This window comes from Mustelus asterias, chromosome 22 (assembly GCF_964213995.1).
Source record: "Mustelus asterias chromosome 22, sMusAst1.hap1.1, whole genome shotgun sequence".
Classification (NCBI taxonomy): Eukaryota; Metazoa; Chordata; class Chondrichthyes; order Carcharhiniformes; family Triakidae; genus Mustelus; species Mustelus asterias.
The window spans coordinates 24,290,665-24,434,843 of NC_135822.1; the positions used below are offsets into that span (position 1 = coordinate 24,290,665).

The following is a 144,179-nucleotide window of genomic DNA, read 5'->3' on the forward strand; positions in this document are numbered from 1 at the left end:
GGTGAGGTATTGATTGCCTCCCCATCAAATCTGCTCACCTTGAAAATTATTGTTCCACCTCCAACCTCCCTTTCCTCTCTTGAATATACTGTTGCCTCTCAAAAGCGGTGCTTATTCTTCCAGTAACTGTTTGAATCATTTCTATCAGGTTCCCACCCCACGACAAAACTGAAATTGCTATCAGCGTCGTAAATGATATCCCATGTGACTATGGTAACCTATTCCTCCTCATCCTTCTTGATCTGTCTGCAACTTCTGACATGATTGACTGCACTTCCTCCTACAGCAGCTGACCTTCATTGTCACGTAGGGTGGGACCACACTTAACTGATTTAATTCTTACCTATCCACTTGTAGCAAGAGGATCACCTATAATGTCTTCTTCCCACTTCCACACCATTCTATCAGCTTTCTCCAAAGGATGGTATCCTTGCTCCCACCTCCAATTTCTCATCATGCTGCCCCTTGATGACATCCTCTTAAACACAACAGGTTTCACACTGACAACACCCAGCTCTACCTCACCACCAAATCTCCCAACCTTTCCACAGGCTCTTAAATTGCCAGGCTTCTTGTGCAACTTCAGGACTGGTTGAATAGAGGTTTCCTCCAGCTAAATATTGGAAAGACCAAAGGCATTGTCTTCGGTTGTTGCCACGAACTCTGTTCTTTAGCCTCAGACTCTATCCCTCTCCCCCCAGCAACCGTCAGAGGCTGAGTCAGAGTTGATGTTGTATTTGACCTTGACATGAGATTCCGAGCACTTGTAAAGTGAGGTTTATTTATTAGTCACAATTAAGGCTTACATTAACACTGCAGTGAAGTTACTGTGAAATTCCCCTAGTCGCCACACTCCGGTGCCTGTTCGGGTCAATGCACCTAACCAGCACGTCTTTCAGACTGTGCGAGGAAACCAGAGCACCCGGAGGAAATCCATGCAGACATGGGGAGAACGTGGAGACTCCACACAGACAATGACCCAAGCCGGGAATCGAACCCAGGTCCTTGGGTGAAGCAGCAGTGCTAACCACTGTGCTATCATGCCGCCCCCATATACGCTCCATCATCCAGCGTGTCCAAGACCCCATACTTCCACCTCCAGAACATTGCCTATTTTCTGGTCTGCCTCAGCTCATCTGTTACTGAAACCTTTTATTATTTCCAGACTTGCCTATTCCAACACTCTCCTGCCGGTTTCCCATCTTTCACCCTCCATGAACTGGAGTTCACCTAAAATTCTGCTGCCCCCTATCGTACTAAGGCCACATCACCCCTCAGCGTTTGAGAGGTGCTGTGTCGATGCAGGTTCCTTTTTCTTCCTGTTTCATATCTGAGGATGGATTGTCTGGGGTGGGGGAGGAGGGTAGGGGGTGGTGGAGGAGGGTAGGGGGTGGGGTAGGGGGTGGGGGAGGGGGTGGGGGAGGAGGGGAGGGGGGGGCTTGCTGCAGCGGGAGGAGGAGGAAGTCTGAGGGATTGAGTTTGCTGGCAATTGGCAGCAGGAGGGGGTAGCCTGAGGGGTGGAGTTTGGAGGGGGAGGAGGCTGAGGGGCGGAGGTTGAGGGGAAGTGAAGCTGAGGGATGGAGTTTGGAACGGGAGGCAGACTGAGGGATGGAGTTTGGAGGGGAGGCAGGCCGAGGGATGGGGTTTGAAGGGGGAGGCAGGCCGAGGGATGGGGTTTGGAGGGGGAGGAGGCTGAGGGATGGAGCTTGGAGGGGGAGGAGAAGACTGTGGGGTGGAGTTTGGAGAGGGAGGCAGGCTGAGGGATGTAGTTTGGAGGGGAGGAGAAGGCTGAGGGATGGAGTTTGGAGGGAGGCAGGCTGAGGGTCGGAGAGGGAGGAGGCTGAGGGATGGAGTTTGGAGGGGGAGGAGGATGAGGGCTGGAGTTTGGAGGAGGAGGCTGAGGGATGGAGTTTGGAGGGGGAGGAGGTTGAGGGATGGAGTTTGGAGGGGGAGGAAGCTGAGGGAGGAGTTTAGAGGGGGAGGCTAAGGGATGGAGTTTGTAGGGGGAGGCTGAGGGATGGAGTTTGGAGGGGAGGAGGCTGAGGGATATAGTTTGGAGGGGAGGAGGCTGAGGGATAGAGTTTGGAGGGGGAGGAGGTTGAGGGATGGAGTTTGGAGGGGGAGGAAGCTGAGGGAGGAGTTTAGAGGGGGAGGCTAAGGGATGGAGTTTGTAGGGGGAGGCTGAGGGATGGAGTTTGGAGGGGAGGAGGCTGAGGGATAGAGTTTGGAGGGGAGGAGGCTGAGGGATGGAGTTTGGAGGGGAGGAGGCTGAGGGGCAGAGTTTGGAGGGGGAGGAGGCTGAGGGATGGAGGTTGAGGGGAGGACGATGAGGGCTGGAGTTTGGAGGCTGAGTGATGGAGTGTGGTGGGGGAGGAGGCTGAGGGATGGAGTTTGGAGGGGGAGGAGGCTGAGGGATGGAGTTTGGAGGGGGAGAAGGCTGAGGGATGGAGTTTGGAGGGGAGGAGAAGGCTGAGGGATGGAGTTTGGAGGGGGAGGAGGCTGAGGGATGGAGTTTGGAGGGGGAGAAGGCTGAGGGATGGAGTTTGGAGGGGAGGAGAAGGCTGAGGGATGGAGTTTGGAGGGGGAGGAAGCTGAGGGATGGAGTTTGGAGGGGGAGGAGGCTGAGGGATGGAGTTTGGAGGGGTAGGAGGCTGAGGGATGGAGTTTGGAGGGGGAGGAGGCTGAGGGATGGAGTTTGGAGGGGTAGGAGGCTGAGGGATGGAGTTTGGAGGGGGAGGAGGCTGAGGGATGGGGTTTGGAGGGGGAGGCGGCTGAGGGAGGAGTTTGGACGGGGAGGAGGCTTAGGGATGGGGTTTCCATGGAAACCACGCATGCCCGTGGGATCGCGCGTGCTTTGTGACGTCAGGGAGGTGGAACGTGGCACGCTGACGTCAGACGCAGGGTTGCTGAGGGGCCGTGTTACCATGGAGACAATCAGGACCGCGGCTGCGGAGTGAGAGCAAAGACTGGGTAAAGGTGAGTCCCAGAGCATCACTGGGGGTAATGGGGTGGTCCTGGGGACAGGGGGTAATGGCTGTGGTCCTGGGGACAGGGGGTAATGGCTGTGGTCCTGGGGACAGGGGGTAATGGGGTGGTCCTGGGGACAGGAGGTAATGGGGTGGTCCTGGGGACAGGGGGTAATGGCTGTGGTCCTGGGGACAGGGGGTAATGGGGTGGTCCTGGGGACAGGAGGTAATGGGGTGGTCCTGGGGACAGGAGGTAATGGGGTGGTCCTGGGGACAGGGGGTAATGGGGTTGTCCTGGGGACAGGGGGTAATGGGGTTGTCCTGGGGACAGGGGGTAATGGGGTTGTCCTGGGGACAGGGGGTAATGGGGAGGTCCTGGGGACAGGAGGTAATGGGGTGGTCCTGGGGACAGGGGGTAATGGGGTGGTCCTGGGGACAGGGGGGTAATGGCTGTGGTCCTTGGGACAGGAGGTAATGGAGTGGTCCTGGGCTTGTCCTGGAGAAAGGAGGGTATTGAATCCGGTCCTAGGTCAATCAGGCTGATCCTGGGGATGAGAGACGTATGGGACTGGTGCTGCGGATAGAGGCTGAGGGGGCTGGTGCTCAGGCAGAAAATAGGGAGAGCAATCGAGTGTAAAAGGGGTATTGCTGTGCAGCTAGACAGTAACACAACTCGTGCATAGTGGAAAATATTTGCATTGTGTGAATGATTGAAAGTAAATGTTGACACTCAGTGTCTCAACCTGTTTGCATGCATTCATTATAATTAAGGGATGCCTTTGTTGGAATCACTTCAAGTTTCTGGTCCTGGCACTCTAGTGTGGTGATTGATGACAGTGTGCTGTACTGTCAGAGGTGCCATCTTTTGAATGAGCTGTAAAACAGGCTTCAACTTGGTTGGATATAAACGATCTCATGACATTATTTTGAATAGTGAGGGAATCAATTCCCCCCCCCCCCCTTCCGCCCCACCTCCCTGTGTCCTGGCTATAACTTATTTATTCTTCAATAAACATCACAAAAGTCGATTCTCTGGTTATTGTCACATTGGTGCTTGTGGGAGCTTGCTGTGCACAAATTGGCTGCTGTGTTTCCAAATTCAGAAGTGACTCGACCACAAAAAATATTCCCTTGACTATAAAGTGCTTTGGGACATCCGGCAGTTGTGAAAAGTTCTGCATAAATGCAAGTCTTTCTTTCTTGTACTTGGGTTGCCTTTACTAATTGGTTCACATTATTTTGATTATTTACCTTGCTTACATTTCAGCTTAATATTTCTGCTCCTGATGTTCCCTCTCATTTTCTCTCCATTGAGTTTATCTTCCTCCTTACTGCATCCACTGTTGCCTTTCAGTTTTGTTTACCAATCCCCTCCTCACCTACTTTCCTGGGCTGCGCTAGGATTTTTGCAACCTTGGCATCCTATTTGTCCCCAGCTAAGTCCCCTGCTCCGTATTGTCTCCATCACAAAGGCTGCTTACATCAACCTTTGTAACATCTTTGCCCTGCCTCATCCATACTTTTGTCTCCTCTGAACTGCACAATTCTAATGTTCCCCAGGCTGGTAATTTCACAATGGCAGATGCCGTTGATTTTGTCCTCAGGAACTGTCTGTGCATGTGGACCTTCCAACAAAGATCACTAAATACTGATCAGGAGAAGAAACCCAGACTGATTTCCCTTCTCTCCTTTCCTTAGCCTAGGGACACAAGTCAAATGTTATCATAGCAGTTACTGCTCATCCAGTGGTTGCTCTATACCAGGGGTCAAACCTGGGGTCCTCCAGTTTATTGTTATTAAGAGGTACACTTACCTGCCAAGCCATCAAAAAAGCCCAAAACACAGCTGACGTGAAAATCCAGGAGGCGGTAACAGAACTTAGCACAGTATAGATATCTGAGGTCTAGGTAAGATATTACTTGCGATATGTGTCAAAAGGAAAAGCTTTTGTTGTCAAAAGGGTAAAAATATAACTAGCAAATTGGACAATAAATTTGATTTGATTTATTATTGTCACATGTATTAATATACAGTGAAAAGTATTGTTTCTTGTGCACTATACAGACAAAGTATACCATTTATAGAGAAGGAAACGAGGGAGTGCAGAATGTAGTGTTACAGTCATAGCTAGGGTGTAGAGAAAGATCAACTTAATGCAAGGTAAGTCCATTCAAAAGTCTGACAGCAGCAGGGAAGCTGTTCTTGTGTCAGTTGGTACGTAACCTCAGACTTTTGTATCCTTTTCCCGATGGAAGAAGGTGGAAGAGAGAATGTCCGGGGTGTGTGGGGTCCTTAATTATGCTGGCTGCTTTGCTGAGGCAGTGGGAAGTGCAGACAGAGTCAATGGATGGGAGGCTGGTTTGCATGATGGACTGGGCTTCATTCACAACCTTTTGTAGTTCCTTGCAGTCTTGGGCAGAGCAGGAGCCATACCAAGCTGTAGTACAACCAGAAAGAATGCTTTCTATGGTGCATCTGTAAAAGTTGGCGAGAGTCGTAGACTTGCCAAATTTCCTTAGTTTTCTGAGAAAGTAGAGGCATTGGTGGGCTTTCTTAACTATAGTGTCGGCATGGGCAATAAATCAGCAATAAATCACTTCATCTGGGGAGAAGTGGGTGGCACGGTGGTACAAAGGTTAGCACAGCTGGCTCACAGCTCCAGGGGACCGGGTTCAATTCCGGCCTTGGGTGACTGTGTGGAGTTTGCTCGTTCTCCCCGTGTCTCTGTAGGTTTCCTCCGGGTGCTCCAGTTTCCTCCCACACTCCAAAAGTGTGCAGATTAGGTTGATTGACCATTGCCCCTTAGTGTCCCAAGGTTAGATGGATTAGCCATGGTAAATGTGTGGGTTTACAGGGAATTGGGCGGGGAGAGGGCCCAGGTAAGATGCCTGTTTGGAGAGTTGATGCAGACTCGATGGGCCAAATTGCCTCTTCTGCACGATAGGGATTCTACGCTTCTTAGTCCTAGCAACCAGCAGAATCCCAAGTAATTGGCAATTGAGCCTTTGTTCATTGTTTATAAATGTTCTTGAAACTATTAAAAGGACAGTGATTAAGGTGTTTGGGACAGAGATAAAATTCAAAGATCTACAGAGTCCTGACTGCTGGGTACATTATATCAGCATAATTAAGGACCCCACACACCTCGGACATTCTCTCTTCCACCTTCTTCCGTCTGGAAAAAGATACAAAAGTCTGAGGTCACATACCAACCGACTCAAGAACAGCTTCTTCCCTGCTGCCGTCAGACTTTTGAATGGACCTACCTTGCATTTAGTTGATCTTTCTCTACACCCTAGCTATGATTGTAACACTACATTCTGCACTCTCTCCTTTCCTTCTCTATGAATGGTATGCTTTGTATAGCGTGCAAGAAACAATGCTTTTCACTTTATACTAATACATGTGACAATAATAAATCAAATCAAATCAAATCAAATCACCCCTGTGGTCAATCTAGGATTGCCAATCGGTGGCTGAGCGAAGGGCAGCTTTATGCTGCTGTTTTGTCACATTAATTTGGCCAGACATGAGTGTGATTTACGGAACCTAGACCAGCATTATCTCTTACCAACCAAGGAGTCAGTTCTGTTCCTGTCAGTATTTGACCATGGGAATACTATGATTCAAATGTGTTTGCCTCCAGGATTGCTTGAGTGGCCACACAGGTTGTACCTGACACTGCTGCTTACAAGACCTTTCTGTCTGGGAAGAGTGGAGTGGGAAAAGACTCATCAACATCCAACTCACTGCCTGATGGGAATTGAACGTTCTTGAGTTCCAAGCCCAAGAAATGGCAGACATCCTGAAATCAGGATCTCTGGTAACAGCAGGTTGGCTCACTTCTGTGGAGGGCCAGGAATATCTGTCCAGCATTTTGCGCAGAAACAAGAGGAAAGTGTTTGGTAAGTAGAAATTTCTCCTCCTCAAACTGATGGGGAAACTCACAAAGGGCAAATTTATTTCTAACTTTTTTCTCTTCCCACAGAGATGTGGAAAAAGGCTGGGAAGGACTAGCTGGTTTGTTAAAACTGCATTTCCCGGGGATTTATTATGTGGAATTCCGTTCCACAATTTCCTTTGCTGAGGGTGGGTGGTATTTTCTGCTTGCCATTTTAATACCTCTGTGCCATTTTAATCTCTACACCCTAGCTATGACTGTAACACTACATTCTGCACTCCCTCGTTTCCTTCTCTATAAATGGTATACTTTGTCTGTATAGTGCACAAGAAACAATACTTTTCAGGCGGCACGGTAGCACAGTGGTTAGCACTGCTGCTTCACAGCTCCAGGGTCCCGGGTTCGATTCCCGGCTCGGGTCACTGTCTGTGTGGAGTTTGCACATTCTCCTCGTGTCTGTGTGGGTTTCCTCCGGGTGCTCCGGTTTCCTCCCACAGTCCAAAGATGTGTGGATTAGGTTGATTGGCCAGGTTAAAAAATTGCCCCTTAGAGTCCTGGGATGTGTAGGTTAGAGGGTAAAATATGTGAGGGTAGGGCCTGGGTGGGATTCTGGTCGGTGCAGACTCGATGGGCCGAATGGCCTCCTTCTGCACTGTAGGGTTTCTATGATTTCTATGAGGACAAGCAGACATACATATATATAATGGTTATGAGTACAGCACACAAACAGCTGGTTTGGTTTACTGTGTTGTAGGCGAGTTGCATCTATCCATTCGGACCCATTTCTGGTATATTCATTCTGAAATTGATACCAGCTCTTTATTTCATTAGATGTGTCATTGCTGTTTGTGGTGGTTTTACCCGACACTCTGGCACCCTTATGATAGTTCAAGATTGGGACCATTTTGTGTAACTGAAGAAAGATGTAGTTTTCAGAAGTGTGGATTGGTGGAACCTAGGGCAAGAATCATAGAATCTACAGTGCAGAAGGAGGCCATTTGGCCGATTGAGTCTGCACCGACCATAGTCCCCAGGCACTATCCCCTTAACCCCATGCATTTACCCTAGCTAGTCCCCCTGACACCAAGGGGCAATTTTAGCATGGCCAATCCACCTCACCCGCACATCTTTCGGACTGTGGGAGGAAACCGGAGCACCCGGAGGAAACCCACGCAGACACGGGGAGAACATGCAAACTCCACACAGACAGTGACCCAAGCCAGGAATTGTCCCTGACGCTGTGAGGCAGCAGTGCTAACCACTGTGCTACCCCTAGCATTACATATATTTCAAACCAAGGAGCCGGTTCTGTTCCTGTCAGTATTTGACCTTGGTAATACTATGATGCAAATGTGTTTGTCTCCAGGATTGCTTGAATGGCCGGTGCTCCCCCCACAGGTTGCACCTGACATTGCTACTTACAAGATCTTTCTGTCTGGGAAGAGTGGAGTAGGAAAAACAGCAGCAGTTGCAAAGTTTGCCGGCTTAGAGATTTCCAGTGTCCATCATGAGACCACAGGTGAAGCTACAGCCTATATCAGCTTTATTTATGCATGTATGCATGTGCATTATAGCGTCCATACTGAATATATATGTTCCTAATGTGTGTGTAGAGCACTATTTCTGTATCGGCTGTGTATGTGTCGATGCAATATTGTGGTGTGTTCTATAAAATCAGTAGAACAAGCACAATATCTGGGATTCTACTGAAAACTTTATCCTTTTTTAATATAAAGTCTCATGATTGTCTTAAATGCAGGAATTCAGACAAGGACAGTTTATTGGCCAGCAAAGCTGGTGGAGAGCGGTCGAGTGATCATGTTTCGCTTTCAGTTCTGGGACTGCGGTGAGGCCTCACTGAAGAAGTTTGACCACATTCTTGCTGTAAGAAAGCATCAAAAACATTGTAAAGAAATATGTAGGTTGAATGCTGTGGGTGCATTCCTCATTTCATTCCCAAATAGGACAAGCAGTTGCCAAACAACAGCAAAACAAAACTCAGCAACTGGAAATTAAAGTTTAGTCACAAGTAGGCTTACATTAACACAGCAATGAAGTTACTGTGAAAATCCTCTAGTTGCTACACTCCGGTGCCTGTTCGGGTACATTGAGGGAGAATTTAGCACGGCCAATGCACCTAACCAGCACGTCTTTCGGACTGTGGGAGGAAACCGGAGCACCCGGAGAAAACCCACACAGACATGGAGAGAACATGCATACTCCACACAGACAGTGACCCAAGCCGGGAATCGAACCCAGGTCCTGGAGCTCTGAGGCAGCAGTGCTAACCACTGTGCCACCGTGCCAAATGTAGTCTGAGGTCTGCTTCCTTCCTCTATGTCAGTAAATAATTATCTGGTTTAATGCATCTGTTTTGCATTGTGAGATGCTAATCTCTCCTTCCATTCTTTCATGCAGTCTGCATAATCCTCTCTTTCAATAGACTCCCACCAGCACACACAACCCCTTTGGGAGTCGTTGCACTAATAAGGATTGTAATATTGTCCCCAAAGACTTAGTGGGTACAAACATCTCCCTGGTGTGACCCCAGGTTTGATTCTAGGTTTGGCAATCTGAAAATGCTGGATAAACTCAGCAGATCTGGCTGCATCTCTGAAGAGAGAAACTTCTTCAGTAGACAAGTCATACAGACTCGAAATGTTAACCCTGTTTCTTCAACATTTTCTGTTTTTATTTCTGCAGGGATGGGGTTGTCCAAATTTGGTCATAAAATTGTTGAGCTAGTTGAGAGGGTAAACTGATCAGCTTCTTGCTGCTAATTGCAATTCAGTGACCCCCTCCTGAAAAGTGAAAATGTGGAGTGTTGGATTAGAACAGAATTGGATGTGGCTAAGGGTGCCTAATACCATTGAAACGCCTCCCAGCATACAATCAGTCAAGAGGTTAGCTGTATCTTGGAGGTGGTTGATGCTCAGAGAACCCACATCCTACCAGGGGAAAGTTTATATTGAAGGCATAATATCTTGTAGCCATTGTTTGAGGACATGTGCCTACCATTCCCCACATATACTGATCTAACAATGATCACCCTAGCTATGACTGTAACACTTTATTCTGCACTCTCTCGTTTCCTTCTCTATGAACAGCATGCTTTGTCTGTATAGCACACAAGAAACAATACTTTTCACTATATACTAATACATGTGACAATAATAAAATCAAATCAAACATCTGATTCCAGCAATGCCAAAGTACCTGCTGGAGCCAATTGTCATGGGAAAGGGGAGAAGATGAAACTACAAGAAAACTCAGGCCAAACTGTTTCACTAGCCTTCTGCTGGCTCATTATCTACCCAGTGAATCATATGAAGGAGGCCTTTTAGCCCATTGTGACTGTGCCAACTTTTAAAAGGACTAACCAATTAGTCCCACTCCCATGTACTTTCCGTAAAGCTCTCTACGCTTCTCCTTTTCAAGTTAATATTTGATTCCCTTTTGAAAGTTCTTAATGAATCTGCTTCCACCTCTTCAGAGAATGCATTCCAGATCATCGCAACTGAGTAAAATATAAATTCTTCTCATTCCTTTAATAAACCTCCTTTACGCCTCTCCATGCTTTGACACACAACCTATACTGTGGTGCTCAGAATTCTATGCTGAGGTCTAATCAGTGATTTATAACAGTTTAATATAACATCCTTGCTTTTGTACATTGTACCTCTATTTATAATGCCAATGATCCCAAATGTTTCTTTTAAACAGTCGTATCACCTTTAACAATTTGTGTTTGTACCTCATGTAGCTCTGTTCCTGCACCTCCTTTGGAATTGGATCATTTAGTGTATATTGCCTCTCTTCTACTTTGCTTCCAAAATGCCTCACTGCTGTGCATTAATTTCAGCTGCCGTTTGTCTGCGGCCTCCTGAAGACTGTTACTGTCTTGCTTACTACAATTCGAGCACTATGTTAGCTGCAATCTTTGAAATGATGCCTACTGCACCCAGTTCAGGTCACTAATATATATCAAAAACAGCAGCAGACCTAATACCAATCCTTGAGAACACAATTGCGTATCCCTCCTTGCGCTAGTCTAATAAATAACCAGTTAGCACTACTCTCTTGTTTTCTGTCTCTTAGCCAATTTTGGATCCAGGCTGCCACTGCCCATTGAATTCCATAGGTTTCAATTTTGCAAACAGGTCTAATATGTGGCGCTTTATCAAACATTGTAAAATCCATTAACTACAGATCATCTCTGTTATTTAATTGGAGAGCTCTGGTCACACATCACTGAAAAACTTATCTGGTATTTCCTACTTCATCCATCCAGTTTGACCCATTAGCAACTTCTATGATACTGCAGGCAGCAATCTGCTCCATGTTACCTTTGAGCTCCAAACAGCAGGAGACTCTCAGTAGACCTGGACAGAACTGTCCTGTTCATTGGTGCTCCAGAGAGAACAAAGAAAACCATTACAATCTAATTCTGAAGTCAGCCAATTACCCATAATTTCTGTCTGTCATTACATTTTTAAAAGCCTTGCAAATGCAACTTTAACAAGCGCTTTCTGAAAATCCAAGCGAAATATTTATATCTATTTTTAATCCTCATGTGTTAGTTGAATAAATTCCTTGGGCTGAGCTCCTGTGTTTATGGGATAAAAATATTAATAAGTTTCAGCGAAACCATATTTTATGTATATATGTGGTGCCCTGTAGAGAGACAAACAGTGGGAAGATAAATAACCAGTTAACCTTTTTGCTATTGGGTGATGAAGTCATGGTGGTCATTGCATGGTCATTGCTCAACTGAACAAGTGGAACAGGCAGAAGGGCCCTCCAAGTCACGTCTTGCATCTCTCTCAGTATTGTACTGGAGTGTTAGCCAAGGGTCTCTGCTGAAAGTCCTGGAAGTGGTACTTGAGCCTACAATTTAATGACTTAGAGGCGGGGATGCCATTAATTGGACTTAGCTGGTGCACGTTAATGCACTGAGCTTCATCAAAGCACTCAATTTGATGACTTTGGCACTCAAAGCATTTTGTTTGAATTATAATCTCTCCAGTGTCTTCAACTCCTGCTGTTCCTGCTTTTGCCTAATTAAATTTGTATCCAATGTATACATCAGGACCCAACCTTTAACATTGTAGTTTTAAAAAAAGCAATTTGTAATAAACGTAGATGAAAAAGCATAACCAAAGAAAGGAAATTTGCATCCCCTGCAAGATTTATAATGATATAGTGGTGCACAATAGGAATCACGACCAAATGTAGTTTGCTGGTGAAGTAAAGTCAAAGAATGAAAGTTAAAGATTGATTAATTTAAATATAATTGGGCCAAGCTTACTAATGTAATTATGTCCCCATTTTAAAGTTGTCAAACTGTGTCCTTATTTTCAGAAATTTATTATAAATTCCCATGCCCATGTTTACAGTGGAAACTACTAGATTGGTTCTTAGGCTGAGGGGGTTGTCTATGAGGACCAACCGAATAGAATAAGCTTATACTTGCAGAATTTTAGAAGAATGAGAGATGATCTTATTGAAGCATATAAGATTCCTGAGAGGGTTTGACAGGTTAGATGCTGATCATAAGACGTACAAGACATCGGAGCAGAATTAGGCCACTCGGCCCATCGAGTCTGCTCCGCCACTCAATCATGGCTGATTTTTTTCTCATCCCCATTCTCCTGCCTTCTCCCCATAACTCCTGATCCCCTTATTAATCTAGAACCTATTTATCTCTGTCTTAAACAGCTGAGGAGCTGTTTTCCCTGCTGGGGGAAGACTAGAACTGTATGGGGGGGGGGCGGCATAGTCTTGGAGGTAAAGGATTAGCCATTTATGTCTCTGATGCGTAGACATTTCTGCACTTTTCAGTTGTGAACCTTTGTAACTCTCAACCCCAGAGAGCTGTGGGCACTTGGTTGTCACACAGTATTCCGGGTTGAGATTGATAGATTTTTCAACTTTAAGGGAATCAAAGGATATGGGGATCAGGTGGGAAAGTGGAGTTGAGGTTGAAGATCAGCCGTTATGTAATTGAATGGTGTATGCTTTTATGTTTAATTGAGGCACTGTGGCAAAATGACCGCTGGTGGAAGGATATAATTACATAGCAACCATGGAAACAGACTTGAAGGATTATTCCTATACCTCTTCCTTAGTATTTACATTCTCCAGCAGCAGTGATGCTGCAATGCATAGTGGTATTGGCTAAGATTGAATAGACCATTGCATGTACTGTTTGCAGTGAGTAGTTCTTGAATCATTTGTTTTATTCCTCTCAGGCCTGCAAGGACAAGGCTGACGCCATCTTGTTCCTTTTCTCCTTCACTGATCGATCATCGTTCGACGATTTACCCAGTCAAATGTCACGAATCATGCACGATTCTGAGAAAATGGTTAAAATTGTTATTGGGACAAAGTATCCTTAAATTATCAAAGCATTTCACATTTGAACTCCTCCAGATAACTGCTGCTATTTGAATAACTTTATAAAGTGTTTCAGATTATGAAACCAGGCACAGTTATATATCAAATGTTTTGTTGATTTCTTTAATTTTCTTTCCTGATTTTAGTCCGTGAAATTATTTAACCCAATTTATATTTTCTATATGCTGTCTAATTGGTTGAAGGATTTGAAAAATATTTTACTACAGTTTAAAATTGTGTGCATTCACCTACGACGAGGACATTTGCACATTAAAATTCAAGTTTTACTTTCCAGTTCTTAAGCATAAAGCCTTGCTGGGAATTAGCAGACCTGCTCACTAAAGTGGCCTTTCTACACGTGAGCTCGATGTCAACAGGCTACTTGACTGTGGAGGCAACACAGCTAAGCTTCATTTTATCCTAACCCAATGTCACATCCTTGTTCTTTCCAGCAAGGGACATTAGATAGCGATCAGCAATAGGAATCCTTGCTGATTTGGTTTTTTATTTTCTCAGCCTGGGTGCACTACCACTGCTATAGGCTTTCAACGTCTTTTCAATTTCTTTTTCTCCTTGAAGATGCTTACTATCTCATATTGGTTTTAAATAGCTTCTGGACCGTAACGATATTGTGAGCTATAGAATTGTAGGGAAAAGTAAGTATAACCTTTTGATTTCTGGTTTCTGTCGAAGTGTGTGTAAATGTCACTCGATATCCATGAATTTTCTTTAACTGAACGTGAACAGATTTGACCAATATATGCACACGGATGTCACCGAGAAGGAACTTCGGGATTTCCAGAAGACATGGCATTTGCCTGTCTTCAAAATAAAGAGCGTCAATGGTCCACGGTTGTCAGATGGAAAGACTCTTGATGGAAATGCAGGGCTGCTGGAGGTAGAGCACATACTGAATGGAGTGGCTGAACAGCTCTGGTATCAAGATCAAGTGACAGCAGGACTTGTCCCTGCACCACACCACCGTTGAGAGCCTTTCAGCCCTGGCTGAGGTTACTACAGCCTCTTCCCTGGAGCACACAGTCTTCTTAACCTATGTCTACTCGAAGGTAGTGACCTGTAAACACTGGGCCAAATGTGTTGGGTTGGTACCACAACCATTGCCATGCACCTACCCCTGCAGTTCCACGATTGGCAGCCAGTGCTCAAATGGGTGTGAAAGTTTTCCACAGTCTCTCAGCTGGTGACGCTCAGCAAGAGATCTGGGGAAGAGAAGTGCTTCACCTTTTAAGGCAACAGTATGATTTCAAATCTGTTCAGCATGGATGAATGTTGACATTCTGAGCTGCCACAGACAGCCTGCAACACTTAGCCAGCTGCTAACTGCAGGGTGAACTACCATGACTAGAAGATGGGTGCTCTCCATTTCCGTGCATTTTCATACCAAACCATATTTATTGGATGGGTTGAGTTCCTATGCAGATGGCATTTGCACTGGCACGTTCCAAAACTGTGAAACCCAGTTTAAAAGTACAGGGATTCTAATTAAAACCAGCCAGGAGTAAAGGTTACGATCTCTGGAAAAGTTAACAATCTTTACCACTTGCATAGAAATGTAACATTTTTAGCATGAGATAGATCCCAATGCATGCAATGCCATTGTATTGTGCTCTGGACTTTAGTCCTGACTTCCAGACCAGTGATTGGCATAACCCAGGGGAGCACAGCAATTAACAGAGTCCTAAGTGTACAATCATGGATTGCTCATCACCACAAAAGTACAAATAAAGAATAATAGGGTGGCAAAAAAGGAGACTTTTCCCCCCAAGCATATGGGGTCCTGAGATTTATTTTTGTTTCATTCCACCCGTTTCATCTTGAGGGGATGATGCCACAAGCGAGTGGCCCATAACTCATAGAATCCTAGAATCCCTACAGCGCAGAAGGAGGCTATTTGGCCCATCGTGTCTGCACTGACCACAATCCCACCCAATCCCCGTAGCCCCATGCATTTACCCTAGCTAGCCCCCTGACAATAAGGGGCAATTTAGCATGGTCAATTCACCTAACCCGCACATCTCTGGGACTCTCCAAGGGACTCTCCTTCCTGTTAAAGCTTGAAAATAGAGTCAGTACAACTTGAACCTGTTCAATCTACACATTGATAGTAGGATGTGGAACTTTGGCTGATTCCTAAACCCCCACCACCCCAATCCAGAGACTAGAGTCATTTGTTCCTGGGCTTGGAACAGCTAACTCAACATGGACCAGGATCAATCCTAGGATTTTCTTGGTCTGTAAGCTCGATATTGCACCGATGTTTCATTTACCCATTATGCAATCAGGAAATGTTACTGATTTTTAACTCCAGGATGTGACAGTTAGTTCCACTATCTAGCATGCTGTGTTGTCACTGGAAAAGCTTTGTGCTTGTGTGTCCTTTGTGAAGACACGGCTCCTGACCACAACAGTGGAAGTGACACACTGCCAAGGCTAAGTACCGGATGTTAGTGGGACAATCTGTTTGAGGTCCGACTTAATTGAACAAGCTCAATAAAGGCTTTCAATCCCTGCTTCAGGGGAATCAGTCGTCCCTCTTGCAAAAGGTTTTCATATTAGTATTTTATCACCCAACAGCTGCCGCTTTGCCTCTTTTTGAAAAGTTAATGCCTGCATTACATGGCTTAACATCTTTAAATGAATATTGCAAAGGGTAGCATATGTTACTTGATATTTAATATCTCATTACATATCCTAGCTGAAATGTTATGATCAATTCAATTTGCTTTGCAAATATGTGAGAAGGTATCAGTGTGCAAGGCACATTGCAGGAAATAGCATCTAGTCTTGTAAAACTGCAGATGGGGATCTAATGATCATATTTAAAAAAGGGGTCAGATGACAGTTAAGATCTTAATGGAGTGTTCACTCAGGACTGCCACCATGACTTCAATATGCCTGGAAATCATGGACAGGGCAGGTCAGGGGATGTGGCTATTTCCAGTTTCCCTTAAAGGGTTCTGCAGTTGCAATAGGTAAAGCTAAAAACAGGGTTATGTCTAATTTGTCGTTAGTACTTTTGGATATATCTAGCCTTAAGGCTTCTTTAACTTCAATGCTTTGTTTGCGGGTTTTGCTCAATAAATTTAACTGAATCTGAAATAAGTTGCTCCATTGTCCTCCCCCTCCCTGCCCTCTTTCAATCCCCAGCTTCATGATCTGTGGCTGCCCTACTGAATTTCCTGCTCTCCCAAACAGTTGAATTGCCTACAATCTATTGGATTTTTTTGAGGATGTAACTAGTAGAGTTGACCGAGGAGAACCAGTGGATGTGGTTTATTTAGACTTTCAGAAGGCTTTCGACAAGGCCTCACATAACAGACGACGATGTAAAGTTAAAGCGCATGGGATTGCAGGTAATGGGGCGGCATGGTGGCACAGTGGTTAGCATTGCTATCTCACAGTGCGAGGGACACGGGTTCAATTCCAGCCTCGGGTCATTGTCTGTGTGGAGTTTGCACTTTCTCCCCGTGTCTGCGTGGGTTTCCTCCGGGTGCTCCGGTTTCCTTCACAGTCCAAAGATATACGGGTTAGGTTGATTGGTCATGCTAAAATTGACCTAGTGTCAGGGGGATTAGCAGGGTAAATGTGTAGGGTTGCGGGAATAGGGCCTGGGTGGGATTGTGGTTGGTGCAGACTTGATGGGTCCCAAATGGTCTCCTTCTGCACTGTAGGGATTCTAATGACTCGAGATGGATAGAAAGCTGGTTAGCAGATAGAAAGCAAAGAGTTGGCATAAATAGGTCTTTTTCTGATTGGCAGTTAGTGACAAGTGGGATTCCGCAGGGATCTGTGCTAGGACCCCAACTGTTCACATTATATATTAATGATTTGGAAGAGGGAACCAAATGTATTATCTCCAAATTTGCAGATGATACAAAGTTGGGTGGGAGGCTGAGCTGTGAGGAGGATGCAGAGATGCTTCAGCGTGATTTGGCAGACTGAGTGTGTGGGCATCTGCATGGCAGGTGCAGTATCATGTGGATAAATTTGAGGTTATCCACTTTAGTATCAATAATAGGAAAACAGGTTATTACTTGAATGGGTGTAAATTGAGAGAGGTGGATACTCAACGTGCCATTGGAATCCTCGTGCATCAGTCGCTGAAAGTAAGCACGCAGGTACAGCAGGCAGGAAATAAAGCAAATGGTATGTTGGCCTTCATAGCGAGAGGATTCGAGTATAGGGATAGGGATGTTTTGCTGCAATTGTATAGGGCGTTGGTAAAGCCACACCTGGAGGATTGTGTGCAGTTTTGGTGTCCTTATCCGGAAGGATAACCTTGCTATAGAGGGAGTACAGCGAATCCCAGGCTGATTCCTGGGATGGTAGGTCTGTCATATGAGGAGAGACTGAGTCGGTTCGGATTATATTCACTGTTGTTCAGAAGAGTGAGAGGGGATTTCATAGAAACTTATAAAATTCTAACAGGGTTACACAGAATAGATTCAGAAAGAATGTTCGCAATGGTGGGGGAGTCCAGAACTATGGGTCATAGTTTGAGGATAAGGGGTAAACCTTTTAGAACTGAGGTGAGGGGAAATTTCTTCACCTAGAGGGTGGTGAATGTGTGGAACTCACTACCAAAAATGTAGTTGAGGCCAAAACGTTGTGTGATTTCAAGAAGAAATTGGATATAGCCCTTGGGGCTAAAGGGATCAAGGGATATGGGAGAAAGTGGGGATCAGGATATTGAATTTGATGATCAGCCATGATTAAGGTGAATGGTGAAGCAGGCTTGAAGGGCCGAATGGCCTCCTCCTGCTTCTAGTCTCTATGTTTCAATGTTAATCAATGCCATCATCTCTCAGTCCTAATGACTCATAACCATGCCTACTACTGACTTCAGCTGGGCAGGGCAGATATCCTGTCCCTCCATTTAGGCTGGAGATGAATATCAGGCTGCAGAATCAGAAGTAAAAGATTTGTGCACTAAGATTTTAAACATTTCAGGATACATTTATGTCAATGAGTATTTATTTAAATATGCAATTGCTTCACCCCTGATTCAAGGTATTCCCTTTCACTGAATAGTCCCACACAAGTGCCAGGTATTAATAACCATTTCCAACAAGAGAGAGTTTAACCATCTCTCCTTGACATTCAGTGGCATTACCATCACCGAATCCCCCACCGTCAACATCCTGGGGCTAACCATTAACCAGAAGCTTCTCCAGGTGGAGAAGGGAGTATATTGATACTATCACTGGACGAGTAAAGCAGAGGCCAAGGCTCTTGGGATATGGATTCAAATCCCATGGCAGCTAGTGGAGCATGAATTCAGTTAATAAATCTGGAATATAAAGCTAGTCTCGGTGACAACATGACAATGATCTTTGATTGTTGTAAAAACCCATCTGGTTTGCTAATGCCTGAGGGAAGGAAACTTGCCATCCTTACCGTGTCTGATCAATGTGTGACTCCAGAGCACTGCAGTTGGGTTGACTCTTAACTGCCTTATGCAATGGCCTAGCAAGTACTCAATTCAAGGGCAATTGGGGATAGGCAACAAATGTTGGCCTTGCCAGCAATGCCCACATCCCATGAAAACATAAAGAAAAAATATTTATAAATACTGTGGGTCATTCTGTGGTGAGGAGCTCCTATCCTGATTCCCCAAATCCTGTTCAAGGCTTTCAAGGCATAAGAAGTATGTTGGAATACTCTCCACTTGTCTGGATGAGTGCAGTTCAGAGTAACATAGCAGTCCACTTGATTGGCACCCCATTCACCAACTTAACTCCCTCAATCACTTGTGTACTACAAAATGTGCTGCTGGAACTCACTAAGGGTTCTTCGACAACACCTTTGAAACCTGCCTAGCTGTGCAATGGCAGCAGACACATGGGAACGCCACTATCTTGTAAGTTTCCCCCTCCAAGCCGCACATCATCATAGCTTGGAACTATGTTAGTGTTCCTCTGCTGTCACTAGGTCACAAACCTGGAACTGCACTGTGGGTTTACCGCATGGACTGCAGCTGCTTAAGAAGTTAAAAGTTTATTTATTAGTGTCACAAGTAGGCTTACATTAACACTGCAATGAAGGTATTGTGAAAATCCCCTAGTCGCCACACTCCGGTGCCTGTTCGGGTACACTGAGGGAGAATTTAGCATGGCCAATGCATCTAACCAGCACATCTTTGGACTGTGGAAGGAAACCGGAGCACCCGCAGGTAACCCATGCAGACACGGGGAGAATGTGCAGACTCCGCACAGACAGTGACCCAAGCCGGGAATCGAACCCGGGTCCCTGGTGTTGTGAGGCAGCAGTGCGAACCACTGTGCCATCGTGCCACCCACGTGTGGTTTATGTGGTTTATCACCAATTGTTCAACAGCAAATGCTGACCTTGTCAGCAATGCTCATATCCTTTGAATGAATGTTGAAAAATTCTGCACCAATGGCTGGTAAATCTCGCGAGCAGCCAAAAATGGGATTTGCGCTGGTGATGTGAACAGGCTCATGCCCTCTATATCCATGAATTTAAATAAATTTTAACACCATTCAAGGGCTTTATGCTGTAGCTTTCACCCACAGTGTATCCTACTCTTTCCCCACTGGCCAGCGTGTCATGATGACCATACCGGAGTGCAGAGGTATTTGGGGGCTCCTGGGGTTGGGGGAACAAGGCTGGTCATTGCCCCATAACATCCTGGCAGTTTCCAGGAGGCTTTGTCAAATGGGCAGTGCCAGGGGCACATGAAGGGGGCTCTGGCAGTGGGGGGTAGCCCCCCCCCCCCCCCCCAGTGTTGGATTATCCTCTTATGTGTGGTGGGAGGAAAAGGAGGGAGCTCCAATGTCTGAAAGAGGAGCGAGCCTCGATGCCTGCAAGGAGCGGGGAGGGAGAAGGGAAAGCCCCAATGCCTGCAAGGTGGGGTGCCCCAATGTTTGGGTGGGGTGGGGCTTCAATGGAACTGAGATTGGGGTGCCCTTTAAAAATGTTACCTAATCTCAGAATCCCAGCTATGTTGGTGTGTTTAGGCCCTGCTACTCCAGCTGGCTGTGTGATCATCACCAGAACTCTAGGCCCCGCCCCTCCAGCTGGCTGTGTGATCGTCACCAGAACTCTAGGCCCCGCCCCTCCAGCTGGCTGTGTGATCGTCACCAGAACTCTAGGCCCCGCCCCTCCAGCTGGCTGTGTGATCGTCACCAGAACTCTAGGCTCTGCCCCTCCAGCTGGCTGCGAAATTCTCGCCAGCACTCTGCAATTGCACGGGTGCTGTGTAATCAGGTGAGAAAAAGCATCTGTGAAGCTGACAAGTTTTTCCCGCCTGATCCAACACTGCAATTTTTGCATTCTTGAAGTAAGGAATTTCATGAAAAGAAGGTATTGCATGAAATGTCTATTCTCTGTGCTAATTCAGCTTGATCACAAAAATACCAACGCCTCTACTTTCTCAGGAGGCTAAGGAAATTCGGCATGTCCTTTACGATTTTCACCAATTTTTACAGATGCCCCATAGAAAGCATCTTTTCCAGATGTGTCACAGCTTGGCATGGCTCCTGCTCTGACCAAGACCGCAAGTGTCTACAAAGGGAACGAAGCCCAGCCCATCACACAAACCAGCCTCTCATTCATTGACTGTCTACATTTCCCACTGCCTCGGAAAAGCAGCCAGCATAATCAAGGGCCTCACACACCCCGGGCATACTCTCTTCCACTTTCTTCCGTCGGGATAAAGATACAAAAGTCGGAGATCACGTACCTGCTGACTCAAGAACAGCTTCCTCTCTGCTGCCATCAGACTTTTGAATGGACTTACCATATATTAAGCTGATCATTCTCTACACCCTAGCTATGACTGTAACACAATATTTTGCACCCTCTCCTTTCCTTCTCCCCTATGTACTTTATACACAGTATGCTTTGTCTGTATAGTGCGCAAGAAACAATTTTTCACTGTATCCCAATACATATAACAATAGTAAATCAAATCAAATACCAAATGTCTCATTTTAAAATTAGGCGTTCTTTTCTGCTTTCCTGAGGATGTTCCTTTCCTTATTAGGATATTGCTCCAGAGATAATGGTTGTTCTCAGCCATGTGGCAATTCTTCATCTGTGTGCCTCATGGAAACTATGCCCAATTCCATCCTCATCCACCATGCTGGGACCTTCCTAGTCTCTATTGTTCAAGAAATAAAGACACAAACTTTACCTCCAAGCTATACATTGTAAACTTGGCCTCTGTTCCAAGTCTCCTCAGTGGACCCTAACACATTCCATTCATAGGGATTAATTCCCTTACTTACAGAAATGTCAACATTGTTTTACTAAAATACATAATGTTGATGCTGTAGCTCAGTGAGTATTGGTGCTGCTGAATGGGATATTTAGTCCCACACACCAGGAACATGTTAAGTTTCCTCTTGCAATCTGCTCAGGCAACGTACCTCAATTGGAGCCTTGCTGAGTGATTCAATTGACTTTTGTAATCCCAACCTTGGGAGAGCTATAAATCAGCTATATTTTCTTAGGCAGTACTCTTGATGGCCTTTTGGCTAAGATCAAGTGTCGATGTTTCAGGCTTAAGGTGAGATGCAGGGCCTAATCTTGTCAGCTTGGATCTTGTTTGTCTCTTCCGTGGATTGGATTCAATTTGAATTTGTTTTCTGGAGCAAGCAAGGAGATAGATTTGGGTTTGCCCGGTCCATTCTGAGCATTGGCTTTGTAACTTTAAGGATGGAGTAAAAATGTTTTTATTAACTCCTGATAGAAATTGTATGTGCGAATGTTGGGTAAGTCTCAGTTGTGATATTCTTACCCCATAATAAGGCTGGCACATAATGAGTAGCCAATTGGTTGTGATACAGGTTGGCGCTCATGGAACTATCTCCAAGCAACACTCAGCACCTTCGGAACAGAAGGGGACGCAACTGAAATCATACAAATGTGAATGTCACTGCTTGTGCATTTTGGGTGATTTGGATTTTCAATGGCAGGATTCCACAGACAAGACACAATTTACTTATATTCAGATTTATTCAATACTGCATTCGTAACACTCTTACTTCTGATTCAGAAAATTGTGGGTTCAAATCCCACTTCAGGGACTTTAGCACACAACCTAGGCTGATGCTCCAGTGCAGTACTGAGGGATCCTTGTTCGGATTTGCACACACTTGGATAGCAGTGCATAAACAGCAGTCATTAGCATGTGAACGCCTGCATCACCTTTGCAGGAAACATTAGTAACCTTTGGCACCGACTTTGATCCCTTCTTCTCCAAAAGCACTCACAGATTTTATACCAATGCAGACTGATCATACAAATAGGATGTTAATTGATGAAAACGCGCGGCCTTGCATGAATACAAACCGAATGATCATTTTAAATCATTGGTCACACAAATTGTCACACAGGAAATGATAGAGACACCCAGAGGTAAATTACACAGCAAGTGACAGACATCCGAGGGTAAGTTGCACGCAAGTGCGTGGATACCCAGAGATGAATGTCACAGCAAATGATGGACATCCAGTGGTGAATTTCACAGCAAATGATGGACATCCAAGGGTAAGTTACACAGCAAACGATGGACATCTTGGGGCAAATTGCACGGCCAGTAATGGACGTACAAAAGCATATTTACATAGAAAGCGACGCAAGTTAAACGGTAGGTGGTGGACGTTATAGAACGAGTTATATAGAGAATGATGGGCACCTGCAACAAGCGTACTCAGAATAATGAACCTTACTGGTAGTCACATATGGAGTAACAGCATTGAGACCGAAGTATAGTACGTTTCTTTTTGAATGTCTGCATTTCTGTGAAATTGTGTAAGTTAATGGAAGTGTGTCCGTTTAAGCTATGCGTGTTTGACATCAAAAGAAGTGGAAAGATGCTTTCAGCTATTGAAATGCCTGATAGATATGCTACATTAGGGATGTCAGTCACATTCAATAAAGGGAAATACAATATTGCATCTGCCTCGTGTTGATTCTTTGCAAAAGGCAGCCTTTTCCTTTTGCTCTATTGTGTCTCCTCCTCCCACTGTGGTGCTGCATATTTACATTGCATTATTAATATTTAATCAGTGCCCAGGAAGCAACTATCCTAGAATATTTTGTGTTTGAGTAGATTGGGGAAGGAAAGCAGCATTGCAATGACTAGATTTTGAAGGCAGAACTGCATCAGATTCAGGAGGTGCTGGGAGTGCCAAAAGGCCATTTTTAAAAAAAACAATATAAATGGGAATGCTGAAGATTTAATGCAGTTCATTGCGCCTGTGCACAGCACATCTGTATGAGCAGCAAAGGAATCCACTATTGCATTGATTCGCACGGCCAGATTTATGGTTGCAAAATGCTGAAGTCTCATTTCGATAAAAGAACTGAAGTTCTCACTGACTGGAGGCATTAGACAGGGACTCTGTGTTCCACAGTTTTTCATCCATGGCCATGTTTTGATGTGCTGTGAGGCTGTAAGATGCTGCAGAGTGAGAGCTTTGAGACTCGGGAGAATCGTAATGTGCTGATGTGCTTAGAAAAGGATGCATCCCGGGTTGTGATGGATACGTATGGGAGTGTTCAGAATGGGGGTTACCGCTCTAACATCTATGTAAGTTACCTCATTTATTCTGCTACTAATTATAATTCTGTGAACAGTGCCCTGTTTCTCAGTGTTGCAAACACATCTTGACCTGACACAATCCTTGTATTGAAATGGGTTGCCTTACCCTCTTAAGAAAAACAGCTAATTAACTGTACGTTTGTGTAATTGATTTCAATGCAATAACTTAGATCCCTAATAGAGGAGAGATAGCAGACCTCCAGTGTTGCTGTTTCAATGATGTGTTCAGCAGAGCTCAGGAAAAAAAATTAAAATATGAATTATGTTTTTAAAATCTAGTTTATTATACATGATGCTCTCTTGAGATTTTGTTACGTTTGAGGAAGAAAAGAAATTCCATTTGTTTAAAATTTGCAGTTAATCTATAAGACACCCTCCCCATCCCCGACTCCCTCGAATTAAATTAATCAGTTACTTTATCTAGGTAGTCAGCAATTTTCCATTATTGCATACAAAACCTGGTTCTTCCGCTTTGACTTTTGTCAGCATTGCTGACACAAGGTAGCGACCGATCCTGCCTGATATCAATATAAATCCTGTAGAGACCTTTTAACCTGATCCCCAATCATAAGATGCTTGGGGCCCTCTAGCCATGGGCTGTGGCTTTGGTAGGCCTCTTGCCTGGAAAGAATGGCAGATTCAAACCCCACTCCAGAGACGTGAGCGCAAATTCTCGGCTGACACCCTAACGCAATATCGAAGGAGCGCCACACTGTTGGGGGTGCTGTCTTTCAGCTGAAATGTGAAACCGAGGCCTACTCTGATGAATGTAAAGGATCCCACAGCGCTGTTATGAAGAAGAGCATGGGAGTTCTCCCTAGTGTCCTGGCCAGTTTTTATGCCTCAACCACCATTAGTAAAAACAAATTATTTGGGTGTTATCACATTGCTTTTTGTGGAACTTGCTATGTGCGAAATGCTGCCCTGTTCCCCTACCTTACAACATCGGCTACGCTGCTAAAGCATTTCATTAGCTGTAGAGTGCTTTGAGTTCCTGAAGTTGTGGAAGGTGTATAGGCACCTGTTAGGACATAGCAAAGTCCCACTTGTACCAACACACACCCCCTGACCCATACCCAAGGCAAGTGGCCACAAGTTTAGGTAGGAGGTTGAGGGGTGACCTGATAGAAGTCTACAAGCTTATGAGGGGCACGGACAGAGTGGATAGTCAGAAGCTTTTTCCCAGAGTGCAAGAGTCAATTACTAGGGGACACAGGTTTCAAATGCGAAGGGCAAAGAAGATGTACTAGGCAAGTGTTTTGTACACCTTGGCGGGTGGCGGGAACTCGCTGCCGGGGGAGGTAGTGGAAGCAGATACAATAGTGACTTTTAAGGGGCGTCTTGACAAATACATGCATAGGATGGGAATGGAGGGATATGGTCCCTGGAAAGGTAAGGAGTTTTAGTTCACACAGGCAGCATGGTTGGAGGACCAAAGGGCCTGTTGCTGTGCTGTAATTTTCTTTGTTCTTTGGTATTTATCTGAGTCCAGTCATATCTTTATGTAGCGTTATCATATACTTTCCAACATGTAGCATTGATTAACAATCAGGGTCAGGAACCTGGGCTTGTACTTTTTCACCCCCACTTCCCTGTAACCCCTGGACAATGAAGCTCATGACATAGTTTCCACAACATTAGCTAACGATACAGATCTTCCTGGAGCGGGCAGTGTATTTCTTTGTAAAACCTAATCCTGTTGCCTTAGACTCTGGAACAAGGTAAAGACTGAGATTGAATCTGAAGGGTTCACAAGGGAACTGGGTCAGTTCCTGGCAGGGATCAGAGCTCACATCGTACTAAAGGTAGGTGGACTGTGAAAGAAAATGTGTCATATAAATTAAGGTCAGTGTGGTTTCCTGGACTAGTTGTGACTTGGAGAAGTATTTTCCAGGTTGTTTTCCCAAAAATTTCCATTTATTTTCAAAGCTGGATTCTTACAGGGGACGACAAAGCTGCGAGTGTGTTGGAGGGTATTATGAATCGTGATGTCTATCTAAGGCATTGTGACTATGTGGTATGCTCATGGAGCAGCTGCTCTCTTCCTGTCCATCAGCCCTGTATGTTTGTATGTTCCTTTTGAGCTGGAGCACCCGGGTGCTTGGTTGTTGTGTCACTGAGGCCCCTGGCCTGTCTGAATAACCTCTATGTACTTCAACCAGTGTCGCTAAATCAGAAGCCGCAATACTTAAATTGTGATGGGTTTGGGTTGAGGTGAGTTGATGAAGCATTTGGGTAGTTTAGGTGCAGATGAGTATTGGCCTTTTGTGATTTTAATGATTAATATCTGACTTCATTGTGCATGCCATTGGTAATGCCTGCATTCAGTGCTTTGTGTACAAGTTTGCTGATTAATACTGGTGCTTTCTGTTTAAGCATAGAAACTAGAAGCTGGAGTAGGCTATTCAGCCCTTTGAACCTGCCCTGTCATTCATTTTGATCATCAAAATCAATATCCTGCCTTCCCCTCCATATCCCTTGATCCCTTTAGCCCCAGATGCCTCTGCTTGCTGGTTATTTCTCACTTTTGCTGGTTAATGTCAGTTTTCATTAATTAAGTAACTGGTTAATTGCCAGCATTCACTGATTAATTCAATACCTCTACTCTCACGGGTTGATATCTGTATTTTCATGCCCTTATTTGTTGCTGTGTTAAGTAATTAACTCCATCTTTGCTGTTATGTTGTAGGGGGCTGAGAATGATGACTCATATATTAATTCCGGCTATGGTTACAACTCTGAGTGCAGAGGGAACTGTTTCAGCAACGGGACAACAAAAATTGGTAAGAACTTCATTTCTGCTCAAACAGAAATATTGGTTGTCTCAATTCCCCTGCCCCTCTCACCCACTCCAACCTGTCTCCCTCTGAACTTGCTGCACTCCGTTCTCTTAGGTCCAACCCTGACCTCGTGATCAAACTTGCTGGCGAGGGTGGTGCCACGTTGACTGGCGTGCTGACCTCTACCTCGCAGAGGCTGAACGCCAACTCTCAGACACTTCCTCCTACTTCCTACCTTTACCAGAATGTTGCCTGGTATGGAGGGCATTAGCTCTGAGGAGAGGTTGGGAGAAACTTGGTTTGTTCTCACTGAAACGACGGAGGTTGAGGGGCGACCTGATAGAAGTCTACAAGATTATGAAAGGCATGGACAGAATGGATAGTCAGAAGCTTTTTCCCAGGGTGGAAGAATCAATTGCTAGGGGGCATAGGTTTAAGGTGTGAGGGGCAAGATTTAAAGGAGATGTACGAGGCAAGTTTTTGACTCAAAGGGTGGTGAGTGCCTGGAACTCACTGCCGGGGGAGGTCGTGGAAGCAGATACAATGGTGACTTTTAAGGGGCGCCTTGACAAATACATGAATAGGATGGGAATAGAGGGATATGGTCCCCGGAAGGGTAGAGGGTTTTAGTTCAGTCGGGCAGCATGGTCAGTGCAGGCCTGGAGGGCCAAAGGGCCTGTTCCTGTGCTGTAATTTTCTTTGTTCTTTATTCTCTTCCTGGACCATGACTCCACCACTGAACATCAAACCATTGTTTCCAAGATTGTCACTGACCTCATCACCTCTGGACATCTTCCCCCCACAGCCTCCAACCTCATAGACTCCCAATCCTGCACAGCCCTCTTCTACCCCCTTCCCAAATCCACAAACAAGGCTGCCCTGATAGACCCATTGTAACAGCCTGTTCCTGGTCCACAGAACTCATTTCTTCCTGTCTTGATTCCGTCCACTCTCTCCTTGTTCAATCCCTTCCCACCGAAGTTCGTGATTCCTCTGATGCCCTGCGTCATATCAACAATTTCCAGGTCGTGGCCCTAAACGCCGCCTCTTCACTATGAACGTTCCATCCCCTACCAGGAAGGTCTGAGGACTCTCTGCTTCTTCCTTGAGCAGAGGCCTGAATCCCCATCCAGCCCCACTCTCCTCTCCCTGGCTGAACTTGCGCTTTCCCTAAGTAATTTCTCCTTTAGTTTGTCGCACTTTCTGTAAATAAAAGGTGTGTCTGTGGGTAACCACATAGGCCCCAGTTATGCCTGCCATTTTGTGGGTTATGTGGAAAACTCCTTGTTCCAGTCATACCCGGGGCTGATCCCACAACTCTTTTTCCATTACATTGATGACTGTATTGGTGCCGCTTCATGTTCTTGTCTAGACCATGAAAAATGTATAGATTTTGCTTCCAGTTTCCACCCCTTCGCTCACCTTCATATGGTCCGTCTCTGACACTTCTCTTCCCTTCCTTGATCTCTGTCTTCATCTCCAGTGACAGACTGACCAGCAGTATTCATTACAAACCCACTGACACCTACCTCGTCTACAGCACCTCCACAGCCTACTTCCTGTAAAGACTCCATCTCATTCTGCCAGTTTCTCTGCTTTTGCCCATCTGTTTTGATGATGCCACCTTCGAAAATGGCACTCCTGACAGGTCTGCCTTTTTCCTTAACCGAGGTTCTCCAGCTACCCCCCCCCCCCCCCCAATCACCATGGTTAACAGGGCACTCAACCTGGTTCGACCCATTTCCCACACGTCTGCCCTCGCTGCTTCTCCTCCCTCCGAGGACCATGAGAGGATTCCCCTTGTCCTCACTTTCCACCCCCACCGGCCTCCGCATTCAAAGGATCAGCCTCTGCCAATTCCGCCAACTCCAGCATGAAATACATCTTTCCCCAACCCCCGTCAGCATTCTGCAGCGATCGTTCCCTCCATGACACCCTGATCCACTCCTCCATCATGCGTAACTCCCCATCCCCTTCCCACAGCACCTTCCATTGCAATTGCAGAATGTGCAACTCCTGCCCCTTTACCTCCTCCCTCCTCACCATTCAAAGGCCCCAAATGCTTCTTTCAGGGTAAGCAGCGTTTTACTTGTACCTCCTTTAATTTGATCCACTATATTTGCTGCTCCCAATCTGGTCTCCTCTACATTGAGGAGACTAAATGCAGACTGGGTGACCGCTTTGTGGAATACTTCATTCGGCCCACAAGCATAACCCCAACCTTCCTGGTGCTTACCATTTTAACTCAGCATTTTGCTCCCACGCCCACTTGCCCATCCTTGGCCTGCTGCAATGCTCCAGTGAAGCCCAACACAAACTGGAGAAGCAGCATTGCATCTTCTGTTTAGGCACGTTACAACCCTGAGGACTCAACAATGAGTTCAACAACATTAGACTGCGATCTTTCTCCTCCAGCTTGTAGAATCATAGAATCCTACAGTGCAGAAGGAGGCCACTCAGTCCATTGAGTCTGCACCAATCACAGTTTCACCCAGGCCCTATCCCCATAACCCCATGTATTTACCCTGCTAGTCCCCCTGACACCAAGGGGCAATTTAGCATGGCCAGTCCATCTAACCCGCACATCTTTGGACTGTAGGAGGAGGCCCGAGCATCTAGAGGAAACCCACGCAGACACGAGGAGAATGTGCAAACTCTACACAGACAGTGACCCAAGCCGGGAATCGAACCCAGGTACCTGGTGAGGCTGTGAGGCAGCGGTGCTAACCACTGTGCCACCACAAAGCCCAACCCCTTTTTTAATATCCCATGCATTTTTTGTCTCAATGCGAAAAACCGCCCCTTACTCCCTCTCCCACCGGGCCATCTGTCACTTGTTCTCACAGATTGCTACGTCTGTGTTGCAAACTTTCCCAGCTCTCACTAATCACTGTTCCAGCCGGTCCGCCCCTTTTTACGCAGTATCATGTCCAACACATTTTCCCTCTCTTTTAGTTCTGACGAGTCAGATGGACTCGAAACGTGAACTCTGCCTTCTCTCCCTACAGATGCTGCCAGAGCTGCTGAGTTTTTCTAGCATTCTCTGATTTTGTTTCAGATTCCAACGCCTGCAGTATTTTGCTTTAATCTCTGTTCTGTTTGTCACCATGTCTTGATTCATACGTGTCACTTCCTGCCCCCACCACAACTTATTTAATTTGTCTCTTTGCTTCCTAGTTCTCTAATTTTTTGCATTACCATCATGGAAGCAAAAACATGGTGATTTTAATTTGATTTATTATTGTCACATGTATTGGGATACAGTGAAAAGTACTGTTTCTTGCGCACTATACAGACAAAACATACTGTTCATAGAGTATATAGGGGAGAAGGAAAGGAGAGGGTGCTGAATGTAGTGTTACAGTCATAGCTAGGGTGTAGAGAAAGATCAACTTAAATGTAAGATAGAGTCATAGAGGTTTACAGCATGGAAACAGGTCCTTTGGCCCAACTTGTCCATGCTGCCTTTTTTTTAATGACTAAGCTAGTCCCAATTGCCCGCATTTGGCCCATATCCCTCGATAGTCATCTTACTCATGTAACTGTCTAAATGCATTTTAAAATCCAAAATTGTACCTGCCTCTACTACTACCTCTGGCAGCTTGTTCCAGACACTCACCACCCTCTGTGAAAAAATTGGTCCACTCAAAAGTCTGATGGCATCAAGGAAGAAGCTTTTCTTGAGTCAGTTGGTACGTGACCTCAGACTTTTGTATCTTGCACCAAGAAGGTGGAGGAGAGTGGCCGGGATTCTCCCAAAAGAGTTCTAAGCGCCAAATTGGTGTAAAAACTGGAGTGACTCCCCCTGGTTTTTTTAGCAGGATTTTCAAAATGAATCTCCCGCACTCTGAGCACTGCAGAGTGCCCTAACAAGATTCACGCTGAAAATCTGAGGGCGAGGTCTATTCCCGCTGAAGAGGCTGGCAGCATAGCGCTGAGTGGGCCACTGCGCACGTGCCGATCTGTCAGACCCTCCCACCACCCCCCTCCCCACCAATCACAGGCCTCCCGGATGTCTCCAGGCAAGCCCCGACCAACACCCCCCTTCCCCCCAGCAGCCTGCCTCGATCTCTCTCCCCCCCTCCAGCAGTCCGGATCTTCTGACTCCCCCACCCTCCCCCCCCCCCTTCCTCCCCAATGGCAGTCCCGACCCCTCCCCCACCCCGATGGCCAGCCCCAATCAGCCCTTTCCTTCCCTCTGCCACTGTTCCCAACTGCAGAATGGCAGCGGGATTCCCCCCCACCCTTACCGATCTCCCCCACATGTCATGCCCCCAATAGGCCCCACCCCTTGGCACTGCCCAGTGCCTGGTAGGCAGTGCTAAGGTGCCCCCTGGGCATTGTCACTTTGCCCCTTGGGCAGTGCCAGGGTGCCAGGCTGGCGCTGCCTGGCAATGCCCAGAGGGTACCCCCCTTACCCCGGACATTCTGGGGGGGCCTCAATGGCCTCCCTTCACTCCAGTGGGGTCGGGCTGCCAGCTCCATTTTAATGGGGAGCTACTGTCAACCCTGCTGGAGTGAACCACTCCTGGCGGTCGGGGGGGCGGGGGGATGGTGAGAGGCTAGCGGCCCTGGAGATGTCAGTCCCGGGCCCGCTAATCAGATGGAAATACTGATTTAAATATTTAAAGCAACTTTGCGCCGATTTCTGGTGGGAAATCCGGGGCTCGGAGATGCGTGGAGGCCATGGCGTCCATGGGGGAGCCGGCGAAATGGCCACCGCTTATGTCTCCCTGCCCGCTGTGCTGCTTGCCCCCATATGAATTGCCCCCAGCATGTCCGGGCTGGGTTTGTGGGGTTGAACCCCATACATATTGTATCATGGGGCAGTGTGCATTGTTGGTGTAGTTTTGCATACTGTACATTCAATGTCAGTGTGCATGGCTGAAAGGAATAGCAGTTTGCCAGTTTTTTCAGGAAAATGGAGTTTACCAGAATGAGAGCTGCCTGTGACCAGCAGGGTGTGCTGATGCACAGTTGGTTATGCCAGGCAGATGAATTTTCTCGCAAGCTCTCCTTGTCCGCTGTGATTTTGGGGGAAGAGCCACTGAAACCATGGAAGAATGTAGTGGATAAGCAGGAGAACCCCTGCAGAAATTCACCACACATTTATAAAAGCAATCTTGCACTTATCACATCTCAGAGACATCTCTAAATGTTTCACACCCAGTGGATTAAGAAGTGCAGTAACTCTTGTAATACAGATGAGGAAGCTACACTTCAAAATAGAAAGCATAAAGCAGTTGCATTGACTGCCTTACCTTTGCCTAAACTGCACTGCCTCCTAGGCTCAGCTAGAAGTGCTTTTAATTCCGAAGGGTGTGCATTGAAGTCTCGCTCTGGGGCTTGGGCATGTAAACCAAAGGGGTACAGAAGAGGTTCACCAGGATGTTGCCTGGGATGGAGCATTCGAGCTATAAGGAGAGATTATATAGGCTTGTATTCTTTAGAGCAGAGAAGGCTGGGGGCAGGGGAACATGATTGAGGTGTATAAGATTATGAGGAATTTGCTCAGGGTGAGTAGGGAGCAGCTGTTCCCGTTGGTTGAGGGGTCAATCATGAGGGGGCATAGTTTTAGGGTAAGGGGCAGGAGATTCAGAGACGATTTGAGAAAAAAATGTTTTTCTTAGAGGGCTGTGAGAATCTGGAATGCACCGCCTGTGAAGATAGTGGAGGCTGGAAACCTTTAAAAAAATATTTGGATGAGCACTTGAAATATCATAACGTTCACAGATATGGGACAAGTGCTGGAAAATGGGATTAGTGTTCAGTGGTAGTTATTTGTTGGTGCAGACTCGATGGGCCGAAGGGCCTTTGCTGCACTGTATGACTCATGTTGTATTATAACCCAGCCATGTCGTATTGTAATCTCGCCTGACACTCTCCATGTTGTACTGAGGGAGTGCTGCATTGTCGGTGGTGGCCCTCTTTGGATGAGACAGTTTCAGTTATTCAGATGGATGTTAAAGATTTCATGGCACTGTAAGCAGGGATTTCTCCTAGTGTCCTGGCTAACATTCCTCCTCCAAACAAGGAATTCATCTTATTGCTGTTTGTGGGATCTTGCTGCGTCCAAAATGACTGCCATTTTTATCTATACAACACGACACTTCAGAGTAAATCATTCTATCTGAAGCTGTTTTGGATATTTCCGAGAGATCTGATACACAGAAGGGAAAGAACAATACTGGCTTAGAATATGACGCAGTTCAAATGGATTCACTTTGGTGTTCTGTGAAAACTTTCTTGGTTTGCTACAGCAAGTCAAACTGGAGCTCTTGGATGTTCAAAGCAGCAATGTATATTTACATGGCTTTCAAAACTTCTCATAGTGCTTCAAAAGTAGGAGTCAGGCCCAAGTGTAGGAGGGGGTTAGGAGAGGTGATACAAGATGCAGTGAAAGAGGTCAGTTAAAAGGAGGATGTTGAAGGTGCAGAGAGATGTTGTAAGGTGGGGTGAGTTTGGGGAGAGTTCCCTAAGTAGGCAAAAGGCTGAATGCTACTGGTGTGGCTGAGGGAGCAGTGACTGCACAGTAGGCTAAAGGTGGAAGAGTGGAGGGAGGGATGGATTACTCCGTCGGGAAAAATATACAAAAGATAGAAAAGTCTGAGGTCAAGTACCAACCGACTCAAGAACAGTTTCTTCCCTGCTGCTGTCAGACCTTTGAATGGACTTACCTTGCATTAAGTTGATCTTTCTCTACACCCTAGCTATGACTGTTACACTACATTCTGCACTCTCCCCTTCTCTATGAACGATATGTTTTGTCTGTATAGCCCGTAAGAAACAATACTTTTCACTGTATGTTAATACATGTGACAATAATAAATCAAATCAAATCAAAAGAAAGTTGCAAAAGTGGAAGGGATAAGCCTGCAGAGATCTGAAGAAAAAGATGAGGATATTGAAATCAATGTGTGCTGGGGCATGCCATCCAGGACAGAGTCAGCAGACAGAGGAATTTTGTGTGAAAGTGGAACTCTGGATCAGTTATTCATGGAGGGTGGAGCCTGGCATGGTGGATATTGGAAGAGTTGAATTTGTTGACGACAAAAGCATGAACAAGGGCTTAAGAACTTTGGGGATGAGATGGGAAGGTGTGGGAATAAAAATTCTTATCATTGACTGAGCTTGGGGTGTCAGCACGGAGTCCCAAAATTCCATAGTCTTATTCAGTAAATCCCAAAGCATGTGATTTGTAAATTCCACGGGATACTGTCAATAAATCCCCAGGAATATCATTGTTAAGACTGTCGGAACACTGTTAATAGATGTTCGTCGATAATGTTGGCTGTAAATCCAAGATCTGAAGAGTCATTGCGAAGTGTTCCTTTGCACAGTCAGATTAGCAGTTGTGGCGAGATGGATCAGCAGTGTGGGCTTGCGACTGATATCTAGCTCACTGTCTGCATTCGTCAGCTGACAAGGAGAGCATGTTTAACGTGCCCCTCACTATCAAGTCCTTCATTTCAGATTTTGTGCTGGTTTGGGAAGTCAAAAAGAAAAAGCCCAAGAAGCAGAAGATGAGGAGCACGTATCAGGAAATGGAAAAAGAAGAGAAAGACACGGCAAAAATGAACAACAATAATGAGAAGTGGAGAGACAAGTTTATGAAGAATTTGGTGAATGCGGGGCTCCTGTTAGAGAAGGTGAGAGAATACCCAACCAGCAGTAACATTCTGTTCCCACAGGAGTAAATGGTACCGTGTCAGCAGATTAGCAGTGGTTAGCACTGCTGCCTCACAGCGCCAGCGACCCGAGTTCGATTCTGGCCTTGGTTGACTGTGTGGAGTTTACACGTTCTACCCGTGTCTGCGTGGGTTTCCTCCGGGTGTTCCAGTTTCCTTCCACAATCCAAAGATGTGCCAGTTAGGTGGATTGGCCATGCTAAATGCACGGAGTTATAGGGATATGGGGGATGCGGGGGTCCTGGGTAATCTGCTCTTTCAGAAAGTTGGTGCAGACTCGATGGGCTGAATGGCCTCCTTCTTCACTGTGGGTGTCCTATGATGAGCAGCAATACTCCAGTTCTGGGTTGTACAGCCAAAGGACCGAGTCTGAGTCACTTTTTGATTTCAAGCAGCTGAAGGAATACCCCCTGATTTAAAACAAAATCTGTTCCCAAAAGCAGAAGTAGCTGATCTCTCAATAGGGAAGAAAGCAAACTTACCTCAGCACCACCACGCTTCAGGATAGGAGTGCAACATCGCTGGGAGAGGATTCATAGAATCCCTACAGTGCAGAAGGAGGCCATTCAGCCCATTGAGTCTGCACCGTCTTTCTGAACGAGCATCTTACCCAGGCCCATCAAAACAACTAGAGGGGAAATGAGAAATTTCTTAACACAGAGAGGGGAGGCACTACCTCAAAGTGTGGTGGAATCTGATTCCATTGTCATTTTCAAAAGGCAGTTTGACTCATTTAAGGGAAGAAAGGGAAAAGCAGGGTCATGGAACTAAGTTGGATAGCTCTTTCAAAGAGCTACATAGACACAAAGGGCTGAATGGCCTCCTTTTTTGCTATAAGATTCAGTTATTCTATTTAGTGATTCTGAGTGTGGCTCCCCATTGGAATGTAAATCGGTGACTTTACCCTTATGCTGTGTATTACCTGAATTCTTGCCCCTGGGTGTGTAACAGTTTGCGTTGTGTGACACCCATTTGGCAGCAGTGTGAAAGCTGTGTGTGTGTGTGTGATGGATGTCTGAGTTAGGGAACACTATGCAAGATGTTTTATATGCCTTATCCATGCAGTAAATAACCTATTGGTTTCTCATGCAATTGTTTCCTAGGATATTACTGTCAGTGAGAAGAAAAGCATCCATTACCTGAAGCTGAGCGCCCCCTGGGATGTGCTGGTCTATTATGCGGAAGAGTTGTACATGAGGGCTCCTCTGCAGGTCCGTAGAGTACTTTAATATCACAGAAAACTTTCAATCACCAACATTTCACAGACACATTTTATAAGAGTGCAAAGAGATCGCAAAATCATCCATTTACATTGGAAAGTGCTTCCTTTACTCACGACTGAAGCTGAGATTGCTGATCTTACAAATAGAGCAATTTACGCCAATTCATTAACAAGCCTGCTAAAAACAGCAGAAAGGGGTGTTTAAATCTGTTGCTTTCTTCACTTACCTCTTCCCACTCAGCAGTGGCGATGGGGAGGTAATGGCCTAGTGGTATTATTGCTGGACTATCAATCCAGAAACTGATCTAATGTTCTGGGGACCCGGGTTCGAATCCCACCACGGCAGATGGTGGAACTTAAATTCAATAAAACAATATCTGGAATTAAGAATCTACTGATGACCATGAAATCGATTGTCGGAAAAACTGTCGGTTCACTAATGTCCCTTTAGGGAAGGAAATCTGCCGTCCTTACCTGGTCTGGCCTACATGTAACCCCAGAGCCACAGCAATGTGGTTGACTCTCAACTGCTTTCCAAGGGCAACAAGGGATAGGCAATAAATGCTGGCCAGCCAGCGACGCCCATTTCCCATGAATGAATAAAAAAAATATAAAATAGATGGGGTCGTTCCCCTACTCTCCGAATCCGCAGTCTGTCTACATCACTCCAAATTTGCTCTCTGTGTGCTGGCTACCTCTGGCTGTTTTTTGGCAGTCACTTGTTTGTTTGGCTTGTTTCAGTTATCCAGCATTGTGTTTGTTTTGTGTGTGCATCTCTGCTGAGTCACTAGCTCAGTATTTTTCATGTTACTCGCAGGCACAGCCCAATCCTTGTCTGAATGCGTCTGAGACAGCCCTGAGGAAACTTAATATCCCCAACATCATGACTGAGTATATCCCCAACAGGCCAGTGGATTACTATACCTGTCCTTTCCGCAAATCCAAGCTGGATAAGTAAGTAATCGCAGCAGGGGATTGGGATTGCTCCTTTGTTTCCCCCTCCAAGGGAAGTTACTGATATGTTGGTGCCTCTGTGTATCATGGAACCTCTACTTGGGAAGCTGGAGGAGGGTAAACATCATGAATAACGGTGGGATGGAATTAATTAATTTACTTGCAGCAGGAGATATGATGACCGAGATTTCTCACCAGTCAAGGAACTGTCAGTATAACTCTACTTCCATTTTTAGGGAGAGTGAGTCCTTGAGATTATTATTCTGATAGGCCTCAATTCTAAAATGCTGATGTGCCCCTTTTCATAGTGAATATGTGGGAACCCCCACAGAGCCATACTTGGATTTGAAACTTGTGCTTGTAATGAGCTGCTGACCTCGGCTAGGCTACCGTGGAGAAAAACCAAATGGGGCATTACCTCCAAGTGGAGCTTTTCTCCTAGAGACTGAACTAATCCAGGCACACTCATTGATATCTTAGTTGTTATTTCCAACAATTGTGTATGGTTAAGTTAAGTTTATTTATTTGGAATACTGCGTCCAGTTCTGGTCGCCACACTACCAGAAGGACGTGGAGGCTTTGGAGAGAGTACAGAGGAGGTTTACCAGGATGTTGCCTGGTATGGAGGGGCTTAGTTATGAGGAGAGATTGGGTAAACTGGGGTTGTTCTCCCTGGAAAGACGGAGGATGAGGGGAGACTTAATAGAGGTGTATAAAATTATGAAAGGCATAGATAGGGTGAACGGTGGGAAGCTTTTCCCCAGGTTGGTGGTGACGTTCACGAGGGGTCATAGGTTCAAGGTGAAGGGGGGGAGGTTTAACACAGATATCAGAAGGACATATTTTACACAGAGGGTGGTGGGGGGCCTGGAATGCGCTGCCAGGCAAGGTGGTGGAGGCGGACACACTGGGAACGTTTAAGACTTATCTAGACAGCCATATGAACGGAGTGGGAATGGAGGGATACAAAAGAATGGTCTAGTTTGGACCAGGGAGCGGCACGGGCTTGGAGGGCCGAAGGGCCTGTTCCTGTGCTGCACTGTTCTTTGTTCTTTGTTCTTTATCAGTCACAAGTAGGCTTACATTAACACTGCAATGAAGTTACTGTGAAAGTCCCCTAGTCGCCACACTCCGGCACCTGTTTGGATACACTGAGGGAGATTTTAGCATGGCCAATGCACCTAACCAGCACATCTTTCAGATTGTGGGAGGAAATCGGAGCACCCGGAGGAAACCCACGCAGACACGGGGAGAACGTGCAGAGTCTGCACAGACAGTGACCCAAGAAATAAATCCGAAGCATCTCTTACCTTCAGCAAGTTTATTCTCAGAACAGCTCAGCATAGCAACAGTCTCTCTCTCTCTCTCTCTCCTTCCTTCCTTCCATCCTTCCTTCCCACCTCCCTCTCCCTCCCACCTTCCTCCCTCCCTTCCCACCTTCCTCCCTCCCTTCCCACCTTCCTCCCTCCCCACCTTCCTCCCTCCCCTTCCCACCTTCATCCCCTTCTCACCTTCCTCCCTCCCCTCCCACTTTCCTCCCCTCCCACCTTCCTTCCTCCCTTATAACCTTCTTCCCCACCCACCTTCCTTCCTTCCCTCGCTCACTGTGTCCACGTATACTCTTATAGAGATTGAGCCAATGATTATCACCTGTGTTTAAGAATGAAATTGGCGTAGCAATGTAATCGCCAAAGAATGCCATTGCTGATACATTGACATGAGTGATGGATTCCAGAGCAGCCTTGATAAAGATTTGGGAGTGGAATCATAGACATTCATGACATAGAAGGAGACCATTCTGCTCATTTTGTTTGTGCTAGCTGAAGAAGAGCTATCCTGCCCTAATCCCACTTTCCAGCTCTTGATCCATAGTCGTGTAGGTTATGACAGCTCAAGTACATGTCTAAATTCTTCTTAAATGTGAAGAGAGTTTCTGTCTCCACCACTTTTTAAAGCAGTGAGTTCCAGACCCCCAAAACCCTCTGGGAGACTAACAATCTCCTCAAATCTTCCTAACAATTACTCTAGATCTATGCCCCCTGCTTACTGACCTCCCTGCTAAGGGAAATTGGTCCTGTCTATCCAACTATTTAAAATTTTTATTCATTATGAAAGTTCTTGCAGCCTTGGATTGTTTAAGCTAGTTTGTTTAGGCTAGTTTTTCAGCCTTCAAGCATCCTATTACACAGTGACAAAAAAAATCTTTTGGTAGCTTTGACAAAGTGTGTGCTCACTGGCAGCCATGCACCACAGGGTGTAAATCATGCTCCCTAAAGTGAGAGTCAGAATGAGGAAGGTAGTAGAATGAGGAGTAGTCCCAAGTGTGTGAGAGGAAAAGAGGACTAGGACGTATACTTGTCAGATTATGCACAAGTTTGAAGGCTTCATGAACTGAGGGAAAAAGAACTCTGATCTCTTTGGATGCTGCAGTCTTGAGGATGTTTATGACTTGGTGGCACAGTGGTCAACACTGCTGCCTCACGGCACCAGGGACCCAGGTTCGATTCCCGGCTTGGATCACTGTCTGTTTGGAGTTTGCACATTCACCCCGTGTCTGCGTGGGTTTCCTCCGGGTGCTCCGGTTTCCTCCCACAGTTCAAAGATGTGCGGGTTAGGTGGATTGGCCATGCTAAATTGCCCCTTAGTGTCAGGGGGATGAGCTAGAGTAAATGCATGGGGATAGGGGCTGGGTGAGATTGAGGTTGGTGCAGACTCGATGAGCCGGATGGCCTCCTTCTGCACAGTAGGGTTCTATGGGTCTATGTTTTCCACTATGTTTTAGGATGGTACTGCTTAATGATTGGAAACAAACACCAACTCTAAGCCAACAATGTGATCTGTGCTTCCGGACTGCATCGAAGTCCCGTTTTCCACCATTTTCCCCCATATCTCCACAAGATGGTTCCTATGAAGTAGAGAGTGTCATGAAAGCCAATTTGAATTGGTGGCTTCAATGCCCTTGTTCTGACTTTGGTTACATATAGCACTTCAAGACAAAAATGACCTTTTCTGTTTGTTGTTATAGGTTTTTGGGAAGCAATAATCATGGGACATACTTTACTAATACACAGCGGCATCAGATTGTAAGTCTTGTTTAACAATATGTGAATGTTAATGTGCAATGACACAAGTGTGTGCATGTGTGCGTGCATGTGTGTTTTGACAACACAAACATTTTTGGGACTCTGACAAGGCCAGTAGCCCCAATAATTTAACAGATGAATTCTACCTTTTTAACCACACCTGTCTATCTATCCTTTTCTATCTAGAAAGGTATCAATTGTCTCTTGAAGCCATCTGTATTCACCTGCCTTGGGCACTTATTTATTTGAGTTCTTTTCCTGGTGCACCTTTGTTTGTCCTTTTCATTTAACAGATGAATTCTACCTTTTTACCACATCTGTCTATTTATCCTTTTCTATCTAGAAAGGTATCAATTGTCTCATGAAGCCATCTGTATTCACCTGCCTCGAGCACTTATTTATTTGAGTTCTTTTCCCGATGCCTTTGTTTGCCCTTTTCATTGTGGCCACCTCAACATTTCTACCCCATGCCAAAATTGGATAGCAATGAGCTGAGCTTTCTCCAATCGGGATTCTTTAGTGACTGGTAATTTTTGTTTTTGTAATCATTATTGTTGGACCAGGAAGAACAAAAGTGGTGCCCCAATTTCCCAGTACTCCCAACCTCCATTGGTGTACCACCTCTTTGTCCTTTCCTTACAATGCCCAGGATTCTGGCAGCTTGCACAAATAATATTAACAAGGACAGAGACTTAATTTCAGGCCAGCCTTGGGCCTCTTGACTGGATTGTGGGTTCCATGTGTAAGCCCACTTCAGACCCAGCAATATGTCTGAAGGAATTTCCAGTCCAAAGCAACATAAACATTGTCTTTCTTTCATTGCCACTGACTGAGCTTCTGTGTGCCTCTGATGTTTCTGTTCTCATTCTTAACTTCCTGTACAAACTCCATATAACGTAAATTCTAGAATTGTCTTTGTTACTTTCCTCTGTACCTCCTATAACACCCTATATTGGATGTGGAGCCTGACATTCTGCAACTTGCGCAAGGATGTTGAGTTGTGTAATAATTTGCCAGGGAAAGTTAGATCTGTAGAGAGCGAAAGAACTGATAGATCGTGAGAAAGTGGGTAGGTAAGATTGATCCATTAAAAAGGATGAACCCCTAGACCTTTTGTTCCTAAGGAAGCATTTCTTTTTGTCTATACAGTGTGTGCACAAGTACATGAAGCCACTGTATTCCTGTGTGAAATTTGTTTCAGCTCAGGGTAGAATAACTTACGGATAAGTAGGACTGATAGCGGAGGCCAGATCATGGGTGTTAAGTGGCATCGCATTATTGAGTTGGTTGGAGGAGCTGGTAAAAGAGAGTGAGAGATTGAAGTGTGCAGATAAGGGGGATTTGGGATTTGAATGGAGTTGATGTGAAAGGGAATGGTTAGATATTGAGCGGTTGGGAAACGTGATGATTCGCTGCAGGCGGTTGGCATTGGGTGGATGTAATGTGTGTGTTAGTATTAGATGGTGGTTTGGGGTTGGGCTTAAGTGGTACTCCTGGGTAGAATGTCTTTTCGGGGTGTTGAATGGGGTCTTGGATAGGGTAGAGTTGTTTAGGGTTGCTTGGAATGTTAGGAAGGGATTTGATTTGATTTGATTTGATTTACTATTGTCACGTATTAGTATAAAGTGAAAAGTGTTGTTTCTTGCACGCTATACAGACAAAGTATACCATTCATAGAGAAGGAAAGGAGAGGGTGCAGAATGTAGTGTTACAGCTAGGGTGTAGAGAAAGATCAACTTAGTGTGAGGTAGGTCTTTTCAAAAGTCTGATGGTAGCAGGGAAGAAGCTGTTCTTGAGTCAGTTGGTATGTGACCTCAGACTTTTGTATCTTTTTCCCGAAGGAAGAAGGTGGAAGAGAGAATGTCCAGGGTGCGTGGGATCCTTAATTATGCTGGCTGCTTTGCCGAGGCTGCAGGAAGTGTAGACAGAGTCAATGGATGGGAGGCTGGTTTGTGTGATGGATTGGGCTACCTTCACAAACTTTTGTAGTTTCTTGTGGTCTTGGGCAGAGCAGTAGCCATAACAAGCTGTGATACAACCAGAAAGAATGCTTTTTATGGTGCATCTGTAAAAGTTGGTGAGAATTGTAGCTGACATGCCAAATTTCCTTCTGAGAAAGTAGAGGCGTTGGTAGGCTTTCTTAACTATAGTGCCAGCATGGGGGGGACCAGGACAGGTTATTGGCGATCTGGACACCTAAAAACTTGAGGCTCTCGACTCTTTCTACTTCGTCCCCGTTGGTGTAGACAGGGGCATTTTCCCTATGCTTCCTGAAGTCAATAACAATCTGCTTCGTTTTGTTGACATCGAGGGAGAGATTATTGTCAACGCACCAGTTCACCAGATTCTCTATCTCATTCCTGTACTCTGTCTCGTCATTGTTTGAGATCCAGCCCACTACGGTGGTGTCGTCAGCAAACTTGAAAATCGTGACTGTGGATATTTGGTGGGAATATTTGAGAAGGCTTCATTGAGATGTCGGTGGGACATTGAGTAGGAGAATTGTTGTGGGCTGTGATGTGAATGTATGTTTAGTGAGTGACTGGACCTTGCTATGTTTCAGGTATATGAAATTCTAGCCACAACTGTGTACGGGAAAAGGAAAAGAGCAGAAATTGGGATTGATCGCTTGCTAAATGAAAAAATCTTTTCTTCTGCCTTCCCACTCCACGAGGTAAGATTTACAGGGATAAAGAAAATATTTATTTTCTATGACAGATAGGGGACTATGGAATGTAGTAGTCACCAGCTGCACACTGGATCTAATTCTGGTAATTTCTTCCATAGCTGGTAGTTTCTCTCTCTGTCACCTTATGTACTGATGCCCATTATATTATTGTGTGTTGGGATCTGTCGATATTCTTGCACTTACCTGTTGGTGTATCTTGTGCTGTCCGTAGGGCCCATATGAATTACCAGAGTACGACGTACCTCCAGAAAATCTGAATCCAAGACAAATTTTGTATAAGTACTGGGCCTGTTGGTCCAAGTGGTATAAATATCAACCGCTCGATCACATTCGAGAATACTTTGGAGAAAAGATTGCCATTTACTTTGCTTGGCTGGGTGAGTTCTTTGTTCTATGGTTTCTTGTAGCATGGGAATCGGTTAGCTCGGTTGGCTGGACGGCTGGTTCATGATGCAGAGCGACGCCAGCAATGCGGGTTCAATTCCTGTACTGGTGGAGGTTATTCACAAAGGCCCACCTTCTCAACCTTGCCCTTTGCCTGAGGTGTGATGATCCTCATTGTCGATGTCTGCCCTTGTTGACAGTAGGCTCGCACGGTTGGAAAGTGGTTCACGTTGTCCAAGGCCTCATCGTGGATTTTGGTAACTGGACAGAGGGAGCTGTTGTATGGCCGGGGGCAGGTTGGGTAGGTGACCTTTGGTGAAACTCTGGGGAAAATGGTGTGCCATTTGTAAATGGGTGGATTTCCTTTGGTTGTGTTGGCCATTAACACCTGGCTATGTTTTGACATTAAATAATGATGAAAGCACTTGGGGAATTTGCCACATTTAAATATGTACATGGCTCCTTTTACCTCTTTCTCTGCAGGTTTTTATACTGCTTGGCTTCTCCCTGCTGCTCTAGTTGGCACTTTTGTTTTCGCCTCTGGACTGATGACAATGAATTCGAACATGCCAGCGTAAGTTAATGAATTGCAGAAACTGCACAACTACCAAAGTCTATATAGTTACCAGATAAAACAGCCTCTCATTTACTGAAAAGCACTGCTCTTACAAGCACTGATTTTAAGTGAACCCTGATATAACATAGTTTACCATCTGCTAGGGCTGTGGAGCGACTAGAGCCTTGAATTAACCCACGATATCCCAGGTTTAGAACATCTGGATTTTTGAATGTGTTCATAGCACATTAAGCGTGAAGGAAAATGTAGGACCCCAATAATATACAATACTATACTAAGGTAGTTAGGAAGCTGACAGGCTAAGGGAATTTTTGAATGATTGTTTTCACAATCGTTTCTGTGATTGGCAGCATGGTGGCACAGTGGTTAGCACTGCTGCCTCACAGCACCCAGGTTCAATTCTGGCTTTGGGTGACTGTCTGTGTGGAGTTTGCACGTTCTCCCCGTGTCTGCATGGGTTTCCTCCGGGTGCTCCGGTTTCCTCCCACAATCCAAAGATGCACAAGTTAGGTGGATTGGCCATGGTAAATTGTCCCTTAGTGTCAGGGGGACGAGCAGGGCAAATACGTGGGGTCACGGGGATAGGGTCTGGGTGAGGTTGTTGATGGTGCAGGCTCGATGGGCTGAACGGCCTCACCCTGCTCTGTAGGGATTCTATAATAAAGGATTTCAGTCCTTTTCTTAATCGGTCGTTCAGAGTCTTTGGGGAGCCACGTGAATTCATGAGAGTGATGATAATTAAGTCACAGCAGATGGAGCAGTGACGTAAACGCATTTGGGAGACTAGTGGAAATGTGAATTCGAGATGGTGAAGACAGAGAATTAAAATGTGAAGGCAGCAGGAGATCGCAAAGGTATCGCAAACTCTGAGTCAAAGGCAAGGTTCTATAAATTACAACTTAACATCCTTAACTAGATAAATAGTAGAGCTGATTCTGCTGGAAGTGTTGGGTGGGTTAGCCCTATTGGCTAGATGGCTAGAGTGAGGTGCAAAATGACACAAACAGCAAAGATTCAATCCCCACACCGACTGTGGTGGTAGTTTGTGGAAGCCTCCCTCTGTGTCCCATACTTAATGTGGTGTGTTGACCCTTAAACTTTATAATCAATTATCTCTCTTTAATGTAGACAGATGCCTGTGGCTGATTACCTGCCAGTGAGAATAAAGGCAGGTCCCCATAAGAAATTGATTAAAATAGCCTGAGTCTGTGATTTGATTGGATGGATGATGGATTTTGCATATGAATGCTTTCAGAAAGTTTTGGTGAAAAATGACTTTAAATGCATTCTCATGAGATCAAGGAGGATGTAGTGAATTATGGTATTATCATAGAATCCCTACAGTACAGAAGGAGGCCATTCGGCCCATCATGTCTGTACCAACCACAATCCCCCCCCCCCTCAGGCCCTATTCCTGTAACCCTAATTTACCCTGCTAACCCCCTGACACTAGGGTCAATTTAGCCTGGCCAATCAACCTCTAACCTGCACATCTTTGCAGTGTGGGAGGAAACCGGAGCACCCAGAGGAAACCCACGCAGACACGGGGAGAACGTGCAGACTCCACACGGGCAGTCACCCAAGGCTGGAATTGAACCTGGGTCCCTGGCGCTGTGAGGCAGCAGTGCTAACCACTGTGCCGTCCAGATTATTAGATGTGGTAAATGTTGTTTGTGGCGGGGGGGGCTGATTAAATCAGTTGGTTAGACAGCTAGCATGTGGTTCAGAGTAATGGCAATCGTGTGGGATCTAACCCTGTTCCAGTTGAGGTAGACATGGGGCCTGCCTCCTCACTCTGTCCTGTAAGAAAGCCACAGCATATGCTGTGGTTTGGCCACCTTTCAATAATGGAGGATTCTACCAGGAGAAGAAGAAGAAATGTTGTTATTAATTAACTAATTGATAGAAAGCTCCACTGAGCAGTAGTACAACCAGCATTTGCCGTTGAGAATTGGAAAGCAGGACATATTGGCTTGTAAAATGAGCAAACATGATAACAGCAGATTTATCAGAGGCAAGATTCTGGTATGCTGAATTATCAAATGCTGAAAGCGTTGACACAATATCGGGCAAGTAGAATAAACATGTAAAAAAGCTGTGCCGGGTAACTCAGTGGACAAGTGCACTGTTCAGAATAGAACCAATTCAAACATACCAGGAAGGCCTAGGATGTGCTTCCCAATTTGTGCTAAATTGGCTGCGAGGCGGTGGCATTGTTGTTACTGGACTAGTAATCCAGAGACCCAGGATAATGCTCTGGGGACCCAGGTTCAAATCCCACCACCAAACCCTGCAATTAAAAGTCTATTGATGACCATGAAACCATTGTTGATTGTCATAAAAACCCATCTGGTTCACTTATGTCCTTTAAGGAAGGAAATCTGCTATCCTCACCTTTTCAGAGATGCGACTCCAGGCCCACAGCAATGTGGTTGACTCTTAACTGCTCTCTGAACTGGTCCAGCAAGCCACTCAATTCAAGGGCAATTAGGGCTGGGCAGTAAATGCTGGCCTACCCCACATCCCAGGAATGTGTTTAAAAAGAACTAATCCCCTATTAAGTAAAACGAATGCCACAATTGCCTTCAAAGCTTCTGGGGCGATGAATACCAGACCCAGTCCCTGCTCCTGATCATTATCTGGCAATCCCAGTTGCGATTGTGTGCGTAAGTGTATACATATCAGGTGAGGATAGGTTTTGAAGTGGGTGAATGGCCACCATGGTCACGTAACCTATTCTCTATTTATTTAATCTTGTGCATGTCGATTGGCCATTTCAGTGAAGTACCCAAGAGTGGTTGCTGTGAAAGCTATACCCCAGGTTGATTCATTATCTCAGCAAAAGTTGCAAGAAAACTTTGTGGGGGAGAAAACCATATTAGTCCATGTCACCAATTACCAACCCTTGTTAGAACAAAGAACAGTAGAGCACAGGAACAGCCCTTTGGGCCTCCAAGCCTGCGCCAATCACGTTGTCCTATCTAGACCAACCGCTTATATCCCTCTATTCCCCATTTGTTCATATGGCTATCAATGTGGCTAACATAATTACCTCAACCACCTCACTTGGCAGCGCATTCCAGGCCCCCACCACCCTCTGTGTAAAAAAACTTCCCCCGCACATCTCCACTGAACCTTTCCCCCCTTATCTTGAACTTGTGCCCCCTTGTAATTGTCATTTCTGCCCTGGGAAAAAGCTTCCAACTGTTCACCTTACCTATACCTCTCATAATTTTATAAACTTCTATCAGGTCACCCCTCAGCCTCTGTCTTTCCAGGGAGAACAATTCCAGTTTATTGAATCTTTCCTCATAGCCAATACCCTCCACACCAGGCAACATCCTGGTAAATCCTTTCTCTACTCTCTTCAAATCCTCAATGTCCTTCTGGTAGCGTGGTGACCAGAATTGGACACAGTATTCCAAATGTGGCCTAACCAATGTTTCATATAACTGTAACATAATTTGCCAACTTTTATACTTGATGCCCCGTCTAATGAAGGCAAGCGTGCCATATGCTTTCTTCACCACCTTTTCCACCTATGCTGCCATTTTTAAGGATCTGTGGACCTGTACTCCCAGATCTCTCTGTGTCTCTATGTTCCTGATTGTTCTACCATTTATTTTATAGCTCCCACCTGAACTGGATCTACCAAAATGCATCAGCTCACATTTGTCTGGATTAAATTCCGTGGGCCATTTCTCCGCCCATTTTTTCAGCCTATCTATATCCTGCTGTATTCTCTGACAATCTTCATCACTATCTGCAACTCCAGCAACCTTAGTATCATCCGCAAACTTGCTAATCAGCCCATCTACATTTTCTTCCAAGTCATTTATATATATTACAAACAGCAGACGTCCCGACATTGATCCCTGCAGAACACCACTAGTTAGACCTCCATTCAGAAAAACATCCTTCCACCCTCTGTCTTCTATGGCCAAACACAGTAAGGAGTCTAACAACACCAGGTTAAAGTCCAACAGGTTTATTTGGTAGCAAACGCCACTAGCTTTCGGAGCGCTGCTCCGATTTCTACTCCATCTGACGAAGGAGCAGCGCTCCGAAAGCTAGTGGCGTTTGCTACCAAATAAACCTGTTGGACTTTAACCTGGTGTTGTGAGACTCCTTACTGTGTTTACCCCAGTCCAACGCCGGCATTTCCACTCTATGGCCAAGCCACTTCTGAATCCATTAAGAACTGTGCAGAATATGCATGTTGTGTGATAGAGAGACTGTGCACACAGACCTGTGGATTGATTATGTATTTTACTTCTTGCAGGAAAGAGATTTGTAATGTCAGCAACCATTACAGCATGTGTCCTCTCTGTGACACCTGTGACACCTGGAATATTTCCGAGATCTGTTCCACGGCTAAAGTAAGTCTGTTAAAACTTGTGGTTATTATTTGTATCTATTTGCATGGATATGTTTATATATTGGTGCCCATGGTTGTGCAATTACTTGCTTTTGTGCCATCTGTGGCAACGTGGCCCCTTTAAGGGACGGGTGTTCATGGGTCACAGGACCCTCCTGGGGCATATCTGGAGGAAACACGCGAATTGGCACCGATCGGGTGTTCGGGCACGGATCCTGGTAGGATGGAACCTCCAGTGTGAGACCGGGAGTCGGTAGAACTAAACCTGTACCTGCATTGAGCCTGTTTGTATATAGTTTATCTTTGCTTCAATAAATCATTGTTGTGATTCAAGGCTTCCTCGTCATGATACCGCACACTACACCAACATCATTAGATCAACTCTACACAAGAATCTTTTGTCTCCAACGCCTTTAGTATTTTATTGTGTTGTGTCGGTCCCAGTGCTTTTCCTGTCTTGTGTCCATGAAGTATTTGCATTGTAGGGATATCACAAAAGGCTAGTTTGTTGCCTGAGGACAGTCTGATGATAAATAAAGAATAACCTACCTGCCATGTAGAAACACGAGTAGGCCATTTAGCCCTTGAACCTGCTCTGCCATTCAGTGAGATCATGGTTGATCTATGACCAAACTCCATATAAATTGCATGGCGCTACCCTATCTGTGAAACAGTACAGATTCCCTCTCACAACAGGAATGTACTCACTTGCCAGGCTTGTTGCCTGATGTTCTCTCTCACTCCAAACAAGGAGATGATGGGAAAGAAAGTCTGAACATTCACTGAATACTGCCCTTTGTTTCATCAATGCAGATTGTGAACTCATTAAACATCGACCGTTCTTCATACCCATTATTACATTGGGTTTACATCGAAATCACTGTTCAGAATGAGATCATATGGCCCAACGGGTCTTTACCAGAGTTTATATTCTCCTCGAGCTTCCTTCCACCCCATTTCATTTCATCCTAACAACATCTCTTCCTTTCTACTTCATGCACATCTCTGGCTTCCCTTTAATGCCAGCATCTCCACATCATGGTTCCCTTTAAATGCATCTATGCCTTTTACCTCAGCTATTCCCTGTGGTAGTGAGTTCCACACTCTAGGTGCACAGGGGTTAGCACTGCTGCCTCACAGCGCCAGGGACTCGGGTTCGATTCCCGGCTTGGGTCACTGTCTGTGTGGAGTCTGCACGTTCTCCCCTTGTCTGCGTGGGTTTCCTCCGGGTGCTCCGGTTTCCTCTCACACTCCAAAGACGTGCTGGTTAGGTGCATTGGCCATGCTAAATTTTCCCTCAGTGCACCCGAACAGGAGTGTGGCGACTAGGGGGTTTTCACAGTAACTTCATTGCAGTGTGAATGTAAGTCTACTTGTGACTAGTAAATAAACTTTAACTTTTTGGCTAAAGAGGTTTTTCCTGACTTTCTAATGGACGTTATTAGTGACCATCTTATATTTATAACGCTGGATTCCCCCACATGTGTACACAATCTGTAATCTTAAAGACCTCTATTATATCATCCCTCACTACCCTCCGCCTTCTCTTCTCTAGAGAAAAGAGCCCCAGCCTGCTCAACCTCTCCTCATAGTTATAACCCCAATATTAATTAATGTTATAGAGTCCAGTATTAATCATGAGGCCCATTTCTTAAAGATTTACACTCTTAATGAGAATTAGCATAACCCTGAGTTGTATTTTATTGTCTCATCACATTTGTTCCCTGCAGCTGGGTTACCTCTTTGACCATTCTGGCACAGTCTTCTTCAGTATCTTCATGTCCTTCTGGGCAGTGACCTTCCTGGAGTACTGGAAGCGGAAGAATGCCACTCTGGCATATCACTGGGATTGCATGAACTTTGAGGAGGACGAGGTGAGACAGAATAAAGGAAGATGTATCAGTTGATTCAGTCTGTAAGTCTAGCCCAGTTCAGTCCTGCTTTGTTAGGTCCAGATCCTTGAAAGCTTAATTGTCCTCCTTTAAACTTTCAAATCATATACAATTTCAACATTCCTACTGATAGTAAAATCTCAGATAAGTTTTCATATCTTCTGAGATGATTTGAATGACGTAGAACTGACATGAAAATCACCCCAGTGGAAGGGAGGTGGACCAGACTTGTGGATAGGCGTTTGGACAGCCACCGTGTTTCTGGGCGCTAGCTAATTCTAAGTACTCTTAAGTAAAATAAAAACATTGTGTAAAGCCATAGTAACCAGAAGCGGTGGTTGATGATATCGTGCGAGTGGAATAGGTTGTTTTCTGAGCAGCTAAGGACAGCTGATGTATTCTGGGGCAGTGCACTGACTCACATTTACATTGAGCATTGCATCCAGGAGGTAATGGTTGGGATTTTCCGCTCCCAATCGTGTGGGGCAGGTTCGATGACAGGAATGGAAAATATCACGAGAATTGCAAAGTCGCATTTTATGTCGGCGTAAACGCATGATGCAATTATCCCCCCCTCCTATCCCGCTAACCATCAGCGACTGGGTGCATTTCTCCATGTTGAGCAGTGGGAACATCATTTGAATATATTAACATATAATTATCAGGCCCCTATGCCTCCACTAATCCCCTCCCCCATCTGATAATCCATTCATATTGGCGGGACGGGGCACAAGTCATTGGCTTCCCAAGATGTTCAGCTAGTGAGCAGACCTCCCAGGGGAGCTCCGGTGAGTGCAGCGCTCGGGGGAGAGTTTCATGCCTGGGCAGGGCGATGGAGGTGTTCCAGGGTGTTCTCTGCACTGGGGCAGCCTTTAAAAATGGCGCCCCGATCCTCGACTCACTAAGTTGCCAGCGGGATGGGCCAATCAAAATCTCCTCCGTCTGCTATATGTCATGGGACCCGCCCCTTTCTTCAAAGTTTCAGTGTTTTCTCTCCATCACAAAGATTATTCGCTTCTGTTGAAGTGGAAACTTTTCTGCTCCTTGACTGTGATATAAAGACTCAAACAAAATTTGTTCCGACAATACAACAAGCATTTATTTATGAATAACTACATGCAGTATATGGCTGAAACTTGGGGTCAGAGAGCAGTTGGTACAACTGCTGATTCTTCCACAAGTCCGCAATTACACAGAGAAACAGTTCAGTATTTATACATAATCATTATCAGTTTTCATGACCAGAGCATATTCAGGAATTCGATTAGTAATAGAATCATAAGCAATATCATTAATCATGTTTTAACTTGCTGACCTCCTAGAACTTTTTGTCTCATTATTCATACCCTTATCTTGTCCTTTGATGGAACAGAAGAAGGTCGGTGACTCCTTCCTCCCTGACCTTATCTTGTTTTATTTACTCATTTAGCCTTATTAACTCTTACAGGGGTCTGGCATTTTGAAATAGCTTTGGTCAGCCATTCTTTATATTGTAACAAATAGTTGACCAATTTTCCCATCATGCCCTTACTTAGTTCGTACCACTTCACAGCTTCCACCTCTGTAACATCACCTGCCTCCACTTTTCTTCAGACTAAACACCCTGTATAAAGCATTACACAGGCAGTTATACATTCAGATCCAGTTACAAGGAATTAATATATACCAAAGGTATACATTCGTTCAGAAATATTCTATATCCATCAAAGATGCCAAAAGACAATATCGGACCAAGCTAGAGTCCCAAGCTAGCCACACCGACCCCCGCCGACTATGGCAAGGTCTGCAAGACATAACAGGCTACAAGATGAAGGCATGTAAAATTGCCGGCTCCAACGCACCCCTCCCTGATGAGCTCAATGCATTCTACTCCTGTTTTGAGCAAGAGGTCAGCGAGAGCATGCCCTCCACCCTGGAAGCCCTGGATGAACCTGTATCTGGGGTCACCATTGCAGATGTCAGAACAGCTTTCTTGAAGGTCAACCCAAGGAAAGCAACTGGCCCGGATGGGGTACCCGGACGTGCACTTAGATCCTGCGCGGATCAGCTGGCGGAGGTATTCACAGACATCTTCAACCTCTCTTTACAACAATCTGAGGTCCCTGCCTGCTTCAAGAAGATGACCATCATCCCGGTACCTAAGAAAAACCAAGCATCGTGCCTTAATGACTATCGGCCGGTGGCTCTGATATCCATCATTATGAAGTGCTACGAAAGGTTAGTCATGGCACGAATCAATTCCAGCCTCCCGGACTGCCTGGATCCACTACAGTTTGCCTACCGCCGCAACAGGTCCACAGCAGACGCCATTTCCCTGGCTCTGCACTCAACCCTGGAACACCTAGATAACATGGACACCTATGTCAGACTCCTATTTATTGATGACAGCTCAGCTTCAACACTATTAATCCCACAAAACTCATCTTCAAACTCCATGGCCTGGGCCTGGGCACCTCCCTCTGCGACTGGATCCTGAACTTCCTAACTCACAGACCACAATCAGTAAGGATAGGCAACAACACCTCCTCCATGATCATCCTCAACACCGGTGCCCCACAAGGCTGTGTTCTCAGCCCCCTGCTATACTCCTTATACACCTATGACTGTGCGGCCAAATTCCCCTCCAATTCGATTTTCAAGTTTGCTGACGACACCACCCTAGTGGGTCAGATCTCAAACAATGACGAGACAGAGTACAGGAATGAGATAGAAAATCTGGTGAACTAGTGTGGCAACAATAATCTCTTCCTCAATGTCAACAAAATGAAGGCGATTTGACTTCAGGAAGCGTAAAGGAGAACATGCCCTATGAAAAGTATCAATGGGGACGAAGTAGAAAAGGTCGAGAGCTTCAAGTTTTTAGGTGTCCAGATCACCAACAACCTGTCCTGGTCCCCCAATGCCGACACTATAGTTAAGAAAGCCCACCAATGCCTCTACTTTCTCACTAAGGAAATTTGGCATGTCAGCTACAACTCTCACCAACTTTTACAGATGCACCATAGAAAGCATTCTTTCTGGTTGTATCACAGCTTGGTATGGCTCCTGCTCTGCCCAAGACTGCAAAGATCTATAAAAGATTGTGAATGAAGCCCAATCCAGCCTCCCATCCATTGACCCTGTCTGCACTTCCCGCTGCCTCGGTAAAGCAACGAGCGTAATTAAAGATCCCACGCACCCCGGACATTCTCTCTTCCACCTTCTTCCTTCGGGAAAAAGATACAAAAGTCTGAGGTCACGTACCAACCGACTCAAGAACAGCTTCTTCCCTGCTGCTGTCAGACTTTTAAATGGACTCACCTTGCATTAAGTTGATCTTTCTCTACACCCTAGCTATGACTGTAACACTACATTCTCGTTTCCTTCTCTATGAACGGTATGTTTGTCTGTATAGCGCGCAAGAAACAATACTTTTCACTGTATTAATACATGTGACAATAAATCAAATCAAATATATCCACTTGCAATTAATAGTTAGGATTACATAATGTATAACATATGAGTATATTTGTCCAATTACAATTTGTGCACATCTACTTAATTATAATATCATCAAGTACATATTTTCTCTACTTATCTACCAACATCCAGACTTGGGTATGATAGTTATATGCCTGACTGGTGATACATCAAAGCCTCTTGCCTTGTTCCAAACGACACTGACAAACTGCAGCCACACGTGGCTCAATTCAATTCTTATGTATACACTATGTGCCTCCCTTGCAGTTAAGAGTTTTTGGGATCTTGACTGTTATCTGGGACTGCCTAGGGTTAAGATATCTGGGCTGGAATTCTCTGGCTGTTTCTGCCACGCTACCACTGCAAGTGAGGATGGAGAATATGGCGCTCAGCCAAATTTCATTTCACTTCAGCGGGACCAGAGAATCCCGTTGGCGTGACCGGCCAGAGGATTCCGACCCTGGTTTCTCTGTTTTAGCAGCTAACAGCTTATGTGATTTTTTTTTAAAAACCTGTCTGATTATCAACCCCTTCAGCCTCCATTGCTATCAGCGGCTCTAACACCACTTTTCCTGCCTGACCTTGACTCCAGGAAAATCTTGCCTGATGAACCTCTCCAAGTACAGTAAACATGATCCCCAGATACTTGGAACCTGTCTCATCCAACCAAATGGAAGGTGCTTAATGACACCAAAAAGGCAATGAAGACAAAATGGCATCATTTATGGTTTTTTTGACAATTTACAATATATCTTATCAGGAGAGGAAATAATTCAGCTCGATCCAGAAGCTATACTGTGTGAGGAGGAGAGGATTTGTGTGAGCCATAGCTTCCAGTGTAGGAAAGAAGGGATGGGTGTTAGAGGCACTTTCCCCATTTGTCTCATAGAATTGGAAAGTAGGTGCATGACATTGTTTAGTTGCTGCTTGGCTTTGTTCTATTTGGTGGGAATGGTTTTGCTGTCAAATGACAAGGTTTGGATCCCAGTTAACATTCACTGATTCCTTGTACCATTCTTTTCAGCGTTTGTATGCTGTAATGGCAGTGGGGATTAACAGCAGGGTGAAATGAAAGACGCTGGCACCAGACCTCAGGGATCTACTTTGTAACCGCAACTCTTTTCCTGCAGGAACGTCCAAGACCTGAGTTTGCAGCAATGGCACCGATGATGGAACAGAATCCAATAACTGGGGTCAAGGAGCCCTATTTCCCTGAGAGAGACCGTCTGTCCCGAATCTTCACCGGATCGATGGTTATTATAATTATGGTGAGGGGACAGATGTTATTAGAAAGAATGGACCTTAATCTGTTAGAAACTGGGTTCCAGACTTGGATTCATAGAATCGTACAGTGCAGAAGGAGGCCATTCAGCCCATCAAGTCTGCACCGACCTCAATCCCACCCAAGCCCTATCCCCATAACCCCATACATTTACTTACCCTAGCTAATCCTCCTGACACTAAGTGACAATTTAGCATGGCCAATCCACATAACCTGCATGTCTTTGGACTGTGGGAGGAAACCGGAGCACCCGGAGGAAACCCGAGCACCCGGAGGAAACCTATGTAGGCACGGGGAGAATGTGCAAAGTCCACACAGACTATGACCCAAGCCAGGAATTGAACCCGGGTCCCTGGCACTGAGGCAGCAGTGCTAACCACTGTGTCACTGTGCCAAACACCGTGCTGCCCAATTCATGGGCATTTGCTTGCCAAGAATTAAGGACTTTCATTTCTGACAACAATCCTTTTTCAATTGCTGGTGAAAGACTGCTCAGAAACTTGTGAAAATATGGACAAGTCTAGCAAGCCAGGAAAATAATGGCGTTCCATAGTCACTGCCATACATATTTCCATTATTGTTATATAGAGTCATTGAATAGAAGCATAGAATCCCTACAATGCAGAAGGAGGCCATTTGGCCCATCGAGTCTGCACTGACTTTCTGACAGAGCATCTTACCCAGGCCCCTATCCCATTCCCTTAACCACACACATTTACCCTGCTAATCCCCCTAACCTACACATCTCTGAACAATAAGTGCCAATTTAGCATGGCCAATCCACCTAATCTGCACATCTTTGAACTGTGGGAGGAAACTGGAGCACCCGGAAGAAACCCACGCAGACACCGGGAGAACATGCAAACTCCACGCAGACAGTCACATTCCAGGCTGGAATCAAACCCGGGTCCCTGGTGCTGTGGGGCAGCAGTGCTAACCACTGTGCCACCTTGCCGCCCTAGATGGATTTCCCCAGAACTGCTGGAAACAAAGCCACCTCACTTAACAAAGTTGAGAGTGGCTTCAGCATCAGTATGTGAAGTAAATGCCTTAACTGACAACTCCAAATACTAATAATACCTGGCTTGGAATGTTAAAATGGAATGTGGGGCTTTTGTACATATTCATAGGGAAGAATTTGAATTATTTGTCTCCCATCTTTTGGTCACAAATTCACTACTACTCTGCACAGGCTCTTGACATTGAGTTGCAATGGTTCCTGATGCCTAACACACAGGGTCCTCTGCAAAGATAAGCGATTTGACCTGTTCGGTGCTCGCTCAGACCAAGATGGTGCTGGACACGGGACACTTTTCCACGATTGGGAAAGAACACTCTCGGTTTCAGGGAGGGATAATGGGCTGTGCTTGTTTATTGGGATATTGGTGTGTGTTGTTTTAAGGAGAATGATGGGAATGTTTGGTTTATTGGGAAGTATTGGAGGTTTATTGGGCTTTCGTGGTTTAATCGGTCTTGTATTTAATGCTTCTAATAATTTTGAGGAAATACTAATAGTTATTTATATTCTCCCCTTCAATCCTCCCTTTTTGGCTTTTCTCCTCTCCACTCTCACTTCTTGTTCACTTTCTCATTCTTCTTCAAACTGCTTTCCCATCTTCCTTGTTCTTCCATTTTCCATTCCCTTTATTTGATATCACCTTTTACTGCCCTCACCATTCTTTCTCTGCCTATCCCTCGGATTCTGCCCTCGATTATCACTCTTCCCGTTTCCTATATTTCCTGCCGGGCCCAGCTGTGCGTAGTGATGATATTCCTGGTGACTGTGATCATGTATCGTGGGATTATCAGCGTTATGATGTATCACACAGGCAACACTATTCTGATGACCCAGGTAAGAGAAGGATAACCCACCCTGGATGTTAACTGCTGGGCCTGGTTCAAAATAATTCAAACCAATGCGCATGTTCAGGCTTCCATATGTATGAGGCTTTGTTGCAGGATCATTACTCTGCTTGTAACAATGCTGCACTGGGAGTGCGTGATGATGATGTGGAGATGTCGGCATTGGACTGGGGGAAGCACAGTAAGAAGTCTCACAACACCAGGTTAAAGTCCAACAGGTTTATTTGGCAGCACCAGCTTTCGGAGTCTCAGGCTCCTTCCTCAGGAAGGAGCTTGAGACTCCGAAAGCTTGTGCTGCCAAATAAACCTGTTGGACTTTAACCTGATGTTGTGAGACTTCTTACTGTGTGATGGGACAGTGTAGAAGGAGCTTCACATTGTATCCAATATGTACTGTACCGTACCACCTTATGCTTGATGGAGCAGCGCAGAGGGAGCACCATTGTGCATTTAACCCATGCTATACCTGAGGAGTAAAGGACCAAGTCTGACACTACGGGTGGAATTTTCCTGTCCCGCCTGCCACAGGAATCGTAGCGGGCAGGACAGGACCATGCAAAGGTCTGTTGACCCCAGGCAGAATTTTCCAATCTTGGGGCGAGCGCGGCCGGAAAATCCCGCCCCACGTGTTTGAAAAGGAAACTGCTGCATTCCTCAGCCCTCACAGCATCAACAACTTGCACTTACATCGGATGAACAATGTATCCCACACAAGCATAATGAAAACAAGGGCTGAATTAGGAGGCAGGGGATTTGCAGGGATGATTGGAGAAACGGGCCTGAATTTTACCGCCTCAGAATCAGGGCTGGCGAGGCTCACAGAACGGAATTCTCCAATGGCCTCGGACGGGATTTTACGAGCCGCGCCTGAGCGAGGTCGTAAAACACCAGCCATGGATTTTGAAGAGGTTTTTAAATGTGGAGAGAGAGATTAAAAATGGATGGGAGCGGCTGAAGAAGGTAAAGAGAATATGGAAAAGAGAAGGAAAGAGCACAGAAGGCCAGAGTGTGAAGCTCGTTGTTCAGTGAGGATACAGGTGTGGAGAGATTTCAGGAATAAGGGGCTTATGTTGTGAAGGGTTTTTATAGACAAATACAAGGGTTGTGAGTTGAAAGGATTGGGGCAAAGGGAGTGTGTACCACTCGAACGAGAAAGCTTCAAGGTCAAGCCAGCTGTGGTGGTAGATAGGCCCCACCTTTGGGTAAAGCACAAGGCCTCAAGATTAAACTTGCGTTTCTGCAGTGGAGAACCAGTTAAAAATCAATCTCATGAGATTGGGTGGTCATTAAATTTGGTTTAAGAATGTAACCTATTTTGATGTGCGTCAACTGCTTTGTAATCCTTGCTAATAATAAATGTCACTTCTGACATTTTCCCACTGATGGCAACTCGTGATTTATGATACCCCGATTTCATTTCCAGACAGAAGATCCTGGATCTTTGGTGCAAGGTGGGGCTCCTTCAATCATTGCAGCTGCAAGTATGAGCTGCTTTGACCACCAGATAGCCCCTCACACACAGTATTAAGATACAATTTTCTCTCTTCCTCTCCCAAAGTTGTGAACTGTTTTTGGGAACAGTTCCATGGGTGGCGGCAGCCCTCTGGTTCCTCGTTCACCTGTCTATTCCCCATGTACAGTTGTTATGTTGCATTTATTCTAATTGTTGTGACTGTACTCAGTGTGTTACATTAATCCCAAACAGGCTGGAAACATTGCAAATATCAGCAGCTCCATGGTAAACCTTATACTCATCCTGCTGATGGGCCAAGTCTACACCTCACTGGCAGAAAAACTCACCAGATGGGGTAAGGAAACTCTCACAAGCCATTAACATAGTCAATTCAAAGTCAGACCCCATTTAGTATAAATTTGTCAATGGCTTTGTCCATTTGAGTTGGTTGTAAGACACTAGTCAGATTCAACTCAGTCACATGGTTTTAGCTTCTTTGTCCGTTATAGATCCCAGTTAACACCATGCCATCTAGTCACAGTCTGAATTGTACGGTGGTAGAGTGTTGGATACTGTTTGGCATGTCTTAATAAAGACTTCATAATCTTAAATTGGTTAACTATATGCGTTTGTTAACTATAAAACCTATGTGCATATATGTAGTATAGGTTTCAGAGGGCAGCACGGTGGCACAGTGGTTAGCACTGCTGCCTCACAGCGCCAGGGACCCGGGTTCGATTCCCGGCTTGGGCCACTGTGACTGTGGAGTCTGCACATTCTCCCCGTGTCTGCGTGGGTTTCCTCCGGGTGCTCCGGTTTGCTCCCACAGTCCGAAAGATGTGCTGGTTAGGTGCATTGGCCATGCTAGATTCTCCCTCAGTGTACCCGAACAAGCGCCAGAGTGTGGCAACTAGGGGATTTTCACAGTAACTTCATTGCAGTGTTAATGTAAGTCTACTTGTGACTAATAAATAAACTTTAACTTTAACTTAAACTTAACTTTTAACTTTAAGTTCAGAGCTGTCTTCATGCTTGTTTGTGCACACAGCTCTGTCCAACATTAGACGGACCTCTAAATGTGAATAATGTGTTCTCTTACATCAGTGTGTGGGCAGTTCTGTACTACGCCCTATTATTGCTTTATATGTGCCAGACCATTGTAAACTAACATAACCGGTTCCCAACTGAACAGATCACTAGTTTAAAATGCTCCAATATGAGGGACACAGCACTGATCCTTGGGAAGTCCCAAGGAGGAATTGGTGGAATCAAGACTGAAATAATTTGGCATGCGATAAACTTTCACAAGTGATTGAACAGGTCAGCGAGCAGTTGAATTTGCACAAGTGTCAACTGTGCAACATCAGTATGTTTGCAGAGGCCCAGGTTATACATGTTGAGGTCAGCCTGTGTCTGCTACTCAAAGTGTTGTGGCTTGAGAATGATTGAGCGTTGCTGCTGACTAAACAGGAAATTTGTGCAATCAGATTAATCTGGTCTATTAGAGTAGCAAACCATATTTATATTGCAGCACTTGGTATGCCTGAATTAGGTTTGCTTGCAGGCTTGACAGTCTGTGTAAATGGTTATGCTGCTGGACTTGCGTGCATGCTAAGCAGCAGAAAACAGAACTAAGTGATCTCACCATCAATGGATTAGGTCAAAGCTCTGCAATTCTGCCACATCTGCTCATAAATGAGCGACGATTAAACAACTAATGGGAGGAGGAGGCTCCGTGAACATCCCTGTTCTCAGCAATGGGGGGGGGGACCCCAACACACGAGTGCAAAATGTTCTCAACCATCTTAGGCCAGAAAATGCGGACTGGATATTCCAGCTATCCCCTTCCTGTGATCCCTTCTGTCACAGAAGCCAACTTAATTCACTCCACGAAATGGCTGAGCACATTGGAAACAGTAAAGGCTATGGATCAAACAACATCCTGATTGTAGTACTGAAAACTTGTGCTCCAGAACCAGCTATGCCTCCCCAAGTTATTCCAGTACAGTTATCAACTATTGGCAAAAATGAAAAATTAACCAATTTTCTTGGACAATTTCAAAATGGCCGATTACGGCCCCATCAGTCTCAATTATCAACCAAGTATCTTTGACAGTGGCACTTACTCACCAATGGCCTGATCACTGACATTCAGTTTGTGTTCTGCACTTGACCCCAGACCTCACTACAGCCTCAGTTCAAATATGGGCAAAAGAGCTGATTTCCAAAGGTGAGGTAGGAGTGACTGAACTAGACATCAAGGCAGCGTTTGGTCAATGTGATGTTAATGAGACCTTGTAAAATTGAAGTCAATGGGCATTGGGGGAACTATTTGCTGACTGGAGTTATATCTAGCCCAAAGGGAGGCCAATCATTTCAGCCCCTGGCCGTTGCTGCAAGTGCCTCTCAGAGCAGTGCTTTAGGCGCAGCCATCTTCAACTGCTTCATTAATGACCTTTGCTCCAACATAAGGTCAGGAGCGGAGATGTTGCATGATAATTGCACGGTGTTCAATTCGGTTTGCAACTTCTCAGATACTGAAGCAATACTTGTTCACATTGTGACAATCCCTGTGGAGACTGATAACTTTTAAGACGAGATGTGAGTTTCTCAGTGACTGACGGAAGTTACCACATGACATCGGGCATGTCACTTTTTATGACTTTTATCGTAACAAACAAGCTAAAATCAACATTGGTACTTACTAAGTAATGTTTAATCAATCTAAACTACAGAGGAGGTACTTTCTTCATTAACTAATTTTCTCAACCAAAAACCCCACATTGCATTTTTTATGCTACGCCACACTCTCAGCAAAAATGTAGCCTTGCAAATAGAATCGCACCTTTCCAAAAGGTTCTCTTCACTCTGCCACAACAATGTCAGTCTTTTAATGTCCTTTTAAAAGTCCCTTCACTAATCTCCTGAATAGCATTTACAGATTTTCGGTGGCAAGGCACACTCTGGGAACTCCAAGTCTCATCTCTTCAAACAAGAAAGCTGTTCTCTCCATTCTGCTTGGTGGTTAACATAAAACCAATTTTCCCTCTGCCAAGCATAGCATTGCTGTCTTCCTGTCCAGATCTGTCTGTCTGTGAGTCTGCGTTCGCAAAGACCAGTTGCTCCTCTTTTGTCTCGAGATGTGAAAACTGACACTTGAGTTTCCATGTGTTTTGATCTGGGCCTCTGTCTCCATGAGAACCAAATCACACGGGCCTGTAACCAGGCAGGGATCAGTGTGATTTACATCCCCATTTCTGTTTGACCTTAAATTAAAAGAGACAGTTTAAAACATAGCCATGTTATAAAGTCTTGCATTCCTAACAATATGCAACAAGGCCTGGACAGTATTCACGCTTGGGCTGATTGGTGACGAGTGACATTTGTGCCAAAAAAGTGCCATCGCCAACAGGAGACAATTGAACAACCTGCCATTGACATTCAGCAGCAATACCATCACTGAAACCCCATCATCAACATTCTGGAGGTTACCGTTGATCAGGAACGTAACTGGACCAGTCATATAGTTACAGGGGATACAAGAGCAGGTCAGAGGCTGGGTATTCTGTAGCAAATGAATCGCCTTGTGATTCCCCAAATCCTTTCCCCCCCTACAAGGCACAAGTCAGGAATGTGATTAAATACTCTATGCTTGCCTGGATGAGTGCATCTCCAACAACACTGAAGAATGTTGCTGCCATTCAAAACAAAACAGCCATTTAATTGGCATCCCATTCATTTTTTATTTATTTGTTCATGGTATGTGGACGTCGCTGGCTCATTTCTAATTGCCCTTGAGAAGGTGATGGTGAGCTGTCTTCTTGAACTACTGCAGTCCATGTGGTGTAGGTATACCCAGAGTGCTTTTAGGAAGGGAGTTCCAGGATTTAAACCCAGCCATAATGAAGGAATGGCGATATATTTCCAAGTCAGGATGACATGTGGCTTGGAGGGGAACTTGCAGATGATGATGCTCCTATGTATCTGCTGCCCTTCATAGGATCCCTACAGTGCAGAAGGAGACCATTTGGCCTATCGAGTCTGCACCGACTCTCTGACAGAGCATCTTACCCAGGCCCACTCCCCTACCCTATCCCCATAGCCCCATGTATTTACCCCGCTAATCCTCCTAACCTACACATCTTGGGGCACTAATGGACAATTTAGCATGGCCAATCCACCTAACCTTCACATCGTTGGACTTGCCCTTGTCCTTCCAGGTGGTGGAGATCTCGGGTTTGGAAGTTGCTGCTGTAGTTGCTGCAGTGCATCTTGTGGTTGGTACACACTGCTGTGACTGTGCATCAGTGGTGGAGGGAGTGAGTGTTGAAGGTGGTGGATGGGGTGCCAATCAAATGGGTTGCTCTGTCCTGGATAGTGTTGAGCTGCTTGAGTTTTGTTGGAACGGCATTGGAGAGTATTCCATCACACTCCTGACTTGTACTTTGTCGATGGCGGACAGGCTCTGGGAGTCTGGAGGTGAGCTACTTCTGTGGAATTCCCATCCTCTGATCTGTTCTTGTAGCTGCTGTATTTAAACGGCTGGTCCAGTTCAGTCTCTAGTCAATGGAAACCCCCCAGGATGTTAATAGTGGGAGATTCAGCAATGGTAATGCCATTGGATATCATGGTTAAATTCTCTCTTGTTGGAGATGGTCATTGCCTGACACTTGTGTGTATGACTATCATTTGTTACTATCAGCCCAAGCCTGTCCAGGTCTTCTGCACATGGACTAGATTGCTTCAGTATCTGAGGAGATGCGAATGATGCTGAACATTGTACAATCACTAGTGAACATCCCCACTTCTGACCTCATGATGGAAGGAAGGTCATTGATGGAGCAGCTGAATATGGTTGGGCCTAGGACTCTACCCTAAAGAACTCCTGCAACAGTGTACTGGGATGGAGATGATTGACCTGAAATAACCACAGCAATCCTCCTTTGTGCTTGGTATGACTCCAACCAGTGGAGATTTTTCCCCTTGATTTTTATTGACTTCAGTTTTGCTAGAGCTCCTTGATGCCACACTCAGTCAAATGACGCACTGATGTCAAGGGCAGTCACTCTCACCTCACCTCGAGTTCAGCTCTTTCGTGCATGTTTGAACTAAGACTGTAATGAGGTCAGGAACTGAGTGGCTTTGGCGGAACCCAATTCACCACGCTTTCATCGAGATAGATGATGAGGCAGTAATTGGCCAAGTTGGATTTGTCCTGCTTCTTTTGTGGACATAAGTTTGTTCTAGTTTTTTGTCATTATCCTCACCCCCTCCACCACTAGAACATAGAACATAGAACAGTACAGCACAGAACAGGCCCTTCGGCCCACGATGTTGTGCCGAGCTTTATCTGAAACCAAGATCAAGCTATCCCACTCCCTATCATCCTGGTGTGCTCCATGTGCCTATCCAATAACCGCTTAAATGTTCCTAAAGTGTCTGACTCCACTATCGCTGCAGGCAGTCCATTCCACACCCCAACCACTCTCTGCGTAAAGAACCTACCTCTGATATCCTTCCTATATCTCCCACCACGAACCCTATAGTTATGCCCCCTTGTAATAGCTCCATCCACCCGAGGAAATAGTCTTTGAACGTTCACTCTATCTATCCTCTTCATCATTTTATAAACCTCTATTAAGTCTCCCCTCAGCCTCCTCCGCTCCAGAGAGAACAGCCCTAGCTCCCTCAACCTTTCCTCATAAGACCTACCCTCCAAACCAGGCAGCATCCTGGTAAATCTCCTCTGCACTCTTTCCAGCACTTCCACATCCTTTTTTTATAGTGAGGTGACCAGAACTGCACACAATATTCCAAATGTGGTCTCACCAAGGTCCTGTACAGTTGCAGCATAACCCCACGGCTCTTAAACTCCAACCCCCTGTTAATAAAAGCCAACACACTATAGGCCTTCTTCACAGCTCTATCCACTTGAGTGGCAACCTTTAGAGATCTGTGGATATGGACCCCAAGATCTCTCTGTTCCTCCACAGTCTTCAGGACCCTACCTTTGACCCTGTAATCCAAATTTAAATTAGTCCTACCAAAATGAATCACCTCACATTTATCAGGGTTAAACTCCATTTGCCATTTTTCAGCCCAGCTTTGCATCCTATCTATGTCTCTTTGCAGCCTACAACAGCCCTCCACCTCATCCACTACTCCACCAATCTTGGTGTCATCAGCAAATTTACTGATCCACCCTTCAGCCCCCTCCTCTAAGTCATTAATAAAAATCACAAAGAGCAGAGGACCAAGTACTGATCCCTGCGCCACTCCGCTAGCAACCTGCCTCCAATCCGAAAATTTTCCATCGACCACCACCCTCTGTCTTCGATCAGACAGCCAGTTACCTATCCAATCGGCCAACTTTCCCTCTATCCCACACCTCCTCACTTTCATCATAAGCCGACCATGGGGGACCTTATCAAACGCCTTACTAAAATCCATGTATATGACATCAACTGCCCTACCTTCATCAACACACTTAGTTACCTCCTCAAAAAATTCTATCAAATTTGTGAGGCACGACTTGCCCTTCACGAATCCGTGCTGACTATCCCGGATTAATCCGCATCTTTCTAAATGGTCGTAAATCCCATCTCTAAGGACCTTTTCCATCAATTTACCAACCACCGAAGTAAGACTAACCGGTCTATAATTACCAGGGTCATTTCTATTCCCTTTCTTAAACAGAGGAACAACATTCGGCATTCTCCAGTCCTCTGGCACCATCCCCGTGGACAGCGAGGACCCAAAGATCAAAGGCTCTGCAATCTCATCCCTTGCCTCCCAAAGAATCCTAGGATACATTTCATCAGGCCCAGGGGACTTATCGACCTTCAGTTTATTCAAAACTGCCAGGACATCCTCCCTCCGAACATCTATTTCCTCCAGCCTATTAGCCTGTAACACCTTCTCTTCCTCAAAAACATGTCCCCTCTCCTTGGTGAACACTGAAGAAAAGTATTCATTCATCACCTCGCCTATCTCTACTGACTCCATACACAAGTTCCCACTACTGTCCTTGACCGGCCCTAACCTCACCCTGGTCATTCTTTTATTCCTCACATAAGAGTAAAAAGCCTTGGGGTTTTCCTTGATCCGACCCGCCAAGGACTTCTCATGCCCCCTCCTAGCTCTCCTAAGCCCCTTTTTCAGCTCATTCCTTGCTAACTTGTAACCCTCAATCGGGCCATCTGAACCTTGTTTCCTCATCCCTACATAAGCTTCCCTCTTCCTTTTCACAAGACATTCCACCTCTTTCGTGAACCATGGTTCCCTCACTCGGCCATTTCCTCCCTGCCTGACAGGGACATACCTACCAAGGACACCCAGTATTTGTTCCTTGAAAAAGTTCCACTTTTCATTAGTTCCTTTCCCTGACAGTTTCTGTTCCCAACTTATGCCCCCTAATTCTTGCCTAATCGCATCATAATTACCTCTCCCCCAATTGTAAACCTTGCCCTGCCGTACGGCCCTATCCCTCTCCATTGCAATAACAAAAGACATCGAATTGTGGTCACTATCTCCAAAGTGCTCTCCCACAACCAAATCTAACACTTGGCCCGGTTCATTTCCCAGTACCAAATCCAATGTGGCCTCACGTCTTGTCGGCCTATCCACATATTGTGTCAGGAAACCCTCCTGCACACACTGCACAAAAACTGCCCCATCCGAACTATTTGACCTACAAAGGTTCCAATCAATATTTGGAAAGTTAAAGTCCCCCATGACAACTACCCTGTGACCCCCACACATATCCCTAATCTGCTTAGCAATTTCTTCCTCCACATCTCTATTACTATTTGGGGGCCTATAGTAAACTCCTAACAACATGACCGCTCCTTTCCTATTTCTAACCTCAGCCCATATTACCTCAGTGTGCAGATCCCCCTCGAAGTGCCTTTCCGCAGCTGTTAAACTATCCTTGATTAACAATGCCACTCCTCCACCTCTTTTACCAGCTTCCCTACACTTAGTGAAACATCTATACCCCGGAACGTCCAACAACCATTCCTGTCCTTGTTCTACCCACGTCTCCGTGCACTAGTGCACAATGGCAACAGTGTGTACCATCGACACTATAGCTTCTCACCAAGGCTTCTTCGACAGCACCTCCTGGACTTGCAACCTCTATCACTTGGAAGGACGAGGACATGTTCATCATCGCTGGTCCTTCATTGTCACAAAATCCTGGAAACGTCTACCTAACAGCTGTGGGTGTACCTTCATTGCATGATAGTAGCAGTTCAAGAAGGAACATGACTTACCACCACCTTCATGAGGGCAATTAGGGATGGGCAATACTGACCTTACCAGTGATGCCCATAGAAAATAGAAAATGCTCACATGCTCATTTTGGCTACATATTGATGCTTGTTTTTCTGTTTTGTGCAGAGATGCACCGCACACAGTCGCAGTTTGATGACGCTTTCACCTTTAAAGTGTTTGTGTTCCAGTTTGTGAACTTCTATTCCTCTCCGTTCTATGTGGCATTTGTCAAAGGCAGGTGAGTCAAAAATGCAAACAAATAGTTTTGGGTTGAAATAAGAAGGCACTGATTCTTCGAGATAAGCGCTGGCCCTTTTCCAGAACATGCCACTCTATTAAAACTGAAAGTGAGTAATTCCCAGAACAGAAAGACATGGTTAATATAGATTTGGATATACGTATCAGTGTCTGAGGGTCTGGCCTCCAGTGAAAACACCTTTGGGGTGTAATCTTGCATTGATTAATATTTCTGCTCACCCTAAACTCCACATATCCTGTCATTATTTGTCCTTCCTCTATCCTCACTGTATTAATCAATGTTCATCACACTAACACTTACAATGATTCACTATTAACCAGTGCCTGAAAATGATGGGATTCCTTATCTCAGTCAGTTTTTGCTTCCTCCTATAATCTATATGGTTTTAAAACCTAATCACAATTTCTCTCAAACTTCACCTTGGTTTCCCAAGACAAAAAGCACCCAATTTCTCAACCAAGTCTTTGCCATTCTGATTTGACAGCCACCCTTTATAATCGCTTTGGATATCATAGAATCCCTACAGTGCAGAAGGAGGCCATTCGGCCCATCGTGTCCACACCGACAACAGTCCCCCCCCCAGGCCCCATCCCCGCAACCCCACATATTTACCCCGCTAATCCCTCTAATCTACGCATCCCAGGACACTAAGGGGCAATTTAGCATGTCCAATCAACTTAACCCGCACATCTTTGGATATGTGAGATCGCGGGCAGAATTTTTACCCTCCGCATGGCAGCAGGCTTGGAGTTGATCCATCAGAAAAATAGGGTTGTGGAGAGCTGTTGGGATGGCATTCCAATGCACTCTCATTGCAAGGGGAGTGTCCCAGAGGTGGGTCTCCACTGAAGGAGGCGGGAAGCCAATTTCAAATCATTAAGGTCCCATTTGGGGATGGTTTAGTGAAGCTGCTGGCATTTTGCTGGCGGCAGAAATGGAGGCCGCTACTTCAATGGAGTTTGGTCTCCCTGCAATGGGCTGGGGGACCGTCAAAACTCCTTTACCCAAGGAAGGGGTCACTACAGCAAAGGCTGCACTTGAAATCTACTCCCTGCCACTGGGGGGGGGGGGGGGGGGGGGGGGGGTTTCCCTCTGCTCCGAGGGTCCTGTACACTTGGCCCTCTGAATTTATATTTTGTGTTTTTGCCTCAGATGATGCCTCCTGTTAGAGGCACCCTTGAGGCCCCCTACCTGCCTCAGCAGTGCCCACGTCTCCCAGTGGAGCTGCCAAAGCTCTGGAGTTGCTGGCCCTGTAATTAGGCTGTGTAGCTGAAGCCTGCCCCCCGCAGTCCTTAATTGGATCATGATTGTGGAGGTGGCCAATTAGCAGACTACGTCTGGAAATATTTGCTGGAGTTCAGACGAATGAGGGGGGATCTCATAGAGACTTAACAGGGCTAGACAGAGTAGATGCAGGGAGGATGTTCCCAATGGTGGGGGAGTCCAAAACCAGGGGTCACAGTCTGAGGATTCGGGGTAGACCATTTAGGACGGAGAGGAGGAGACATTTCTTCACCCAAGAGTGGTGAGCCTGTGGAATTCATTACCACAGGAAGTGGTTGATGCCAAAACATTGAGTGTATTCAAGAGGCAGCCAAAAAAACCCTTGGGGCGAATGGGATCAAAGGTTATGTGGAGAAAGCAGGATTAGGCTATTGAGTTGGACGATTAGCCAAGATCGTGATGAATGGTGGAGCAGGCTCGAAGGGCCAAATGGCCTCCTCCTGGTCCTATCTTTTATGTTTCTATATAGCTGTCTGGGACTGACTGCCAGCAGTTTAGGGCTTTGGACTTCCATTTGATCCCAATATCGGGGTCTCGAAGCCAGTGGTAAAATCTTGCCCCATTACCTCTGCTTGAATCAATGCAGTAAGAAGTCTAACAACACCAGGTTAAAGTCCAACAGGTTTATTTGGTAGCAAAAGTGGTGTTGTTAGGCTTCTTACTGTGTTTACTCCAGTCCAACGCTGGCATCTCCACATCATGAATCAATGCCGTCAGTTTTCCACTCCAGTTCATCGACTGAAACAGCCCTAATCTATATCAGCAATTATATCCTCTGTCAATGTGGTGCATTTATTGAGAAATAGCACCTCATCTTTCAGCTAAGCACTCTACAGCCTTCTGGACTCAACATTGTGCTCAACAATTTTAGATTGTAACCCATTTTGTTTCCTTTCTTTTTGCTGGTTTTGGCTTTTCTCTTGATTCTCTCTCTCTCCCAATTTATGTCTTCTGGACAGCCGTTGTTCATGATTCTGCCATTAACACCTCCTCCAGTCACAACTTTTTGTTTCTTTACTTGTCCTATAGCCAATCTTTTGACCTTGCACCATGAGCCTGTTTATCGTTTAATCTCTCCCACTTTCTAGCTTGTCTGATTCCTTTTGTTTTGCTCTACTTCCTCCACACTGCTCCCCCCCCTCTTCCCTGCTGCTGTCAGACTTTTAAATGGACTTACTTTGCATTAAGTTGATCTTTCTCTACACCCTAGCTATAACACTACATTCTGCACTCTCTCATTTCCTTCTCTATGAACAGTATGCTTTGTCTGTATAACGCGCAAGAAACAACACTTTTCACTCCATGTTCATACATGTGACAATAATAAATCAAATCAAATCACCTAGTCCCCCAAACCTCTACTTTAAAATCCTCATGTTTAAGTCACTTCATGGGCTCACTCCTTCCTATCCTTGTCACCCTTACTGTTACCTGATTATATCTCTGGGAAGTGCCTTGCGAATCTTTCTACAGTAACGGCGCTATATGAATGGAAGCTGGGACTGAATGTGGAATGTTCCTTTTTAAGAATTTCTTATTTGCTTTTCCTAAGGTTTGTGGGTTACCCGGGACATTATGGAAAGCTGTTTGGGATGAGGAATGAGGATGTAAGTACCAGGCGGTCTGGATAGGACCATTTATTTTCCCCTAATTCCCTCCTCTTCTGAGGAATTGACTGTGTTCCATAGAGAGAGAGGGAAATACTCACACTCCAGGGCCAAACCTTTTAGACTCTTTTCTAGTCCTAAGTGTTCGCTGACAACCTCAGTGCTCCATATACTGGACTGCAGAGACTGCCCTGTTTTTCTTACTGACATATGATCACACCTGATACATTTAAGGGTGGCACGGTGGCACAGTGGTTAGTACCATTGCCCTACAGAGCCAGGGACCCAGGTTCGATTCCGGCCTCGGGTGACTGTCTGTGTGGAGTTTGCATGTTCTCCCCGTGTCTACGTGGGTTTCCTCCGGGTGCTCCAGTTTCACCTCACACTCCAAAGATGTGCAGGTTAGGTTGATTGGCCAAACTAAATTGATTCATGTCAGGGGGACATAGGGTTATGGAGATAGGGCCTGGGTGGGATTGTTGTCAGTGCAGATTCGATGGGCTGAATGGCCTCCTTCTGCACTGTAGTGATTCTATGATTTTGATACCTTTTCTTTTTCAAAGACAATATTTCCTGCACTTTCAGTTTTATTTCAACCTTTATATATTTTTTCCCCCCTCATTTTGTAGATGAGATTAGGTTGAAAGTGTAAGGAAAGCTGGGATAGGCCTGTCTCCCTATAGCACACTCGATCCCTTGTTGTTGAGAGCAACAGGGAGAAACAACGCACTCCGAATGTATCTCAAACAGCCGGGAGGAGATTCTGAAGCAACAAGAACATAACATGGGGAGAGGGGACAGCTTTCACCGGAGCACAGAGTGAGGAGAGTTGTGTCTTTCCCAGAGCACTGAATCCCCAGGGTCATGCATGACCCTCTCTCTTTAAGATACAAGTAATGAAGCTTCCAGATGATGTTGCTTTTTGTTCTAGCTATTTATATATTGAGAATATAATTGTGGAGTTGGCTCATTGTTATTGTACCTGTTTTGGTTGCTCCATACTCCTGCTCCTCGCTGCTCTCTCTCTCTCTCTCTCTGTTCTTCTACCCGTCCTGCTGTAATATTTCATCTGGATAGAGACTGCAGTGTGTGGGAATTGACTTGTCCTCTTTGATTCTGTCAGTGTGGTTCCGGAGGATGTCTGATCGAACTCGCTCAGCAACTTTTCATCATCATGGTGGGGAAACAGATCATCGGCAACATTGAGGAGTTTGTCATTCCGTGAGTACAGATTTCCAGCTCCTTTATCACACCCGACATCAGACCAGGGCGAACTGAGAGGACATTGGGAAATTCTACACCCAGATTACCATCAGCCATTTTGCAGTGTTACGCAATGCAGAAAGAAACACATTAGTCACCGTAACATGGGGGTGAGGTGCTGAGTAGACTGGGAGAAGCTTGAAATTCAGTTGAAACAAAACTGGGATTTTGAAAGATTAGGAGACTGAAGAGTTTAGAGTTTTTTTTAAGTCCTCATGCCTGATGTGCCTGATTTTTTTCTTCTTTTTCACGGGATTGGGTGTCTCTGGCATTAACTATTGCCCATCCTTAATTGCCCTTGAACTGAGAGTCTTGCTTGGCCATTTCAGAGGGCACTTAAGAGCCAACCACATTGCTGTGGCTCTGGAGTCACAGATTAGGGACAGATTAGGTAAGGATGGCAGATTTCCTTCCCTAAAGGAACATCATTAAACCAGATGGGTTTTACAACAAATTGACAATAACTATCACGGTCACCATTACTGAGACTAGCTTTTTATTTATATAGTTCAGATTTATCAATTGAAATGAAGTTCCGCCCAGTGCTGGAATGGGATTCGAAACCATATCCCCAGGTGGTGATATTATCACCACGCCACCATCTCTTATCATGGTGACTGGTGTTCCATGATCTTAGCATGGATATTGGCTTCAAAGGTATGACTGGTGGTTGGGGCTATTTTAAACACAAATAATGAAAAGAATGATCTGTTGTGTTGGTTAGAGAATATTGAAACTGTACTGCTAATATCCAGACAGGTACGGACGTGTTCTGAAGTATTTCTTAGTCTTTAATAAAAAGCATTGCTCAGCCTAGTCATGGAGGCAGCTGATGATCTGCCAATGATGTATGTTAGTCATGGAGGCAATGGACTGTGATGTTCTTGAGATTGATGGCATGGGCCTTTTGTAGCCAATTCAAGCCCACTAGTGATGCAGCATCCAGTAACCCAGCTCACCTTCACATTGTTAGGAGGGCCAGCACAGATGACTCAATTAGAATCAGAGCATCATTTGCACTATACAAAGAGCCATTTGGCCATTGCATCCATGCCGGCTCTCTGCGGAACAATCCAGCCTGTCCCGTTCCTTCGCTCGATCCCCATAGCCCTGCAGTTTTAAGTGCCCATCCATTTTCCTTTTGAAAGCATTGATTATTTCCACTTCTTGTTGCATGCATTTGTCAGGAAACTGAAGGCCTGGAGGCAGAAACACAAACTGGCCATTGTGCGGGGCTCCCAGATCTGTCAGGAGCCCAAGCGATGGGAGGAAGACAATGAACTCATCCCATGTGAGGGGCTGTTTGAGGAGTATCTGGAAATGGGTGAGTGATTAGAACAAGCCTTTTATCTCTGAGTGTACACATCTGAATGGAATTCACAATACAACTATGGGAGTAGAAATAAAATACACACATTCTTTTACCTAATGTATTACAGCTGCAATTTTAGTTTAGTTAGATGTTAAATATTTGGATAAATACCTTTGAAACCACTTAGAAGTGATCTTCAGAGGTGGTGATGCACAGTGAAAACAATTGCCATCCCATACGGGTGATATTCAGTCTCTTCCAGCAATATCCAGTTTCAGTGGTAACCACTGACAGCTAGTGATGTCCAGTGATATCTGTTGGTCGCTAGTTATGTCCAGTAGTGTCCAATGATATTCAACGATATCAAGTTATCAATAATAACCAGTAATTGCAAATGGTGTCATATGACGGGGTTAATAGAATGTCCCAGTCTTAATCAGGAGAATAAATGATTTGGCACAGTCACATTCTAGAATCATAGAATAGAATCCTACAGTGCAGAAGGAGGCCATTCGGCCATCAAGTCTGGACTGACCATAATCCCACCCAGGCCCTATCCCCATAACCCCATGCATTTACCCTAGCTAGTCCCCAATTTAACATGGCCAATCCATCTAACCCGCACATCCTTGGACTGTGAGAGGAAACCGGAGCACCCAGAGGAAACCCACACAGACGTGGGGAGAATGCGCAAACTCCACACAGACTATGACCCAAGCCAGGAATCAAACCAAGGTCCTTGGTGCTGTGAGGCAGCAGTGCTAACCACTGTGCTAACATGCCACCCTCCACTGTGGCACCGTGCCACCCATTCTGTAAAAGATCCAGCAAATTTCTACACTAAACACCATGAGTTGTAATTTGCCACCTATATACACACACCAGTGTCCCATCTAAAGATCTGGACAGAATGAAAGTGGGACTTTCTGAATCATAGAATCCCCACAGAACAGAAGAGGCCATTTGGCCCATCGAGTCTGCACCGACTCTCTGACAGAGCATCTTACCCAGGCCCTCTCCTCCACCCTATCCCCATAACCTCCGTAATGGATCTGAATGATAACAAATCGATTGCCATAATAGCCGGTGGTGACCAATGACAACCAGTGATGTCCAGCAAGTTTTTCCTGGGATCAGATGGTATGCGGTAATGTGCTGTACTATTCCGGATAGCACAGAGTGCAGTACAAGCAAGTCACATGTTCAGGGGTTGAGATGAAATGATCATTCTGGGGGAGAATGGTGTGCAGCTTCTGATCTCAAGTATATTGTGCTACTCCGCAGAACACGCTGTGAAACAGATGATGATATGATTGTCCTGGTGGTAATAGTGGCAGATTGCCTGTGTGTGAATCGGGTGTGGCTAAAATAAAAATGATGCAAAAATTTACTTTACTGTCACTTGCAACACCACTTCTCCCTCAAGGGATGAACATAGAACATAGAACATAGAACAGTACAGCACAGAACAGGCCCTTCGGCCCACGATGTTGTGCCGAGCTTTATCTGAAACCAAGATCAAGCTATCCCACTCCCTATCATCCTGGTGTGCTCCATGTGCCTATCCAATAACCGCTTAAATGTTCCTAAAGTGTCTGACTCCACTATCACTGCAGGCAGTCCATTCCACACCCCAACCACTCTCTGCGTAAAGAACCTACCTCTGATATCCTTCCTATATCTCCCACCACGAACCCTATAGTTATGCCCCCTTGTAATAGCTCCATCCACCCGAGGAAATAGTCTTTGAACGTTCACTCTATCTATCCCCTTCATCATTTTATAAACCTCTATTAAGTCTCCCCTCAGCCTCCTCCGCTCCAGAGAGAACAGCCCTAGCTCCCTCAACCTTTCCTCATAAGACCTACCCTCCAAACCAGGCAGCCTCCTGGTAAATCTCCTCTGCACTCTTTCCAGCGCTTCCACATCCTTCTTATAGTGAGGTGACCAGAACTGCACACAATATTCCAAATGTGGTCTCACCAAGGTCCTGTACAGTTGCAGCATAACCCCACGGCTCTTAAACTCCAACTCCCTGTTAATAAAAGCTAACACACTATAGGCCTTCTTCACAGCTCTATCCACTTGAGTGGCAACCTTTAGAGATCTGTGGATATGGACCCCAAGATCTCTCTGTTCCTCCACAGTCTTCAGAACCCTACCTTTGACCCTGTAATCCACATTGATGATGTGGAGATGCCGGCGTTGGACTGGGGTTGGGCACAGTAAGAAGTCTCACAACACCAGGTTAAAGTCCAACAGGTTTATTTGGAATCATGAGCTTTCAGAGCGCTGTACCTTTGTTAGGTGGTGACGGAGCAGCGCTCTGAAAGCTCGTGATTCCAAAGAAACCTGTTGGACTTTAACCTGGCACTGTGAGACTTCTTACTGTGCCCTCCAAGGGAGATGGTGGTACTCTCACTGGGCTAGCAATCCAGAGACACAGGGTCACACAGAGACACAGAGACCCTGGGGACCTGGGTCCGAATCCCACCACCATCCCACCAGATGGTGCAATTTGAATTCAGCAAAAATCTGCAATTAAAAATTGAACGATTGTCGTAAAAACGCACCTGGTTCACTCACTTCCTTTAGGGAAGGAAATCTGCCATCCTTACCTGGTCTGGCCTACAGGTGACTCCGGATCCATGGCAATTTGATTGACTGCTGGCTGAAATGGCTAAGCAAGCTACTCAGTTCAAGGGGGATTAGAGATGGGCAATAAATGCTGGCCTGGCCAGTGACCCAAAAACCAAATCCTAAATGGGTAGAGTTTTTAAAAAATCCACCTGGAGTGATACACAGAGCGTGTTAGGAAGGTGTAAAGGATGGCAGTCACACATAGAGATTTGAGGCTTCTGACGCTCTACCTGTTCTTCCTCTCGACAGTCCTGCAGTTCGGTTTTATCACTATATTTGTGGCTGCCTTTCCACTGGCTCCTCTTTTTGCTTTGCTCAACAACTGGGTGGAGATTCGCCTGGATGCTCACAAGTTTGTGTGTGAATACCGGAGGCCAGTGGCTGAACGCGCTCAGAACATCGGGGTCTGGTTTAACATCCTTGAAGCATTAGCCCAGCTTTCGGTCATTATTAATGTGAGTAACCAGCCAGTCGGGTATTGGTTAACCCAGTGTGTACCATTGGTTTCCAACTTGCACTCTTTTTCTGCCAATTTCCTTCCTTTCTCTCTTGAAGGAGTGATTGTTGCTGGGGTACAATTCTATGGACCATAGAAACCCTACAGTGCAGAAGGAGGCCATTCGGCCCATCGAGTCTGCACCGACAACAATCCCACCCAGGCCCTATCCCCGCAGTCCCACATATTTACCCCTCTAATCCCTCTAATTTACCCATCCCAGGACACTTAGGGGCAATTTAGCATGGCCAATGCACCCTAACCTGCACATCTTTGGACTGTGGGAGGAAACCGGAGCACCCGGAGGAAACCCACGCAGACACAGGGAGAACGTGCAGACTCCACTCAGATAGTCACATTCCAGGCTGGAATCAAACCCGGGTCCCTGGCGCTGTAAGGCGGCAGTGCTAACCACTGTGCCACCATGCCACCCTAGATGAGATCAGCTAATGAAGCAGAGACCAGGGATCGATCCTCTTGGTCTGTATGACTCGCTGCCTTAACAGGTACGCCATGAGGAGCACAATAAGTGAAACTGGAGACCCAGCAACTTTAACACTAGAGTTTGTCGTGTGATCTTAAATCTGCTTATAACATATATATTTGCAGTTTTGCTAAAAGAGAAAACCCCCTCTGTCAGAGCCCTGGCAGAGCTAGCGAGGTGAAGAATGTTTACGTTACTGTCTGAGTGACAGCATTAGCAATTCAGTGAGTATTGCTGGAATCTGTTTAATATTTATATGCTCACTAATTCCAGTAATGTTAGAAACTGCTTAGCTGAATTAGTCACCGTTGTGTGTTAGGGACCATGATGCTGGAAAAGCTGGCCAACATAAGGCAAAACATTTCAGATATCTGGAAAAGTCTGGTCTTCTAACGTCTGTATAGTCTGCATACCTGGCTTGTGTATGTGCTTGTCTGTGGCACTGTCGGGTGCAGTATGTGACGTTTTCCTCTTCTGCCATTTATTCCTGTCTGAATTCCGTTCCTTTTCTCCTCCAGGCGTTCCTGATTGCTTTCACGTCTGAATTCCTGCCTCGCTTGCTTTACCAGTATGAACACAACGCTAACCTGGATGGATACGTGAACTTCACATTAGCGTACGCGCCCCACAGCTATATAGAGAGCAACCGCACCATGTGCAGGTGAGACTAACCTGGGATACCCAAGTGACCTGTGTCTTGGAGGCCAGGGGCTGGATTGCCCTGAAGCCTCTCTAGGATGGTCAAAGTGGGACTCCTGCCTATTGCCCCAACCCTGGCGAGATGCCCGGCTAGTTTTCTGGATTGGAGATTAGTCCCTCTTTTTTGTGGTGCTGGGTGGCGCAAAGTGTGTGGCCATTCAGGAAGTAAGTGGGGAAGCCAGGGCTGCCTGCAAGCTGTAGGAAACAAACTTGGGTAATGCCACCAAGGGAGATCAGAGGCAAAGTTAAAGAAAGGAAAGGGTATCATCGACTGTGTCAAATGCCATGTTGAGGACAGGGAGAATTAACATCACTCTGTTGTGGTCTTGAAAATATCTTTTGGTGACTGTGGCCTGGTCTTGGTGCGATGGGCAGGGTGGAAGCAGGGAATTGTTGGAGGGCTGGGCGTGAGGTCGGTAAATAAAACAGCAAGACAAGAACAGGAACCAGTGCTGAATCCAAAGGGGGCGGGACAGTGGCATAGTGGTTAGCACTGCTGCTTCACAGTGCCAGGGACCCGGGTTCAATTCCTGGCTTGGGTCACTGTCTGTGTGGATTTTGCATGTTCTCCCCGTGTCTGCGTGGGTTTCCTCCAGGTGCTCCGGTTCCCTCCCACAGTCCAAAGATGTGTGGGTTAGGTGGATTGGCCATGCTAAATTGCCCCTTAGTGACGGAGGGACTAGCTATGGTAAATGCATGGGGTTATGGGGATGGGGCCTGGGTGGGATTGTGATCGGTGCAGACTCGATGGGCTGAATAGCCTCCTTCTGCACTGTAGGATTCTATGATTCTAGAAGTCAAATGTGATCATGGACAGTGATGGGCCCCAGCTCCTTATCTCATTACAGCCTTTGTCTAAACATGGACAAAAGAGCTGAATTCGAGGTGATCTGGGAGCGACTGCCCTTGACATCAGAGAAGCATTTGACAGAGCGTGGTATCAGGGAGCCATAGCAAAAATGAAGTCAATGGGAATTAGGGGGGGTTATCTCTCCACTGGTTGGAGTCATACCTCGCACAAAGGGAGATGGTTGTGATTATTCAAGGTCAATCATCTCACTCCTGAGGACATCGTTCCATGAGTTCCTCAGGGTAGTCCCCTCGGCCCAAATGTCTTCAGCTGCTTCATCAATGACTTTCCTTCCAACATAAAGTCAGAGGTGGGGATGTTCACTGGTGATTGCCCAATGTTCAGCCCATTCGCGACTCCTCAGATACTAAAGCAGTCTGTGTCCATGTGCACAATACCGGGACAAGCTTGGCCTGATAAGTGGCAAATAATATTCAGACACACAAGTGGCAGCCAATGACCACCTCCAACAAGAGAGAATCCAACCATCGCCCCTTGACATCCAGTGGCATCATCACTGAATCTCTCAGTATCAACATCCTGGGAGTTACATTAACCAAAAGCTGAACTGGACCAGCCACTGTGGCTGAAAGAGCAGGTCAGAGACAGGGAATTCTGCAAGGTGTAACTCCCGACTCTCCAAAGTCTGTCCACCATCTACAGTCAGGAGTGTGATGGAATGCACTCCACTTGCAGCTTCAACAACACTCAAGAAGCTTGACACAACCCGGGACAAAACAGCCCACTTGATTGGCACCTCATCCACCACCTTCAACATTCAATCCCTCCACTACTGGTGCACAGTGGCAGCAGTGTACACCATCTATTAGCTACACAGCAGTAACTCACCAAGGCTGTTTTGGCAGCTCATTTCAAAACCCACAATAACTACCACCTAGAAGGACAAGGGCAGCTTACATGGGAACACCTTCAAGTTCCCCTCCAAGTCACTCACCATCCTGACATTGAACTATGTCGCTGTTCCTTCACTGTCGCTGGGTCAAAATCCTGCCACTGCTCCTCCCCCCTCCACCCCCAATAGTACTGTGGGTGTGCCTACACCACATGGACTGCAGCAGTTCAAGAAGGCAGCTCACCACCACCTCCTGAGAGGCAACTGGGGTTGTGGAGACCAGTCGTGATTCTCACCAGATTCCCGCTGTACCTGAGGGTCGGAAAATCCCGGGATCTGGGAGAATCCAGCCTCAAATGGACTCAGCATATTTAAATCCATATTTCTGCCCTTACTATGTGGGAACCCGATGATATCCGAGCATGGTGGGATTTTGTTGAAAATGCTAAACCACTCACCCCCGAATCTGCGGCCCCGCTCCACTCTAACGCAATCAGTGCCGGGCACAACGTGGCTGAAAAACCGCGGTCCATGGGTGGGATTTTCCAGCTGTTTCCACCAGCTGGATTTTCCAGTCTGCTGACAGCATCTGCCCGCTGTGGATTCCCCAGTGGTGGAGGGTGCAAACAACAGGCGGCACGGTGGCACACTGCTGCCTCACAGCGCCAGGGACCTAGGTTCAATTCCCAGCTTGGGTCACTGTCTGTGTGGCGTTTGCACATTCTTCCTGTGTCTGCGTGGGTTTCCTCCGGGTGCAGAAGGAGGCCATTCGGCCCATCAAGTCTACACCGACCACAATCCCAGCCAGGCCCTATCCCCATGACCCGACTTATTTATCTTACTAATCCCCCAGACACTAATGGTCAATTTAGCACGGCCAATAAATCTAACCCACACATCTTTGGACTGCGGGAGGAAACTGGAGCACCCGGAGGAAACCCAGGCAGACACAGGGAGGACGTGCAAACTCCACACAGACAGTGACCCAAGCTGGGAATTGAACCTAGAACCCTGGCGCTGTGAGGCAGCAGTGCTAACCACTGTGCCACTATGCCAATGTGCGGGTTAGGTGGATTGGCTGTACTAAATTGCCCCTTAATATCAGGGGGACTAGCTAGGATAAATACTTGGGGTTATGGGGATAGGGCCTGGGTGGGTTGTTGTCGGTGCAGACCCAATGGGCCGAATGGCCTCCTTCTGCGCTGCAGGGATTCTATGATTCTAACAGGAAACCCTGTTGACAATGGTAGAAACAGAAGATCCCGCTGCTGACCAATGGTGGGCCGTCTCTGTCCCCGCAGCACACGGCATAGGGAGGATGGAAAATCCCACTCCATGTTAACATTCAGGAATAGGTTAGGTGGGAGATTGAAGGAAGGGGAGGTGAAGGAACAGTGGGATTAAGATTCTATCTATGTGGAGTATAAGCACAATGAACAGCTTGGGTCAATGAGTCTGTGTTTGTGTTGTAAGTGATTCTGTCTAACGGCAGGTACAAGGCATTTCGTGATCCAGATGGACATCTCACACTATTCTACTGGAAGCTGCTGGCTATAAGACTTGGATTCATCATTGCCTTTGAGGTAAAGTAGTGGCACAAAGTTGTAATTTTGGTAAAAGAATCATTTATTTGCATCCAGTAGCTGCCGTTTTGTCCTTTTGCCCTGTGGACCCAATGGGTCCCTTTAGTTATGTCTCATCATTATAGACCTCAGTTACCACTCAGGGTTGTTAGTATTTGATAAGATAGTTTGGGGGAGGCGCTGGCCTAGTAGTATTATCGCAAGAATATTAATCCAGAAACTCAGCTAATGTTCTGGGGGACCTGTGTTCGAATCCTGTCACAGCAGATGGTGGAATTTGAATTCAATAAAAACTTTCTGGAATTAAGAATCTACTGATGACCATGAAACCATTGTCGATTGTCGGAAAAACCCATCTGGTTCACTAATGTCCTTTAGGGAAGGAAATCTGCCGTCCTTACCTGGTCTGGCCTACATGTATTTTGACTCTCAACTGTCCTCTGAAATGGCCAAGCAAGGCACTCAGTTCAAGGGCAACCAGGGATGGGTAATAAATGCTGGCCAGCCAGCGACACCCATGTCCTATGAATGAATAAAAAGACGTAGAGTCCAGTGTGTTCCTCACAAACTTGAACCTGATTATTATTTGAAAAAAGTCCCTGGTGTATGGATCATTTGCTGCCGATCCTTCTTAGCTGACACTCTGTAGCTGCCCTTCCCTCGAAGGTTCTGCTAGGATACTCCTTCACAGTGTTCTTTCCCTTAGGCAGTGCTCTTTCCCTGAGACAGTGCTCTGCCCCTTAGACAGTACTCCTTTCCTCAGACAGTACTTTCTGCTCTCTCCTAAGATTACTGGACCCTATTGCCTCTGATGCAGGTTGGGCGTAGTTTATTTCATAGAATCCCTACAGTGCAGAAGGAGGCCATTTAGCCCATCGAGTCTGCACCGACCGCACTCCTACTCAGGCCCTATCCCGTAACCTTTGCTCGTCCCCCTGACAGTAAGGGACAATTTACCACGGCCAATCAACCTAACCTGCACATCTTTGGACTGTGGGAGGAAACCGGAGCACCCGGAGGAAATCCACGCAGACATAGGGAGAATGTGCAAACTCCACACAGACAGTGACCCAAGGTAGGAATTGAACCCGGGACCCTGGCGCTGTGAGGCAGCAGTGCTAACACTGTGCCACTGTGCTGCTCTACATGTCGCCCTTTATGTCATTGAGTCGCTGTGTTTTTGTTCTGCAGCATGTGGTGTTTCTCATTCTTCGTCTCATTGTCTGGTTGGTACCGGATATTCCAGAATCTCTCGAGGTGAAAATGAAACGAGAACATTATCTGGCAAAGCAGGCGCTAGCAGATAACCAGGATGTTTATCTGTCGGTGAGTCAGCATGCAACTCTCCCAGGTTAGTAGGGATAGAGCTGTGTTGTCAGCTCGGGGCAGCAAGCAATCACATAAGGATGTTTACCTCAGACAAATGACCGTAATAAAGGACAACAACCCATCGGATATGAAATACAGCAACATGAAAGAGTGGGTCCCGCAGCATCTTCAGTGGCGCAAGTATCTGTAATAAACACAGCAGGATGTAATCTGGTTCCTCCAGAATTCTGTATCCCCCCTCAGCAAGTGGGTATGGAACCAGTGGATCCTGGAGTTCACCTCGGATTTCTACCTCAATGAGGGGTAGATCCATGGGGTGGGGGAGGGGATGGAGGGGTTAACGGATGGTATAATTTAAGAGGCTGAGGACTTTTAGAAAGACGTTAAGGCTCAAGACAATAAAATCATAATATTCCCACACCTGCTTCCAGGGGTAGGTTTTATAAAAATTATTTTGTGGGATGATGTCACTGGCAAGGCCAGCAATTTCATCCCTAATTGCCTTTGAGACGTTTACTGCCCTTTAACCCTTGTGAATGATGGTGAGATTGCACTGTTCCCGCTTGTTTCTGACGGTGAAATGAGATCCTCAAATCAGATTAGTGTCCTGGTTTCCATGGAATAATGAGATTCCCGTGAGTGTCCAGCCAGAAGTGCTGGCCATCGAAATTGAGGCGTCCTGCAGGCCGTGGGCAGGGAGCTGGCCATAGGTTGATCTGACAATCTTCATCTCGCCGCTCCAGATCATGCTGTAAACCGAGTGGCGGAGAAGTATAAATCACCCCTTGGGTGGAGGAGGACAGGGTCAGCCTTTAGCCTCACACAGGAGGGGAGTTTTAACCTCCAAGAGCAGTCAGATTTGTGGGATCTTCAAATGTTCAAAATTTGCATCCTGGTCCCCCAACAGCCCACATCCAATTTTAAAGGAGGCAGGCAGCCAACAAACTTGTGGATAGGAGCACGGCCATTTAAATACTATAATGTGGCTGCATGCTTTTTATTATAAACCCCGTTGAGATAGAATAATCCCGGCAGACTGAGTTTCTGGGCCTTGGATTGGGAAAGCTTGATTGCTAAAGGGACATGAGGATATGCTGGATCCAACAGCTAAGTGTCTTCCCCTTACCTGCTGGCATATCACTGTTTTAAAGTTTATTTATTAGTGTCACAAGTAGGCTTACATTAACACTGCAATGAAGTTACTGTGAAAATCCCCTAGTCGCCACATTCCGGCGTCTGTTCGGGTACACTGAGGGAGAATTTAGCATGGCCAATGCACCTAACCTGCACGTCTTTCAGACTGTGGGAGGAAACCGGTGGAAACCCACCCAGACACGGGGAGAACATGCAGACTCTGCACAGCCAGTGACCTAAACCGGGAATCAAACCCCGGTCCCTGGTGCTGTGAGGCAGCAGCGCTAGCCACATGCTACCCAGTGGCATCTTCCCAACCCTGCTAGCCTCAGGCCTCTGGTCTCTGATTTCTGGCTGCCCCAGACCTCAATCCTTTCTCTGGTCTCCAATGTTCCTCCCAACTGCCAAGCAAATCCCCCCCCCCCCCCCCCCCCCCTCACACCCACACCCCCACCCCCAGCCTCTTCGGCCCTCTGCACTGGTCAGCTAGGGCTAGTGCTGCAGGCTTTGCAATCTGGCTGGCTGCGACTGGGAAACAGAAATAAACATTATTAATCAAAAGTGAAGGTCCAAATGCGGAGTAAGTTTCTGCCTTATTTTCTTGCTTCTCACCAATGAGAGGAAATCCCAGAATTGTTCTAATGATTCTGAAATGCACAATATTTTGGACCTGTACGTACATGTGAGTGTACATTTGTAGCTGCTTATTTAATGCAAGGTATTTTTTACTCTTATGTAGTGTATGAGTAACTGTTTTTGGCAGTTAAGGCCATAATGTAACTCCAAGTTTATATATGGAAATCTGCACTGAACCGGGATTCAATTCCAATAACTCATAGAACTCATAGAATCCCTGCAGTGCAGTAGGAGGCCATTTGGCCCATCAAGTCTGCACCAACTCTCTCTGACAGAGTACCTCACCCAAGCCCTCCTTCATCCCACACATTTACCATGGTTAATCCTCCTACCCTACATATCTTGGGACACTAAGGGTCAATTTAGCATGGTCAACTCGCTTAACTGCACATCTTTGGACTGTGGAGGGAAACTGGAGCACCTGGAGGAAACCCGCGCAGACACGGGGAGAACGTGCAAACTCCACACAGACAATGACCCAAGGCCGGAATTGAACCTGGGTCCCTGGTGCTGTGAGAGAGCAGTGCTAACCACTGTGCCGCCCCAACTAATGGGAATGATATGACTGTAACTGGAAGCAGGGCTTTTTGAGTCCAGGATTCACACAGTTTGCTCGTGGCGGAAGCCACGAATGATGCAGAGACTGATGAGGGAGGCTGTCTCCACCTTCGTGTGTAAGTATTGACTTTTCTAAGTTGAGAAACCCCGGGGTGGCTAAGGTTGATCATGTAGGACATCTACAAGCTTACAAAAAAGTAGGCAATGAGACAGGGTCGATCAGCAAATAGTAATTAGTTGACCCTCAATCTTGGGTTTTAAAAGCCTGTGTGAATTGTGTGGAGGAAGGATATATTAATGGATATGTAGTGTTAAATAAAATGAAATCCAATAAGGGACGGTGTAAAGAGTCTTAACATTGAGAGTGAGAAGCTAGAGAAGAGGTAGAGTATGGAGGAGGACACTTTGAGGAACAATACGCTGTGAGAGAGCAGTTCTGGTCACCTCACTATAAGAAGGATGTGGAAGCGCTGGAAAGAGTGCAGAGGAGATTTACCAGGATGCTGCCTGGTTTGGAGGGTAGGTCTTATGAGGAAAGGTTGAGGGAGCTAGGGCTGTTCTCTCTGGAGTGGAGGAGGCTGAGGGGAGACTTAATAGAGGTTTATAAAATGATGAAGGGTATAGATAGAGTGAACGTTGAAAGACTATTTCCTCGGGTGGATGGAGCTATTACAAAGGGGCATAACTATAGGGTTCATGGTGGGAGATATAGGAAGGATATCAGAGGTAGGTCCTTTACGCAGAGAGTGGTTGGGGTGTGGAATGGACTGCCTGCAGTGATAGTGGAGTCAGACACTTTAGGAACATTTAAGCGGTTATTGGATAGGCACATGGAGCACACCAGGATGATAGGGAGTGGGATAGCTTGATCTTGGTTTCAGATAAAGCTCGGCACAACATTGTGGGCTGAAGGGCCTGTTCTGTGCTGTACTGTTCTATGTTCTAATAAAGGAAAAATTGGATAGACAATGACCATATTAATATGGATAAAACAGATAAGCAGGAATAACAAACTGTCCTCACCTCCTGCCAGATTTGACTGTTCTCTCAAGCTCTCATTCTAATTTGACTGATTCTTATCTCCGCAGGAAGTGGTGTACAGCACAGCGCCGTAAGGCAGCCATTGGCAGCATGGCCCCGTCCTGGGAGAAAGAACTCAGTGGCTGCATCGCCTGTTAAACAGCCAGCAGTGTTCCCACAGCAGTAGGATGTGGGGAACAAAGTCGCAGGGTGATGGTGTTGATTCGTTCGGACAAGTCAATGCTTTTGGTTTGGTGTCTGCTGCAGATGTGGCATGTTATACCCTAACCAGCTGCCTGTGCATGGCTGTGCAACGTCTCCATTTTAATGACGGATTAAATGGTCAGGTTTAACCCCCCCTTCCCTCCCTTAAAGATTGCAAATACTCCCGTTTGGTCTGCAGGCTGTGTGGTCTGCTTTTACATTTCCCCCGACACAGTGGCCCTTTCTCTCTTTACTGTCCTGAACTTGTTCAGCTCTGGCCTGATGTGCTGTCCTTTTGTGTTATCCTCAATGAGTAAGCAACGCCACCCACAACCAATAGTGACTCCAACTGACCGAACTGTTACTCAGTGACAGCATTGCCTCAAATGTGCAACTTATTCGCCAGTGCATCCTTAAACCTTTGATTTCTGAGCAGAACCAGATATGTCCTCATCATTGAATGGCAGGAAGAATGGAGATCCTTAAAGACCCAACCCACATCAACAATTACAGTTGGATGAGCAGCCACGCTGTGTCTTGGGAGCTGGTCAGACCTCCATCTCAACATCAAGAAGACTCCCCATCACTCCCACTCTCCAGTTCCCTCCTCCAACAGGCCTGCTCCATAATAGACAGACGCAGACATTAAAGGCTTCAACACGTTCTTGGACCGTGCACCAATGCAAGTGAAAGTACTGCCGACTGCTTGAACCGTGCTGGAAGCTTTTCTGTTCAGCAGTAAGCCGTGTTTGAGCCTTACTGGGGCTGGTATCTACAAGTCGAGCAAGAGAACAGCACCGCTCTGCCCCCTCAGAATCTTGACAACAGGAAGACCAAACTATTCAAATATATATATATAATGTATATATTTATATCACTGCTACTTTGCCTTATTACTGTGCATCAATCACAAAATGTGAAGCGTTGTTTAATAAAGAATGTGGAGCCAAACAATTCTGCATGATTTGTGTAATCTGATCCTGGTTCTCGCTGCATTTTTTTTGCTGGAGATAGGTACACTTGGTAATGGTGTGCAATCTAAAACACGCCTGTAAAACTTGTTGTCTGGCTCCCACACCTCTACCCTCCAGCTATTGCAATCTTGTCTCCCTTTTTTATTTTCTCAAACCTACTACAATCAATGCTCATTTCAACTTTCCTCTCGTGTTTCCAAGAGGCAGCAAGTCTTCCATCTCCTTCGCTGTGTGGAGAAACACTGCGCCATCTTTTATTTTATTCCTTCACGGGATATGGGCTTCGCTGGCCAGGCCAGCATTTATTGCCCATCCCTATTTGCTCCTTGAGAAGGTGGTGGTCAGCTGCCTTCTTGAACTGCTGTAGTCCCTTTGGTGTAGGTACGCCCACGGTACTACTAGGGAGGGAGTTCCAGGATTTTGATCCAGCCACAGTGAAGGAATGACAATATATTTCCAATCAGGATGGCGTGTGGCTTGCAGGGGAACTTCCAGGTGGTGGTGTTCCCACGCATCTTTCAGCCTAACTCAATGTTATTTATACATCTACCTATACACTTGAATATATACGTAACACAAACCATTTGTATTTATATAGTGCCTTTAACAAAATACTCCAAGACCCTGCACGGGAATATCCCAAAGCAAAATATGACACCAAGCCACATAAGGCAACATTAGTGATTGGTGACCAAAAACTTGGGTCAAAGGAGTAAGTTTTAAGGAGCGTCTTAAAAGAGGGGTGAGAGAGAAGGTGTGACTGAAAGGTTTAGGGAGAGAATTTACAACCAAGTCACCAATGGTGGAACAATTAAAAATATCTCATGGCTCTACATCAAATTTTGGTTGACATTTGCCCCTGTGAAGAGCCTTGTGACATGTTACTACGTTAATGGTGCTTATATAGATGCAAGTTGTTGTTCTAGGGATGTGCAGGCTTTTGCGCAGTGCCTTATCAGGATATCCCAAAGCACTTCACAACCAATTAGTTGCTTTTGAAATCCAGTTACTATTGCTATTTGAGGCCAATTTGCACGCTGTAGGAACTCATAAATAACAAGTAAAATGGTAAATGAAATGATCAGTTATTCTGTTTTGGTGGTTCGGGTTGAAGGAAGAATGTGAACCTGGACACCAGGAGGACTTTCTGGACTTCTTTGCACCCACCTGAACCACTGGTAAATAGGACTTTGGTTTGGGATCCCACCTAAAAGGTGGAACCTGTGAAAATGCAGCAGTATTGCACTGGAGTGTTAAGCTAACCTTAGTGAACTGGAGTGCAGTGTGAACCGGCAATCCTCTGCCTCAGCGATGTGAGAGCGACCGATTCAACTAAACTCTCACATTCCCAGTAACATCATGGCCAATGACTGGGACAAAGAGAGACTGCCGTTAGAAAGGCATTAACACAATAACTCCACCCTTCCAGCAATGTTGTTGAACCAGTGGAAACGATGGTTGTTTTCACTGAAAAAGATGTTCCTTCCAAGCTGAGATTCCCCCCGACCCATGATGTAAACCCAGGGTTTGCAAATGCCTCCTCCAATCTGTTCTGTCAATCTTCATCTCAAAATCTTTATAGCCAAGCCCCTTACCTCCATTATAAAGGCAAAATAAATCTGAAACAGAAAGTGCTGGAGAAACTCAACAATCTGACAGCATCTGTGAGGAGAGAATAGGTCTGACAAAGGGTCATCCAGACTCAAAACGTGGGCTCTACTCTCTCCCCACAGATGCTGTCAGACCTGCTGAGTTTCTCCAGCATTTTCTGTTGGCCCGTCTCTCCATTTCTGTTCCGACCTTCACACCATCAGCCTCAACATTGTTCAGCCTGACACTAGCGCGAGGGTTATTATATAACGGGCTATTTTGCATGTTTTATGCATCCCTTTAAGGACAAAAAGCAGCAACCAATTACTTCGGATTCGTTTGGGTGGTGGCCTAAGGACAAAAGCTTTTGCTTAGATTATATGTGAATAAATTGTCCTGTGAAAGAGTGGCCATAGTGGCTGGTCTCTTTTGTTCTGAAACTTGCATTTTTAAATTGCTACAAATTACACCCCACATAAACACTTTTTGCTAAACTGGTTGGCATCCATTGTAAATTTGAAGCCTTCAGATTGCAGGATATTTTGATTGAATAAACTGGTTCACACCGACAGTTGTTTGAAATTGTGTTCATTTGAGTTATTTGCGATTTGTTGTCTGTTCTGCACTTCTTACATTTTATTCTGTAATTATCCTTCTTTATTGGCTGAATATATATCAGTGTAGATGTTCTGAGAAATATATATTTGTCTTTTATTTTAGAATCATAGAATCCCTACAGTGCAGAAGGAGGCCATTCGGCCCATCGAGCCTGCACCGACCACAATCCCACCCGGGCCCTATCCCCATAACCCCATATATTTATTCTGCTAATCCCTCTGACACTAAGGGGCAATTAAGCATGGCCAATCAACCTATGCCCTGTTTGTGAACAGAACTCCCACTTACCTGACGAAAGAGCAGCGCTCCGAAAGCTAGTGGCTTTTGCTACCAAATAAACCTGTCGGACTTTAACCTGGTGTTGTGAGACTTCTTACAGTCAACCTAATCCACACATCTTTGGAATATGGGAGGAAACTGGAGCATTGAAATATAGAACCATAGAATCCCTACACTGTAGAAGGAGGCCATTTGGCCCATCGAGCCTACACTGACCACAATCCCACCCAGGCCCTATCCCCATAACTCCATGCATTTACCCTAGCTAGTCCCCCGGATATTAAGGGGCAATTTAGCATGGCCAATCCACCTAACCCGCACATCTTTGGACTGTGGGAGGAAACTGGAGCACCCGGAGGAAACCCACGCAGATATGGGGAGAATGTGCAAACTCCACACAGACAATGACCTGAGACTGGAATTGAACCCGGGTCCCTGGCGCTGTGAAACAGCAGTTCTAATCATTGATTTGATTTGATTTGATTTATTATTGTCACATGTATTAACATACAGTGAAAAGTATTGTTTCTTGCGCGCCGTACAGACAAAACATACCGTTCATAGAGAAGGAAATGAGAGAGTGCAGAATGTAGTGTTACAGTCATAGCTAGGGTGTAGAGAAAGATCAACTTAATGCAAGGTAAGTCCATTCAAAAGTCTGACAGCAGCAGGGAAGAAGCTGTTCTTGAGTTGGTTGGTACGTGACCTCAGACTTCTGTATCTTTTTCTCGAAGGAAGAAGGTGGAAAAGAGAATGTCCGGGGTGCATGGGGCCTTTATTATGCTGGCTGCTTTGCCGAGGCAGCGGGAAGTGTAGACAGAGTCAATGGATGGGAGGCTGGTTTGCGTGATGGATTGGGCTACATTCACGACCTTTTGTAGTTCCTTGCGGTCTTGGGCAGAGCAGGAGCCATACCAAGCTGTGATACAATCAGAAAGAATGCTTTCTATGGTGCATCTGTAAAAGTTGGTGAGAGTCGCAGCTGACATGCCAAATTTCCTTAGTCTTCTGAGAAAGTAGAGGCGTTGGTGGGCTTTCTTAACTATAGCGTCAGCATGGGGGGACCAGGACAGGTTGATGGTGATCTGGACACCTAAAAACTTGAAGCTCTCGACCCTTTCTACTTCGTCCCCATTGATGTATACAGGGGCATGTTCTCCTTTACGCTTCCTGAAGTCGATGACAATCTCCTTCGTTTTGTTGACATTGAGGAAGTGATTATTGTTGCCACACCAGTTCACCAGATTCTCTATCTCATTCCTGTACTCTGTCTCGTCATTGTTTGAGATCCGACCCACTACGGTGGTGTCGTCAGCAAACTTGAAAATCGAATTGGAGGGGAATTTGGCCGCACAGTCATAGGTGTATAAGGAGTATAGTAGGGGGCTGAGAACACACCCTTGTGGGGCACCGATGTTGAGGATTATCGTGGAGGAGCTGTTGTTGCCTATCCTTACTGATTGTGGTCTGTGAGTTAGGAAGTTCAGGATCCAGTTGCAGACGGAGGCCCAGGCCACGGAGTTTGGAGATGGGTTTCGTGGGAATAAGAGTGTTGAAGGCTGAGCTGTAGTCAATAAATAGGAGTCTGACATAGGTGTCCATGTTATTTAGATGTTCCAGGGTTGAGTGCAGGGCCAGGGAAATGGCGTCTGCTGTGGACCTGTTGCGGCGGTCGGCAAACTGTAGTGGATCCAGGTAGTCTGGGAGGCTGGAATTGATTCGTGCCATGACTAATCTTTCGAAGCACTTCATAATGATGGATGTCAGAGCCACCGGCTGATAGTCATTAAGGCATGCTGCTTGGTTTTTCTTAGGTACCGGGATGATGGTCGTCTTCTTGAAGCAGATAGGGACCTCAGATTGGTGTAAAGAGAGGTTGAAGATGTCTGTGAATACCCCCGCCAGCTGATCCGCGCAGGATCTGAGTGCACGTCCGGGTACCCCATCCGGGCCAGTTGCTTTCCATGGGTTGACCTTTAAGAAAGCTGCTCTGACATCTGCAATGGTGACCCCAGATACAGGTTCATCCAGGGCTTCCAGGGTGGAGGGCATGTTCTCGCTGACCTCTTGCTCAAAACGGGCGTAGAATGCATTGAGCTCATCAGGGAGGGGTGCATTGGAGCCGGTGATTTTACATGCTTTCATCTTGTAGCCTGTTATGACTTGCAGACCTTGCCATAGTCGGCGGGGTTGGTGTGGCTAGCCTGGGACTCTAGCTTGGTCTGGTAGTCTTTTGGCATCTTTGATGGGTCTCCTTAGATCATATCTGGCTTTCTTGTATAGGTCAGTGTCGCCTGACTTGAACGCCTCAGACCTGGACTTCAGCAAGCAGTGGATATCCCTGTTCATCCATGGTTTCTGTTTGGGGAACACACGGATTTGCTTCTTTGGCACTCAGTCTTCTACACACTTACTAATGAAGTCAGTTACTATAGTGGTGTACTCATTCAGGCTGGTCGCAGAGTTTTTAAATACTGACCAGTCCACTGACTCCAAGCAGTCCCATAGGAGATCATCCGATTCCTCAGACCAACATTGCACGACTCTCTTTGATGGATTCCCCTGCTTCAGTTTTTGCTTGTAAGCTGGGAGCAGGAGCACAGCCTTGTGATCTGATTTGTCGAAGTGTGGGCGGACAATAGAGCGGTAGGCATGTTTGATATTTGTGTAGCAGTGGTCTAGGATGTTTGGGCCTCTGGTGGAACTTGGTAATACACTCTTGAGCTTGGCCTGATTGAAGTCCCAAGGCATGGTACATTGGGGAAACCATGCAGACGCTACGACAACGGATGAATGAACACTGCTCGACAATCACCGGGCAAGACCGTTCTCTTCCTGTTGGGGAGCACTTCAGCGGTCACGGGCATTCGGCCTCTGATCTTCAGGTAAGCGTTCTCCAAGGCGGCCTTCACGACACACGACAGCGCAGAGTTGCTGAGCAGAGACTGATAGCCAAGTTCCGCACACATGAGGACGGCCTCAACCGGGATCTTGGGTTCATGTCACACTATCTGTAATCCCTACAGCTTGCCTGGACCTGCAGAGTCTCACTGGCTGTTCTGTCTGGAGACAATACACATCTCTTTAGCCTGTCTTGATGCTCTCTCCACTTACATTGTTTGTATCTTAAAGACTTGATTAGCTGTAAGTATTCGCATTCCAACCATTATTCATGTAAATTGAGTTTGTGTTTGTGTTTGAGTATATGCCCGATGAATAAGGCCTCGGGATCTTTCATCTCAAGGCTATTCGTAGTGGTGTATATTTCATCCAGTGCGATCTTCACGTCTGCATGGGTTGGGATGTAAACTGCCATCAGGATAACGGAGGTGAACTCCCGCGGAAGGTAGTAGGTGCGGCATTTTAGCATCAGGTATTCTAGGTCTGGGGAGCAGAAAGTTACAGTAAGAAGTTTAACCACACCAGGTTAAAGTCCAACAGGTTTATTTGGTAGCAAAAGCCACACAAGCTCTCGGAGCCTTAAGCTCCTTCTTCAGGTGAGTGGGAATTCTGTTCACAAACAGGGTATATAAAGACACAAACTCAATTTACATGAATAATGGTTGGAATGCGAATACTTACAGCTAATCAAGTCTTTAAGATACAAACAATGTGAGTGGAGAGAGCATCAAGACAGGCTAAAGAGATGTGTATTGTCTCCAGACAGGACAGCCAGTGAGACTCTGCAAGTCCAGGCAAGCTGTAGGGATTACAGATAGTGTGACATGAACCCAAGATCCCGGTTGAGGCCGTCCTCATGTGTGCGGAACTTGGCTATCAGTCTCTGCTCAGCAACTCTGCGCTGTCGTGTGTCGTAAAGGCCGCCTTGGAGAACGCTTACCCGAAGATCAGAGGCCGAATGCCCGTGACTGCTGAAGTGCTCCCCCAAAGGAAGAGAACAGTCTTGCCTGGTGATTTTCGAGCAGTGTTCATTCATCCGTTGTCGTAGCGTCTGCATGGTTTCCCCAATGTACCATGCCTTGGGACATCCTTTCCTGCAGCGTATCAGGTAGATAACGTTGGCCGAGTTGCAAGAGTATGTACCGTGTACCTGGTGGATGGTGTTCTCATGTGAGATGATGGCATCTGTGTCGATGATCCGGCACGTCTTGCAGAGGTTGCTGTGGCAGGGTTGTGTGGTGTCGTGGTCACTGTTCTCCTGAAGGCTGGGTAGTTTGCTGCGGACAATGGTCTGTTTGAGGTTGCGTGGTTGTTTGAAGGCAAGAAGTGAGGGTGTGGGGATGGCCTTGGCGAGATGTTCGTCTTCATCAATGACATGTTGAAGGCTCCGGAGGAGATGCCGTAGCTTCTCCGCTCCGGGGAAGTACAGGATGACGAAGGGTACTCTGTCCGCCGTGTCCTGTGTTTGTCTTCTGAGGAGGTCAGTGTGGTTTTTCGCTGTGGCGTGTCGGAACTGTCGATCGATGAGTCGAGCGCCATATCCCGTTTTTATGAGGGCATCTTTCAGCGTCTGGAGGTGTCTGTTGCGATCCTCCTCATCCGAGCAGATCCTGTGTATACGGAGGGCTTGTCCGTAGGGGATTGCTTCTTTAACGTGTTTAGGGTGGAAGCTGGAGAAGTGGAGCATCGTCAGGTTATCCGTGGGCTTGCGGTATAGTGAGGTGCTGAGGTTACCGTCCTTAATGGAGATGCGTGTGTCCAAGAATGCAACCGATTGCGGAGAGTAGTCCATGGTGAGTCTGATGGTGGGATGGAACTTGTTCATAGAAACCCTACAGTGCAGAAGGAGGCCATTCGGCCCATCGAGTCTGCACCGACCACAATCCCACCCAGGCCCTACCCCCCTATGATGTCATCATATGGTTGTTTCAGTGATTGTTCACCATGAGTCCAAAGGAAGAAAATGTCATCGATGTATCTAGTGTATAGCATCGGTTGAAGGTCCTGTGCGGTGAAGAAGTCTTGTTTGAACCAATGCATGAAGATGTTGGCATATTGAAGTACGAATTTGGTCCCCATGGCTGTTCCGTGTGTCTGGATGAAGAACTGGTTGTTGAAGGTGAAGATATTGTGGTCCAGAATGAAGCGGATGAGATGTAAAATTGCATCTGGAAACTGGCAGTTGTTGGCGCTGAGTACTGAGGCCGTTGCAGCAATGCCATCGTCATGGGGGATGCTGGTGTAGTGTGCCGAGACATCCATTGTGACGAGGAGCGCTCCTGGTTCAACTGCTCCATGTGTGCCGAGTTTCTGTAGGAAGTCCGTCGTGTCGCGACAAAAGCTGGGGGTTCTTTGTACAATGGGTTTCAGGATGCCCTCGACATAGCCGGAGAGGTTCTCGCACAGGGTCCCATTGCCCGATACGATGGGACGGCCGGGTGTGTTTGCCTTGTGTATCTTCGGGAGGCAGCAGAGATCTCCAATGCGGGGAGTACATGGGATGAGAGCATGGACGGTGCTCTGAAGGTCCGGATCAAAGGTCTTGATCAGAGTGTTGAGTTGGTGTTCTTTGGTCTTTGGTCGGATCTGCGGGTAACTGTCTGTAGTGTTCCTCGTTGTTTAGTTATCGGTACACTTCTTTGCAGTGATCCGAGCAGAAAGTTGCCAGTGTTGCTACGTCTGGGCACCACAAGGTGTTGATTAGGAAGTAGACCCCCCTCCCCTAGCCTTGCCTGAGGCTGCTGTATGGTCCATTCGATGGATTGAGAAGCCCTCTGGTTGTAGGGCACTGTCCGGTGAAGCAGGAGTGAGCAGGGATGGGCCATTTTCAGGTATTTCCATATTTCAGTTTGCTCACATAAGTAGTAGTTCTTTCGAATGAAAAGGTTTTCCCCTACCTGTGGTCTCTTTGGACTATTACAGGTATATAGAATGGACATGTGCATGCACAGATTCTTTGCACCCTCTACAACTTTGAGACTATTACACTTGCCCTGAAGTTTCAGTAAAAGTCGTCACATTAACACTATTTCTTATTCCTTCAGCAATTGGTTCTATCTTGCACCTCTGTGGGATTTTCAATCCTCTTCAAAAACTGCAATAAAAGCAAAATACCATGGATGCTGGAAACCTGAAATAAAAGTGGAAAATGCTGGGTAAACTCAGCAGGTCTGGCAGAATCTATGGAGAGAGAAACAGAGTTAATGTTTTGAGTCCGTGTGAACACCAACTACTTTCTCAGGAGGCTTATGAAGTTCGACTTGTCTGCTACGACTCTCATCAATTTTTACAGATGCACCATCGAAAGCAACCTTTCCGAATGTATCACAGCTTGGTATGTCTCCTGCTCTGACCAAGACTGCAAGAAACTACAAAGGGTTGTAAACGTAGCCTAGTCCATCACGTGAACCAGCCTCCCATCCATTGTCTACACTTCCCGCTGCCTCGGGAAAGCATAATTAAAGACCCCATTCACCCCAGACATTCTCTCTTCCACCTTTTTCCGTTGGGGAAAAAGATATAAAAGTCTGAGATCACAGACCAACCGACTCAAGAACAGCTTCTTCCCTGCTGCTATCAGACTTTTGAATGGACCTACCTCTCACTAAGTTGATCTTTCTCTACACCCTAGCTATGACTTTAACACTGCATTCTGCACTCTCTCCTTCTCCCCTATGTACTCTATGAACGGTATGCTTTGTCTGTATAGTGCGCAAGAAACAATACTTTTCACTACATCCCAATACATGTGACAATAATAAATCAAATCAAAAAGACTTCTTCAGCTCTGGGCTCCAATCGTTAACTTTGTTTCTCTCTCCACAGATGCTGCCAGACCTGCTGAGTTTATCCAGCATTTTCTGTTTTTATTTCAAAAACTGCAGGATAGTTCGATACTAGAGCTCATCTTGTAATGTCAGGTAGGATTACTTAATGAATAAATGGATAATAGCAAAAACGCAACATCAATTTACAATAATTGGTATGTTTTACAAACTTCTAATTTGTGGAATATAGTAAATGGTTCACCTGGTTGTAAAAGCATGACTTTTGTTTATTTTTATTCAGATCATTTCCGCACTGATTTGGGGAGTTATCAAGCTATGTTTTTATATTCATTGCTGGGACATGGGCGTCGCTGGCTGGCCAGCATTTATTGCCCATCCTTAGTTGCCTTTGAGAAGGTGGTGGTGAGCTGCCGCCTTGAATCGCTGCAGTCCACGTGCTGTGGGTTGACCCACAATGCCATTAGGGAGGGAATTCCACGATTTTGACCCAGCGACTGTGAAGGGACGGCGATATATTTCCAAGTCAGGATGGTGATTGGCTTGGAGGGGAACTGTCAGGTGGTGGTGTTCCCATGTATCTGCTGCTGCCCTTGTCCTTCTAGATGGGAGTGGTCGTGGGTTTGGAAGGTGCTGTCTAAGGATCTTTGGTGAATTGCTGCAGTGCATCTTGTCGATAGTACACACTGCTGCTACTGAGCGTCGGTGGTGGGGGATTGAATGTTTGTAGATGTGGTGCCAATCAAGCGGGCGGCTTTGTCCTGGATGGTGTGGAGCTTCTTGAGTGTTGTTGGAGCTGCACCCATCCAGGCAAGTGGGGAGTATTCCATCACACTCCTGACTTGTGCCTTGTAGATGGTGGACAAGCTTTAGGGAGTCAGGAGGTGAGTTACTCACCGCAGTATTCCTAGCCTCTGACCTGCTCTTGTAGCCACTGTGTTTACGTGGCAAATCCAGTTAAGTTTCTGGTCAATGGTAACCCCAAGGATGTTAACAGTGGGGATTCGGTGATGGTTACACCATTGAATGTTCATGGGCGATGGTTAGAGTGTCACTTATTGGTGATGTTGAGGTAAAATGATCTTGCTAGTGGAGCCTGTTTGAAATATTAACATATACAATTTGAGAAAGTAAGCTGTCATTTATCATTTGATTACAATGAAAATCAGTGCGTTGGGAGCAGGGCCGGGAGAGAGGAAATTATGCAAAAGGCGCCAGCAATTAAAAGCAACTATCACCAAAATCGTTTCCATTTGTTAGTTCGAGAAAGAAGTTATTTGGAATAAATGTCATGTTTATGCTGCTGCAGCTATCCTGCCTGTGACGCATCTATACCCGGTGCTCAGTTCATCTCAAAAGAATCATAGAAGAAGCAATGAATCCCTACAGAAGGAGGCCATTCGGCCCATCGAACCAGCACTGACAACAATCCCACCCAGACCCTTTCCCTGTAACCCCCCACCACCCCCCCGATAATCCCCCTGACACTAAGGGGCAATTTATCATGGCCAATCAGCCTAACCCGCACATCTTTGGAGTGTGGGAGGAAACCGGAGCACCCGGAGGAAACCCACACAGACACGGGGAGAACGTGCAAACTCCACACAGACAGTGACCCAAGCCAGGAATCGAACCCGGGTCCCTGGCGCTGTGAGGTAGCAGTTACTAACTGTTGTGCCTTCGTCCCACCCGTGGGCAAGAAAAGAGAAATCTGACTTTTTAATGCAAAGGAGCTGTCATTTGCCAAGACACCAAGATGTAGGGACGATTCTCCCAGCTTGCTGTGCTGCTTATTGTAGAGCAGCGGGTCAGCCGGCTCGAGTGGGAGCTGTGTTGCAGGCACTCCGCTGGGCGCCACGGCCTCTGCGATTCCCCGAGTGCCGGATTTCCGGCACTGTCAGCTCTGTGCCAGGAATCAGTGCAGAGCTGAATGATTTATCCAAACTGGAATTTAAGTACGATTTAAATGCCATTAGCGGGACAGGGTCTGAAATCTCCGGGCCTGCTAGCCTTTCCCCCTCCCCCACCTCCCCCTGCCCCCACCAGGAGTGTTTCACTCCAGCAGGTTTTACTATAGCTCCCCACTTGCGGGGAGCAGGCTGCCCGATCCTACTGGAGTGAAGGGGGGTCATCGAGGCCCCCCAGAGGGTCAGGCAGTGGGGGGGTGACCCCTGGGCGCTGCCACCTTGGCAGTGCCAGCTTGGGCCCCCGGCACTGTCCAAGAGGCAAAGTGCCAATGCCCAGGGAGCATCTTGGCACTGCCCATCGGGCAACAGACAGTGCCAAGGGGACGGGGCCTGATGGGGATGGGGCCTGATGGGGCCGGGCCTCTGGGAGCGATTGGTGAGGGTGGGGAGGTTCCTGCTGCCACTCTGCATTTGGGCTGTGTGAGAGAGGGAGGGAGGGAGGCCAGTAATTGAGGCTGGCCATCTGGGTTCGGGGGGGGGGGGGGGGCGCAGCTTGCTTGGAGGATCGGGACTGCGGTGGGGGGGGACATCGAGGGAGGCTGGGGTCGGGGGGGGATCGGGGGGGGGTCGAGGCTGGGCCCAGGCATGTTTCGGGGGACCAGTGATTGGGCCAAGAGGGGGGTGGCATAGCTGGCAATGAGAGGGTCATGGGGCTGGGCAGTGATTGAACTGGCCAGTGATTGGGAGGCTGGCAGACAGGGACCATTGCGTATGCACTGATCTCAGCGCTGACAGATCGGCGCATGCGCAGTGGCGCACTCTACGTCATGCTGCCGGCCTCTCCAGTGGGAATAGACCCTGTCCACTGATTTTTGCACTGATTCACGCTAGTGCACCCTGCAGTGCACAGAGTGTGGGAGATTCATTTTGAAAATCCCACTGAAAAAACAACGGGATTTACTCCAGTTTTTACGCAAATTCGACACTTAGAATATTTTTGGGAGAATCGCCCCCCCCCGCCATTAACTTTTTGAATAGGTACATGAGCACTTTGAGATGGAATCTCATTTCTTCTGTAAGTTTTAAATTTTGTAGCATTTTGCAGGTTTTTTGCTTTTTTATATAGTCTGGGCTGATAAGTTAGACTTTTTTCGCTGGTCAAATTGTCTTCAGAGGTGAGAGACAAATGTAAGAATCTCCTATTTGCAAATAAAATGATCCACTGAAGCAAAAAGTTGGATGGATAGCGTAATGACCTCAATGAGGCCCATGAGGTTGGCCCCTTGGAGTATGAGTTCCCTGATTGAGGTAATGATTCCCTGCTCAATCAGGGGGCCTCATCCGGGGAGGTGATGGCCTAATGGTCTTATCGCTATTAATCCAGACACTCAGCTAATGTTCTGGGGACCCGGGTTCGAATCTTGCCACGGCAGATGGTGGAATTTGAATTCAATAAAAAAAATTTGGAATTAAGAATCTACTGATGACCATGAAATCATTGTTGATTGTTGGAAAATCCCATCTGGTGTCCTTTAGGGAAAGAAATCTGCCTTCCTTACCTGGTCTGGCTGACAAATAGAGCCACAGCAATGTGGTTGACTCTCAACTGCCCTCCAAGGGCAAGTAGGAATGGACAATAAACGCTGGCCAGCCAGCGACACCCATGTATGAATAAAAGAAAAAATATATATTATGGAATGTCAGGACTACTGACAGGCCAGATTCTGACTTTGTACCTGAAACACTCTTTGGGATAGAGATAATTTTATAAATAAAGGGAATCTGGTGAAGGGACATCAGCCTTTGAGGAGTTAGAGTCATAGAATCATAGAAACCCTACAATACAGAAGGAGGCCATTCGGCCCATCGAGTCTGCACTGACAACAATCCCTCCCAGGCCCTATCCCCGCTTAGTTACCCTTACCTTAGCTAGAATCCCTCTAACGTATCACATCCTGGGACACTAAGGGTTAATTTAGCATGTCCAATCAACCTAACCCGCACATCTTTGGTCTGTTATTTCAGGTAGAATGTAGCACGATTGCACTATATACAATTTTGTTAGCTGTTTGGTGGAATTTATTTCCATCAGTCCCTTCTAGACAATAGTCTCTAATAGGAAGTGTTGGTTCCTACCTTCCATTTATTTCCCTCAGTGACAATGGGCAGAATCTGCTGCGATTTCAGTTGCAAGGACCTTCCTTTTCTTGGAAATTCAGACAACTTCTTTGAAGATGTTATCGCTGATCCAACCTGATTACATCAGGCACTGGAGTAACACTGCTGTCTCATCCTCAATCCTGTATGTTTACTTTTGGAGTTTGAGAGTCAAAAGTGCACATTTCAGAACAGATGGAATGAAGATTACCGTCTCCCAGATTCAACTGATTACAGGTAAAGATGTAATAAAGGTGGCGCATTTGGATTTTCAGAATGCGTCCAATAAGGTGACTAAAGTGGGCGGCCTTATTGCAAACATTCAGGTGTGTAATGCAAGAGGGGATGTAACAACATGGATAATAATGTTGTTGATCGATAGAAAGCAAAGAATTGGGATGAATGGGTGTTTTTAAATTGGAGGCGTGTTTGCAGTGGTGTATACTCTGGCTAAGTCCCGGATTCACTTTTGTTCTTGATATTTATCAGTCATTTGGACTTGGCCGTAATGTTCAAGAGACTGAGATTCGCTGATGACACAGCAAAAAGTGAAGGTTTTGGTAAAAAGTGAGGAGGATGGTTAAAGACTTCAAGCTGAGTGGAAGATGTGATATAATCCAGAGAAATGCGAGATGAAAAGGAAAGGGAAAAGAAGGAATGGGAGTCTAAACTGAAGGAGCTAGCTGAACGAAAAAATGGGAATGTGAAAACAGAATTCCTTGAAGGCAAGTTTTGGTGTCGGTGTGGCTCAGGTGCTAGCCTTGGAGCCTCTGCTAGAAGGTTCTGGGTTCAAGTCTCCCTACAGCAATTATTAGGAGAGATATGATTTACTAGAACTATTTTACTAGAACTATGGGGAGGCGATGGCCTAGTGGTATTATCGCTAGGTCATTATTGCAGAAACTTCGGCTATCATGCTGGGGACCCAGGTTCGAATCCCGCCACGGCAGATGGTGGAATTTGGAATTCAATTAAAAACTATCTGGAATTAAGAATCTACTGATGACCACGAAATCATTGTCGGAAAAACCCATCTGGTTCACTAATGGGAAGGGAAGGAAATCTGCCGTCCTTAGCTGGTCTGGCCTACATGTGACTCCAGAGCCACAGCAATGTGGTTGACTCCCAACTGCCCTCCAAGGGCAACTAGGGATGGGCAATAAATGCTGGCCAGCCAGCAACGCCCATGTCCCACAACAAATGATATTCCCAGATTAGGAGGGAGGGTGGAGGCTGGATAAGCCTCCCAGCAAGAAAATCATGACTCAAGACAAAAGGGAGTTGATGATTTAGTTTTGGTCAGAGACTTTGCAGCAGGATTGACATGGGTGCCTGGAAAGATTGTGGAAAGAACAGGACCGGTCTCCTATATCAGAGATGTTAGCACGGACAAATTCAGAAATCACTCCACACTCAGAGTCCCGATCTGGCTTTCAAAGTAGCTTTATTTAACACCGGTGGAGAGGAAACTTCTGCTCTAATCCCAGCGCTTTCTCCAAAGAGTCAGTGTAAAGGTCTCAATATTTATACCTTTGTTGGAAGATATATTCACATAGTACGATTTAGCTGGATGTTACCCAGACAAAGATAATCACTACTGTATTGTTTCTTAAATTGTAAAGACATTGAAACCCATTTCCACATAATAACCTGATAATGTGAGGCCGTGTGGCCAAATTCCCCTCCAATTCAATTTTCAGGTTTGCTGACGACACCACCGTAGTGGGTCGGATCTCAAACAATGACGAGACAGAGTACAGGAATGAGATAGAGAATCTGGTGAACTGGTGCGGCAACAATAATCTTTCCCTCAATGTCAACAAAACGAAGGAGATTGTCATCGACTTCAGGAAGCGTAAAGGAGAACATGCCCTAGTCTACATCAATGGGGACGAAGTAGAAAGGGTCGAGAACTTCAAGTTTTTAGGTGTCCAGATCACCGACAACCTGTCCTGGCCCCCCACGCCGACACTATAGTTAAGAAAGCCCACCAACGCCTCTGCTTTCTCAGAAGACTAAGGAAATTTGGCATGTCAGCTACGACTCTCACCAACTTTTACAGATGCACCATAGAAAGTATTCTTTCTGGTTGTATCACAGCTTGGTATGGCTCCTGCTCTGCCCAAGACCACAAGGAACTACAAAAGTTCGTGAATGTAACCCAATCCATCACGCAAACCGGCCTCCCATCCATTGACTCTGTCTACACTTCCCGGTGCCTCGGCAAAGCAGCCAGCGTAATTAAGGACCCCTCGCAGCCCGGACATTCTCTCTTCCCCCTTCTCCCGTCGGGAAAAAGACACAAAAGTCTGAGGTCACGTACCAACCGACTCAAGAACAGTTTCTTCCCTGCTGTTGTCAGACTTTTGAATGGACCTACCTTGCATTAAGTTGATCTTTCTCTACACCCTAGCTATGACTGTAACACTACATTCTGCACTCTCTCCTTTCCTTCTCTATGAACGGTATGTTTTGTCTGTATAGCGTGCAAGAAACAATACTTTTCACTGTATGTTAATACATGTGACAATAATAAATCAAATCAAATCAAATGTCATCCTCCATGAAACCAGCCAGAGACATTGAAATATATTTACATACATTTAGACCAGTGGGATGCCTTGATGGGTGATCCCTTGTTCTTTACTGTTCCTGATTGCTGCCTGATTTCTGGCAGTTATCAGGATCTCGTTCTGTGATTGTCTTGTTGGTGCCTCTTTGTGTATGTACTAATGTCTTTAAACTGGTGGGCTCACTCAGACTCCATAATGTTCAGGCAGGACACTCTGTGATATCAGCTTTTAAGCTGTAGGATCTTTAACCTTGCCCTGATTTGTCATAAAATGGAATCTGAGTGCCACCTTATGTATCCTAGCTAAGCGGGGTGCGTGGTGATGATAGGGTGGACCCACAACAGGAGAGATAAGGGTTGTTATGTCAAGAAACACGTAGACCATCTGAGCAGGAGAGCTGGACCTGACACAAGGGTTTAGCAGGCGACCCCCGCAGTAGATTCGGGTTCACCAGGATTGGTTACAGGGATCGCGGCTGTAAATGTGGAACCAGAGCAACTAATGGTTTCTGTAAATGAGGAGACAGCAGCTACGGAGGAGGGATCTCGAACCCAGGTTGATGAGTTTTTCTTTTGTGATTCTGTGACCAGATTCTTCATTTCCTGAAGAGTATAATACAAAATTGAGACGTTCCACCAGGGTCCGGAAGTCCCTAGACTGACCTAACCTGTGATGGTTGCCCTTTGCTACCAAATAAACCTGTTGGACTTTAACCTGGTGTTGTTAAACTTCTTACCGTGTTTACACCAGTCCAACGCCGGCATCTCCACATCATGGCTGCCATTAGCAGCCTTTCCCCTTGGTTCTGTGGTGATGACTCATCTTTCATTCCCTCACCCTAAATATCTCTCACTTTCTGTGCCTTTTAGCTTTGACAAAGAGTCATCTGGACTCGAAACCTCAGCTCTTTTCTCTCCTCACAGATGCTGCCATTGCTACTGAGATTTTCAAGCATTTTGTGTTTTTTTAACCTGTGATGAGATTTCCTGGGCTATTCCTGATGTCTATCGTAATTTGCATGCCTGTGTTAACGATGTTCTTTCTGTTCCACCCATCGGTGAACTCTGGAGTTGGGGTGGGCTGAGATGGAGTGTGATAGTGTGGCCCTTTTAAGAGGGGGGGGGGGGGGGGGCGCTGATTGTCACATGATCGGGCCAGACCTTATGGACTGTCTGGACATGAGGCTGAGCCAATCAGGTGCAATGGCGCTTGTCCTGGCGGGGGAGGATCCTCAGTCTGAGCCAGGGAAGAGTGGAGAATAATCGCCTACTTAGTTTTGTCAGACCTTTGTTTGTAAATAGCTATTTATCAACGGCAATAAACCCTTTTATACTTTGAGCCGCAATGAGTCGCCTGCATGCCAGGAACTCGGGTTCAATTCCGGCCTTGGGTCGCTGTCTGTGTGGAGCTTGCACATTCTCCCCGTGTCTGCGTGGGTTTCCTCCGCGTGCTCCGGTTTCCTCCCACACTCCAAAGATGTGTGGGTTAGGTGGATTGGCCAAGTTAAATTGCCCCTTAGTGTCAGGGGGACTAGCTAGGGTAAATACATGGGGTTATGGGGATAGGGCCTGGGTGGGATTGTGGTCAGTGCAGACTCGATGGGCTGAATGGCCTCCTTCTGCACTGTAGGGATTCTAATGGATTCTATGGATTTCATGAATAGCCTCAGCCGGTACGGAAGAGGAAGCTTCGCTGTTGGAGTCACTCTGCATCAAGAATATCCAGCCAACTGAACTAACCGACTTGAAGAAGAGTTCCAGAGATTCAGAACCCTCAGAGAAAAATATTCTCCTCATCTCTGTCTTAAATGAGCAATCTCTTATTGTTAACAAGTCACACCTAGTTCTAAATTCTCCAAGTGGAAACATCCTTTTCACTTCCACTCTGTCAATACCCCTCAGGATCTGAAAGATTTTGATCAAGCCGCCTATTACTCTTCTAAACTCTAATGGATACAGACATAACTTCTCCAACCTTTCCTTGTAATGTTACCCACCCTGGAATACCATTCCTGAAATTAATCTTGTAAATCTCCTCTGAACTGCTAACGCATTTACATCTTTCCTTAAGTAAGGAGACCGATACTGTATACAATACTCCAGATATGATCTCATGAATGTGCCGTACAACTGAAGTATAACCTCCCTATTTTTGTAATCAATTCCCCTCGGAACAAACAATGACATTCTATTAGCTTTCCTAATTATTTGCTGTACCTGTAAACCGGCCTTGGTAAACCTTCTTAAGATCAAGCCCTTATTCAATTCTTGACACATCAGAATGATTCCACTGGTGAGGAGCCAGGACACTGAGTGGAAATTCTGCTCCAACTCCATTTACAGGTTTATTGGTGATATCACCATAGTGGGTCGAATCTCAAACAATGGTGAGACAGAGTACAGGAAAGCGATAGAAAACCTGAGGGCAGCATGGTAGCACAATGGTTAGCACTGCTGCTTCACAGCTCCAGGGACCTGGGTTCGATTCCCGGCTTGGGTCACTGTCTATGTGGAGTATGCACATTCTCCTCATGTCTGCGTGGGTTTCCTCCGGGTGCTCTGGTTTCCTCCCACAGTCCAAAGATGTGCGGGTTAGGTTGATTGGCCATGCTAAAATTGCCCCTTAGTGTCCTGAGATGCATAGGTTAGAGGGGTTAGTGGGTAAAATATGTAGGGATATGGAGGTAGGGCCTGGGTGGGATTGTGGTCGGTGCAGACTCGATGGGCTGAATGGCCTCTTTCTGTACTGTAGGGTTTCTATGATTTCTATGAAATGGTGCGATGACAATAATCTCTCCCACGATGTCAGTAAAATGAAGGAGATAATCATCAACTTCAGGAAGCACAGTGGAGGACAGGCCCCTGTCTACATCAACAGGGATGAAGTGGAAATGGTCGAGAGCTTCAAGTTTCCAGAAGTCCAGATCATCAACAATCTGTCCTGGTCCCTCCATGCCGACACTATAGTTAAAGCCCACAAACACCTCTACTTTCTCAGGAGACTAAGGAAATTTGGCATGTCCATTACAACTCTCACTAATTTTTACAGATGCACCATAGAAAGCATCCTTTCCGGGTGTATCACAGCTTGGTATGGCTCCTGCTCTGACCAAGACCGCAAGGAACTACAAAGGGTTGTGAACGAAGCCCAGTCCATCACTCAAACCAGCCTCCCATCCATCGACTCCATCTACACTTCTTGCTGCCTCTGAAAAGCAGCCAGCATAATCAAGGACCCCACATCCCCCCCCCCAGACATTCTCTCTTCCACCTTTTTCCATCGGGAAAAAGATCCAAAAGACTGAGATTATGTACAAACTGAAGCAAGAACAGCCTCTCCCCACCAAAAGAGAAAATGCTGGAAAATCTCAGCAGGTCAAAGCTTTGACAAAGGGTCACCTGGACTCGAAACGTCAGCTCTTTTCTCTCCTTACAGATGCTGCCAGACCTGCTGAGATTTTCCAGCATTTTCTCTTTTGGTTTCAGATTCCAACACCCACAGTAATTTGCTTTTAAACAGCTTCTTCCCTGCTGCCGTCAAACTTTGAATGGACCTGCCATATATTAAGTTGATCTTTCTCTACACCCTAGCTGTGACTATAACACTACATTCTGCACTCTCTCCTTTCCTTTTCCCCTATGTACTCTATGAATGGTATGTTTTTGTCTGTATAGTGCACAAGAAACAATACTTTTCACTGTATCCCAATAGATGTGACAATAATAAATCAAATCAAATCATATGAAATAAGAATTGTATTTGCTTTGAATAAGGGTTTTGCTGTCAGCCAGCCCCAGAAGCAGAGGGTTTTATGAAGCGCTCAGTGGAGAATGGAGTAGGAGTGGCGAATTCTGCCAGGAATGTGTTGTGTCAGGTGTGGTGGTGCAGCTGTCAGTTTTACAGCCTGTGTCTCAGGCAGGTCTGCACAGGCTCACTCTATCCGACACCGGAAGGGAGTGTTGAAGGTCAGGCTACTTTCCCGCGATTGCTTGTTGGATTTCCTATCAATTGTAGTGATTCCCAACTATACAGGCAAAATAAAATCCCAGGGTAATTCCAGGTCTGAACTGCGTCAACCACTCACTAGTGGACTGGGGCAGTGGGGGAAGGTGGGGTGGGAATTGGAGGGGGCATGGAGTGGGGGGGGGTGGAGCTGTGATGGGGAAGGGGTGGGGTCCAGAATTGGCTTCAATGATGAAGGGGATAGATAGAGTGAACGTTCAAAGACTATTTCCTCGGGTGGATGGAGCTATTACAAGGGGGCATAACTATAGGGTTCATGGTGGGAGATATAGGAAGGATATCAGAGGGAGGTTCTTTACGCAGAGAGTGGTTGGGGTGTGGAATGGACTGCCTGCAGTGATAGTGGAGTCAGACACTTTAGGAACATTTAAGCGGTTATTGGATAGGCACATGGAGCACACCAGGGTGATAGGGAGTGGGATAGCTTGATCTTGGTTTCAGATAAAGCTCGGCACAACATCGTGGGCCGAAGGGCCTGTTCTGTGCTGTACTGTTCTATGTTCTATGGATGTAGGCTAAGGATATAAATAGAATCAGCTTACTTTCTCCAGGTTGATCGTAATCCAGTGACTCCTACAGGAATCAATGGGTGATGATAGACTCAGGGTGGGCCTTGATTAGTTGCCTTGCCAACTTGTGATTAAGTCTGTTCCTGGAGCTTTCATCACAGGGTGGTACGGTGGCACAGTGGTTAGCGCTGCTACCTCACAGCGTCAAGGACCCGGGTTCGATTCCCGGCCTCGGGTTATTGTCTGTGTGGAGTTTGCACATTCTCCCCATGTCTGTGTGGGTTTCCTCCGGGTGCTCCGGTTTCCTCCCACAGTCCAAAGATGTGCGGGTTAGGTTGATTGACCATGCTAAATTGCCCCTTGGTGTCAGGGGGACTAGCTAGGGTAAATGCATGGGGTTATGGGGATAGGGCTTGGGTGGGATTGTGGTTGGTGCAGACATGATGGGCCGAATGGCCTCCTTCTGCACTGTAGGGATTCTCTGACTTGCCCCCATGCTCCGGCCATTGTTCAGCCAGCCATGTGATGCACAGCCTCCCTGAGCCAATTGGAAAGCTTTTTACCCACTTTCAATGATTTTATATCTGAGAAAATTCAAAATTATATATTTTATAATATCCTGCTGATTTTTCTCCAGGATTACACACAGGTATGTCCCAGGAAAAGATCTTCAATTGCTGGAGACTCCAGGCTTGTCCTGCAAGATGGGATTCCTTACTGTAATGGCCCCGGTTAATCCAAACACAAGCCACAACCTTGACCAGATGTGACCAGAGATCAAAAACTTTATTTGGAGAAGTGTACTCCTAAAGGTTAGAGAAAGTCTGGGTGCAATCATTTAACCATCCACAATCTGTTCATATTTTGGTCTATCTTTTAGCTATAGATACGATATATGCCCCAAAACAGGCCATTTAGCCCATCCTGTCTATGCTGGCATTTATGTTCCACTCGATCCTCCCATCGTTTCTCATCTAAATCTATCATCGTAACCCTCTATTCCCTTCTCTCTCAAATGCTTGACTTGTTGCACCTTAAATGCATCTAAACTATTCTCTTTAACCACTCCCTGTGGTAGCCAGTTCCACATTCTCACCACTCTTTGGGTAAAGAAATTTTATCTGAATTTCCTATTGGATCTCTTGGTGACTATATAAGATGGTTGTCAGTTATGCTTCCTCCCCACAAAAGGAAACATTCCCTTTGTATCCATTCTACGATGTTAAAGACTGATGGGCGCGGCACGGTGGCACAATGGTTAGCACTGCTGCTTCACAGTGCTAGGGACCCGGGTTCGATTCCTGGCTTGGGTCACTGTCTGTCCCAAGATGTGTAGGTTAGGGGAATTAGCAGGGCATGGAATAGGACCAGCAGTGGTCCTGGGGAGGATCGTCTATCAGAGAGTTGGTGCAGACCCAATGGGCTGAATGGCCTCCTTCTGTACTAAAGGGCTTCTATGATTCTATTAGATTTTATTAAAGATTCTCAGCCTGTCGATTCTTTGATGATATGGATACCAACATATTTCTGGTATCATCCTGGGCGGCACGGTAGCACAGTGGTTAGCACTGCTGCTTCACAGCTCTAGGGTCCTAGGTTCGATTCCCGGCTCGGGTCACTGTCTGTGTGGAGTTTGCACATTCTCCTCGTGTCTGCGTGGGTTTCCTCTTGGTGCTCTGGTTTCCTCCCACAGTCCAAAGATGTGCAGGTTAGGTTGATTGGCCAGGTTAAAAATTGCCCCTTAGAGTCCTGAGATGCGTAGGTTAGAGGGATTAGCGGGAAATATGTGGGGGTAGGGCCTGAGTGGGATTGTGGTCAGTGCAGACTCGATGGGCCGAATGGCCTCCTTCTGCACTGTAGGGTTTCTATGATTTCTTTCTATGATCCTTCTCTTTTCTACACCCTCTCGAGTGCCCCTATAGGGGGAAGCGATGGCCTAGCGATATTATCACTAGACTATTAATCCAGAAACTCAGCTAATGTCCTGGGGAGCCGGGTTCGAATCCCCCCATGGCAGAGGGTGGAATTTGAATTCATTAAAAAATATCTGGAAATAAGAATCTACTGATGACCAGGAAACCATTGTCGATTGTCGGAAAAACCCATTTGGTTCACTAATGACCTTTAGGGAAGGAAATCTGTCTGGCTGACAGGTGACTCCAGAGCCACAGCAATGTGGTTGACTCTCAACTGCCCTCCAAGGGCAACTAGGGATGGGCAATAAATGCTGACCAGCCAGCGATGCCCATGTCCCACGAATGAATAAAAAATATCACTGATGGGCAACCTAGGCTAGTGAGTGGCTGCATGAGTGGCCCTTCTCCATCTCAGTGGGCCACAAGATTGAAATCGGGTTTGTTCACTAACTGTGACCCCATGAATAAGATTAAATCTATTACATTCAATACACACCAAATATTTCATAATGAGTTATAGAAAATGCTTAATCATTTACATATTAATAGAGCTATCATCAACTTCAAATGTTAAAAACAAAAGAAATATTTACACTTTGGACTCAGAGGGAGCGCGCGGCTCTCACAGTCAGTGTTGTGAGCAATCAGCACGCACCTCACTTCACTTGCCCTTGCTTTACATGCGAATCACTTCAATCACAACTGTAGAAAAAACCACACAGATGGAAATCAGCGAATGTGGCAACACCGCATGTGGGCAACGGTCAACATTTTTAAAGAAAGTTTTAAACATTTTTTACTTCATTCTTAAAGTTCCAAAGCCAATGCTCAGAGTGGACCGGGAAAGCTCGAATCCATTCCTTCCTTGCTCCAAGAACCAAATTCAAAATCCAATTGAATCCAATTCATGGTCCCCACGAGAGAGACAGACAAGATCCGAGCTGACCAGTAAAGGCATTGCAACCCGTCTGGGCTTGATCTGATGCCTGATCTTAGCCAGAACCCAGAGCGCAGTCGCAGGTGGCACCTGGGCTACAGGTTGCCCACCCCTGCCCTATATCCCTTTTATAATATGGTGACCAGAACGACACGCAATGCTACATGCAAGTGTGGTCTAACCGAGGATCGATACAGGTTTAGCATAACCTCTCTACCTTCTAATTCTGCCCCACTAGAAATAAAGCCTATTTAGTGCTCGGTTTGTTTTTCATTTAACCTTGCTAATCTATGGCTCACTGACAATATACAATCATCTGAGTGTGTGGGCATGTGCATGGAAAATGCAGCATACTGTAAATACATGTGAGGTTATCCACTTTGGTAGCAATAATAGGAAGATAGATTATTACTTGAATGAGAGAGGTGGATACTCAGCGAGACCTTGGAGTCCTCGTGCATCAGTGGCTAAAAGTAAGCTCACATGTACAGCAGGTAGTAAAGAGGACAAATGGTATGTTGGCCTTCATTGAGAGAGGATTTGAGGAAAGGGATAGGGATGTTTTGCTGCAATTGTATAGGGCGTTGGTGAGGACACATCTGGAGTATTGTGTGCAGTTTTGGTGTCCTTATCTGAGGAAGGATGTCCTTGCTATAGAGGGAGTAGAGTGAAGGTTTACCAGGCTGATTCCTGGGATGGCAGGTCTGTCATATGAGGAGAGACTAATTTGGTTAGGATTATATTCATTAGAGTTTAGAAGAGTGAGAGGGGATCTCAGAAACTTATAAAATTTGAACAGGGTTAGACAGGGTGGATTCAGAAAGAATGTTCCCGATGGTGGGGGAGCCCAGAACTAGGGGTCATAGTTTGAGGATAAGGGATAAACCTTTTAGAACTGAGGTGAGGAGAAATTTCTTCACCCAGAGGGTGGGATTCACTACCACAGAAAGTAGTTGAGGCCAAAACATTGTCTGCTTTCAAGGAGGAATTAGATATAGTTCTCAGGGCTAAAGGGATCAAGGGATATGAGGGGGAAAGGGATCAGGATCTTGAATTTGATGATCAGCCATGATCAAAATGAATGGCAGAGCAGGCTTGAAGGACCAAATGGCCTATTCCTGCTTCTAGTTTCTATGTTTCTATCTCCCTTTACTGTGTAATTGTTCAGATTGACAATTTTATTATATTTAGATTTTAAGCATCATTTGATTTGATTTATTATTGTCACATGTATTAACATACAGTGAAAAGTATTGTTTCTTGCGTGCTATACAGACAAAACATACCGTTCATAGAGAAGGAAATGAGAGAGTGTAGAATGTAGTGTTACAGTCACAGCTAGGGTGTAGAGAAAGATCAACTTAATGCAAGATAAGTCCATTCAAAAGTCTGACAGCAGCAGGGAAGAAGCTGTTTTTGTATCCTTTTCCCGAAGGAAGAAGGTGGAAGAGAGAATGTCCGGGATGTGTGGGGTCCTTAATTATGCTGGCTGCTTTGCCAAGGTAGTGGGAAGTGTAGACAGAGTCAATGGATGGGAGGCTGGTTTGCGTGATGGATTGGGCCACATTCATGACATTTTGTAGTTCCTTTGTAGTCCCATCAGAAGGGACACACTGTAATACCTCAACAAGTACAAATTGTTATGATCTTGGTGGAGACATTTTAAAATAAATTCAAACTCCCCATTATTAATGCAAAGAATTACGCCACAAGACATCATGTTTTAAACTAAAGCCTTCATTGCACAAACAAGTACTACTAACTTAACATTATATATCATTAAACTTCCTCTTTAAACCAAAAATTCTCGACAGGACATTTCCTCTTATTTCAATCCAAGAATTCCTCTGTACTTTGCTGGATCTTGAAGGTTCCTTCACTTCTCCTTGGACCAAACAAAGGTGTGCCACAGTTCTCTGGAATTCACTTTGATTCTACTCAGTGTCCCCACATCTCTCTGAAGTATGAGATACTTGGGGTCTTGTCATCAGTTAGATGACCCTCCAACTCTCCTTACGCACTTCACTTTGTGGATTCTCTAGCTCGAACATGGGCCTCACTGCTTTCTTGTTCAGTAGCTTAAAAATCAGAAGACACCCTTGCCTTCTGATAGCCCTCTGCTACTCATCTACATCTTCTGACAGATCCTCACTTTCTGTTTATCTCTCAGCTACTTCCAGGCTCCAATTGCCTGTTTCTGTGAGAAATCAGAGATCAATCCAAGACCCTGCCATATCCCCACCACCCGGTGTGGAGGGGGGCAGGGAAGGAGGAGGGCCTCCTCATGACCCTGCGCTTGGGCTTGGCCAACCTTACCACAAACAGGTCCAGGCAGCAGGCGACCGAGGGGATCATCTGACCTGACTGTCCGCCCCTCCACCGTGGCTATATTCACAGCCAGGTGTTCCTGGAGAGGGAGCATGTGGGGTTCACGGGCACCATTGAGGCCTTCCGTGCCCGCTGGGCACCGCAGGGGTTGGGGTGTATTATTGACCTCTTTAATCACATTTTGGTCTGGTGTTTTAAGTTTCCTTTATGCTTTGTTTTCTGTTTTGGGGCATTCCCTTTTTTTAGGGTCTGCCCTTCTTGCTTTGTCCCTGAGCTTGTTTGATTTAGTTTATTTGATTTGGCCAAAAAGAAAGCCATCTATCCCCACTGCAATGTGGGATGTCCCCAAGTAGGGATCCAGTCATCTCCAATTCCCAAAACTGTGCTTTGATCTGAAAAGTAGACGGATTCTTAGAATCCCTGCAGTGCAAAAGGAGGCCATTCGGCCCATCGAGTCTGCACTGACCACAATCCCAAGCCCTATCTACATAACCCCATGCATTTACCCTAGCTAGTCCCCCTGAGACTAAGGGGCAATTTAGCATGGCCAGTCCACCTAACCCGCACATCTTTGGACTGTGGGAGGAACCCGGAGGGAACCCACGCAGACACGGGGAGAACGTGCGGACTCCACACAGACAGTGGTCTGAGCCGGGAACTGAACCCGAGTCCCTGGCACTGTGTGGCAGCGGTGCTAACCACCGTTGCCACCATGCCGACTTTAAGACCTCTCGTTCACCTGTTTCTTCTGAGCCTTTCGTCTGGGGGAAGTGCCATGAATAAGTTATATTTCTAATGGGGACAACTGCATTGCTGCCAGACTGACTGTCTCCATTGTGGAGCTAAGAAAGACCACCTGTTGTATTTTTATTTTCACACCTTTAACTCGAGTCCTTTAAGTATATGGGAACCATCCTTTGAGTGGCAATTATCTTGGGACTGTTTACAAGCTTTTCAAACTTAGTCTTTTTTACCTTCGGTTGAAAAATTTCAATCCTACAATTAAAAGTGATACTTCTAAAAAGTGTGAATCATGAAATTAGATATTTTCACCATACAATGGCCTCACCCTGTTTGTCACAGACCAGAGGAAATGGCAGTCCAGCTTTGTACTGACATCACCTTCACCAAAACAGTGGTCGGTGTGCAGCCCAATAACTTCTCATTGATACCACTCAGTTTGGCAAAGTGTCAGGGCAATTATACAATGGTGTGGGTCATGCCAGAGTTAATCTACAGTCACAAAGTCAATAAGAACGTTGAAAATTAACTTTTTATCTAAACTGTGTTCCTTTTTTTTATGTGTTAAGTGTCTTTGGGAGGAGGATTGTTACCTTGTGAGTGCGGTGGCACAGTGGTTAGCACTGCTGCCTCGCAGCGCCAGGGTCCCGGGTTCAATTCCAGCCTCGGGTGACTGCCTGTGTGGAATTTATACATTCCCACCGTGTCTGTCTGGGTTTCCTCCCACAGTCCAAAGATGTGCGAGTTAATTTGATTGGCCATGCTAAATTGTCCCTTAGTGTCAGGGGGATTAGCAGCGTAAATACATGAGGATACGGGGATAGGGCCTGGGTGGGATTGTTGTTGGTGTGGGCTCGATGGGCCAAACGGCCTCCTTCTGCACTGTAGGGGTTCTATATATAAAACACAACTACCACAGGTGGGAGTTACCACACTAACTGTGATAAATAAGTGTTTGGTGTTAAGATGCATTCATTCGAGGTACTTAACTAGAGAGTAACAAAGCGAAATACTTAGAACGCACAGAGCAAAACCTCTAAAGGCACATGGTTGAGGAGATGTATATCACCCAGTCATGGCCCAGCGCCCCTCTGGGTCTCCGAAAGGACTCGTGTAACAATGTGGTTAACCTGGGTTTTGAATGGATAAAACATCATTACTTACCCCAACTTCTTCTGGGAGTGAATTCTGCCCCATTGTACTGGCATTGAATCGCTAGACTTTACAGAGCGTAATGTTGTTTCTGTCTGCTCAGAGGATCTTCTGATTCCCATAGGACTCTGAATAATCTTCCCTCCCAGCCTCTGTGAGCACAGACAAGGGGGGATGGATGGGTTCAAGCAATCTCTCAGTTTGGGATCTCTGCAGGAGCAACAAATTTAAGCGGGTAGTAACCAGTTGTGACCTCTACAAAGTAAAACCTGTACAGGTTCCTCCAACTACTCCTGTGTTGATAGAATCATGGAATCCCTATGGTGCAAAGGAGGCAATTCAGCCCATCGATTCTGCAACGAATCTCTGACAGCCATGATGTGGAGTTGCCGGCAGTGGACTTGGGTGGGCACAGTAAGTAGTCTCACAACACCAGGTTAAAGTCCAACAGGTTTATTTGGTACCAAAGCGGTGCTCCGAAAGCTCGCGCTTTGGACTCTAATCTGGTGTTGTGAGACTACTTACAATCTCTGACAGAGCATCTTACCTGCCTTATCCCTGCAATCCCACCTATTTACCCCGCTAATCCCCCTTCACATCATGGGACACCAAGGGGCAATTTAGCATGGCCAATGCACCTAACCCGCACATGGGCGGAAACCGGAGAACCCGGAGGAAACCCACACAGACACGGGGAGAACGTACGAACTACAGACATTGACCCGAGGCTGGAACTGAACCCAGGTCCCTAGCGCTTTGAAGCAGCAGTGCTAACCACTGTATAACCCTCTCTCCACTCACATTGTCTGTACCTTTAAGACCTGATTACCTATAAAGACTCACATTCCAACCATTATTTTGTAAATTGAGTTTGTGTCTTTATATGCCCTGTTTGTGAACAAAACTCCCACTCACCTGATGAAGCGCTCCGAAAGCTAGTGGCTTGTGCTACCAAATAAACCTGTTGGACTTTAACCTGGTGTTGTGAGACTTCTTACACCACTGTGCCACCATGGCCTCCCCTCCCATTCATAACAACAAAGGCAACTTGCATTGGTATAGCACCTTCAAAGCACGAAGACATCTCAAGGAGCTTCACATGAATGTATTCATTTGGAAACAGTAGCAAGCCGAAGAAGGAGATCATAGGAAATGGGGAACTTCAAGCTCGATCAAATGTGTGGCTTTTAAGGAAGGTTTTAAAGGAAAGGATCGATGAGGAATTCTAGAGCTCGGGCCCCAGGGAGCTGAAAGCACAACTGGGAGATGTGTAAAAATCCGGAGTACTGTCAGAGTTCTTGGGAAGTTGGTAGGACTGGAGAGTTGGGAAGGGGAGAAGGGATGGAGGTATTTGATGGGGGTACTTCACATCAAGTACTTCAGCTAAGTTAGGGATTCTTCACGTGTGCGTGCAGAGTGATTGCCTGGTGAATATTTTAGCACAAGGAATGCAGCTGAGCCTGAGCCAGATCTTTTGATTTGATTTGATTTATTATTGTCACATGTATTAGCACACAGCGAAAAGTATTGTTTCTTGCGCAGTATACAGACAAAACATACCGTTCATAGAGAAGGAAGCAGAATGTAGTGTTACAGTCATAGCTAGGGTGTAGAGAAAGATCAACTTAATGCAAGGTAAGTCCATTCAAAAGTCTGACGGCAGCAGGGAAGAAGCTGTTCTTGAGTCGGTTGGTACGTGACCTCAGACTTTTGTATCTTTTTCCCAAAGGATGAAGGTGGAAGAGAGAATGTCCGGGGTGCGTGGTGTCCTTAATTATGCTGACTGCTTTTCCGAGGCAGCGGGAAGTGTAGACAGAGTCAATGAATGGGAGGCTGGTTTGGGTGATGGATTGGGCTACATTCACGACCCTTTGTAGTTCCTTGCGGTCTTGGGCAGAGCAGGAGCCATACCAAGCTGTGATACAACCAGAAAGAATGCTTTCTATGGTGCACCTGTAAAAGTTGGTGAGAGTCGTAGTTGACATGCCAAATTTCCTTAGTCTTCTGAGAAGGTAGAGGCATTGGTGGGCTTTCTTAACTTTAGTGTCGGCATGGGGGGACCAGGATGGTGATCTGGACACCTGCCCTTTCTCTGGGCATCGCTGGCTGTTCAGCATTTATTGCCCAATCCCCGGTTGCCCTTAGAGGATTCGAACCCGGTTTCCCAGAACATTAGCTGAGTTTCTGGATTAGTAGTCTAGTGATAATACCACTAAGCCATCAAATGCACATTTTATAACAATCAGAAGTGGGAACCCTGACTAACCCTCATTGTAACAGTCTTCGATTGATCAAGGACAGGGAGCTTCCTGTCCTGCATGGTTAGTACCACAGGCATTTACCCAGTGGGCCTCTGAGGAGCTGAATGGCGCGCATTTTAAAACAAACACCAAATTTCTCTGAGACTGTCGAGGTGAGCGAGGCATCCCAGGGCTTTGGATGACAATCACCCTGAACGTTAGACAGCCTGATAGCACACTCAGCAAAGCTAAATTTGTGCAGCTTTCTGTGTCCATCACAACAAAAATAACTTTCCCTTATAAAACATCTTTCAAGTTTATTAGTGTGTGATGTTAGCGTATCTTTGTCACAGCCTTGTCGCAGCAGGAAGGAGAAAAGAAACAGTGGGCAGGTCGGGTGACAGAGGATTTTCACCTTTCAGTTTCGTTTTGGCTGCAGTGTTAAAGACAGTCTGAGAAGCAAGCTGGAAAAGAAGTCTCTTTCTCTCTCTCTGTTTTGCTTTGAAACTTTTACCAGTTAGCTGAAAGAATGGCTTGTTGCCATTCTGCAGTAAAGAATCTGTGGTGTGGGTTTTGGGGAGCTGATCTGACTACAAACTGCTCTGAGGTTTCAAGATCATTTGAAATCAGCATTCAACCCAGGGAACTGGATTCCAACATCATGTGAGCTTTAGCCTGTGCAGTGATAAATCTGTTTAAAGGGTTTTGTTTATTGGTCATTGGTTTTGATTGGGACATCTGATATATATTGGTTAAGGGTTATACATTATTGTGATTGTTAGTTTCTTGTTTGTAATTGAGAAAGGTTCTTGCCAATTTTCTCACTGTGGTGAACCATCGTTGGTTCCCACTAGATAGTACTGAGCCAGGGTCTGGCCAGTACTACAAGTATGTATATATGTTGCTGTTGGGGTTAGGGATGGGTTGTTCTACTTGTTGCTGTTGGGGTTAGGGTGGGGTTGTTACACCTTTGTATTGTAGTATTGTGGTACATCCCAGTCGGGCTCCGCCTCCCGGGAGAGATATAAAGGTCTCTGCTCTGTCTGGGACCCCTCAGTCTGGGATCGTGTATATAATTAGTAGCTGCCTTGTTACAGCAAATAAAAGCCTTTATTTCCTGAGCATCAAGCCTCGTGTGTGATAACGCGCATCACTCACTATAGATGTTGACCATTTTCTTAAATAAACTTTGTTTGATGAAAGCTCCCTAGTGGGTCTTTTGAATCACACCTGAAGTGAAACATCTCACGCTTATCCTAGCCACATTCAAGATGCAAATCGTATGATTCAGGCGGGCTTCATAAAACACTTTGGAGTTTCTAACTTGAACCATACCAAGTGTCACTAGTAGGCTTACATTAACACGGAAATGAAGTTACTGTGAAAATCTCCTAGTTGCCACACTCTGGTGCCTGTTCGGGTACACTGAGGGAGAACTTAGCATGGCCAATTCACCTAACCAGCACGTCTTTTGGACTGTGGGAGGAAACTGGAGCACCCGGAGGAAACCCACGCAGACACGGGAGAATGTGCAAGCTCCAGTGACCCGCGCCAGGAATCAAACCAGGTCCCTGGTGCTGTGAGGCAGCAGTGCTAACCACTGTGCTACCGTACTGCCCAATGTAGGAAACATAAAAAGGGCTTCATTGGAGTGAATCGCCGTACCTAAAATGATAATTGTAGCTTAGAAACACTTTAATCAGCAGCCACTCAGAAGGTGTTGACTTTGGAGTGACTGGCCCTCTTTCAAGAACCTTTCAGTGGGGCCATTGCCTCAGTTGAGGCCATGGGCCCATCAGTATTTCCTTGAAACTGGATGAGTGTTTCCAGTTGCTCTGCACAATTAGCCAGGCCCACCTTGCCCCTATCTCGGAGCTCTGCTTGGTTCTTCCTGTTTTGTTATGTGACAGTGTGAAGAGTTTGTCTGGTACCCAGGTAACAGAAACTAATCTGCTGGGGGCCTGTCGAGGCCTGTGTGAGGAGGACAGGCTTCTTTTTTTGCTATTTGGTATCAACTCCTGGGAACTGGAACAAATTCAGGTGCTTGCTTTCACAAGTCTGCTTTCTAACCAGACCTTAGATGCTACAGTCAATGATGGGTGTTTTATTAAATCCACATATACACAATGAAACCTTCCATTAAAATTATCCTACCTCATACATGTCCAGTATTTACATATGTTTATTGGTTCCATTACCTTTCCAATCCCGGTACTCCAAAGATGTGTAGGTTAGGTGGATTGGCCACATTAAATTGTCCCTTAGCTTCCAAAGATGTGTAGGTTAGGTGGATTGGCCACGCTAAATTGTCTCTTAGCGTCCAAGAAAGTGTAGGTTAGATGGATGCGCCACGCTAAATTGTCCCCTAGTGTCCAAGAAAATGTAGGTCAGATAGTTTGGCCATGCTAAATTATCCTTTAGTGTCCAAAGATGTGTAGATTGGGTGGATTGGCCACACTAAATTGTCCCCTAGTGTCCAAAAGGTGTGTAGGTTGGGTAGATTGGCCATGCTAAATTGTCCCTTAGTGTCCAAAAGGTGTGTAGGTTGGGTGGATTGGCCATGGTAAATATGTGGGGTTACAGGGATAGGGCCTGGGTAAGGTACTCTGTCAGAGAGAGTCAGGGCAGACTCAATGGGCTGAATGACCTCCTTCTGCACTGTAGCGATTCTCTGAATACTGTCCATTTAAATGTTTTGGTGACAAGTGAAAATTTTCTCCTGCAGTTTAATGGGGGGGGGGGGGGGAGTGGGAGGGGGTGGGGGGGGGGGGGGCGGTTGGTTGGTTATCATCCCATGTTCTACAGTGTTTCCGGAGGTCACACAGATTTAGTCACCCCCATAACATGACTCAATGCAGCATGCAATCAGCAGTGTGTTTGATAAGCATGAATAGAGTCGTTACGTACTATGGGATGGCATGGAGGAAAAACAAATGGAGATTTTAAGGGCGCTAGTTGATGTGTTATAATTACCTGCGAGAACAGGGCCTGCGGTCTGACACTGTGGTCATGTACCCACACCCGCACCTCACACCCTTAAGCTCAAGACTGAGAGAAAATCGAAAGGGTGGGTATAAAAACCTCTGTGGCAGTACTGTGTAAACGGCACAGATCAGATAGAGTGTGGAGTCCCTCACTCACTCAGTGCAACTTCAATCAGATAAAGAGGGAAACTCTTGATTGACTCATTGAGCCTCCTCCTCAGGTAGGTGCCCTCTGCACATCTTCACACTATCTATTTCCACGTGTGGAATCAATTCAACAATTGTACAGTATTGTGTTTAAAGTTTATTCATTAGTCACAAGCAAGGGCTTACTGCAATGAGGTTACTGTGAAAGTCCCCTAGTCGCCACACTCCGGTGCCTGTTCGGGTCAATGCACCCTAACCAGCACGTCTTTCAGACTGTGGGAGGAAACCGGAGCACCCGGAGGAAACCCACGCAGACACGGAGAGAACGTGGAGACTCCACACAGACAGTGACTCAAGCCGGGAATCGAACCTGGGTCCCTGGCGCTGTGAGGCAGCAGTGCTAACCACTGTGCCACCGTGCCGCCCTGTGCTGTGTGTTGTTACTTTAACTGGCACCCAAAGTCGTTGTGGAAATGAATAAAATTGTGGTGTAGAAATTGCCGTTAGGTGTCCTGTTCTATTTCGTATTTTCTCGCACAATTTCTTATTCATTCGCTTCACTCTGTTTCGCTCTGACATGTGCCACACCCATGGAGATTCCCTGCACGCACAACTCTCACCCTCCCGCTCACACGTACACGTTGTCTCGCACTCTCTCAAACACTCATCCATGTGCACTCACTCACATTCACTCACATGCTTCACTCTACCTCCGATTCCCACTCTCTCATACACGCACTCATGGGTGGGATTTTGTGGCCTCGCTCATCCTGAATCCATAAAATCCCGCCCGAGGTCAACGGACCATTCCATGGTGGGCGGGACAGTAGAATTCCGGCCATGTTCTCTAACACAATCTCATACGTAGTATATACAAATGGTTGTGATCATTTGAAATTTGGTATTCTGGCATTTGTCCTGATGAGTCCACGACGAAAAACTTCAACATATCTCTCTTCTCACCACTTAGGGCTGGCACTACTCAACTGTTCCTCTGCCACAGACACTTTTGTCAATCGTCCTTTAATTGCCAGGAGACAAGGTAAGGGAGTCTAAAACTAGTGGGCAGAGATTTAAGGTGAGAGGGGAGAGATGCAAAAGGGTCCAGAGGGGCAATTTTTTCACACAGAGGGTGGTGAGTATCTGGAACGAGCTGCCAGAGGTAGTAGTAGAGGCGGGTACAATTTTGTCTTTTAAAAAGCATTTAGACAGTTACATGGGTAGGATGGGCATAGGGGGATATGGCCAAACACGGGCAATTGGGATTAGCTTAGTGGTTAAAATAAAGGGGCGGCATGGACAAGTTGGGCCGAAGGGCCTGTTTCCATGCTGTAAACCTCGATGACTCTATGAAGAAACTGAGACAGTCACCAATTGTTTGCTAGACCGGGATTGCTGAAACTTCCATTAATTAGGCTCTGGAAAATCTCCAAGTTACATCTTGATAGCCAAGCACAATTACTTGAAGAATATTTGTGCAGCTCGCAACTGCCAGGATCAAACTTGCGCAAATTGGCCCCCAGCTAGCTCCTGCTGCAGCTTGCTGTTATAGGACAGAGTCAAACAAAATTCACACCCTCAAGACAGTGCCACTTGCCGCTGCTGTGTTCTAACTTGGCTCAATTGGTAAGACTCTGTGCTCCCAAATTGCCTGCGCTGGACTTGAACGCGGTACGGATACGGATTGCCACATTGTCATTGGCACAGCTCTTTGGGATGAGATGTGAAATTGAAACTCTTACAATGTTACATTCGTAAAATATCTGAAAGACCATTCCAAACATTTCAACGTAGCTGTCAGATAAAGTACAATAATATTCTGGTTCTCTGATAAATCAAGTTGCCCTCTGAGCTGCTTCAATAGAATTAAAGAAACATCACAGATATTTCAAAATCATAGAATCCTACAGTGCAGAAGAAGGCCATGAAACCCATCGAGTCTGCACCGACCACAATCCCACCCAAGCCCTATCCCCATAACCCCATGTATTTACCCTAGCTAATCCCCCTGACACGAACAGGCAATTTAGCATGGCCAATCCACCTAACCCGCACAACTTTGGACTGTGGGGGGAAACTGGAGCACCCAGAGGAAACCCACGCAGAAAATGTGCAAACTCCACACAGACAGTGTTCCAAGCTAGGAATCGAACCCACATCCCTGGCGCTGTGAGGTAGCAGTGTTAACCATTGTGCTATCGTGCCAGCCCTAATTGTCATTACAAATGGTGCAAGGGTGTTTAAATGGTCTGTATGGATCAAATTGCACTCTGAGGTCCTTCAATACAATTGTGACATGTGTAATATTCACTGTGCAAATTCAATGTGAATCCGAGGGAGGTTCCCCTCCCCACAGTTCATTATAGCTGAGTGATCTTAGCCAGTGACCTTCCGCCAGTGTGCCTCTGCAGTAGCTGCCCCAAGATTTAGTGCGTCCCTCAGCACATAGCCCTGGGCTTTGGAATGTGCCAGTCAGCAACACTCGCTCGGGGACAACTCTTTACTCTGGAAGACCAACAAGTTTTTGGGCAGATCAAAGAGTGTCTTTCACCGAGTTGATAATCCTCCGGCAGCAGGTGATGTTTGTCTCGATGTGTGTGTCCCCCTGGGAACAGTCCGTAGAGCACAGAGTCACCGAGCTGCTGGAGATTAACTTCAACCAAAACCACCCATCTCCCTCCAGACCTTTTTTGCAAAGGCACATTCCACAAGGAGGTGGAAACACTGTCACCTGGAGGGCAACGTGCAGATGAGGTGAGACTCCGGGACTGTAGGAAGGATCTGATGGGGAGGGCCTTTCTCACCATCAGCCAAGCTAGGTCTTTGTGTTGTTTGGAAACTCCTCGTATATAGACAATGTCACCACCTTCTGCTCAGATCCGCTGTCAGAGCGCAGACTGATCAATATCTGCACATGTTCGAACTGGCCTCAGACACAACGGCAAATAGTGACGAGAGTGAGGGCGTGTTCTTTGGGAACTGGGCTGACCGATCCGATGTTTCCTTCATTGTCGGGTCAGATGGCCTGAATGCGCTTGGGATATGGTTTGGAGGGAACAGAGCATGCGTTAGAAACTGGAAGGAACCAGCAGGTATAATGAACTAAAAACTGAGAATGTGGGAGCAATGCTCCCTCTATGTTGCAGGTAGGAACTTGGTCATCAGATATGGGGCAGTCTCGCTCTTGCTGTACGTGGCACAGGTCTGGCCCATTCCTCACTTGGACCATTCTGGCCCTTGACATTCAATGGTGTAACCATTACTGAATCCCCCCATGTCAACATCCTTGGGGTTATCATTGACCAGAAACTCAACTGGACTCACCACATAAACACAATGGCTACAAGAGCAGGTCAGAGGCTAGGAATACTGCGGCGAGTAATTCACTTCCTGACTCCCCAAAGCCTGTCCACCATCTACAAGGTACAAGTCAGGAGTGTGATGGAATACTCCCCACTTGCCTGGATGGGTGCAGCTCCAACAACGCTCAAGAAGTTTGACACCATCCAGGACAAAGCTGCCCGCTTGATTGGCACCACATCTACAAACATTCAATCCCTCCACCACCGACGCTCAGTAGCAGCAGTGTGTACCATCTACAAGATGCACTGCAGCAATTCACCAAAGATCCTTAGACAGCACCTTCCAAACCCATGACCACTTCCATCTAGAAGGACAAGGGCAGCAGATACATGGGACCACCACCACCTGCAAGTTCCCCTCCAAGCTACACACCATCCTGACTTGGAAATATATCGCCGTTCCTTCACAGTCGCTGGGTTAAAATCCTGGAATTCCCTCCCTAACGGCATTGTGGGTCAACCCACAGCGTGTGGACTGCAGCGATTCAAGAAGGCAGCTCACCACCACCTTCTCAAGGGCAACTAGGGATGGGCAATAAATGCTGGCCAGCCAGCGATGCCCATGTCCCACGAATTAATAAAAAAAAAACTCCTGTGTTGTGGAAATCACCCCAGCCATTTTCCCCTTCATCTGGGGATGAAAAATGGATTGTGTTCGAAGGGACACGATGTACAAACACTTACATAAAGGGGGAGAAATGCACCCAATATCTCCCTAATCCTGATGGCCACCTTTGTGTTTGGCTGCATCAAGCTGAGAGTAAATTCTCGGTACGCAAACGCCAAGTGTCACTACGTACTGAGGTTCTACCTGTCCCCGCGCTGTGGAGAATGGATCTGACCACGCTGCCACGGATTGCTCCAAGTAGCTGGATCGTACCATACCACCTGTCCCCTGTGGAAAAACTTAAGCAGAGAAGCACCTATAACCACAAGGCCTTCGGGCAGTGGCCTGAACGTAACGTCCTCGAGATCCTACGGGAAGGAAAGTTTAAAGGTTTATTTATTTATTAGTCACAAGTAGGCTAACATTAACACTGCAATGAAGTTACTGTGAAAATCCCGTAGTCGCCACACTCCGGCGCCTGTTCGGGTCAATGCACCTAACCAGCACATCTTTCGGACTGTGGGAGGAAACCGGAGCACCCGAAGGAAGCCCACGCAGACATGGGGAGAATGTGCAAACTCCACACAGACCTTGACCCAAGCTGGGAATCGAACCCATGTCCCTGGCGCTGTGAGGTAGCAGTGCTAACCATTGTGCCACCGTGCCACCCTAAAAAGGAGATGGTGGACCCTGTCAGATGATTCCTTGATCAGACCATCAAGGACAGTTGGCAGAATGCTTTCTGAAACTCTTGCTGCCTGATCTAGAATGTTAAAGATCCCGTGGCACCTTGTGAAGCAGAGTGGGGAGTATCAGTGTCCTTGTTGAAGTAACATCTTCAAAAGCGGTCTAACTGGTTGTGATAACCCCCCCAGGACTGGCACAGGGAATCACTGATAGACTTCCCTGTCGGACTCGTAGAATACAAGCTCCCTGAGGATTGGTAATTAACGAACCGGATGGAGCTCGAATATCGAGCCCTGTATAAAGCAGGCCCCTGAGCGGGTCTATGATTGTAGTGTCCCGGTTGGGGCCTGTTTGTGTTCACCACAGGCTTGTGGTTTTATTTTACTTTATTTTGTGCAATAAAGTCCTTTACAGCCGACTCCTGGAGTTATTATACTGGTCATTTATCAAAGGAATTGTGGGATGTCACTAGGCATAACATGGCGGTTGTGTTTATGTGAGTTAACATGCACAGGATTATTCACCATCTCTGAAGTCCTTTGAATATAAATCTTTCCTTTAAACCGCAGAAAGGGACAACCTCTCACCTCGTATGCAACTTCTGTGATGTCTAAATCACACCAGCTCTGGCCACTCCTGCTATTAAATCTGTTCTAGGTAGAGATTTGACATTTCTCCAGATTGAATCCATGCATTGATTAAGCTAAAAATTCTGTTTGCAAAAGGAAATTAGAATTAACAGCCCTGGCTGAAGGGCTGGTCGCATACAGAATGGTTTGAGAAAAGCTTCAGCATCACAGTATAAACTGGAGAATTCCAAATGGCAACCAAATGGATGCCAGAGTGGGCGTGAAGTGAAGGCATGTTTAGTCTGTAAATTATTCAATGGACTGATCTGTCAGCCGCGCTGGGTTCCCCAGTCATATTGATCAGAGGCACGGAGCCAAGCTTTTATGTTTAGTAATATTTGGACAAGTTCAAGTGCCTTATTTGCACAGTGCCATGTGGGAACTGCCTTTTAATTAGCACTGAATGTTACTTAGAGAAGCTAACAGCACCTCTCTCTTTTTCTCCCTCTCGTACTGCTGTGCCTGTACGGCTCCACACCAGTAGAACCTGTTTGGAACACTTCAGTGGGAGGTTACCAGGCAAGTCAGCACAGCACCCTGACCAGATCTCTCGCCTGGTGCGGAACCCAAAGAGTGAGAAACGGCAGAGCTCGGGGACTGCCTTAGGCAGAGTGGACCTCCTCCTGCAGTCAGGCGCCAGGTGCTGAGAACACAGATCTTGTTACTCTGCAGATAAGGAATGTCAGTGTGTCTGCCGAGAGGCGGCCGAGCTGTTTGCTTTGGACTTCAGTCTCGCCGTTTGTCAGGAGAGTGTTAAAGCAAGAGCGTCGTATGGGGACTTCTAGAGAGCAGACACATCACTGCTGAGGGGTTAGCTCCGCACTGTACCCCGGGCATAGGTTATGAAATGGACTTAGAGCACAGGAGAATCAGACAAGGAAGGAAACGCCAGCGTTTGAGAGGTGAGACATTGCTGAATTTTATTAATTGCTCTCTGTTGTGGGGATGGGACGTGCATATTCCAGCTCACAAGCTCCTGTCACAAGGGCAAACCATTCCCACTCGGGAATGGGCAGCGAACTAGGCAGGATCGTGAGGATCGCTCCTTTGGCTGTTATTTGTTTACCTGGTGTTATTGGCCTTGTCGCTATCTTTGTGTCAAGCTGTCCATCAGTTTTAGTTTAAGTTTATTTATTAGTAGGCTCACATTAACACTGCAATGAAGTTACTGTGAAAAATCGCACACTCCGGCGCCTGTTCGGGTACACCGAGGGAGAATTTTAGCACCTAACCAGCAGGTCTTTCGGACTGTGGGAGGAAACCAGAGCACCCGGAGGAAACCCACGCAGACATGGGGAGAATGTGCAGACTCCGCACGGACAGTGACCCAAGCTGGAAATCGAACCTGGGTCCCCTGGCACTGTGAGGCAGAACTGCTAACCACTGTGCCACCGTGCCGCATCAGCCCACCTGGTAGTCTGAGGTTGCTGCAGTTACTTGGGGTTTGGGGATCCCCTCAGAGTTTTGGTGAACTTTGTGGAAAATGTGGCCTTATTTCAGCTTCAGTCATCAATAAGCCAGGGAGGAGATCAGGAGTCACGAGTGAAAGCCCTGCCAGTGAGGGGCCTCGATGTGTGGGGCTCCGTGGTGATTGTCCCTTTAAGAGCAACACAGCAGAGTCAGGATCACATGGTTTTGTGTTGCCCTTAAAGGGACAATCGCCACAAAACTCATTCAGCCAATTCTCAGCTCCGACATGTCGATAGGAGCACCGGGGGATTCGATGGGAACTCAATGCAGGGAAGGGATGCAGTCAATTTCCTTCATTTGTGATTCACGCAGCTCAGGTGACAATTCACTCACTCACTCACCCGAAAAAAAAAACTAACCAAATCTGAAGTGAGCAGTAGAAGCTGAGATTTGGGAAGATTAGTGTGTACACCGCAGAGGCAAGATCTGACAGGTAGCTTCACTCCCATATAAAGAGCTTGTGTTATATGGCCAGGGTTTGACAAGGAGCCTCACCTCTCTATGAAGAGAGTTTGTGTTGTACAGCCAGAGTCTGACAGTAACTGCTTCCTGTCTGATGTCAAGATTGCCCAATGAGCTGTGATTACCTTGTCAGTACAAGCAGTCCTTCACATCCCCCCCCCCCCCCTACCCCCAACCCCAGCCCCACCCCCAAGCTGCCTTTCTTCATGTACAAGGGCAGAGAGTGAAAGGGTATTTTAACCCATCCCTGCCTGGCATTAATGGGTGTGGGGCACATCCACCCTGATCCTGCTCCAATCCCCCCCACCCCCTCCCCAGGTAAGTCAGCTCTCATGGGACCAAGATGATCAGGACCATGGGATTCTGCTGGCCCAAGATCCTCAGAATTCTCAGCCCCTCCACTCACCCTTGGTGCAGTTGGGCAGCCTCTGGGCCTCACTATTTTGACATTGTCCAAAGCTGGCTAACTGCCTCTTTCTGCCTGACTGGGGTGGGGGTGGCGGGGGGGGGGGGGGGGGGGCAGCTGGCTGATGGGGAGTAAATCAGGCTGGAAAATCAGCCGAGGCCTGTCGTGGGCGAGAAATAAACCTGTTGGACTTTAACCTGGTGTTGTTAGACTTCTTACTGTGTTCACCCCAGTCCAACGCCGGCATCTCCACGTCGTGGGCGAGAAGGCCACTGGCTTCCTCAAGAATCAAAATCCACCCTCGGGTGTTAGTCACATCACGGCAAAACTGAATTCTGTCCTCATCTCTCACTCTCTTGCCCGCACGCACTCCTGAGGGAAGTGATCAGGAGCAGGACCCTGGCTGTTTCTCCTCCTCCATCCAACCCCAAAGCTCCCCTTGGCTGAGTTTAGTTCATCCAGCACAGTCCAGGGATTTGAACGGAACCCTGTGGAACCTGGTTAAGGATCGCACCAAAACGTGATCTGAGTTAGCTCAATGAGGAGTTATTGTTGATCACTGTGGTTGTTTTCTTTAATCCTCCCTGGTTAAGCTCCTCCCTGCAGTGAACTTGACTCAGAGTCTGAATCATCCTTCAATGTATTTAATCAATGGATCAATTAAAGCGCACGCCTTAATCATCTGAGAGTGTAATAAGTCCTCGGAGGCAGAAGTCCCTTCACCAAAATCCCTTTATTTACAAGTCTGACAACAGCATACAGCGAGCTTTCAATTCGCAGTCTACACTCGGAGTGCCAGAGGAACTGACACGCCTGTAAGTACAAAGCAAGAGGCTCCCTCAATTTGTCCCTTAGTCAGGGAGTTCATATTCTGACAGGCCCACCTCAATTGCCTGATTAAAATCATTACAGAGGGATCTCTTTGAAACCAACTAAGATTACTATGGCTCTATTGTGGTCCCCGGCTGAGGCAGGGTTGGCCAAGTTCATGTCTGCCCAGGATTGGCTTTCATGATGTGGAGATGCCGGCGTTGGACTGGGGTAAGCACAGGCATGGTATTTGCTACCAAATAAACCTGTTGGACTTTAACCTGGTGTTGTGAGACTTCTTACTAGGATTGGCTTACCCAGGCTGACGCTTTTGCTTTACCTGCCCAATCGCAAGAAACATAGTAATAGACATAAAGGTCAAAGGGTGAAGAAATCCAGGATCAAATACAAGGCCACAAAGTGAGCCTTCTAATGTTTGTGTGGATCTAAATTTAATTCCATTTAAGCGAACGTCCTAGCCCTTTCAAAAACAAGATTGTTGGATATTCCTGAGCGGCCATTTTGTCTCAGCCATCCTGGGTGGGCAGCAGTTGTCACCTGTTGCTGGAGTGTCCAGACTTTGGTTTCTTGATCCTGTTCCATTTGCCTATTCTGAGCTCTCTCCCCAAGTTGCACTCCAATAAGTCAAATGTTTTGTGAAACAAGGTGAAATATTTCCAAGGTTTTCTTCTCGGCCTCATGTCCAACTATCCTCAGAAGTACATCCTGCAGTAGTGAAAGATGCTACACAAATGCTCTTCTTTCCTTCCTCCTATAGTTAACTCCACGGGGAAGAATGTGGTTCAGTTTAGCCAATAATGTAAAATACTTCAGACACTGGACATTTGAAATACCCCGGCAGGCCTGGCAGCACCTGTGGACCTTTAGTTCTCCCTTAACTTTATGAGTAAAAGCCAAACAAATGTGATTATCATTTACTCCCAACCCCCAAAAATTGTTTTAAGCTATAACTTTAAGCTGATGTACACTCACTCATGAGCTTTACTGGACATCAACAAATCCTTCAGTCTGGATTACCTGTCTCCGTCCCCTCATTGTTCCGAAATTCCTGAGTTTACACATATCCATGTGTCTTTCCATTTTAGGAATATCACAAGTAGGCTTACATTAACACTGCAACGAAGTTACTGTGAAAATCCCCTAGTTGCCACACTCCGGCACTGAGGGAGAACTTAGCATGGCCAATGCACCTAACCAGCACGTCTTTCGGACTGTGGGAGGAAACTGGAGCACCTGGAGGAAACCCACGCAGACACGGGGAGAACATGCAGTCTTTGCACAGACAGTGACCCAAGTCAGGAATTGAACCTGGGTCCCTGGTGCTGTGAGACAGCAGTGCTAACTATTGTGCCACCGTGCCACCCATGCTGGCCCAGCCAGTGATGCCCATGTCCCATGAATGAATAGAAAGAAGTATGCTTCTGCGATTTAAATGGCTTGATCCCAGATAGACTTTTTTTCACCAATAATCATGTCTTGCATGTCATTATTTCTGTTCTTCCTCTTGTTTTGCTGCTATGTACTTAAATCGTAAAATCCTTCATAATTGCATGTGTAAACTGTCGATACACACAAGCCGTATTGTGACCTGAATCAAACTCCACAGTCTCTTGGCCTGACTATCTGAACAAGTGACGATCTGACACCACCCACCTTCCAGGTTTTCAGGACCGTCATGTGTTATCATGACGTCCCCTCTCTTCCAGTTCAGCCAATACTCTCTTCTATCCTGCTACTTCTTGACATAGAACCGTCCTGAGCCCAACATTACGAGCGGTGTGCCACAGGGATCAGTGATGGGGCTTCAACTTTCTACCATTTATATAAATAAGTTAGATGAAGGGACTGAAGGTATAGTGGCCAAATTTGCTGATGGCACAAAGATAAGTTGGAAAGTAAGTTGCTTTGAGGCCATAAGGAGGCTACAAAGCTAACAAATGTTAAGTGAGCAGGCGAAGACCTGGCAAACACAGTATAATGTGGGCAAATATGAAATTGTCCATTTTGGCAGAAAGAATGAAAAAGAAGCTTTTGATCTAAATGGTTAGAGATTGCAGAGTGCTGAGGGATCTGGGTGTCTTAGTGCATGAATCACAAACGGCAGGTACAGGTACAGTGTGTGTAATTAGGAAAACTAAGAGAACATCTTTATTTATTGTGGGGGAATTGATAACAGAAGTAGGGAAGTTATGTTACAGGACGTTGGTGAGACCACAAATGGAATATTGAGTACAGTATTGATCTCCTTATTTAAGGAAAGATGCAAATGCATTAGAAGCAGTTCAGAGACGGTTTACTAGACTCATACCAGGAATGGGCAGGTTGTCTTCTGAGGAAAGGTTGGAGAGGTTAGGGTTGTGTCCACTGGAGTTTAGAAGAGTAAGAGGCGACTTGATTGAAACTTTTAAGATCCTGAGGTCCATTGACAAGGTAGATGTGGAGAGGATGTTTCCTCTTGTGGGAGAATCTAGAACTAGGGGCCACTGTTCAACAATAAAGGGTCTATCATTTAACACAGAGATGAGGAGAAATTCTTTTCTCTCAGAAGACTGTGAATCTTTGGAAATCTCTTTCTCAAAAGTCAGTGGAAGCAGAGTCTTTGAATATTTATAAGACCGAGCTGGATAGATTCTTGACTAGCAAGGTGGGGGAACATGTTGTTGGGGGCTAGGTGGGAATTAAGGCTTGAGGTTACAATCCGATCAGCCATGATCTTATTGAATGGAGGAGCAGGTATGAGGGGCCGAGTGGTCTACTCCTGCTTCTAATTTGTCTGTTTTTATGCCATCTAACTGAATCATAGAATCATAGAATCCCTACAATGCAGAAGGAGGCCTTTTACCCATTGAGTCTATACCGACTCTTCGAAGAGCATCTTACCCAGGCCCTATCCCTATAGCCCCATGTATTTGCCCCACTAATCCCCCTGACCTACACCTTTTGGGACACTAAGGGGCACTTTAACATGGCCAATACACCTAATCCAGCACATCCTTGGAGTGTGGGAGGAAACCGGAGCACCCGGAGGGAACCCACGCAGACACAGGGAGAATGTGCAAACTCCACACAGACCCGAAGCTGGAATTGGATCAAGAGAGCCTGTATTCCTTGTCATTGATACTACCTTGGTTTGTTTTGACAGTTGTTCCTTCCACAGCCAATCCCTTGGTGAAAAGGGTATGAATCAATTCAACAACTTCAACCCAAATGTAAACAGTTTCTCCAATCTTAATGCATGGACATTCTTCCATTGCCTTAGCATTAGTGTCAGGCGTGGTTGTGTCGGTAGCACTCATACCTCTAAGTCAAAAGGTTTTGAGTTCGAGGCCCACTCCAAGGCTTGAGCACAAAATACAAGCTTGAGGCTCCGGGTACTTGAGGGCATGCTGCACTATCAGAGGCGCTGTCTTTAGGATAAGATGTTAAACCGAGGTCCCAACTGCCTGCTTGGGCGGATGTGGAAAATCCCATGGGAACCATTTTGAAGAGGAGTGGAGGAGTTATCCTGGTGTGCTCTGGCTAACATTTATCCCTCAATCAACATCACAAAGCGACAGATTGTCCACTTCTTATCGCGCTGCAGTTTGTGGGAGTTAGGCGCAATGTGGCTGCCGTTTTCCCTACACCACAGCCAGCTGTGAACTGCTTAGACTTAAAGCTTAAAGTTTATTTATTAGTCTCACAAGTAGGCTTACATTAACACTGCAATGAAGCTACTATGACAATCCCCTAGTCGCTACACTCCTGCACCTGTTCAGGTACACTGAAGGAGAATTTAGCACGGCCAATGCATCTAACCAGCAAGTCTTTTGGACTGTGGAAGGAAACCGGAGCACCCGGAAGAAACCCACGCAGACACGGGGAGAATGTGCAATCTCCGCACAGACAGTGACCCAAGACTTAGATAGACTGGGAGAAACGGAACAGCTTGAATCCCAAAAGCAGAAAAACTCTTCAGTGCATTTGCTGGAACAATATGTTCTTGAGCCAACAAGAACACAGATGGCACTGTAGCACAGTGGTTAGCACTGCTGCCTCACAGCGCCAGAGACTCGGGTTCAATTCCCGGCTTAGGTCACTGTGTGGAGTCCGGTTTCCCCTCATACTCCAAAGATGTGTAGGTTAGTTTGATTGGCCATGCTAAATTCCCCCTTAGTGTCAAAAAATGTGTAGCTCAGGTGGATTGGCCATGCTATATTGTCCCTTAATGTCCCAAAATGTGCAGGTTAGATGGATTGGAGGGGGGGTGAGGGAATAGGGCCTGGGTAAGATATTCTGTCAGAGAGTCGGTGGGCCGAATGGCCTCCTTCTGCACTACAGGGATCCTATGACAAAGAGTGGCTGAGATTTAGTGTTGAGTAATGTGCCAGAATTAGCCAACAATCTAATGGTAATGGAATGCCAAACTCACAATCACCGTACTGAGTTTGATAATAGATTTTGGGTGGCACGGTGGCACAGTGGTTAGCACCACTGCATCACAGCTCCAGGGACCTGGGCTCGATTCCTGGCTTGGGTCGCTGTCTGTGTGGAATCTGCACATTCTCCCCGTGTCTGCATGGGTTTCCTCCGGGTGCTCCGGTTTCCTCCCACAGTCCAAAGATGTGAGGGTTAGGCGCATTGGCCATGCTAAATTGCCCCTTAGTGTCCCGGGATGCATAGGTTAGAGGGATTAGCGGGATAAATATGTGGGGTTATGGGAATAGGGCCTATGTGGGATTGTGATCAGTGCAGACTCGATGGGCCAAATGGCCTCCTTCTGCACTGTAGGGATTCTATGATTTTATTCTATTCCATGCTTTGAGAGGGACGAAGTTAAGTCACGGTGAGCCTTATTTCATCCTGTTTATGTGTGCCAGTGTCAGTGGTCACATCTCATGAGACTTAGCATTTGAAATGATGTTACGACACAATATGCTTGTATTAGCAAGCTGACAATCTGGGACAATCATTTTTATAAATGCTTACGAACATTGCAAACAAAATTAACAGTGGTCTATCTTTCCGCCCACCTCCCCACCAGCAGATAACAAATATTAATTTCTTTATTCTCGATGAAAATGAGCAAGCTGCTGGCAGGCTGCCAGTCTGCCTCTCCCAATCAGAAGAGACTCCATCTAGGGACATATGTGGCAGATTAGTCTCCAGGCAGCTACCATCATGCTGGGAAGTGGGCTGGCTTCCATCGCCACCTTCCATGCCAACGGAATTAATACGAGGGGGCTGGTTGGTGAACTGGATCGGACGTTGCCCATTCATTTCCTGGACTACCTTTAGGAATAATAGCCAAAATATTTTTTGAATGAAGACAAGACACATACGCAAATCGAGCTCTCTAATTTCAGATTTCCAATGTGTGTAACTGTTTCAGTTTGTACATTAATTTCCGACAGTTCCAACTCAGTCCTTTGTGTAGAGAGCGCACCATTTAACTGGGCAGAGGGAATTTTACTCTGTATCTCGCCTGTGCTGCGTTTGAGCTGAGTCTCCCTGATGGTGAAATGATATAATTCTTTGGAATATTTGATGGGGCAGTGAAGAAGGACCTTTACTCGGTATCTAACCCAGGCTGAATCTAACCTGGGAGTCCTCGATGGGGCAGAGTATTTGAAGATTTACTCTGAATCCAAGCTGGAGGTTCTGATGGACCTGTGGAGTAGGGGTGTTCAATGTTAAGGCCACAAAAAGCCCTCATCCCTGGGCGACATGGCTATTGAAGCCCAAAAGATCCAGCCCTACTTGTTCTCATATTTGTCATTTGCTGATTTGTTTAGTTCTGGAGGTTTGGAAAGGACTACTTTTAATGTTGTTGCCTCACTGGTGGACGATGGCCTAGTGGTATTATCACTAGACTATTAATCCAGAAACTCAGCTAATGTTCTGGGGATCTGAGTTTGAATCCCACCATGGCAGATGGTGGAATTTGAATTCAATAAAAAAATCTGGAATTAAGAATCTACTGACGACCATGGAACCATTATCAGAAAAACCCATCTGTTTCACTCGTGTCCTTTAGGGAAGGAAATCTGCCGTCCTTACCTGGTCTGGCCTACATGTGATTCCAGAGCCACAGCAATGTGGTTGACCCTCAACTGCCCATGTCCAAATAGGGATGGGCAATAAATGCTGGCCAACCAGTGATGCCCATGTCCCATGAATGAATACAAAAAGATTCTAAATAAAAATATGCAGATCTGTGGGGAGCAGCAGGTTGGGATGAGTGCAGATCAATGAGAACATAGCTTCCACAGAATGGTTACAGTGCAGGAAGAGGCCTTTCAGCCCATCATGCCTGTACCGGCTCTCCAAATGAGCATTTCCCCTAGTGCCATTCTCCTGCCTTCTGCCCGTAAACTCTGCAGATTGTTTCTTTTCTGAATAATCATCTCATTTCTGCTTGAAAGTCTTAAATTCAGAATTGGCTGAGTGACAGAGAGGAACGGTTAATGGACGTTTGTTGGGCTGGAGGCAGGTTTGTAATAGAGTTCCCCGGGATCGATTTAAAATTCAAACTTTATGTATGGTGCCTGAGGCCCCATGGTGCCCATCTGGGCAGCCAACAAAGATAAGGCTTGGATATTCCTATTGTAAAGAAAGCTTCAGTCTGCACCTTACCCATACTCTACCTGACAGTGTACTGGAAACTAAGCTCGTTTCTAATGAAAATCTTTACCTGGGAGCCTTTGATGGGACAGGGTAGGATAGATTTATTTTGTATCGAATGCATACAGTATTGAGGAATGCTGATGGGACAGTATGCACATTGTGTCAGTCCCCATTCCCATTGTTTTACTTTTCAAGTATCTATCCACTTCCCTATTAAAAGCAATTATGAACTTGTGATCTCCCCTGCTTCTATTAGGGGCACAGTAAGAAGTCTCGCAACATCAGGTTAAAGTCCAACAGGTTTATTTGGAATCTCGAGCTTTCGGAGCGCTGCTCCCTCATCAGGTCTTCATCAGATTCCAAATAAACCTGTTGGACTTTAACCTGATGTTGTGAGACTTCTTACTGTGCCCACCCCAGTCCAATGCCAGCATCTCCACATCATCTGTTAGGGACAGTGCCCGTTCCAACAAATATATTTTTTAAAATCAATCTCTTCTTGTATTCTCTTGGCAATTACATTACATTTATGCCCATTAGTTTCATATTTATCCTGTTTAAACCCACCTTTATCCTCTCTCTACTTCACTCTCTCTATTCTGCTGGAAAGCGACCCAGTTTCTTCTCTCTCAAGCCCGTCTCATGCTTGGCACTGTTCTGATAAATCTATTTTATATTCTCTCCATGGCTTGCGTATCATTCCTGAAGTAGGGCACCCTAAACAGTCTAGCGGGGGTCAGTTTTGCTCAGTTGGCTGGATAGCTGGTTCGTGATGCAGAGCGATGCCAAAAGTGTGGGTTCAAATCCCGCACCGGCTGAAGTTATCCATGAAGGCCTCACATTCTGAACCTTGCCCCTCGCCTGAGGTGTGGTGATCCTCAGGTCAAAATCACCACCAGCCTATGGTCAACTGGGACTATGGAAACTTTACCTCACTGTATGGGCGGCACGGTGGCACAGTGGTTAGCACTGCTATCTCACAGCACCCAGATTCGATTCCCAGCTTGGGTCACTGTCTGTGCAGAGTCTGTACGTTCTCCCCGTGTCTGCGTGGGTTTCCTCCAGTTTCCTCCCACAGTCCGAAAGACGTGCTGGTTAGGTGCATTGGCCCTGCTAAATTCTCCCTCAGTGTTACCCGAACAGGCGCCAGATGTGGCGACCAGGGTATTTTCACAGTAGCTTCATTGCAGTGTTAATGTAAGCTTACTTGTGACACTAATAAATAAACTTTAAACTTATTTTAACAGTTTAACATCAGTAAAAGAGGGTTATGATTAATGGACGTTTGTTGTGCTGGAAGGTTTGTAGTAGAGTTCCCCGGGAGTTGTTTTAAAATTTAAACTTTATGTGCCATGTCTGAGACCTCATGATGCCCACCTGTATGGCTTGGACATACCTATCGTAGAGGAAGCTTCACTCTCCACCTTGCCCACACCATACCTAACAGTGTACAGGAAGCTATCTCATTTAACTTTGTAAAAGTTTAACACCACTTCTTTGCTTTTGCTTCTATTTATAAAACCTTGGATCTGCTTTCCTGTTCTTGAAACATCTCAGTGTCTCCAAGGTTTTCCCAGCTTTTCTGCTCCTAGTGTCCTAGGATGTCTCTGGACGGGCAGAAAGTCTTCTGAAAGGAGAGGGTGAACAACCAGAGGTCTTGGTACATATTGGTACTAATGACATAGGCAGGAAGAGTGATGAGGTCCTGCAGCAGCAGTTTAGGGAGTTAGGTAGAAAGTTAAAAAGCAGGACCTCTAGGGTAGTAATCTCAGGATTACTCCCTGTACCACGTGCTAGTGAGGCTAGGAATAGGAAGATAGTGCAGCTCAACACGGAGCTAAACAGCTGGTGTAGGAGGGAGGGTTTCAGATACCTGGACCATTGGGACTCTTCAGGGGCAGGTGGGACCTGTACAAGAAGGACGGGTTGCATCTAAACTGGAAAGGCATAAATATTCTGGCCGGGAGGTTTGCTAGTGTCACACGGGAGGATTTAAACTAGTTTGGCAGGGGAGTGGAAACCAAAGCAAAGGTGAATTAACTGAAGGGGAACCAGAGAGTAGGGCCAGTAAGACTCAGAGAAACAGCAGGCAGGATGGGATTGTTAATCAAAGAGGGTCTGGTGGACTGAAGTGTATTTGTTTCAATGCGAGAAATGTAACAGATAAGGCAGATGAAGTAAGTTGTCTCACAATACCAGGTTAAAGTCCAACAGGTTTATTTGGTACCACGAGCTTTGGGAGCATTGCCCCTTCATCAGGTGATGAAGGACAGCGCTCCGAAAGCTCATGTTACCAAATAAACCTATTGGACTTTAACCTGGTATTGTGAGACAACTTTCTGTGCCTATCCCAGTCCAACGCTGGCAACTCCACATGAAGGCAGATAAACTCAGAGCTTGGATTAGTACTTGGAACTATGATGTTGTTGCTAATACAGAGACTTGGTTAAGGAAAGGACAGGATTGACAGCTTAACATTCCAGGATACAGATGTTTCAGGCGGGATAGAGGGGGATGTAAAAGGATGGGGAGTTGCACTACTGGTTAAGGAGAATATCACAGCTGTACTGCGGGAGGACACCTCGGAGGCAATACATACAACGAGGCAATATGGGTAGAGTTCAGGAATAGGAAGGGTGTAGTCACAATGTTGGGGGTTTACTATAGGCTGCCCAACAGCCAGCGGAAGATAGAGGAACAGATATGTAGGCAGATTTTGGCAAGGTGTAAAAGTAACAGGGTTGCTGTGGTGGGAGATTTTAACTTCCCCTATATTGACTGGGACTCACTTAGTGCTAGGGGCGTGGATGGAGCAGAGTTTGTAAGGAGCATCCAGGAGGGCTTCTTGAAACAGTATACAGATAGTCCAATTAAGGAAAGAGCCATACTGGACCTGGTACTGGGGAATGAGCCCGGCTAGGTGGTCGATGTTTCAGTAGGGGAGCAGTTCGGGAACAGTGACCACAATTCAGTAAGCTTTAAGGTATTGATGGATAAAAATAAGTGTAGTCCTCAAGTGAAGGTGCTAAACTGGAGGAAGGCTAATTACAACAATATTAGGCAGGAACTGAAGAATGTAGATTGGGAGCAGATGTTTGAGAGCAAATCAACATCTGGCATGTGGGAGGCTTTCAAGTGCAAGTTGATAGAGATTCAGGAACGGCACATTCCTGTAAGGATGAAGGATAAGTTTGGCAAGTTTTGGGAACCTTGGATAATGAGAGATATTGTGAGCCTAGTCAAAGAGAAAAAGGAAGCACTTGTCAAGGCTAGGAGGCTGGGAACACATGAAGCAAGTGTGGAGTACAAGAAAAGTAGAAATAAACTTAAGCAAGGAGTAAGGAGGGCTAAAAGGATTCACGAAAATTCATTGGCCAACAGGATTAAGGAAAATCCCAAGGCTTTTTATACATATATAAAGAGCAAGAGGGGAGCCAGGGAGAGGGTTGGCCCACTCAAGGACAGTGGAGGGAATCTATGCATGGAGCCAGAGGAAATGGGTGAGGTATTAAATGAGTACTTTGCATCAGTATTCACCAAAGAGAAGGACTTGGTGGATGATGAATCTGGGAAAGGGTATGTAAATAGTTTGAATCATATTGAGATCAAAAAGGAGGAGGTAAGACCATAAGACCATAAGACATAGGAGCGGAAGTAAGGCCATTCGGCCCATCGAGTCCACTCCACCATTCAATCATGGTTGATTTCAACTCCATTTACCCGCTCTCTCCCCATAGCCCTTAATTCCTCGAGAAATCAAGAATATGGGGTTCTTGAAAAACATTAAGGTAGACAAGTCCCCAGGGCCTGATGCGATATACCCCAAAATACTGAGAGAGGCAAGGGAGGAAATTGCTGGGGCCTTGAGAGAAATCTTTGTATCCTCACTGGCTACAGGGGAGGTCCCAGAGGATTGAAGAATAGCCAATGTTGTTCCTTTAAGAAGGGTAGCAAGAATAATGCAGGTAATTACAGGCCAGTGAGTCTTACGTCAGTGGTAGGGATATTATTGGAGAGGATTCTTCGAGACAGGATTTACTCCCACTTGGAAATAAGTGGACGTATTAGTGAGAGACAACATGGTTTGTGAAGGGGAGGTCATGTCTCACCAACTTGATTGAGTTTTTCGAGGGAGTGATGAAGATGATTGATGAGGGTAGGACAATGGATGTTGTCTACATGGACTTCAGTAAGGCCTTTGACAAGGTCCCTCATGGCAGACTGGTGCAGAAGGTGAAGTTGCATGGGATCAGAGGTGAGCTGGCAAGGTGGATACAGAACTGGCTCGGTCACAGAGCAGTAAGAAGTCTCACAACACCACGTTCAAGTCCAACAGGTTTATTTGGCAGCACAAGCTTTCGGAGCGCTGCTCCTTCATCAGGTGAGTGAGGACTTGTATTCACAAACAGGCCAGAAACAGACACAAACTCAATTTACAAGATAATGGTGTTGTGAGATTTCTCACTGTGCTTACCCCAGTCCAACGCCGGCATCTCCACATCATCGGTCATAGAAAACAGAAGGTAGCAGTGGAAGGGTGTGTTTCTGAATGGAGGGCTGTGACATGTGGCGTTCCTCAGGGATCAGTGCTGGGACCTTTGCTTTTTGTAATATATATAAATGATTTGGAGGAAAACGTAACAGGTTTGATTAATAAGTTTGCGGACGACGCAAAGGTTGGTGGATTTGCGGATAGCGATGAGGACCATCAGAGGATACAGCAGGATATAAATCGGTTGGAGACTTGGGCGGAGAGATGGCAGATGGAGTTTAATCCAGACAAATGTGAGGTACTGCATTTTGGAAGGTCTAATACAGATAGGAAATATACAGTAAATGGCAGAACCCTTAAGAGTATTGATAGGCAGAGGGATCTGGGTGTACAGGCACACAGGTCACTGAAAGTGGCAATGCAGGTGGAGAAGGTAGTCAAGAAGGCATACAGCATGCTTGCCTTCATCGGCTGGGGCATTGAGTTTAAAAATTGGCAAGTCATGTTGCAGCTTTATAGAGGCCGCACTTGGAATATAATGTTCAATTCTGGTCGCCACAGTACCAGAAGTATGTGGAGGCTTTGGAGAGGGTACAGAAAAGATTTACCAGGATGTTGCCTGGTATGGAGGGCATTAGCTATGAGGAGAGGTTGGAGAAACTTGGTTTGTTCTCACTGGAATGACGGAGGTTGAGGGGCGACCTGATAGAAGTCTACAAGATTATGAGGGGCATGAACAGAGTGGATAGTCAGACGCTTTTTCTCAGGGTGGAAGAGTCAATTACAAGGGGGCACAGGTTTAAGGTATGAGGGGCAAGGTTTAAAGGAGATATATGTGGCAAGCTTTTTACACAGAGGGTGGTGGGTACCTGGAACTTGTTGCCGGGGGAGGTAGTGGAAGCAGATACAATAGTGAGTTTTAAGGGGCGTCTGGACAAATACATGAATAGGATGGGAATAGAGGGATACGGTCCCCGGAAGGGTAGGGGGTTTTACTTCAGTTGGGCAGCATGGTCGTTGCAGGCTTGGAGGGCTGAAGGGCCTGTTCCTGTGCTATAATTTTCTTTGTTCTTTGTTAGTTTTATTGTTGTGTATCCACTCACACGTGCTGTTCTGGAAGGCAGGACCTTGGCTCACTGTGTGTGCCCAGCTGCACCCTGAGCTCTTTTCTTGGCTGTTTTTGTCAATTTTTCGTTTTATATATTTGTATACATCTTGGGACACTAAGGGGCAATTTTAGCATGGCCAATCAACCTAACCTGCACATCTTCGGACTGTGGGGGGAAACCGGAGCACCTGGAGGAAACCCACGCAGACACGGGGAGAACGTGCAGACTCCGCACAGACCTAAGCCGGGAATCGAACCTGGGCCCCTGGAGCTGTGAAGCAGCAGTGCTAACCACTGTGCCAAGCGGGATAAATGCGCAGGGTTATGAGGATAGGCTGGTAGGGCCTGGTTAAGACCCTCTGTCGGAGAGTTGGTGCAGACTCAATGGGCTGTATGGCCTCCTTCTGCACTGCAGGGATTCTATGGTTCTAATTGGAGGAGTGCAGTGTATGGTGGGAGGAGGTTGCAGGGATAAGGAGGGGCGAAGCTATTGGAAAACTAGGATGGAAATGTTAAAGTCAAAGCATTGCTGAATCGGGAGCAAATGTAGGTCTGCAAGATCGATTGCATTTCCCTTTTTCAATTTATTCTATTGTTTCTTCCAAGAACTACATTAACTTCATTAGGCATTGCATCCTTTTTACAAATACATGCTGGCTTTTTGGGGATGATGTCTCATCTTATCGTTTTTGGAAGCTTACCAACGTTTGGTCTATAGTTACCTGGTTTCTGCCTTTTTAGAACATAGAACATAGAACAGTACAGCACAGAACAGGCCCTTCGGCCCACGATGTTGTGCCGAGCTTTATCTGAAACCAAGATCAAGCTATCCCACTCCCTATCATCCTGGTATGCTCCATGTGCCTCTCCAATAACCGCTTAAATGTTCCTAAAGTGTCTGACTCCACTATCACTGCAGGCAGTCCATTCCACACCCCAACCACTCTCTGCGTAAAGAACCTACCTCTGATATCCTTCCTATATCTCCCACCACGAACCCTATAGTTATGCCCCCTTGTAATAGCTCCATCCACCCGAGGAAATAGTCTTTGAACGTTCACTCTATCTATCCCCTTCATCATTTTATAAACCTCTATTAAGTCTCCCCTCAGCCTCCTCCGCTCCAGAGAGAACAGCCCTAGCTCCCTCAACCTTTCCTCATAAGACCTACCCTCCAAACCAGGCAGCATCCTGGTAAATCTCCTCTGCACTCTTTCCAGCGCTTCCACATCCTTCTTATAGTGAGGTGACCAGAACTGCACACAATATTCCAAATGTGGTCTCACCAAGGTCCTGTACAGTTGCAGCATAACCCCACGGCTCTTAAACTCCAACCCCCTGCAGAAATATTATATTGGCAATGCTTCAGACTTCTGGCATACCTTCCACCTCACTCATCCACTTACAGAACCTTTAAAGTTTGTGATTAAAGTTCCTCTGCATTCTAGGATACAAGCCAGCAGGATTATTGCCTTTGCCACATTGGATTCCACCACATTTTTAGAATGATTTCCTTATTGCTAGCTCTCCTCTCTCATGTTTCCACCTCCTCCTTTTGTCCTCCTCCGTACTGACTACCCCACTCCCCTGTGAAAACGGAGGCAAGGCATTCATTTAACATCTCAGCTATTTGTATTTTTGTCTTTGACTTGATTTGATTTATTATTGTCACTTGTATTAGCATACAGTGAAAAGTATTGTTTCTTGCGCGCTATACAGACAAAGCATACCGTTCATAGAGAAAGAAACGGGAGAGTGCAAAATGTAGTGTTACAGTCATAGCTACGGTGTAGAGAAAGATCAACTTAAGGCAAGGTAGGTCCATTCAAAAGTCTGACGGCAGCAGGGAAGAAGCTGTTCTTGAATCGGTTGGTACGTGAGCTCAGACTTTTGTATCTTTACCGATGGAAGAAGGTGGAAGAGAGAATGTCCGGGGTGCTTGATTATGCTGGCTGCTTTGCCGAGGCAGCGGGAAGTGTAGACAGAGTCAATGGATGGAAGGCTGGTTTACATGATGGGCTTTGTTCACAACCTTTTGTCATTCCTGGTTAGCCCTATTCTTTAACAGTTGTTTTTACTTTTGATGTGTTTGGAAAATATGTTTATTATTATCTTGTACCTTCTCTGACCAATCTTTCTCCATACCTCAATTTAGTCTTTCTTGTCTCTTGTGTTAACCGTGGTTCAGTGAGAAGCATTCTCGCTCCTGGATCAGAAGGTTGCAGCTACAATTGCCACCCAGAGACTACAGCACAAACCTCTAGGTGAAGTGCAGTGCAGTACTGAGGTTGGGCTGCACTGTCAGTGGTGCTGTCTTGCGAAAAGACATTAAATTGAGATCCTGTCTGCCAATTCATGTGGACATTAAAGATTCAATAGTGAGATTTAACCGTGGGCCAATGTTTATCCTCTCTCTCTCTTTCTCTCCATGAGTTGTCCAAGGGTCACTCATCATAGAATCCCCACAGTGCAGAAAGAGGCCATTCAGTCCATCGAGCCTACACCTGCAACAATCCCACCCAGGCCGTATCCCCCGTAACCCTACGTATTTACCCTGCTAATCCCCCTGACACTAAGGGGCAATTTAGCATGGCCAATCAACCTCACTTGCACGTCTTTGGACTGTGGGAGGAAACTGGAGCACCTGGAGGAAACCCACACAGACACGGAGTGAATATGCAAACTCCACACAGATAGTTACCCCGAGGCCGGAATCGAACCTGGGTCTCTGGGGCTGTGAGGCAACAGTGCTAATCACTGCGTCACCATGCCGCCGTCTTTTGATTTTTAATTTGATTTATTATTGTCACATGTATTGGTATAAGAACATAAGAACTAGGAGCAGGAGTAGGCCATCTGGCCCCTCGAGCCTGCTCCGCCATTCAATAAGATCATGGCTGATCTTTTTGTGGACTCAGCTCCATTTACCCGCCCGCTCACCATAACCCTCAATTCCTTTACTGTTCAAAAATGTATCTATCCTTACCTTAAAAACATTCAACGAGGTAGCCTCAACTGCTTCACTGGGCAGGGAATTCTACAGATTCACAACCCTTTGTGTGAAGATGTTCCTCCTCAACTCAGTCCTAAATCTGCTTTCCCTTATTTTGAGGCTATGCCCTCTAGTTCTAGTTTCACCCGCCAGTGGAAACAACTTCCCTGCTTCTATCTTATCTATTCCCTTCATAATCTTATATGTTTCTATAAGATCTCCCCTCATTCTTCTAAATTCCAAAGAGTATAGCCCTAGGCATAGCTATAGAGACAAAGCATACCATTCAAGGAGAAGGAAAGGAGAGGGTGCAGAATGTAGTGTTACAGTCATAGCTAGGTTGTAGAGAAAGATCAACTTAAGGCGAGGTAGGTCCATTCAAAAGTCTGACGGCAGCAGGGAAGAAGCTGTTCTTGAGTTGGTTGGGCAGCGGCTCTCCACACCTCTCTATCTCCAGTGGTCTATCGCATGCTATCACCATGGGGCAATTCGAAAAGGCAGATTGCAGACACTACCCCAGCCAATACAGGAATTAAGCCGACATTGTCAGTATTATTAAACACCAGGCTCCAATCACCTGAGCTACCCCTCTATCAACATCACAAGAAAAACAGATTATCTACTCGTTAACACATTGCTATTTGTGGGATCTTGCTGTGCGCAAATTGACTGTGGCGCTTCCGACTTTACAAAAGTGATTACACATTAATGACCAGCTTAGGGGTTAAAAAAATGGGCTGCATGGACAAGTTGGGCCGAAGGGCCTGTTTCCATGCTGTAAACCTCTATGACTCTATGACCAGTTGATCTGTTTTTGTGATGTCAATTGAGGGATGAATATTGTCCCGGGCACTGGGGATAACTCAGCTGCTCTCCTTCAATGTACTGCCATGGGATCTTTTACATCTTTTACATCCAACGCCGGCATCTCCACATCATGACTACCATCGACACCGCAAACTGCCGGCTCCAAGTGGAGAGGATCGCCAAGAAGATCGCGCATATCGACACAGACATCAAGTTTCTACAAACATGCAAGAAAGCAGACAAGATACCGAAAGGACTACGGATCACGAACCCACTCAGGTCAACCTTTAACACAGACTACGCTGAGAGACTTTGCCGTCGCACCTCTCTCACCCTCCTCAAACATCTCATACACCAACTCTACAGCAAACGCCGCAGCCTGGAAACCAAGATCGAATCCATATTCTCAACTTGCGCTCAGGACGCAGACCAGCTGCGAAACTCTGCCGAGCAGACGAGACATAGGAACTACACCATCTACATGCACACCAAGAACAGGAAACTTGAGAAACTCGGCATCACCACCAGCAGCAACCAAGCCTCCCCCGGTACCACAGTAGAAAACAGGACCACTGCAGGAAAGTCCATTGTCAACTTATCGGACTACACACTTCAGCCAGATGAAATCAAAGTTCTCGGCTGAGGGCTCAACTTTTGCCCCACTACCAAAATAGACCCCATCAGTCTCGCAGCGGACACAGAGGAATTCATCAGGCGAATGAGGCTGCGGGAGTTCTTCCACAAACCCCAAGAGGCCAACAGCGAACACAATGAGACAGCTAATGAACCGGAACAGCAGACAGAGAGATCCGCAGTGCAACCGAAGAGGAAAGAGTCGAATTGGACTCCTCCGGAAGGCCGCTGCCCTCGACTTGACATGTATGCCCAAGCCATCAGGAGGTGCGTCAACACCAAATTCATCAGCCGCACTCACAAGACAGCACCAAACATCACCCAAGCTCAACGCAACGCCATCCACGCTCTCAAGACCAACCGCAACATTGTCATCAAACCAGCAGACAAAGGAGGGGCCATCGTCATACTGAACAGAATGGATTACTGCAAAGAAGTGTACCGACAACTGAACAACGAGGAACACTACAGACAGTTACCCACAGATCCGACCAAAGAACACACCCGTCAACTCAACACTCTGATCAAAACCTTTGATCCGGACCTTCAGAGCACCCTCCGTGCTCTCATCCCACGTACTCCACGCGTTGGAGATCTCTACTGCCTCCCAAAAATACACAAGGCAAACACACCCAGCCGTCCCATCGTTTCAGGAAATGGAACCCTGTGCGAGAACCTCTCCGGCTATGTCGAGGGCATCTTGAAACCCATTGTACAAAGAACCCCCAGCTTTGTTCGCGACACTACGGACTTCCTACAGAAACTCAACACACATGGAGCAGTTGAACCAGGAGCACTCCTCGTCACAATGGATGTCTCGGCACTCTACACCAGCATCCCCCACGAGGATGGCATTGCTGCAACGGCCTCAGTACTCAATGCCGTCAACTGCCAGTTTCCAGATGCAATTTTACAACTCATCCGCTTCATCCTGGACCACAATATCTTCACCTTCAACAACCAGTTCTTCATCCAGACACACGGAACAGCCATGGGGACAAAATTCGCACCTCAATATGCCAACATCTTCATGCACAGGTTCGAACAAGACTTCTTCACCGCACAGGACTTTCAACCGATGCTATACACTAGATACATCGATGACATTTTCTTCCTTTGGAGTCATGGTGAACAATCACTGAAACAACTATATGATGACATCAACAAGTTCCATCCCACCATCAGACTCACCATGGACTACTCTCCGGAATCGGTTGCATTCTTGGACACACGCATCTCCATTAAGGACGGTCACCTCAGCACCTCACTGTACCGCAAAC

The 144,179-nt window shown here is 46.2% G+C and overlaps 3 protein-coding genes across 3 annotated transcripts in view; all 3 read left to right on the forward strand.

The window, feature by feature from the left end:
• The first annotated feature begins 2,899 nt into the window (after window positions 1-2,899).
• Window positions 2,900-16,424, forward strand: cplane2 (ciliogenesis and planar polarity effector 2). Its single transcript, XM_078238965.1, has 6 exons — window positions 2,900-2,976; window positions 6,613-6,871; window positions 8,234-8,386; window positions 8,627-8,751; window positions 13,119-13,255; window positions 14,011-16,424. The coding sequence occupies exons 2-6, from the start codon at window positions 6,760-6,762 to the stop codon at window positions 14,249-14,251; spliced, it is 768 nt and encodes a 255-aa protein (XP_078095091.1). The 5' UTR covers window positions 2,900-2,976; window positions 6,613-6,759; the 3' UTR covers window positions 14,252-16,424.
• Window positions 16,425-23,713: 7,289 nt separating this feature from the next.
• On the forward strand, window positions 23,714-83,937 carry ano11 (anoctamin 11). The gene is made up of 23 exons (XM_078239755.1): window positions 23,714-23,845; window positions 26,547-26,640; window positions 34,057-34,286; window positions 35,429-35,536; window positions 36,365-36,501; window positions 39,527-39,584; window positions 42,148-42,258; window positions 42,485-42,650; window positions 43,141-43,231; window positions 47,517-47,613; window positions 49,343-49,486; window positions 54,094-54,231; window positions 55,999-56,097; window positions 57,532-57,589; window positions 65,962-66,073; window positions 68,931-68,985; window positions 70,109-70,206; window positions 71,436-71,572; window positions 74,450-74,655; window positions 75,699-75,841; window positions 79,075-79,165; window positions 80,357-80,491; window positions 83,911-83,937. Exons 1-23 carry the CDS (start codon window positions 23,714-23,716, stop codon window positions 83,935-83,937), a joined length of 2,667 nt encoding a protein of 888 aa, XP_078095881.1.
• Window positions 83,938-123,676: 39,739 nt separating this feature from the next.
• Window positions 123,677-144,179, forward strand: part of arhgef19 (Rho guanine nucleotide exchange factor (GEF) 19) — a 123,084-nt gene continuing 102,581 nt past the window's right edge. The window contains exon 1 of the mRNA XM_078238964.1: window positions 123,677-123,994. Coding sequence (XP_078095090.1) covers window positions 123,940-123,994 — 55 coding nt within the window. The 5' untranslated portion in view covers window positions 123,677-123,939. The remainder of the gene's footprint in view (window positions 123,995-144,179) is intronic.

What these genes read in the sequence shown, in the direction of transcription:
- cplane2 (XM_078238965.1), top strand. Translation starts at nt 6,760, where the DNA reads ATGGCAGACATCCTGAAATCAGGATCTCTGGTAACAGCAGGTTGGCTC. An exon ending in TGTCCATCATGAGACCACAG is followed by an intron (nt 8,387 to 8,626) that starts GTGAAGCTACAG and finishes TCTTAAATGCAG; the next exon opens with GAATTCAGACAAGGACAGTT. An exon ending in AGTTTGACCACATTCTTGCT is followed by an intron (nt 8,752 to 13,118) that starts GTAAGAAAGCAT and finishes TATTCCTCTCAG; the next exon opens with GCCTGCAAGGACAAGGCTGA.
- ano11 (XM_078239755.1), top strand. Translation starts at nt 23,714, where the DNA reads ATGCTGCAGAGTGAGAGCTTTGAGACTCGGGAGAATCGTAATGTGCTG. An exon ending in GTTACCGCTCTAACATCTAT is followed by an intron (nt 23,846 to 26,546) that starts GTAAGTTACCTC and finishes GTTATGTTGTAG; the next exon opens with GGGGCTGAGAATGATGACTC. An exon ending in ACCAGGATGTTTATCTGTCG is followed by an intron (nt 80,492 to 83,910) that starts GTGAGTCAGCAT and finishes TTATCTCCGCAG; the next exon opens with GAAGTGGTGTACAGCACAGC.